The sequence below is a fragment of the Ailuropoda melanoleuca genome, chromosome 13 (genome assembly GCF_002007445.2).
Source record: "Ailuropoda melanoleuca isolate Jingjing chromosome 13, ASM200744v2, whole genome shotgun sequence".
Classification (NCBI taxonomy): domain Eukaryota; kingdom Metazoa; phylum Chordata; class Mammalia; order Carnivora; family Ursidae; genus Ailuropoda; species Ailuropoda melanoleuca.
Window position 1 is genome coordinate 26,059,330 of NC_048230.1, and position 133,754 is coordinate 26,193,083.

The 133,754-nt window shown below is 46.9% G+C and overlaps 3 protein-coding genes across 7 annotated transcripts; 1 reads left to right on the plus strand and 2 right to left on the minus strand.

Moving 5' to 3' along the window:
- The first annotated feature begins 3,887 nt into the window (after positions 1 to 3,887).
- On the plus strand, positions 3,888 to 23,215 carry LOC100469683 (signal transducer and activator of transcription 5A). The gene is made up of 17 exons (XM_034640694.1): positions 3,888 to 4,092; positions 4,921 to 5,058; positions 5,397 to 5,553; positions 6,700 to 6,789; positions 9,143 to 9,317; positions 14,143 to 14,537; positions 14,627 to 14,886; positions 16,405 to 16,492; positions 16,593 to 16,715; positions 17,083 to 17,175; positions 17,871 to 18,077; positions 18,684 to 18,778; positions 18,874 to 19,004; positions 19,479 to 19,634; positions 20,328 to 20,379; positions 20,690 to 20,797; positions 21,821 to 23,215. Exons 2-17 carry the CDS (start codon positions 4,931 to 4,933, stop codon positions 21,981 to 21,983), a joined length of 2,421 nt encoding a protein of 806 aa, XP_034496585.1. The 5' UTR covers positions 3,888 to 4,092; positions 4,921 to 4,930; the 3' UTR covers positions 21,984 to 23,215.
- Positions 23,216 to 24,549: 1,334 nt separating this feature from the next.
- STAT3 (signal transducer and activator of transcription 3) lies at positions 24,550 to 91,398 on the minus strand. 5 transcript variants are annotated; one of them, XM_034641687.1, is made up of 24 exons: positions 91,173 to 91,398; positions 52,558 to 52,708; positions 51,271 to 51,415; positions 50,334 to 50,432; positions 44,385 to 44,480; positions 44,123 to 44,204; positions 43,827 to 43,921; positions 43,494 to 43,645; positions 41,158 to 41,316; positions 40,956 to 41,048; positions 40,045 to 40,104; positions 36,489 to 36,518; positions 36,296 to 36,389; positions 36,138 to 36,185; positions 34,028 to 34,111; positions 33,078 to 33,176; positions 32,843 to 32,978; positions 31,995 to 32,047; positions 31,674 to 31,768; positions 31,415 to 31,554; positions 30,711 to 30,920; positions 27,721 to 27,763; positions 27,326 to 27,388; positions 24,550 to 26,642 (listed from the first exon to the last, which is right to left on the minus strand). In XM_034641687.1, exons 2-23 carry the CDS (start codon positions 52,683 to 52,685, stop codon positions 27,364 to 27,366), a joined length of 2,166 nt encoding a protein of 721 aa, XP_034497578.1. In that variant the 5' UTR covers positions 52,686 to 52,708; positions 91,173 to 91,398; the 3' UTR covers positions 24,550 to 26,642; positions 27,326 to 27,363. The 5 variants fall into 5 exon arrangements, with proteins under 5 accessions (XP_034497578.1, XP_034497577.1, XP_034497576.1 ...); XM_034641686.1 differs by having other exon boundaries at positions 30,708 to 30,920; XM_034641685.1 differs by having other exon boundaries at positions 27,326 to 27,438; positions 91,173 to 91,397.
- Positions 91,399 to 102,777: 11,379 nt separating this feature from the next.
- On the minus strand, positions 102,778 to 115,689 carry CAVIN1 (caveolae associated protein 1). The gene is made up of 2 exons (XM_002922133.4): positions 115,064 to 115,689; positions 102,778 to 105,240 (listed from the first exon to the last, which is right to left on the minus strand). The coding sequence occupies exons 1-2, from the start codon at positions 115,532 to 115,534 to the stop codon at positions 104,539 to 104,541; spliced, it is 1,173 nt and encodes a 390-aa protein (XP_002922179.1). The 5' UTR covers positions 115,535 to 115,689; the 3' UTR covers positions 102,778 to 104,538.
- Positions 115,690 to 133,754: the final 18,065 nt, after the last annotated feature.

Below are 133,754 nucleotides of genomic sequence, written 5' to 3' on the forward strand. Positions count from 1 at the left end.
CAGACGTTGCACCCCCTCTTCTCCTTGTCCCATAGGTGTCTCTCCCAAGGCAGGTGGCTAGGGCAGCCGGACAAAGGAAGGCAGGCTTTCCCTCCCCCACCCAGGCCCTCCTGAGCCCCTCCCGCCCCTATTCCCAGAAACAGAGGATAGTAACTGTGCCTCAGGCAAGATGGCCTCGTGTTCTCTTGGTAACTTCACTGTAAACTGACTTCCCTGAAGAATGGTAGAGGACAAGGGACAGAGGCAGGAAGGGCAGACAGGCTTCACCCAGGACCCAGCAGATTCTTCCCCTCCCCCAGATTCACACAGAATTACTCACCGCACACCCACCTCTTCCCTAGGTCCTGCTCTGTCTTCAGGGACAAGAATGGAGGCAGCATGTCCACAGGGAGGTACCAGGATAGGGAGACTGGGGAGAGGCAGAGATGGTGGTCTTGGGGGTGAAGTATATGCTGGGCATGGGCCTATGGCTCCCCTTCCAAGAGCTTCCAGGGTGGGGCTGGAGAGGAGGGAGATAATCCCAGCAGAGGCAAGGTTGGGGAGAGCAGAGCGGTTAAGTCCAAGGGCTTCAGGTCTCCCTCTGCGGGAACAGAGATACTTCCTGGAATGCTTCCAGCTTTCTTGGGAAGGCTGTACACCCCACCCTGCCTCCCCTCTGCCCTCTGGTGCCCACACCACAGGAACTCTCCTTGAAGAAGGTACTTGGAGCAGAGGAAACAAAGACATCTCTGTACCACCTCCCTCCACCCACCCACCCCCGACTCCAGACAGGTCAAGGTGACCTTAATCTGTTCTCCCCAGGGAAGGGGCATGAACACAGCCTTCTGGGCTAACCTGGCTTCCAAAGGCAGGCCAGAAATGGGACTTGGGATGATTCTTCCCTTCCTCCATAAATTCAAACCCACCTTCATAAAATGCACGGGTCAAGGGAGCAGGGGCACAGACTGGCATGGAGATGGAGGGCCTCACTCCGTTATGGGCTAGCCCAGCCAGAGGAGATATCTTCCATCTGTGGGTGCGTGCTGGGGCTGGGGGATGTCAGGAAGGATGTACTGAGACTTGCGCCTGGGGCTGGGCCTCTTGGATCGTGGGGCCAGCTGTGTACTTACTGGCCAGGCGACTGTGGACAGCTCTCCTTCATGGGCTGATCAAAGGTGGCTCTGCCTACCTTCAAGGTCGTTGCAAGGATCCGCTGAGTTGAAGGGTACAACAATGTCTGTATACCAATGTGCCATGATTCAGTTCAGGCTATGTCTTTACTATGCTAACTACAAACTATGCTAGGGATTATTACTATTCGTAATAATATTTTATGGTCAGTCTTCTTCGGGGGAATGTATTCCCATATGATTTTTATAATCCTTCCTCACTCCCCATGTAATGTTGTATCTTGGAATTGGGAATGAGGGGCAATTAGCAGAGGCCAGCCTGAGACCCCAGCTCAGTCCAGACCGTAGGCAGTTTCTGATCTTCCCGAACCCCATCCCATAGACCTCAGTTTTCTCCTCTATCGTCTGGGCCCCTAAAACCACCAGGGTGCTTTGTGGTGGGAAATAACAGAGACCAAAGCAGGGGACTGAAAGCAAAAAGAAACCCCAAATTTGACATTTCCGGGTAGTTGTGTTATCCGGAGCCACGACCACAGTCACCTCTGCCCCCAACCCAACTTTGACACCCTTCCCTCCTCCACTCCCTTGGGTGGCCTTTGCCCATCCTGGGAAAGCTCCAAAGCTCCTCCTCCTCCCCGTTGCATCGCAAAGGGAGGGCAGAGGCACAAGGAATTGGATAGAAACCCAGACAGAATCGGACAACCAGACAGAGACCAGAGACCTAGAGAGAAAGAAAAGGAGGAGGAAAATCAAAAAGCAAGAGGAGGCAACAGACAATGAAAGACACTGGGATTCAGGGCCTCACAGACAGAGGCCAAACAGGGAGAGAGCCGGAGTTAGCGGGGGTGGGGGGGTGGGGGGGGTGATGTGGCTGAGACAGCCACTGAACACAAGGTGGGGGCATAACATGTGCGCTTTCTGAAGCTACGGGGGCACGTTCATGTAGGCCAACCCCTCCAGTTTTGTTCACTGGCACCTTAGTCCTAGTTTTTTAGGAGCCGGACTATCCACCTTCTAGCCAAGCCCAGCCCAATCCAGCCAGATGTTCGGTGGGTGCAGCTGCCAGCTGGCGCGGCAGTCCCCTGCAGGCCCTGGGGAGCGGGCTGGAGAGGCGGCTGCCTGGAAGTGAGCAGGCAGGACTCCCACTCTGGACTTGGCACCCCCATATCACTTTCTCCAGATGCCCAGAAGTGGGCACATGGAAAGGGTGGTCTTCCACCTTCCAGATGTGGCTCAGAGGACTTGGAGCCCAAGGACTCTACTCCCAATGACTGGCTTGCCCCTCTGCTGGAACTGAGAGGCTGGAGGGCACAAACCTTCCGTGTAGCAATGGGTTTGCCTCTGCCCCTGACAGGTTGTGTGACCCTGGCCAAGTCACTTCCTCTCTCCAGCCACTGTTGCCCCATTTGTAAAATTGTCTTTACAGGTCTTTCTAGCTCTGACATTTGACTCTCATTCCAGGTGACCTCTAGCTCTGTGTGTCTGGTCCTCCTCTGCCAGATGAATTGCCCCGAGTGAAGGAAGAAGCGAGGGAGAGGCCGTGTGCTTCCTCCTCCATGAGACTGAGAGACTGCAGCCGTGGGTGAGACCCAGCCATCCCAGCTTCTGGATTGGAAACTTGGCTTTTTCTCTGAAGGAAAAAGAATGAAAGTGGGGGAGGTCCTGAGGGGCAAGAAGGTGGGGGAGTAGTGTGAGGGGGTGGGGAATGGAGAGAAAAGGGCAGATCCAAGAAGGCATAGGGAGGGAGGGAGGTAGAGGAGAATGATTCCCTCCAGGACACATGGTCCTGGCCCAGCGAGGCCCTCGCTTGGTGCTGCCAATGCCAGCTGCCAGGCAGAGGGGAGGCCCAGAGGAGAGGGAAGCTGGGCAAAGGGGATGGAAGGCTTCCAGCCCAGCCTTGCCCAATTCTGCAGGCCCTGTAGGGGGCTCTCAGGGAGGGGGTTGTGACCCAGGCAAGGCTCAGAAAGGGTGTGCCCAGCTCTGGCAAGGCCTACTGGCAATTTTGAGTTTGTAAGGATTCAAGACAGCCCTCCCGGACCTCTCTGAAGGTAGGCCCAGCCTCAGATGTGACCAGACTGGGTGAGCAGAGGGGCAGGATCATTTATGGATCATAGTCTGTGGACCAGGCCATATGCCTGCTGTGTGACCCTGGGCAAGCTCCTTCCCCTCTCTGGACTTCCATTTCTTATCTGCAAAATTTGGGGGAGGGATTTGAAACTTCAGACTGCCAAGGTTCTTTCCTGTTTCCACTGCAGGGGCGAGTGCAGGGTGGTGGGAGTAATCGGAGGAGGGGGGGTGGAGCCCTGGTGGCGAGATGCCTTCTCTGGAATCCCCAGTCTTTCCCCTCCCTAGGGCTTTGCCTCTGAGGTCACAAAAGCTGTGTCCCCAACCCACAGAAAGACACACACACACATTTACATTTACTTTTTAAATCTAGAGACTCAAAGATGACAAATGCAGAGCTGGAAGGCCATCTCCAGCTAGTCCAACCCTTCCCTCCTCCCTTTTTACAGGTGAGAAAACTGAGGCCCTGGTTTGGGATTTCCAGAGCCTGGGGTTTCCCGGCTCTCCCACCCCCATCCCCGGCCACTCCAGCGCCTGCTGCCCGCCAGTCGGGGGCCCGCGGGCGAGGGCTGCCTGGGACTCCCGGGGGACCCCGCCGTCGGGGCAGCCCCCAGGCGCAGCGCCGCCCAGCCTCGCCGCCAGGGGCCCGGCCTTGGCTGCCGCTGCGCACTCGCGGGGGAGCCAGCGACCGAGGGCGGAGGCAGGGAGGGAGCGACAGAGGCTGGGAGGGGTGTTGGCGAGAGCTCGCGCGCTGTGTATGGTCTATCGGAGGCAGCTGACCTTCGAGGAGGAAATCGCTGCTCTCTGCTCCTTCCTGTAGTAACAGCCGCCGCCGCCGCCGCCGCCGGGAGCCCGGGCCGGGAGCGAGAGACGCGGGGCGGACAACCGGCCCCGCCGCCTGACGGCTCGGCGCCACCAGGTTGGGTGGCCCGGCAGCGCGTCCCGAGCGGCGCGCGCGGAGATGGGGCATTCGACTCCCACCCCGGGACCCCGGGCCCCCGCGCCTCGGGACCCGGAGCCCGACGGCCGGCCAGGGAGCGGGGACGGGTGTCCTGGACGGAGAGGGAGCTTCGGCGTGGACGCGGGACGCGGGGCGCTGGAAGCGGACGGACAGAGGGAGGGAGGGGGCGGAGGGTGGGCGCCGTCCCCGCCTGCGGGGAGCAGGGGGCGCTGTCGGGCCGGACAGTGGGAGACCGTGGGGGCACGGCTGGGGGGCGCCGCCGAAGAGGCGGCGTCTGTCTCCCTAGCCCTCCCTCCTCAACCGTCCCAGCCACGTGCCGGCGGGGACCGCGCGGTTGGGTGGGAGCCGTCGGTGCCCTAAATTGGGGCTGGAATAACACCCCATTCCCTGCCCAGAAATTGGGACTCGGGGCTCGAGGCGGGGTGGGGGGTGGGGGTTCTTGCAGCCCTCCCCAGAGGGCCCGTGGGCCTCGGCGTCAAGTTTCTCTTTCAGTTTTCTAGCTGTCCCCCCTCTGGGGAAGCCCCGGTGGGGCGAGGGGAGAGGAAGAGGGGGAGGGCACCTGACTTTCGAGAGCCCCTCCCCAAGCGTCAGCGGGTTCCTTGTTGGAGGGCAGGGCGGCCTTCCCCTCCTCACCATCTTTCTTCCCGCACAGGAAAGCGTGTCTGTGGGAGGGGAGGGGCCTGGCCTGACCGCGGTCCAGGGATGGGTGGGCATGGCAGGGCCAGAGGCAGGCCCAGCCCTCGCTTCTGTCGAGGAGACGCCTCTGCAGCCCTCCGCTCGCCCTAGGTGAACGGACATGGCGGGCTGGATCCAAGCCCAGCAGCTGCAGGGAGATGCGCTGCGCCAGATGCAGGTGCTGTATGGGCAGCACTTCCCCATCGAGGTTCGGCACTACTTGGCGCAGTGGATCGAGAGCCAGCCGTGGTAAGTCCCCCTGCCCTGAGCCGCCCTCTGCGGGGCCTACCACACAGGCCCTTTGACCTTTAGCTCTTCTCTTTGTGTTTTGGTGTGACTCTGGTCCTCCCTGTCCCTCTGTGCAGAAGGGGTGGTGTCCCTGGGAAAGGGGAACAGGGAAATGGGACCTTGGGAGGGGAGAGGGGGTGTTTCTAGACTCTGATGCCTGTGGAGTTGCCCAGAACAAGCCTTGTGGGCTCTGGAGTGCCCTTAGTCTGGAGCCTGGGATTTCCGACTCCCTGTCGGTGCCTGACGTTCTTGCCCGAGGAGAAGCCACAGTAGCCTTCTCTCCCCTGCCCTGCCTCAAGGGATGCCATCGACCTGGACAATCCCCAGGACCGAGCCCAGGCCACCCAGCTCCTGGAGGGCCTGGTGCAGGAGCTGCAGAAGAAGGCAGAGCACCAAGTCGGGGAAGATGGGTTCTTGCTGAAGATCAAGCTGGGGCATTATGCCACGCAGCTCCAGGTGGGTGTGGACGCGGGCTCATCCGCAGGAAAGCACTGTCTGCCTTCTCTTTCCAGCATCAGAACCCCTGGGTTTTTTCCTGGCCTGGTCACTGACTCACCGTGTGACCCTGAGCTAATCGGTAACTTTTCTGCTCTTCAGTTTCCCCCACCCCCTCTTTCTAAATCAGACCTGTCAGATGCCTTTAGCATGCTGCAGAGCAAGGGGTGGGGTGTGTTTGTCCCCAGCAGAAGGGAGATGGGTGAAGTGGCATTCTAAACAGATCAAGCTAAAGGGATGGAGGTAGACTGAGTCAAGAGTCCTTTGCTCGAGAAAGGAAGAGGGAAGGCTCCTTAAAAATGAGGGAATGAGGCAACCAGACATCCCTCCTAGGACTCTTTTAAAGGTGGGAGAACTGCTGAAGTCAGGTGGGGGAGGAGCAGAATTGCCCTGGAGGCAAGAGCTGGATAAAGGAACCTTGGGTGAAGGATGTAGTTGTAAGATGTGCCTCCTCTTTCACTGTAGGGGGTAGGGGAGGCAGCAGGAAGAGTACAGGGGGGAGAGGAAGTTCTTATGGAAGCAGGAAAGGGGTGTGGGTGGTAATCACAGTCAAGCATTTATTGGAACTTACTTGAATTTCTCAGAGAAACTTACTTAAATACAAGCAGCAGGGTGCCAGGGAAATAAAAAGTCCATCCCAGAAGAGGGAAGAAACACGAGGGAGCTCCGAGGAAGAGGAAGGCAAAATAGGAAAGTACCTTGACCTTGGCATTGGATGCCATTGGATGCCCCAAGTCTTGAGTCATCTGCTCACTTGTTTGCCTCTGGACAAGTACTTAACCTTTCTGAGCATCAGTTTTCTCGTCTGCGAAATGGGGATAATAGTTTCTGTAGCCGTCAGGGTATCGATGCTCTGAAAGTCAAAGGAGATGGCAGTTTGGAAGTGCCTTGGAGACTTTGTAAACTGGGTTTCTGATGCACTGCAGACCAAATATGAAGATCTGGGAAGGGAAATCGAGGTGTCTGGTGACAGTTCCTGAGGTTTCTTGAGGAAAGCCGAGGCAGAGGCTGGAGGAGATGAAGTTTGGGGGGTGGGGAACATGGCAACGTGGCGGGCATGATGGGAGCGGCGGGTGGCCAGTCGTAACGGCTGTTGGATTCTTTCAGAACACGTATGACCGCTGCCCCATGGAGCTGGTCCGCTGCATCCGACACATTCTGTACAATGAACAGAGGCTGGTGCGAGAAGCCAACAACGTGAGTGCCCCATGGGTGTGGGGAGAGGAGCTGTGAAGTCCTTTTTCTTCAGACACAACTGTGTTTTATAAATGCCTGCAAGAGAGCACCAGGGAGATAAGGGACATGGGCAAGTGTGAGAAGCAACAGTACGTGGCAGGTACAGTCCCTGTACCTTCTCTTCAGGCCCCGGCTCAACCACTTACTAGCTGTGTGACTAGGGCAAGTTACTTAACCTTGCTGAGCCTCTGTTTTTTTCAATTGCTAATGGGGCTTGTAACAGTATCTACCTTATAGAGTTAGTGTCAGAGTTAAATGAGATACTGTGTGGGCCAGGGATAGACAAACAGACCAAGGAAACAGAAGAGGAAGCTCTAAGCGCACACACGCGTGCACACACACACACACACACACACCTGGAACTTCAACCTCCGTTAGACATGGCGTCACAAACCACCAGAGAAAAGATTTGTCCTTTAATAAATGCTGCTAGGGTTGAAATAAGAAATGTTCTGTGGTGGCGTCTGTGAAGAGAGGTGGAGCTGAGGTGTGTGTCAGAAGAGAACCCTGGCAAGCTCAGAGAGGCAGAAAGGGACTCATCCCCCGAGCTCTGTAATCATGAAGGCTTTGAACATCTGCTTGAACAATGGGACAGACCTTATCTTATCTAGAGTAAAGGAAGATGAATTTCATAAAGTGGCATCACATAGCTAAAGAGCCCAGAATAGTGCCTGGAGCTTTTTTAAGGACTACTGTGGATGCTGATTTCAGGAATTTTACAGTTAGTTCATTCAGTAAACATTGGTGGAGGTCCTGTGGTGTCTGACACTGGGCTAGGACTGGAAAAACAGATAAAGGCCTGGTCCCCACCTAAAAGGAATTCAAGCAACGAGAGATTCTCTAGGGGTGAGCTGGGTACTAAGGGGGCATATGTGGAAAAAGTACCCAACTCAGACTAGGGCAGCCTGGTGGGGAGCGGGGTGTCCTGAGGACAGGGATACCTAAACTACAGGGGGAAAAGGGGAAGAAGGAGGAAAGATGAGCAAAAGTAACAAGATATGTGTGTGGGCAGGAAGCAGGAACCATCTTAACACATTTGAAGACTTGCAAGTAGTCGGTGGTATTGGGGAGAAGGGAACCAACTGGAGAACCCCAATAGGTAAAGCTAGAGAGGAGGCAGAAGGCAGGTCACAAAGAGTCTTCCGGGAAAACCATTGTATCCCTCGACTTGTTGCCACCATGCAATTATCTGTAAACATACGAATGAATTCAGCTCCTGTTAAGAAATACATGTCTACAGCATAGCTGTTGTCATGGTCGGGGGGAAATCACTCCTTCTCCCAACCATCAGGCTGTTCTTGAAAACCTGTGATGCGCTACCCCTTGGGGATTTTGTGGCATAGAAGACAGACAAAGTTCTAGCACTTGGGAGCTTCTATTCTAGTGCGTGGAGGCAGGCAAGAGAGAAATAAAAACATGAAAGAAGAAGACACTTTCAGATAAGGGTGGTGCTTTTTGAAATCAACCTATTAGAGAAAGTCCCTCTGAAAAGGTACCAGTTGAAATGCCAGCCTTAGGAAGATTTGGTGCCAGAATGTTCCAGAGTGATGGAACAACAAGTGCAAAGGCCCTGAGGCAGGAACATGTTTGTGTATTCAAGGAACAGAAAGTACCTGGTGTGCTTAGGCAGCAGTGGTGCTGGGGGGTGGAGGTAGGCAGAAGCTCTCAGCTAGGGCAGTGGAGGCTGTGGGAAGGAGTTTGGATTTTATTCTGAGAACAGTTTACTGGTCAGGCCCTGAAGATTTGGCCCCCTCTCAGCCAGATGTTAAAGGAATAGGTCAGAGCAGGTCACTTAAGTGGCCTTATTGATACCTCCCCTGTAACTTCCCTCAGTTACGAGAAGGTCTTGAGTGAGGGCATGAATGATGTGTGTTCACACAGCCTTGTTCCCGCTGTGTCCCCAGCACCTCACACGGTCCATGACGTTGGATCGGTGAACGAATGTGGAATGAAGGGTCATCATCATTAGTGGGCAAACCCAGGTAACTCCTGGATGTGTTGAGTTCTAGTCTCTCTAAAGACAGCTGAGGTGGACCCTGTTTGGGAGAGTCTGGCAGAGGCCAGAGCTACAGTAGAAGTTTCTACTGTGCTTTATGAAGTCGCCATAATCTGCCAGGTCACCTGTTTCGCCTCCTTCTTTCCAACTCCACACCAATTCTGGTAAATGACTGTCCTTCTGACTCAAGTTACCCGTCTTACTCTAGATTTGAAGTTTGGGGTCTGTAGTATTAGCGTTCCCCAAAGCCTGAGGTTGCCTTCCATCCTCACTGCCCAGCTCACTGCTGCCTGTGCTCTCCCGCTGACATGTCCCCAGGGGAGTTCTCCGGCTGGGATCCTGGTTGACGCCATGTCCCAGAAGCACCTCCAGATCAACCAGACGTTTGAGGAGCTGCGACTGGTCACCCAGGACACGGAGAACGAGCTGAAGAAGCTGCAGCAGACTCAAGAGTACTTCATCATCCAGTATCAGGAGAGCCTGAGGATCCAAGGTGAGGCCCGCGCGGCCCGGGCAGTGTGTGTCACGAGGACAGGAGTGAGGACCACTTTGTGTGCTCCTGCGAGGCTGGGGCTGTGTCGGTGTCTGTCTTCACAGAACGCGAAGCTTTGGAGAAGTAATGGTTCCGTACCACTGAGCCCCTGCTATGGGCCGGGCTTACAGGCTTTTCGCTTTGCATGCATTTTTCAATTCAAATGTTATAACAGCCCCAAGAAGTAGGTAGCTGTATTATCCCTATTTTGTAGACGGTAAAACTGAGGTTCCAGTAGAGCAAGTCATGTGGCCTGGATTGCTTATAAGTTGCGGAACCAGATCTCAAGTAGAGATAGGTCATAAAATCCCAGTACTTTACTAAACAATATTCTCTCCCTAATTGTAGGTATTCGGTGAGTATCTCAATGAATGAATGAATATGGACAAAGTGTTCCCCATTCAGAGGGAGGACTTAGGTTGGGAGTCTCCTGGTTGAACCAGGGGAGAGGTGGAACTCCAGAAATGCCCCTTCTTGAGCCTCCCTGATAGGAGATGGAACTGGGAAGAGGAGGTGACAGTGGAAAATTCTCCTGTCTCCTAGGTCTCTAGATTGCCGGTGGCTGTCATGATAAGTGTGTGGGGCAAGAAAATTTAAGAACAAATTAACTCCCAGTACATTTTGAGGAGTCTTGAGACATGGCCCATCTTCCCCCAACTCCAGACTGACCCCAGAGCTGTTCCATCCCCTCCTCGTGAGAATAGGAAATGTCAAGCTGCCTTTTCTTTCACTCTTCTTTCTCTGGCTTCTTAAGGTAAAACCATAGGTCATTGACTTTAGACCTTTCTTCTTTTCTGATACATATATTCAGAGCTTTAAATTTCCCTCCAAGTTGGGGCGCCTGGGTGGCTCAGCGGTTAAGCGTCTGCCTTCGGCTCAGGGCTTGATCCCGGCGTTCTGGGATCGAGCCCCACATCAGGCTCCTCTGCTATGAGCCTGCTTCTTCCTCTCCCACTCCCCCTGCTTCTGTTCCCTCTCTCACTGGCTGTCTCTCTCTGTCAAATAAATAAAATCTTTAAAAAAAAAATAAATTTCCCTCCAAGCAATGCTGTAGCTGCATTTCATGATTTTAGCTATGCTGTATATTCATTATTATTCAGTTTGAAATATTTTCTTTTCTGAATAACTATTTTGCCCACACATTATTTAGAAGTATATTGTTTAATTTCCAAATATTTGGGTATTCCCCCCATAAGTCATATCATCGATTTCATTTGCATTTTACTATTGAATTCCACTATTGTCAGAGAACATGCTCTGTATGATCTCGATTCTTTTAAATTTATTGAGACATATTTTATGGCCCAGTGAATGCTCTATCTTGGCGAATGTATCTTGTGGACTTTAAAAGAATGTATGTCTCACAGTTGTTTTATTTAAAAGTAGCAGTTTTAAGTTAAATAATGTTAACATATGTAACATAACATGTTAACATAAGAAACTTTTACCAAAAAAAGTCCCCCAAACCAAAAAACCAACATCTGTATTTTCCAAAACAAAATTTAGCAAGAAGCATTGCTTTAGATTTTTACACATTAAAGAGATGTGTATTCCTATAAGAGATCGAAAGAGAAAAAGGCAAGGAAGGTCTTCTGACCTTATGAAAACAGGCTTTGTAGGCTTTGTAGGCTCCCAGTAAAGTTCTTGGAGACCCTCTAGGGATCCCTGGTCCGCACTTTGAGAACCACTATGTCCTCTGTCTTTATTGATTTTTTTTTTTTTTTTGGCTTAATTGTTCTAACAGTTGCTGAAAAAGGAGGATCAAAATCTCCTATTATATTGTGGAATTGTCTGCTTCTCTGTTTCTGTAAATATTTTCTTTGTGTATTTTGAAGCTTTGTTATTAGATGCATATAAGTTTATGGTTATTATGTCTTCCTGATTGATAACCTTAATAACTATGAAATGCCCTTCTTGGTCTCTGGTAATACTTTTTGTCTTGAAGTCCACTCCAGCCTCCTTATTCTATATAGCCACAGCATATCTTGATACATGTTTCTTAAAATTTAAAATGTAGGTATCATATCGTTGAGTCTTGCTTTTATGAGTATTCTGACAATCTCTTCTTTTAATTGAGGTGTTTAGTCCACTAATATTTAACATACTATTTAATACAGTTGCATTGAGATCTACATTTTAATGTTTATTGTCTATTTTCTCTGTAAATTTTTAGTTATTTTCCTCTGTTCCTTCCTTTTTAAAAACTATTTAAGTTTTTTTAAAGAATGCTATTATACTGTCTTATTTCTTTTTAAGATTTATTTAGTTTGTTCATTTGAGAGAGAATTCTCTCTCAATTGAGAGAATTCTCAAATTCAATTGAGAGAGAATATTCATTGAGAATAAAAGATTATTCATTTGAGAGAGAAAGAGCATGCGGGGCTGGGGCAGGGGAGAAGGAGGAAAGAAGCAGACTCCCCACTGAGTGCAGAGCCTCATGCAGGGCTTCATCTCAGGACCCTGAGACCATGACCAGGGCAGAAATCAAGACTCCAGTACTTAACTGGCTGAACCACACAGGTGCCCCTATGCTGTTTTAATTTTACTATTTAAGCTCTTCTTACCATGCCATGTCGGTGTCTCCCATATTCTGAATTCCTCAACACATTGCCTGAATCAAGGAGGTGTTGAGTACCTGTTGCTGGGATGATTCCAGCATGTCTTCCTCTGAATCCATCTCAGACTGACCCCAGAGAAAGGGTGGCCCTCTTCCTAGATTAGGGAATAGGAGAATTCAGGCTGTCAGTGCTTTCTTCTTTTCTTTCTTTCTTCCTTCCTTTTTCTTTCTTTCTTTCTTTCTTTCTTTCTTTCTTTCTTTCTTTCTTTCTTTCTTTCAAAGATTTTACTTATTTGAGATAGAGAGAGAGAAAAGAGAGGGGAGGAGCAGAGGGAGAGGGAGAAACACACTCCCCACTGAGCACAGAGCCGGACAAAGGCTCGATCCCAGGACCCTGAGATCATGACCTGAGCAGAAGTCACATGCTCTCCCCCAGGCTGTCAGTTCTACCCCAAGCCTTTGATGGTTGATAGTACTTCCAATCCAAATTCTTGGGTTTTTTGTTTCCTATTGGGTTTGGGTTAGATTCTGCTTCGAGTCTGTACCCATCATGCAATGTCAATTCAATCTCATTTATCACCTCACTCATCAGAAACACAGACGATTCTGTTTGTTCAAGAGAAGGCTCAGCTCCCTCCAGTGGAGCAGAGACTTGCCTCACATCTCCTGACCTCCCTCCCAGAAGCTTCTGCAAAGTGCCAGGAGAGACCTAAATGGGTCCCTCACATAGGGAGGTTGGGCGCAGGTGTGGGGATCACCGGCACGCCCCTGTGGGTGGCAGGATTTCTGAGGTGGCTTCAGGACTACTCTGCTGTGTGCCACGCCTGGACAGGAGTCTTCTCTCTCAGTCCCCGGTCGTGGGATCAGAACCATATTTCCAGTTCTCTTTTAGTGCTGGGCTTGCTGCGCTTTCCCTGGCTGTCTGGAGTTGCTTTAGTCTGTCCCAGCTTGTGTGTCCATGAGGCAGGGCCTCGGTCAGTGTGACATGGCCTTCGACCATGACATGCTGGTGCTCACATCTTGTCTCAGCCCAAGTGAGGACACTGGGATATTCAGCAAGATGATAGGCAGGCCATAATAATGCGAGCATGTAGGATAGTGGTTACCTTTGGAGGCAGGGATGGGTTTGCAAGCAGGGAAGGATGTCCAGGGGGCTTTCAGTGTGGTTTCTCAAGCTGGGTTATTGATACACACGTGTTCCTTGCATCACTCTTTCTACCTTCCCTGGGTCTGAAGTATTTCATAATAGATTCTCTGTAAAAGGGTAACGAGGCCTCCCTGACTCCCTATTCCTGCCATGGGTGAGAGTCCCCGCGCTAGTGTGGAGAGAAGCTGCCTCCTTCTCCTGAGAGAGTCTTGCTGCTTCTGTGTTGCCAGTGGGCCCTGAACATTCTCTCCCCCTTCCCCGGCTTCTCTGTCTGTCTCTGTCTGTGTCTCCCTGTCCCCTTCTGGTTGGTCAGCTGAGCTCACAGTCACCCAAGCTGGACAAACCAACATGTCAGGGCCCTGTGGGCACCGAGAGATATGCTTTGTTCCGTAGGAGAGGGTGCTGTGCTCCGGGGGGAGGGGGGACAGAGCCTGTGGGGCGGGGCTTCCCTGAGGAGGCTCTGGCCTGTGGTGTGGGACTGAGCGGCTGGTGGTCTCTGTCACCCTTTAAACCGGCCCTGGGAGCCACTAGCCAGTAAGGACTCACCCTCACCTACAGCGCCCTCGTGCCAGGAGGTTCCTTGGGCCTTTTGTGGGTCATCCCTTACTTACTCCTCAGTGAGCTACTGAGGCAGGGCCGAGATTCTCCCATTTTGCACATGGGCAAACTGAGGCCCAGAAGAGTGAAATGATTTGCCCGCATTGCCCCAGGTAGTAAAGGGTGAGGGTACACATGGAACCGGGCAGCGAGGCGCCACGCTGGACCCCCATGTGGCGTGAGGAGGTCTGGGCAGGCAGCTGTGTAGACTAAGGTGGGAGGGGAGGCCTCGGGGCAGGATCCTCGTCAGCTGTGGCCTCAGGCTTCCATCTGCACACTCCCTAAAGGGGAGATCAAGTGGAGAGGCCAGGGCCCAGAGCCTGCTCACGTCTGGCCCGCTTGGCTGCTAGAACCCCAAGTTGCCATTGGTCCGATGTTGGGCAGGGCCTTGAGGGCCTTGCCTCCAGAACAGGTGTGTGTGTTCCACTGGGCTTCCTGCAGGAAGCTGGGAGATGGTGGTCACGGTGTCCCATCCCCTGCTCTAGCTCAGTTCGCCGGGCTGGCCCAGCTGAATCCCCAGGAGCGTCTGAGCCGGGAGACGGCCCTCCAGCAGAAGCAAGTGTCCCTGGAGGCCTGGCTGCAGCGTGAGGCCCAGACGCTGCAGCAGTACCGTGTGGTAAGTGGGATCTGCGTCCTCTCCTCCCAGGATCGGAGGTCCACGTCCCAAGCTGCCCGGGGAGCCCGCGAGAGGGCTAGGGCCAGGAAGAGAACGGGACCCGGGAGAAGGAGGCCGGATCCCTCTTTCCTTTGTGGGGGGGCACGTGAGGTTCGGGAGAGGGGAAGGCCTGCCTATGCTGGGGCCTGGTCCCCAGCCCCGCCTCCCGAGCGAGGCCTGCAAGGCTGTTCTCTGGGAGCCCAGAAGGGCCTGCTGTCCCCACCTGCNAAAAAAAAAAAAAAAAAAAAAAAAAAAAAAAAAAAAAAAAAAAAAAAAAAAAAAAAAAAAAAAAAAAAAAAAAAAAAAAAGAGCCCCCCCACCCCGGGGGGGGGGGGACCGGGCCCTGTCCCCTGAGCCAGCGTCATGTGTGGTCTGGTCCCTTGTGTCCCCGCAGCACATTCATCATTGAGAAGCAGCCCCCTCAGGTCCTGAAGACCCAGACCAAGTTTGCAGCGACGGTGCGCCTGCTGGTGGGTGGGAAGCTGAATGTGCACATGAACCCCCCGCAGGTGAAGGCCACCATCATCAGCGAGCAGCAGGCCAAGTCGCTGCTCAAGAACGAGAACACCCGCAAGTACGTGCGGCCCTGTCCCTGCCGTCCCCTCCCTGCATTCTGGACCGGGAGTTCCTGTCTATTCTGTAACTAGGGTCCTGGGTGATGGGGACAGCTCTGCCTCCCACACTGCAGCCGTGGTCCAGTGTCTTTCCAGTTCATTCTGTCTGTCCTGCTGTACACATTGTGCCTCTTGACCTATAGTAGGTCAGCATGGATTGCCCCTCTGGCTTGTTCAAGTGCCTGTGGCAATCCCTGGGACTGAGCTGCGATCCACGCAGTACTTGGCTCTGTCTCGGCCCAGCCCATAGAGCTGGCCGAGTTCTTGAGAACTGTCGTGTGGGCCAGGGGAGACTGAGGGCACTGTGGGGGCAGGGCAGAATGACAGTGTCAGGATTCAGGATGAATGGGAATAGCTAGTGAGGGCGTGTGGAGAGAGAGGAGAAGAATGACTTTCAGACAGAGAGAACAGGCGCCTTGTCCGAAAGGAGAGTGTGGAGAAGGTGTATGTGGCTGGAGAACCCAGGGTAGGATCCATGGATCAGGGAGGCCAGCCACAAAGGATGCAGAGAATGAAGGAATGAGGGAGCGAATGAGTGAAGTGGGAGACTGGGTCTTGTGTGTTGAGAGCCTACCGTAGGATCTGGCGATAGGATGAGAAAGAAGGCAAAGGTTCTCGTGCTCTTAGAGCTTACATTTTGGCTGGGGAGGGAGACAGTTACACGCTTGTAGTAACCCAGCCATGTCAAAAAGTGATGGACTCTAGAAAGAAAATGAAAGCAGAGTGAGATCATGGCATCTGGATAGATGGTACATCACCATGTTACCTCCTTCCTGAGGAGATGTTTGAGTTGAGGCCTAAACAAGAAGGTCAGGAGTGTCGGGGGCAACAGCAAGAGCAGGTGCCGAAGTCCTAAGGTCGCACCAACTTTGTACGTTCCGCCGACAGACAAGGCAGCATAACTCACTTGTCCTGCGTGAGGGGAGAGGAACCCACGGAGGCCACGCGGGGTTTGACCATGGGGTCCCTGTGGGCTTTGGTCATGGTTTGTATTCTAACTGCACTAGAAGCTACCAGAGGGCCCTGAAGGCCCCCACATCCATCTCAGTGCTGAAGAATTTTTATCCTAATGATAGAGACCCAGAGCCCACCGTTGAACACTTGGCTTTACCCTCAGGCCTGAGACACGGAGAGGAAGGCTTTTTGTTTTGTTTTGTTTTTTTTGAGAGAGAGAGAGCACAAGCAGGGAGAGGGGCAGAGGGAGGAGCAGAGGGAGAGGGACAAGCAGACCCCACGCTGAACACGGAGCCCAACACGGGGCTTGATCCTGCGACCCTGGGATCATGACCTGAGCCAAAATCAGGAGTTGGCCATTTAACGACTGAGCCACTCAGGCGCCCAGAGGGGAATGCTCCTAGGGGAAGGGGCAGGGGCTGCTGGCTGGGCTTTCCGGCGTGAACACCTGGCCCAGGGCACACACAGCGCCATGCCCCTGGCCTGCGGCCCACGTGGCGAGGGGGCTCCCCTCTCCTTCACAGCGAGTGCAGCGGCGAGATCTTGAACAACTGCTGTGTGATGGAGTACCACCAGGCCACTGGCACCCTCAGCGCGCACTTCAGGAACATGGTGAGTCCAGGGCCTGACCCCTGGAGGGAGCGTCTGCCCAGGGCTGAGTCCTTGTAACCAGCAGCTTTCTCCTCGTCCCCCTCCAACCTCCCACCTTCAGTCACTGAAGAGGATTAAGCGTGCTGACCGCAGGGGCGCGGAGTCTGTGACGGAAGAGAAGTTCACAGTCCTGTTTGAGTCTCAGTTCAGTGTTGGCAGCAATGAGCTCGTGTTCCAGGTGAAGGTGAGGCCTCGCTCTCCCATCCCCCACAGGTCACCCAGAAAGGTGAAGACCTCCCCGAGGCCACCTGACACGTTTGGGAAAGCCAGAGAGCTCTGTATCCTCACATGGTCATGGCCCATTTAGCCCAGGAGGCTGTCGGAAAACCTGCTTCGGTCTGCTGGTGCCCTCTTGCTAGGTTACAATCTGGCACCAGCCGCAGAACTTAGGTGACAGGCCAAGAAGAACTAGGTTGTGGGTTTTTTTGTTTAATTTTGCATCGGTTTGATTGGGAGGTTTTGTGGGTGGGATCATGGATGAGGAGTGAGGGCTACGTGAGGGCAAGATGACGGTCACATGCCTTCTACACTCATTCCTTTGACTCCTGTAGACTCTGTCCCTTCCCGTGGTTGTCATTGTTCACGGCAGCCAGGACCACAACGCGACTGCCACCGTGCTGTGGGACAACGCCTTTGCTGAGCCGGTGAGTCCTTGTGGGACCCCCAACTCCACCCCCCACGCCCCGGGAGTCTCCCTGGGTCGGCCTCAAGTGCCTGGGCCCCTGCTGGGTGGTCCCCTGCCAACCCCAGGACCACACCGGAGCTGGGGGGGCAGGTAAGGGGCAGCTCGTGTGAGCTTGCAGCCCGTGGCATGTCCTCAGGCTCCATCTGGGTTCCAGGTCTCGGGACAAGGACTTTCCTAGGTCTGTGAGCTTAGCCGTTCAGCTCTGGTCTCTGATCTTCCTTCCACTTACGGTTTGGGTCCCTGATCTCTATGCCAGACTCCTGGTCTGGGTCTCTATTGTCGTATGCCCACCCCTCTGCCCCTGCTGCCCTGCTTTTCTTTCTTTCTTTTTTTTAAGATTTTATTTATTTATTCGAGAGAGCATGTGCCCGTGTGAGAGAAAGCACAAACAGAGCAGGGGATAAGCAGGAGAAGCAGGCCCCCCACCGAGCAGGGGAGCCCGACCTGAGGCTCGATCCCAGGACCCTGGGATCATGACCTGAGCCGAAGGCAGATGCTCAACCGACTGAGCCACCTGGGCACCTCTCATCCTGCCTTTTTTTCTCTTGTGTCTGTGTCTCCTTTTCTGGATCTTTCTGTGTGTGTGTGTGTGTGTGTGTGTGTGTATAAATATTTCCTACTCCCTCAGTCTGCTTTCTCTTCTCTCTGTCTCAGGGCAGGGTGCCATTCGCGGTGCCCGACAAAGTGCTGTGGCCGCAGCTGTGTGAGGCGCTCAACATGAAATTCAAGGCTGAAGTGCAGAGCAACCGGGGCCTGACCAAGGAGAACCTCGTGTTCCTGGCACAGAAACTGTTCAACAGCAGCACCAGCCACCTTGAAGACTATAATGGCATGTCCGTGTCCTGGTCCCAGTTCAACAGGGTGAGGGACCTGCCGCCAGCTGCCTGCCCGGGACCACCTGTGCCCTGCCAGTCTTTCCCCACCTCAGAGACAGGTTATTGGCCTCGCTCAGCACCCCACCCTCCACCCCGAACTGCCCTCTCCTGCAACCAGGAGAGATGGGGGCTAATACCCCAGGGAATGGAGGCAGGGGCAGCAGGAAACTGCACTTAGCGCTGAGAGCCAAAGCAGAACAGTGGAAGGAACCCGGGGCTGGGAGTCAGGATCCTTGAGTCCCTGTCCTAGATCTGTTAACTAAGTGGCCAGGCCCTTCCTGTCTCTGTGCCTCAATTTCCCCATCTGTCCATTGGGGCAGAAACGACTTTGGGGGTCTCGTCCAGCTCAGACAATTCCGGGCGCCTCCTACCCCCGCCCCTGCATCTGAGAGGCAAGAGGCAGGTTTGGTCTCTCCTCCCTAGGCTACGGGTTGGGGGCTGTGTCCGTTCAGGGACTGCTGGAGTATGAGGCGAGTAGGGCGAGGAATTGGGAGAGGGTGTACGTGAGAACAAGAGGGCATGGACTGTTTCCTGGGCCGCCTGTGATGATGGGGCTGTAAACCCTGACTTGGGGTTTCCTGGGGGCTCTCAGGAGAACTTGCCGGGCTGGAACTACACCTTCTGGCAGTGGTTCGATGGGGTCATGGAGGTGCTGAAGAAGCATCACAAGCCCCATTGGAATGACGGGTGAGGAATGGGGGGGCCCAGGGCTTGGGAGGCCATGCGCTCTGGGGACAGGAGATGCTGGCCTGGTAGTGACACTGTATGTTCCACGTACCCAGGGCCATCCTAGGTTTTGTGAATAAGCAACAGGCCCATGACCTGCTCATCAACAAGCCCGATGGGACCTTTTTATTGCGCTTTAGCGACTCCGAAATCGGGGGCATCACCATTGCCTGGAAGTTTGACTCTCGTGAGTGCCCCATGTTGCCCACAGTCCGGCCCCAGGGGCCCTGGCTCCCATTTCCTTGCTCCCCATTCTTCATCAGGTCTGCATTCTTAGAAGGTTTCCCCAGGGGAAAGACTGGAACTGAACTCAAAGTAGGGGAAGAGTGTTGCTCAGAAATATATTCCCTTTCTACCATTTTCCATCATGGAGAACTTAAGATCACTGACCCCATAGCCTTCAGAGCCGCTGGGGGAGTTCTTTAGCAGTTCTGAGTTCTCCCTTCTCTGCCCTTGCTGGCATCTACTTGCTTGGTTCACTGGGTAGAATGTTCCCATGGTCACTTGCTCGCCCTGTGCCAAGGAGTGCAAGACAAGGCGGAGAGTTGCAGAGCAGGCTAGTAAAAACCCAGATGTCTCTACAAGCCCAATGTCAAACCCCATGACCCTGACCCTCCTCCTGAGGTCGTGGGTGGTGGGAATGAGCGTGTCCTTTTCACAGCTGACCGCAACCTGTGGAACCTGAAGCCATTCACCACACGGGACTTCTCCATTCGGTCGCTGGCTGACCGGCTGGGGGACCTGAGCTATCTCATCTACGTGTTTCCGGACCGGCCCAAGGATGAGGTCTTCTCCAAGTACTACACCCCTGTGCTTGGTGCGTCCCGCCCTGATACTCCTGGGCCTTTCCGCAGCCTGTGGACAAAGCTTTTGGGACAAGGCAGCGGGGACATCCCAGGAAGAGCCCAGGAACCATTTCCCCCATGGATATAGTCGGTGTCTTGGTGGGGAGCACGTGGAGGGGATTTCAGGGCTCTCAACTGAGATGGAAAACAAGCCCTCTGACCCAGCTTTCTTCTCTGCAAAGCGAAAAGCTGGGTGGATTCGCACTTCGGCGCGCTTGGAGGAAGAGGAGGCAGGGCTGGCCAGGATAATCCTACCCACAGATAATGCACTCCTCCCATCTTAATCAGCCGCTCTCATGGCTCCCACCCTCAAACCTGCCCCCAAGTTGAACGTGGGAAGCAAAATGGACAGGTTCTTCCTCTTCAACTTGTCCCCGGTCCATTGTGGGGTTTGCTGCTTGGTGTTGATTCTGCTTCCTTGGCAGGGGTGGGGTGAGGAGAGAGAAAGCAAAGGGCCAGGAAAGGAAGCAGGAGAAAGGATGAGATGGGAGCGAGGGGTCTGGGTAGCCCTCGGGCGGGGCCCATCGGCAGGTGTTTATAGGAATCTGTGGGAAATCTCATCCCTGCTGAGGCCCCACGGTGATGTGGGTAGGAGGCAATACCATGGGCTTCCACTGCCTGGGAGCTCCCAGACGCTGGTTCTCATCACGCTCCCCCCTCGGCAGCTAAAGCGGTGGACGGATACGTGAAGCCACAGATCAAGCAAGTGGTCCCTGAGTGAGTACCCAGGGTGCAGCTCTGGTCTCCTGCTGCCTCCTTTCTCTTCCCCCGGGCCCCCCTCACCCCTCACCGCTCCTCCTCCCACTCACAGGCCCTGCGTGGCCCAGCCCTTCCTTCCCCTGGAACCTGGCTCAGGAGAGGAAACTGGGCTTAGTCCCAGTGGGATCGGGACCCAGGACCCCACTCCTGCAGCTGGAGTCCCAGGCCCAGTGGGCACTTTGTCCTTCCACGCCCCCAAAGAGGTGTAAAAATGCCAAGTGAGCTGCTGCCCTGAGGCCACTGAGGCTCTGCCGTGTGTCTCCTGCAGGTTTGTGAGCGCGTCTGCGGACTCTGCCGGGGCCAGCGCCACCTACATGGACCAGGCCCCCTCCCCGGCCGTGTGCCCCCAGGCTCATTATAACATGTACCCCCAGAAGTAGGTTGTGTTCTCATGGGGCTCCGCGGGGAGGAAGTGGGCACCTGGCCTCAGACTGGGCCCCCGGAGGGCTGGTGGGCAAAGGGACCCAGAGCCCCTGGAGGTCTGAGACCACCCAGGCCAGGCTCTAGCTTGTACCCCGGCGCAGGGAGGGAGATCAGGCAGTAAAAAGCATAGAGCATAAGCTGCATACGGCAGGGTCCTTGCTCGGGTGCTGACCAGCTGTGTGACCTTGGGAAAATGACTGGCCTCCAGGTGCTCGGTTTCCACCTCTGTAAAGTGGAGGCAAGAATACCTACCACATGGGATTGGGGCAGGACTGAGGGAGTACAGGTAAAGCATTTAGCTCAGGTGGGGCTGTTGTAAGCACAGCTACGGATTGGGGGGGGGGTGGTTCTTAGGAGTTGGATGGAAACGGGGTATTACTTGCTCCTCTCTGGAGTTCCCAGAGCAGAGAATTAATTCTCTCCTGAGCTGTGGGTGGCCCCAGCTGGATGTCTGGGCGCCTGGGAGGCACAAGCTGCACTGGGATGACCATAGACTTGAGAGTCACAAAGACTGGAATTCCAGTCCTGAACCCATTTGCCAGCCAGGTGGCCCTGAGCAAGTTTCCAAAGCCTCAATTTCCCCCTCTGTGAAGTGGAGCAAATACCTACCTTACAGGCAGCTAAGGATTGGAGTAACAAGGGTAAAAATTAAAAAGCCCAGCCCGTTGTAGGTGGTCAGCAAACGGAGCCTGTGACGGAGTGGAGTAGCGTCGCAGTGGGCAGAACTCACTGACCCAACCACCTCATTCAGCAGAGGAGGACAGGGACAGGGGAGAGGAACTCTGCACCCACTCAGTGAGGCAATGAGAGTTGAGACTAGAACTTGAGTAATGAGCCAATGACTGACGTTTTCATTTTGGGGTTAGGGGGCCGTCCAGCCGGAGCCAACCCTGTTCCCCTGAGACTGCGGTCTGAGTGGGGAGGGGACCAGAGGCATGCCAGCTCCCTCTGAGCTCCCTCTTGCCCTCTCCCCCAGCCCTGACCCCGTCCTCGACCAGGATGGAGAATTTGACCTGGATGAGACCATGGACGTAGCCCGGCACGTGGAGGAACTCTTACGCCGCCCAATGGACAGTCTGGACCCCCGTCTCTCCCCACCTGCTGGTCTTTTCACTGCCGCCCGAGGCTCGCTGTCGTGAATGTTCGAATCCCACGCTTCTCTTTGGAGACCACACTCAGTGTGAAGGGGTCGTATTAATGCTGATTTTAGTGTTGCTGTGCATACTGATGCCTCTGCTGGCAGCACGCATACACACGTGCACGTGTGTGTTCACACGCACAAGGTGTGTCTGCCTCGCCTTCGCCCTGCTGGGTGCGCGGCGGCAGCAGCAGCCACCAGCTTGCTCTTCAGATCAAGGCTCCCAAGAGCCCGCCGGCCCATGTCTGTGGCGGAAGGGGCCCCGCTGCTGCTGCTGTCGCAGGCACTCAGTGTGGGCCAGCCTGTTCCCGCCAAGGCCTTGCCTGCCTCGCAGCTGTTTGAATGAAAGCATTCAAGAAGGGGCTCGGGGACAGTAACATCTCTGAGTTTAAATCGTAGTCCTGACTTAGCAGCTTTGGTTCCCAAATGTGTGCATGTGCATTTATGTTCGTGGATCTCTCGTCATGCACGTGTGTGGGTCTATCGATTCTTTCCCTCGGGAGGGGGGCTGGGGTTCAGTTGTGAGTAGTACTTTATACTTTATCTAATGACTATGGACTCGAGACTGTTTGTGACCTGAGAGCTTATCTAGACCGTGGCCCTAACGCAGCAGAAACGGGTCATCAGAGTCAGGTCTGTCAGAGCTGCTCTGAGTATGTACTCGCTTGGCCTCCTGGCCTCCTGGCCTCCAGCCAGGGGACCTGGGCTTCATGTCTGTGGTGCTGTTGCCCGGACCTGCTATCTTTCTCCAAGTGCCATCCCCTCCCCCCGAGCTGGCCCCAGCTTCTTTCCCTGAGGCTCTGCCACCTTGCTCCCAGGAGAGTTGGGAGAGGGGCAGGAACCGGTCTGGGACGCAGTGGGTGAACACATTGCCGGGACTTGCAGGGCTGTTCCCTGTCTCCTCCTGGAAAACAGCTGCAGCGGCCGCTGCAAAGCAGCCACTGCCGCGTGGCCGGGGAATCTGGAGCGAGGGGGGAAAGCCGATCTCGTTCCCCTCTGTTGGGAGGTGGGCCTGGACCAGGCGTCATCACAGCTGCAGAGCGCTGAGGTCTGAGGAGGTCTTGCTCCCGACCTCACATGCTCCTCCCTCTGGGGCAGCTGGGGGCAGAGGGTCGGAGGTCCCAGGTTCAAACATGTCGGAAGGAAGGTGGGGACCAGAAGAGGGATCCTTGTGTACTTTGTACATAGGCCACATGTTTGTGTAAACAGTGTTTTCAAATAAAGTATTTTTTTCATAAATCTGCTGGCATGCCCCCCCCCCCACCGCCGTGGGCAGCCCTGGCTAACGGGGATCCCTGGCGCTGGGGTCGTCTTGTTACTTCCCTCCCGTGTGGCTTATGCTGTAATGTTTCCCAAGCTACCACTGCGCTCCCTCTTTCTTCCGTGTGTTAAGTGTGTCCACCAGCCCTGGACTGTGCTGCTCAGAAGACAAATCGACTAGGGCTGGAGGCCTTGGGGGAAGGGGGGGGTGGCAGGAATTCCAGGGCGGGGGCCCACAGTGGGAAGAACGGGGGTCCGGTCCTCTCCTAATCAGCTGCTGCTATAAGCAATCTTGAAGCCCTTGACTGATGGCCAGTGCCAGGCGCAGCAGAGAGCCTCACCAGCAGTCCCTCCTCGCCCGGCCTCTTCCAGGACACCAGCAGGTGGCACCATCCCGCTGCCACCAGCCTTTTCTAACTGCCAGCCGGCCCCCTGACCGGTAGGGAAGCTGGGCGAGGACGATGATCTCCCCTTTTGGACCCCCTGGTGCCGACCTGCTGCCAGTCCAGGGGCTGTCACTAGGGCCCTGGGGGATGGGCGGAATGGGTTGGGGAGCTAGGACCTACCCGTGAGGTTTCTTCAGAGCTCAAAGCAAGGGAAGAGGGGTTTGCAGCCTGCCCCAAGGAGGCACAGAGGCCCTGCGCGGAGCTGGCGGGGGTGGGACGGCAGGGAGAGCAGCCGCTATCTCCCCTTCCATCTCTGGGGGGTGGCGGCTGGTATCTCAGCCCGTGGCACGGTCTCTGTGGCGCTCAGCACTGGGGGAGGGGGCGGGGAGCCAGCCGAGTGGGCGCGTTGATGTCTGAATTATCACCACGGGTTGGGCAGCCAGTGAAGTGTTTCCGTTCATCCCCGCTGAGTGAACTGAAGAGAAAGCGATAATGGAGCAACTGTGGGAGGGGAGGCCGTGGGGTGGGGTGGGAGTATCTTCACCCCAAGCTCCCTTAGGTAGCGCTTATCTGACCCCAGACAGGTTGGTGCAGCTTGCAAAGGCCCGACGGGGGGGGGNGGGGGGGGGGGGGGGTAGGAAACAGGGAGAAGGGAGGCCTCCACCGATACCTTTGTGCAGAAGGAGTATGACCCCTGGCTCCTCTGGTTACCCCTTCCCTGGAGGCCCCTTCCTAATAGGGTGGGGGGGGGGGGGTGCTCAGGGCCCCAGAGCTGCACTACGGGGAGCAGCCTGGGAGCAGGGGCAACCCCCTCCTGTCAGGAGCCAGGCTCAGCCTGTGGGTAAGGGCCCCTCACAACTGAAGACAGGGTGGGGGGGAAGGGAGCCTCCAGCAGCCAGAGACAGAGCTGCCACGCCCTCAGATGGTTCCTATATAACTTTTATTTCTGGAAGTTAAAGTAGATACAGCAATATACAAAAACAAAACAAAAAACCAAAACCCCGCAATAATATAAATTTTTACACTATGAAGTATACATTGGAATTTGATGCGGTGACCAGGACAGCAGCAGACAAAACCACTGTGCAGGCAGGCTGAGCCATCTATGGGAACCCCGCAGCTGGGCTGGGGACGGGCAGGGGGAGACGGTGGAGACAAAGCGGGCAGGTCCTGGAGGGCTCGATTCTTGAAGGGAGGGGTCAGAACAAGTCTCGGCTCCTCTCAGAACTTTTGCTACAATCAGAGTTAAAACCAGATACACATGCTACCTCAAAGCCACGAACTTTACAATATCTGCACCAGGGAAGCCTGGATCCTTGCCCCAGGTCCCTCTGATCTAAATCTTCTCTCAGTTTCTGAGTTAAGCTTATTATGAAGTGAAGAGTGTTGCTGGAGAAGGGAGAGCTCTGTACCACCTACCAGCCATTTCTAGGCCGAAGGACAGGGATGGCCAACCGCAACCCCTGTCTGTCTTGGAGAGAAGGTCCTCATCCCCTTAATTCTGAACCTGCTGAGGATTGGTAAAACAAACAGCACTCCATAGAAACTCCGACCAACTGACATAAGGTGGTCCTGGACCACCCAAACTAGTGGGGCCTCCGGGTCAGAGGCGGCCCAAATATTGGAGACCACGAAGTGTTCTGAAATGCAGAGTAAATGGGAATTGTTCTGCCTCATCTGGCCCCAGGGGGGAGGAGATGGTCACCAGCACTGGGGGGAGGCCAGGGCGTACGCTCCCTCACACAAGGGATAGACCTCGAGTTTATCAGTAAGCCTCTGCCCCTGGGTTAACCAAGGGAAGAAGTGATTAGAGGTGCCGCGGTAAATCACCAAGAAACCGGGATAAGAACCGTATTCCCTGAGCTCAACTAGACCCTTGGCTGGGGCCACACAGTCTATCGTGTTCCACCTGTAACTCTCGCCTTCTTATTCCAGGATTCCCAAAGCAAACAGAACAGGGGACCTTTAGACACTGGAAGGAGCCCTACACAAGGGGGGTCAGGTGGACAGGGAGGAAGGAAGGATCACCCCATCCCTTATAAGGCACCCACAGGAACAACCCAGGCTCTGGAACAGGAGCAGAAGNGGGGGGGGGGGGGGGGGGGGGGGGGGGGGGGGGGGGACGGGACGACACAGGTGGTAAGCACGCCTCCGCCCAGCCTTACTTACTAACTGGCCAACACATTAAAGGGGAAAATAAAAACTCTATTTAAAAATGTCTAGGATGTTTAGGTTGTCCTTCAACCTTCCTATTTCATAACCAAAGGCCAAGCCACGGCTTCAGATGTCTTTTAAGGGTTGGATCTGAAGTCCATTTCAGGATTTCTATAAATTATCATCCTGAAGAAAGCTGAATGCCTAAAGCACCAAGAAGGCTACCGACTGAGTTGTCTTAAATACAGAAAAGGCTATGCCGATACAGTGTTTTTTGCCCTTTAATTTTTTTTTTTTAATTTAAAAAGAAACCTAGGGGCTGTGAAAGTCCTACTTTCTATTTGGTTGTTAGCAAGGTTAAAAGTGCAATGCCAGGAGTCATGTAGCTAGAGGCAGCCTGCGGCGTGAGCTTACGGAGACAGGCAGAGGGATGCGCAGGCACGAAGAGGCACTTGTCTAAGGACAACGCAAGCTGCTGAGAAAGGAGGGGCAGGGAGCAAGAAAAGACCAGAACATTTCCTTTTTCTCCCTCTTGCCACCCCTTCCACATCCCCCCATCACAGTCTCAGAGAACACATTCTTATTTGCATTTAGGTAAAAGCATATCACCCACGTTCACTCATTTCTCTATTTTTTAAAAGTGCCCAGATTGCTCAAAGATAGCAGAAGTAGGAGATTAAAAGAAAATCTGGAAGCACAAAGTTAGAGGAGTCTCAGACGATCTGGGGGTCGGCTGTGTAAGGGGTGGTAGATCACAGGTAGGTGCCTCGGTCCTCGCTCTCTGCAGCCTCAGCCCGCCGCTCCTCACATCGGGGAGGTAGCGCACTCCGAGGTCAACTCCATGTCGAACGTGAGGGACTCTGGGGGGACAGAGCGGGAGAGCTTGTTCAGGAGCCTGAGTCCCACGACAGCCGGCAAGGGGCACTCCCGTAGCCCTCGGGGGGACAGAGGCCCAGCCACCACTGCCATACAGTGTCCTTGCCCCGTATGGCCAAGACAGGGTCGGATACTCCAGATTTACTCTCCTCCCTAGAGGGTCTGGTCTTCTGGAAGGGCTCAGTCCCCTTCCTCCCTTAACTCGTTCCCAACTGTCCACGTGGAAAGATCGAAGGCTGTCCTGCTGCATGTGGCAGCCTGGAGCCACGGGCGCACTGAGCAGCAAAGTGTGGCTAGTCCCGCTCGAGATGGGCTGTAGCCGCACAACGCCCAGCAGGTTTCAGAGNACTTAGAAAAAAAAAAAAAAAAAAAACAAAAAAAAAACCTCATTAACTTTTACTTATGTGTTAAAATGCTAGTATTGGGGATTTATCGGGTTACAGAAAAATATTAACGTTAACCTCACTTGTTTCTTATTGCTGTTTTTCATGTGGCTGCTAGAAAATTCGCACTTACAGGCGTGGTGCACATTTGGTTTCTAAGGGAGGTGCTAGCACTGCTCTAGAACTTTCTACCAATCCCACAGGGCGAGCTCTCGGCTCGGTGCATGGCACACAAAGGGGGCTGCCTTCCGTCCTAAGGACAAGGTCTGTCACCACTCACTCACCGAACTGCCCTCCTGCTGAGGGCTCAGCACCTTCACCATTATTTCCAAACTGCATCAATGAATCTAAAGTGCGGGGGGACATCGGCAGGTCAATGGTATTGCTGCACGTCGTTCTGTAGGAAATGGGGAGCAGCAGGAGGGGAAAGGGCCGGGTTGACAAGACACAATGGAGAAAAAAAAAAAAGAACAAAACACACACACACAAGCCATCAAACTCTGGTCTCCAACAGAAAAATAAAAGCTCAAGCTCTTTAAACGCACAAGGTCACTTGGAGTACTGCACAGAGCCCAGGGCGCGCTGGCCCTTCACAGCGTAGCTCTCACCCAGCGTCCCACTCCCAGGAGAACTGAGGACACCAGAAACGAAGGCCAAATTGAGAAGGGAAGCCACTTACGGTGTCACACAGATAAACTTGGTCTTCAGGTATGGGGCAGCACCTGGGAAGAAGAAAACTGGGGCTTACTAATTGTGACCCCACTGTGGGCAGAGGGCAGGAGGCAGCCGGCTGCCTCATCGGTGCTGACGTGCACCTCACTCCATCCTGGAGCACAGGTCCCTTTGAAGCCCCATCTCCCCTCAGGGCTGCCCCCCCACCCCCCTGTACCACTGGGTGTGCGGGGCGCTTGCAGTGTGACGGGTCAACTCTTTCCATAAAGCTTTCCTGGCCTGCAGAGACTTTTCAGCACACCCTGGTCCCACCTGAGCCTAGACCAATGCCCGCCTTGCTCGTTCTTCCCCTACATGAGGTGAGCACTGAGCTGCCCGCATGTGGTCTGAGGACTGTGTTCTGGCCTGGCCGAAAGTCTTAGCCACGACTTCTCTGCGTGCAGGAACGGAGCCAACGCGGCCTGGGCTCCGACACACCACAGTCCTGCTCAGACGCCAAAGTCACCAAGCCTCTGAGAGAATGCGGAAATTGCTCATGCCCTTCCGAGGCCCAGAGTCATACTTTCCACTCCTACGGACATTCATCTGCCTCTACTACTTTTTAGGGGAGCCGTATTAGTAACTCCCCGGGCGGATAGCGACATCACACAAAAAGCAGCCTCTCTATTAAGGGAGGCCACCTGGAGTGGCAGGACCATCAACTCTGGACTGAAGACGGGAGGCCTGGGCCTCACTATGTCTACCACGGCCAAGACACCCAAAGCAAAGCACTTTCTACACTGAGAGAGACGGGGAAGAGGGAGGTGCCCATCTCGGTCATTTATAATTCTTCGTCCATAGTTAGAAATGCGAGGATTGGAATAAATGAATTTTAGGTGTTAAATGTTTACACCAAGAGGTCAAGGAGCCTTGGAGACACTGGCATGAATTGTGGGGGATTCCGGTGAACAAATCACTTAGGAGGTGTGGGGCAGGGTGGGGTGGGCCAAGAGAAACACAGTTATCAAGCCTGAGGTTTATAGAGAGATCAAGGAATCAGAAAATCTGACAATCTGAGAAAAGGCATTGTCAGGGGTCCTCAGACTGCCATCCAAGGTTATCTGGGGCCAAGAAATGGATTCACGTGGAGCCGAATCCAAACACGCTCCCCAGAGAGGGTTCTGGAGTCTTATAAACCCAGTGTGGCACAAACCCGAGGGCAGCCGGCATCCCGGGCAGAGAAGGGTTTAGTTCCCCAGTGATCAGGTAGCTGAGAAAACTAGCTTCAGCTGAGATTCGGCAAGAGCAGAGACAAAGGAGAACCAAGACTGAAAGTACAGCTATGGCTGTGTAAGGCTGTCAACACACTTCATCCAATTTGTATGGGAAGGGGGTTGTCCTTTCTAAGAGAGGACTCTCTCCCTCAAGCAGTCGAGAAATCCTGTGTGGGGTCTGGTGGAAAAGTAGGGAGAAAGGGAGAGTCCTGGGAAGATGATCAATCTATCCCTGGGGACAGAAATACTTTCATGATGGAGAACAAGAGAAAATGGGCACAGATCCATCTCCTGGAGGAGGCCCACTTGAATGCAAGGACGCCCCCAGCACTCGGCCCACCCCATCATCATGCTCCCGACACGCCAAGCCCCTCCGTGTCCACTGCTTATACTCGCCTCCCCAGGAGGCTGGCAAAGCACTCCAGTCATTAGTTCCTTTCTCCTGCCTGGAGTCTTGCCCCCTGAGAAAACACTGGTGACTCCAGGCAGGAAAGGACCTTGCCTCCCGGTCACACAGGATGGCGGACGATAACGGAGGGCCTGGCCTCAGACCAGGAACATGGATCATGAAAGCAAAACGAGCCAAAGGATGAGCACGTGGCCCTAAATGTCCCCTGCAGGAGGAACAAAGGGTAGCGTGTGGGGCCGATAAACACATCTCCCAACTGAAGCACAGCTGGAAAGCCAGATAAGCAGCAGACAGGAAGTGAGAGTTAGCTCTTCTGCAGCGTGAGCAAAACCCAACACCAGAACAAAGGAAAGAGGACAATTAGCAAGCAACTCAAATGCCCTCTTCCCAGTCTTCCCCCATCCCAAGAAATTCCTCAGAGGGGATTCCTAGGAAAAGGTGTGTGCGCGCTAGCGTGAGGTCTTTGCCATTTTTTTTCCCCAAAAGCAACTGGGGTAGGGAAGCTACCCTCAAAGGATCGCTTTAAAGAGCCCCCTGCTGGCTCTCCAATGAGGGGATGTTAGGTAAAAACAAAGAATGGCAAATCATAGGCTCCCCCTCAGGACTCGGATGGAGAAGAACCCAGAGACCCAAAGCAGCAAATGGGGATGGGACAAACCAGCGGGGCCGCCCATCCACACTGATGACGGCGCTGGTGGTTACAGGCTTACTGTGAAACAATGTCTACAGACTTAGAGAAACACCTGTGCTCTAGCACGTGACACAATCGCTTATTTCAAGGGCTGCGTGCTCTAAATCCCATCCGGAGCCCAAGAGCCCTCCCACAGGTTACAGGTTCCCCCTTGATCACCACTGCTCCCCCCACCTCTGCTCGTAAACCGCCTTCCCGTGCTGCTAACACTCATTTCCTCCAGAAAGCCTTTCTCCATCCCACACGACACTGCTCACATTATTCAGTGACGGGGAAAAGGAAACACACGAGACTCAAGTCGGCATTGCAAACCTCCCGGCAGCTCCCGTGTAAGAAGCGCTGTGCTGGCTGGACATCCCGTCCTTGCTCTCTCGGCAGCATTCTAGATGTGGGGTGAGTGTGTGTGTGCTATTTCTCCCTTTAGCCTGGCAGGTTTCCTGTGGGGCAGGGACAAGTGACTCCGACTCCTCTCCTCTCTCCAACCCCATTAGTCATCCCCAAAAGCACTCACTACAAAGTTCTTTTCCATAAAGAGGAATAAAAGATCACCAGGCCCTTGGGGCATGTACCTGTCCCCCAGGGATCCTGCAATTGCCCCGTTTTTCCCCAGAATTAAACGCCCGACACGGAAAATCAACAACTACCTGGGTCAGCTTCAGGATGCTCCTGGCTCTCTGGGCGACAGTACTTTCCAAACGCCTCCTCCTTAGGAATGTCGGGGTAGAGATACACCAGCGGGGACACCAGGATGTTGGTGGCATCCATGATCTTATAGCCCATGATGATTTCAGCAAACGACATGTTGTTCAGCTGCTGCTTGGTATATGGTTCCACCGACTGGATCTGGGTCTTACCTGTCATGGGATATTGTAAGGGAAGATAAGGGAACCCGTGGCCAGGTAATCTCAGAGAAAACGACCTGATTTATCTTTCCTTGAAAGTTTCGGAAAGACTTATGCCAACCCAGCTCCTGAGCCATGAATATCCTGTCCAGTCTAGTGGCACTGTGGAAATGTTCAGCTGGCTTCTGGACAGACTACCCAGTTGGGTCATGGGCAATATACCTGAATAACAACTTGCGTAAGATATATTAACAGGGTAGGTAAGAAAGGAGATGAAGAATGAGATTTAAATTGCAAATTCCTAGGCAAATATTAGCCCCCGAAGCAAGCAAAACAAAACTGGCAAACAATCCTCCAGCTGAAAGAATTTGGAGACAAGAAGTCACTGAAAAGTGTTATTATAGGAGGCAGGGGTGTGCGAAGCCATCTTTGCCCACTAGGGGGCACTGGGTGCTTGAAACTAGTAACAGCTGTGGCCAGGTGGGGTGGCCAAGAATTCAACTTACCACTGATGTCCTTCTCCACCCAAGTGAAGGTGACACCTCCTTCTTTGCTGCTTTCACTGAACCGTAGCAGGAAGGTGCCTGGGGGCTTGGTACTCAAGATGGCCCGCTCTCGCTCCTTACTGATAAAACCCATTATGTACCTGGAGCCAAAGAAGAGCGACAAGATCTGGGCTGACAGGGTCCCCACCACTGGCGTGCTGAGAGAGCAGGCGACTTGTTCCACACGTGCACTCCGCCAGACACAAGAGCTTCAACCTACCCTTCATTCCAAAGAGCCAGGATGTACTTTTTCACAAGGTCAATGATATTGTCTAGCCAAACCCAGAAGGAGAAGCCTTTGCCAGCCATGTTTTCCTAAAGAAAAGAATAATGCGAAAGCCAAGTCTACCCTCCCAGACTTTTCCTTTCTCTGGGCACGAAGCCACCAAAATCCCCAAGCCCATCTACTCTCAGATAGGTCCTACTGGCCGTGAGACCATAAGTCTTCAGCCTTCAAGCCCAGTACCATCCACGACAACCCCACAGGTGAGCATTCCCTCCCACACTCCCACTCCCATGAGGATTTAACAAGATGGCTTACTTTGCAAAATTTAGCCCACGTAATCTGACACCCTGAATAGTTCACACCAGGTCCTAAAGGAAAAAAAAAACAGTGTAATTTTCAGCTTTGAATCAAGGCCTTATTTCTTAGAACACACATTCATACACATCTGTCCCACAATGGGCCGAGAAACCATTGGCCTTCAAGTGTTTGAAGGTTCCCACCGTTGCGTGCGTCCACGTGCGCGCACACACACATCCACACATCCACCCTTACGAAACCCCATCATCTGATCACCCGGGGTGTTGTTTAGCCTAGAGGACGTGGTGGATGACATATCAAGTCTCTACCCCTCCCCCCACCACCTCCGCCTCGTCTTGCGTGGTGGCCTGGGGACCAGCAGCACACACGACCAAGCTGAAAGTGTTAGTGTCCCCACGTTTGGGGACAGCACAGGACAAAGCTACTTACAGTCTAGGTAGCAGGTAACCTAGTGCACTAAAAATTTTTTTTTCAGGATAAAAAAATAAAAATAAGCCTCCAATTTATTGAAGAAACGGACAGGATGTCAAGCTTTTTACCTCTGCCTTTGAACACGCACTTCAACAAATCTCTTCCTAAGGTTAGACAAAGTCGTGCTCTGGAAGGGTGAGGGGTGCAGCCACCACGAGAAAAGACACCTGCCCCCTACCTCAGACATGATCAGCAGGAGGCAAGCTTCCTCTGCCTCCCGACCCCACTGGCACCCCCAGTCCTCCCACTGCAGGAGCGCGTGCCTTCGGGCCCCAGTATGGAGCCTTGCTCAGCAAATTCTCCTGAATGAACAGCCCCACAGGCCAGATTCCTTTTCTGAGGAGGGCAGCAGGGAAAAGAGGGAAAATGCTGACCTAGGAGTTTCTCTGCCAGCGTAGTCAATTGCTCGATGCTCAGCCCTCGCTTCGTGGTGGAGGAGAACTGCCAGCTAAGCACCTCGGCCACTTGATCCCAGGTGCCAATCGGGGGCTTGGTGAAGAAGTTCACGTTCTATTGAAAATGACACAGTTGCTCATTGAGATGAGACAGTGGTGCCTGATGACCCACACGAGGGACCACAACAACAGCTTCCAGAGGATGGGCACCTACCTTGGGGTTGTTGGTCAGCATGTTATACCACAGGATCGATGCCCAGGCATTTGGCATCTGACAGATGTTGGAGATCACCACAACTGGTAAGGAGTGGGTCTGTGGAGAAAAGTGGGGAATGAGCTGGGGGGGCAGAGGGCCCTCACAGCATCGAACATCTCTTCAGCCATACCTGCAGGTTTTGGAATAAAAGGACGTGCCGCGAACCACACCTACTGCCAACTTTTGGGGAAAAACATGGCTGAGTCAGCTCAACACCCAGAGTGGAGAGAATGCCAAACATGGGCCACAGGGCACAACCAGGAACTTAAACACTAGCTGTCTAAAGACTATTTTGCCCCAACTTTATAAAGTCAACTAGTTGACTAATTTCTAAATACAGATTTTCACATCGAGTTTGCTGAAAGCTGACTTTATAGTTGACCCTTGACCAACATGGGTTTGAACTACATGGGTCCATTTATACGTGGATGATTTTTTTTGATAAACAGGCTACAGTACTGTAAACATATCTTCTCTCATGATTTTCTTAGCAACATCATCTTTTCTCTAGCTTTACTGTAAGAATATGATATATAAAACATATAACATACAAAATATGTGTTAACAGGCTATGTTATCAGGAAGGCTTCCAGTCAACGACAGGCTCTAAGTTGTTAAATTTGGGGGGAGTCCAAAGTTACACACAGATTTTCAACTGGGCAGGGGGTTGGCGCCCCTAACCCCTGTGTGGTTCAATGGTCAACTGTACGTGCGTCTTCCAAGCACTCAAGCAAGACTCTACTCTCAGCTGGGATACTCTGGAGTTTTCGGAGAAAAACAAGCAAATTATCAACACCGTCCTGAGCAGAGTCATCACTCTACCTTCTGTAGAAAAAATCCCAACTAGATGTTCTTGTCCCGAATCACCCCTCCATGCAGCCCTGTCCCGACTCTGTGACAGAACTCACCTCAAGGTCGATCTTGAGGCCTTGGTGATACACCTCAGTCTCAAAAGTGATCAAGTGCAGCTCCTCGGTGACAATCAGGGAGGCCTACAATAACAAGAAGGACACTCTCTTCCTCAGAGAGAACGGCCCCGGACACTAAAAGCCACAGCTGAAGAGAGTGACAAGCCACAGCCACGCTGCACCAAGAAGGGTAGTCCCCCAGGAGGCCACGGACACGCTGCCAGGGACACAACCCTGAGCACCTGCTCTCTTCAACTCCAAGTGCTACGATCTTCAACCTTATCTTTTACTGGTTTTATTGTAATATTACAGACCCAAGGGGTTATTTATAAAATGGGTAAGGCACAAAGAACAACAAAACAATGAACACCTGTACCTATTACCCAGCTTAAGGAAAAGCCCGTTACCACTGAGATTCCCAGGGTGCCCTTCCCCACTCCCATCCCTGTCCCTGCTCCCTCGGATCTAACTGCTAGTTTGTCTTTTGGGTTTATCATTTCCTAGCTTTTCTTTATGGCTTTACCATACTTACATCTTTAAACAACGGAGGCACTGTATAGTTCTGGATGTTTGTGAACCTTATACGTATGGAACCATACCCTACGTATTGGGGTGACTCAGTTTTGCGCGCCTCGCTTTTTGCGCCCATGGTTGTGTGAATCTGCTGGTTATTCACTTTCACAGCTGTATAGGATTCCATCATAGGACTCTACCGCAAATCTCTTACCTACTCTAGTGGTGATGGTGGGTTATATTCAGGACTTGCCATCAGGCTGCTGTGACATTTTGTACCTGTCTCCTGGTACGTATGTACAAAGATTTCTCTATTGTTAAATCCTGGGATGGCACTGCTGGTTTAGAGGGTACGTTCATTTTTTATAATGCCAAATTGTTTTCTGAAGCAACAATTTATACTCCCACCAGCAATCAGCAACCTTATTTTCAGTAAGACTTCCCAATGAATTCTCAGAAACACAATTCCAATTCATTTTTAAAACACTTCTTTTTCTAACTATAAAAATAATAAATGTTCTGTTTAAATTGCAGATATTACAGAGATAGTATAGAGTAGTCTTGGGTACCAACAGCAGCATAAATACATAAATACTGGCATATATTCCTTGAGAACTTTGGAATTCATACATGAAGAGACAAAAAACAGTGTAGTACATATACTTTTTAAACAAATATAATAATATACTACTCAAATTATTTTTCATCTTCCTTTTTTTCTTTTTTTTTAAAGTAAGTTCCACACGCAATGTGGGGCTTGAATTCACAATCCTGAGATCAAGAGTCACAACGCTCTACCCACTGAGTCAGCCAGGCGCCCCGCCATCTTGCTTTTTCTAAACGAATATACCGCACACATTTTTCTATGTTGTACTTCACGCTTTATAGTCAAGTACTATAAATTCAGGGTTTTTTTGTTTGTTTGTTTGTTTTTTAAGGTCTGCTACATTTTAGAGAAGAGGGAAGACTGCTTCAGGGCATAAACACCAGAACAAGAACAGGGTGTCACAATCTTTTCCAAAGATGGAAACCTAGTTTCTGGTCACCTTTACCCTTTTTTTTTTTTTTTTTTTTTTAAAGTTTATTCTTGACACTAAGCATTCAGTAATCTGAATCAGAGGAAGGGAGACAATAAGGGCAACAGGGGGACAGGTTTTATTCTTTTTCTTCTTAGATGTTTAACTCCGACTTATTACAATCTTCGATGCCACCACAGTGAGAAAAACAGGTCACCAAAAATGAAGCCAAGCGGTCTCAGCTGGCAGAAGCTGGAAGGGGAATCTGGAAAGCCCCAGGCCAAGGTGGAAAGCTTTTCTACTAAATGGGTGTGGGTAAGTCAGCCAGGGGCTTTCCACTCCTCCTTAAAGACAGCCAACTCCCGCCAACTCCCGGGACAATCAGGGAAATGCTCCAAGCCGGAGAACTCCAGAGCAGATGTGACTTCTGACCGTGTCATTCTGACCTGTGATGATTTTTCTGTATAACTACAGCTTAACCACAGGTTGGTGTCTCTAATTCTGGGCAATAAGAAGGCTCTTGCTCTCTCCCCATCAAAGAAAACCCTCCCAAGTTGGCTTTCATCCCCAATAAAACTTACGTCACAATTGGCTCGGCCCCCGTTACCACATCTTTGCTCTCTCAGGGTCTGTAAGAAAAGCAGGGGGCACCCATGTCACGTGAGGCTCCCCACCACCAACCTCCTTCTCCCTCTACCAGACGCCCCTGGAGATGGGGACTCAGGCTCCCCCCTCATACCAGGTGTTTGAATTCTGCAGACAGGCTGCCGTTGTTGGACTCTTCCATGTTCATCACTTTTGTGTTTGTGCCCAGAATGTTAAATTTCCGGGATCTGAATCACAGCAGAAAAACCGACCACACAGGTGACTGGGTAGCCAGAGGACAAAGTCAGATTAAACAGATCAAAAGGAAGCCTCTAGGCTGAACTTACCCTCTGAGGGCTGCAACATCCCCGGAGTCTCTGTTAAGAATATAAACTGGTGTTAATAAAACTGGCCCCGTGTTTCTTCAAAAAATACCTGTAATTTACTCTGCTGGAAAAACCACTGTTCTCCTGGGAATTTCTGTAAACAATGCAATTACATTTTATATGTGACATATGCCAACCGTCCACATACCTACTCCTTCCCAACAGACCCTTGGTTCTGCTCAAGTATCCTTCCCATCCCCACCTCCAGGGGATCCTGATAGTTAAGTACATCAGAGCACAGCGTGCCCACAGCGCAGTGGTCCTGGGGGTGAGGACATGACCTACACTGTCTCACTCAGACTGGGAAGGAACTACAACCCAGGCTGGATTTATTTTCCACAGCTTCAACTCAATACGAGCAAAGAAGCATGGGGCCTTAACTACCACAAGCAACCATACTGGAACTCAGAAGGGAATCTCACAAAGCCGGTGATACTTAGGATGGCCGAGAAGGCAGAGAGAAGATTCTGGGTCCTGGGTGACATAAGTGAGTCACTAATCTCACTGTCAGGAACTTGTCCTAATTCTGCATTTCCAGTTATACTAGGATGCAAATTTCCTTATTATTTAAGGCACAGTGGGTTCTCTGTAAAGGTTTATTATTACCTGCAACTCAGATCATCCCATTTGATATTAGCCGGAAACAGTCCTCCCAGTGTGCGCACTTTCAGCTCTACGTGTTTGAATATATAGTTTTTTATACAGTCAAATTTCTCAGTCTTTTATTTTTTTATTATTTTAAGTACTGTTTTAAAAGTGCTTCTCCATGGCTATGTATGTACTAACAACAGCTACTACTTATTAAATCGAACATTTTGTGTGGGTTTACAGATTAAAACTGATCAAATTTTAAACCATTCAGAAGGTATCTTTCTATATATCACATTTTAAAACTTAAGAGTCCTTGTTACCAGGAAATTCTCCCTCACATTTAATCTAGATTTCCTTTTTATTTTTTTTAAGATTTTTATTTGAGAGAGAGAGAGAAGGAGAATGAGCAGGAAGGAGGGGCAGAGGGAGAGGGAGAGAGAAGCAGACTCCCTGCTGAGCAGGGAGCCTGACACGGGGCTTGATCCCAGGACCCTGGGATCATGACCTGAGCCAGAGGCAGATGCTTAACTGACTGAGCCACCCAGGCACCCCTCTAGATTTCCTTTTTAGAAAAAAAAATTTTTTTTTTGTATTACAGCTTTGATATATAATTGATGAACAATAAAGTGCACTGTTGAAAATGTCTGTGGATAAGGTCTGACATAGGTATATAGGCTACACATACTTGTGAAATCATCAGCACAAACCAGATAATGAACATACCCATCATCCCCATTGTTTCCCCAGGCCCCTTTGTAATCCATTCCCGAATCCCACACTCCACCCCACCTCTGTCCCCAGGCAACCACTGATCTGGTTTCCGTCACCATAGATTCATTTTCATTTCTAGAACTCTACATAAATGGAAACTAAAGTACAACTCTTTCTTGGTTTGGCTTCTTTCACTAAGTGTAATTATTTTGAGATTTCTTATGTGTTGCAAGTACCAGTAGCTCATTCCTCTTTATTGGTAAGTGATATTCCATTTATAGATATACCACCAATTAGTAAGTGCCATCGGCGCATAGCGTACACTTATAGATATGCCACAAATTGTTTATTCATTCACCTATTTATGGGCATTTGTGTACAGCCCTCTGTGTGGATATATACTTTCATTTCTCTTGGGTTAATCCTCGGAGTGGAATGGTAGGCTCCTAGGGTAGGTGCATGTTATATGAACTTCGTAAGAAACTACCCAATTCTCTTCCAAAGTATTTTTACCATTTTGTGATTTTACCATCATTATATTATATACACATTCACCTATGTTTTTAAGATACATGAGTTTAAACATATAGATACATCTGATGGTTAGCAAAGAGTAAAACTCGAGTTTCTCATTCAAATCCTCCCCAATAGCAGGTTTTCCCAAAACTACTTCCTGAAAAAGCCATCCTTTACTCACTGATTTGAGATATCATTTTAAACATATATTAATTCTTTATATAAACTTGAAGTCTATTTCTGGACTCGAGATTTTGTTTCAATGATCAATCAGTTTATTCCTGCCCTAGTAACACACTCATTTAGGAACTGAAACTTTACATTCTAGTACCTGGCAGGGCATCTTCCCACACCGCTCCCATTTATTTTTATTCATTAAAAATTTTTTTTTCGAAAGTGGAATGGTGGTTGCCAGGGGCTGGGAGGATAGGGAAACGGGGACTTGTTGTTCAATGGATGTAAAGTTTCCATGTTGCAAGATGAAGAAGTTCTAGAGATCTGTTGCCAACAATGTGAATATATGTAACACCATACACTTAAAAATGATTAAGATGATAAATTTTATGTTAAAATTTTTTTAACATGAAGTTAAATACATACTTTTTTTTTTTTAACTATCTTTGTGGGGCGCCTGGGTGGCTAGTCAGTTAAGCATTTGCCTTCAGCCCGGGTCATGATCCTGGGGTCCTGGGATCGAGCCCCCCATTATGCTCCCAGCTCAGCAGGGAGTCTGCTTCTCCCTCTTCCTCTGCCTCTCTCCCTGCTCGTGCTCTCTCTCTCTCAAATAAATAAATAAAATCTGAAAACAAAAAACAAACAAAAAAACTATCCTTGCTTATTTTTCTCATCTAAGCTACAACTTGAAGAGCAAGTCAAGAGTTCAAGAAATTCTATTTGCATTTTGCTTGGTGCCACATTAACTGAGAAGAATCAACATTTTTATAATAAAAGTCTGCAATCCAGGAATATGATTCATTTCATCACTTTTTACAATATCCCTTCCTCATAAGATTTCATCATTTTCTTCAAATAGATCTTAAACATTTCTGTTAAGTTTATCACAATATATATATTTTTAATTTTGTTGCTTATTGTGAAATCATTTTTTCTATTATAATTTCTGACTGGTTAATGTTATTATATGGTTGAAGTTATTAATTTTTGTTTTATTTATTTATTAAACCTACCACCTTCCTTAAGTCCCTTATTTCATTAGTAATTATTTTCCAGTTCATTCTCATAATTTCCAGATACTTATGTCACCCCCAAATTAAGGATAATATTCTTTTTTCAAATCTCTTCAAAGGGTACGTGCATTTAATTTTTGAAAAGTACAGTCAAATTTTGAAAATTGTGTATTCCATTATGTGGTGAAGTGTGGAACAATACAAAGCATCAATTTTTCCCATAGAGTCAGGGTTTTATATGATATGCATAAATGACATCTATAGGTAAAAAATTGAAGAAAAAGGGGGACACAACAGCAATCACAACTCATATCTGTACCACCAGCTTTGTGGTTTAGTTCAGGCATGTAAATGACAATGCACTGCAAGACTTCTGAAAACTTCTGTTCAAAAAATGAAGATCCCTAAATGGAGATAAAGTCTCTGTGTTCACTTGATATCTGTCCAAGTTCTCATTTCTGTCTCTCATTTGAAAAAAAGAAAAAAAAAGGGCTAAGATACATAGTACTTACTTGTCAATGCACACTTTAATTTTAAGCTGATAATTTAACTCAGGGAATTTGACCAGCAATCTATTTCAAAAAAAGGGGGGGAAAAAGTCTTTGAGTAAAGAAAATAATATCAGTTAAAAAGAAAAAAAGTCAGTAGGCTCCCTCCCCCAAGCAACTCCTACTTGAAGGAATATAAAATTTACAACCCTTCATTTCTAAAAGGTGAAAGAAGCACAATCCCAAACTCCTCTTCCTGCTAGTGTGGCATTGACCTTATGCTAAGTATCACCCCTTCGGGGCAAGAGGTACTGAAAGAAAGCCTAAGAACCCTGAACTTGGACAAAGTTGTGAGAGATTCACAAAAGGATAATAAAAGTCGTTTCATGAGAAATATTACGGGAATACGAGCTCTGCAGCTGGTATTCTTTCTGTTAAACCTGAAACCTAACACCAACTTTCTGAAGAAGGAAATTTCACTGCAGAAGGGCAAACCTCAACATACCTGCTCTGACTTGGGTGTGAAAGTCATACCCCACCTTGCAAGGCCCACCACCCACCCGCTCCACGGCCTTTTAGCTTCTATATCTCGAAGCCTTACTCTTTCCCTTAAAATCCTTAGGGAAAAGTAGGCTCAAAGAACAGAAAATATCCAGCACTATTTTGCCTCTGTTGTAGGGCAGGAGGAGACACAACGGCCTAAGACTATAGGCCTGAAATTACAGGCACAGGCCCAGGTAACCTCAAAAAGAGGTAACAATTCCTTAGCTTTTGACAGGAGAATCAAGTAGCAAGTTGACACGATGCCAACAAATTCCATACCCACCTACTGCCTGTGATGCCTGGAAACAACAACCCTGTGGCCACCAACTCTGCTCTCGTCCTAAGAGCGTCTCTCATAAAATATCTACCAAATGAGGAAGTGCGGGGCCCACCTGACTTTGGTAGTGAACTGGACGCCAGTCTTGATGACCAAGGGCCGGTCAGGATGCATAGGCATGCAGGGCTGCCGCTCAACCACGAAGGCACTGAAAGCAAAGAAAGGGACAGCAGTCCACATACTTCGTGGTGAACCGGTCTTGGTCCTGTGCCTCCGAAGCGAGGGGATGAGGGAAAGGAACCAGAATTGTATGTTACCTTTTCATTAAGTTTCTAAACAGCTCTACAATCCTCTCCTCCAGCATTGGCCGGTGCTGTACGATGGGATCCCCTTTGTAGGACACTTTTTGCTGCAACTCCTCCAGTTTCTTAATTTGTTGGCGGGTCTGAAGTTGAGATTCTGCTAATGAGGTTATCCTGTCAATAAAATATGATAGCTACCAGTTACCTAAGTGAGTGCACACCAGTGAACTGAAGAAGGGGCAGGGAATCCCACCGATATAAACACCACCATGCAGTCCCCTAAAATAAGAAAAGGAAATTTTTTTTTTATTGTGGTAAAATACACATAACAAAAAATCAATCATTTCTAAGTGTATAATTCAGTGGTACTAAATAAGAAAAGGTGTGTGGGGGGCGGGGCGCCTGACTGGCTCTGTTGGTAGAGCACATGACTCCTGATCTCGGGGTCATGAGGTCAAACCCCACATTGGGCGTAGAGCTTACAAAAAAAAAAATAAGAAAAAGGGTATCTATTTTGTTTTCTAAAAATAGTCCCTTCCTAAAATGTAACATTTCAAAGAGAGAGCTAGGCATAGAGGAAGAAGTGTGAAAACTTATACCCCCAAGGAAGGGGTGCCTGGGTGGCTCAGTCAGTTAAGCGTCTGCTTTGGCTCAGGTTATGATCCCAGGGTCCTGGGATCAAGTCCTGCATCTGGCTCCTTGCTCAGCAGGGAGTCTGCCTCTCCCCTTCCTCTGCCCCTCCCCCTCTGTCTCCCTCTTTCTCTCTCTCAAATAAATAAAATCTTAAAAAAAAAAAAAAGAATGTATTTTTAAAAAAGCACTTAGGGGCGCCTGGGTGGCACAGCGGTTAAGTGTCTGCCTTCGGCTCAGGGCGTGATCCTGGCGATCTGGGATCGAGCCCCACATCAGGCTCCTCCACTATGGGCCTGCTTCTTTCTCTCCCACTCCCCCTGCTTGTGCTCCCTCTCTCTCTCGCTGGCTGTCTCTCTTTCGAATAAATAAATAAAATCTTTAAAAAAAAAAAAAGCACTTAAAACCGCTTTCAGTGAATTAACAAAATTCCGGGTTAGTGAGATATGAACAGACAGGCTTTCTCACGTAGGGCTGCCCTAAATTCCCAACGTCAGGCTCTACGTGCTGCGCACCCTTCATGTCAAGCTTCTCATAGTGTAAGCCGGTGCATCAGGCGCACTGTTGGGCCTCGCACACGAAGGTGCTCACAAAGGACCTGCTGCGTGAATGAAAGCAAAAGAGCAGATACAGAATGATCCCACTGATGTGAAAACGTAGAGATGACGATCTCTTTTTCTTTTAAAGATTTAATCAATGTATTTATTTGAGAGAGAGAGAGTGAGCATGTACGTGCTGGGGGTGAGCGGGGCAGAGGGAGAGGGACAAGCAGACTCAGCACTGAGGACACAGCCCAACATGGGGCTTGATCTCATGACCCTCAGATCAGGACCTGAAGCGAAATCAAGAGTCAGATGCGTGACTGACTGAGCCACCCAGGCGCCCCTAGAGATGACTATCTTTATGTACATGTATACAGTGACAGATGGCTAGAGGTATGGCCATCAAAATTCTAGCTATAGGGACATCTGAACGACTGGTTTTTAAAAGACCTTTCTTCTCTTTATTCATTTTCTGTGTATGAACTTTTTTCCCTTATAAAAAGCATGTATCACTTTAGATTATTAGAATAACTAAAATTCAAACTTTGGACTGTGCTATGTAGTTAAACCAAAAGCTTTACTTAAATTATTAAATAAAACAGGAGCGCCTGGGTGGCTCAGTCGGTTGGGTGTCCGACTCTTGGTTTCGGCTCAGGTTGTCATCTTTCAGGCATGGGGCTCTGCACTCAGCAGTGGAGTTGGCTTCGGATTCTCTCTCCCCCTCTCCCTCCTCCTCTGTCCTTCCCACCACATGCTCTCTCTCTCAAATAAATAAAACATATTTAAAATATAGCGATATAAACTTATTTTTATTAGAAAATTGTCCAAATAAAGTAAAACTCTTTAGACTTTAACTCTTAGACTTGTTGTTTTCTTAAAACTTTGAGAGAGAGAGAGAGAGAGACTGTACACAAGGAGGGGGGAGGGGGAAAAGGAGAAGCAGACTCCCCATCGAAGAGGGAGCCCAACTTGGGGCTCGATCCCAGGACCCTGAGATCACGAACTGGGCGGAAGGCAGATGCTTAGCTGACTGAGCCCCCCAGGCGCCCCTAGGCTTAATCTGAGTACATCAAAATCTGCACCTGTGAGATGGAGCCCAATTCCTGAGCCTGCAGTTATGACCATAATTTTAGCACAGCATTCTGGAAAGAAAGGCAACACTCCTCTGTCATCTTTTACCAATTTTCTAGGCGATCTAGGCAGATGTTGGGAGGGCCCCCGATGCACGCAATCTGCTGCCGCCTCTTCCAGTCAGCCAGCTCTTCGTCCGTGAGAGTTTTCTGCACATACTCCATCGCGGACAACAGCCCCGCCAACTCACTCACGATGCTCTGGTTGGAAACCCAAACAAAGTCAGAACACATTCCCTCAGGCCGTCGCTAACCACACTCTTTAGTCAATTCCAGAGAAGGAACTTATTCGAAACCAGGCAAGCTCTGCCACGAGACGCAGCGAGCACGCAGGTGGNGGGGGGGGGGGGGGGGGGCAGGGGAGGGGGACCGATGCTCTTACGCGCCGCATCTGGTCCAGCGCGGTGAGCATCTGCTCCAGCTGCTGCATCTTCTGCCGGGTCACCGACTGGTTGTTTCCATTCAGATCCTGCATGTCTGTGAACGAAGGAAAACCCCCTTGACCCGAGGGGATACTCGTATCCCAAACGACCGCGCTCCCGTAAGCGCCAGCGGCCCCTGCGCGCCACATCCGCCCCCAGCCCAAAGCCGGAGCAGACGCCACACACACAAGTCCGGACACTCAGGTAACAAACTCACTTTCTACACTCAAGTTTAATGTCTCTAATAGTCACTTGCCTCCTTGACTCTTGAGGGTTTTGTAGTTGAAATCAAAGTCATCCTGGAGATTCTCCACCACTTTCATTTTCTGTTCTAGATCCTGTTTTAAAACCAACACACACACCAAAACAAGAGAGACAGAAGTGAACCATATGTTCCTGGGAAGAGGGAAAAGAAAGTTTCTGAGAATTAAAATGAAGCCAAAACCTCAAAAAAGACACACGCAGGACCCACAGGCCATGTCCCCAAGGAAAGGCTTCCTGCCCACGACTTGCTTCACCTGTACTCGCTTCCGAACATCCTGGAGGTGCTGCTCCAGCATCTGCTGCTTCTCCGTCACCACGGCGGCTGTGGGGTGGTTGGCCTGGCCCCCTTGCTGCCACAAGAGAGAATCAACAGACACGTGAACACAGGATACATGGGGAGATGTCCAGTCGCCATCCCACCCACCGCCCTTCCTGTTCAGCTGAGGTGCTGCCACCACTGGGAGGGGAAGGGAAACAGAGGCAGCGGGCCGGGCATCGTCAGTGTGGTGCACCCTGGGATCGTGACCTGAGCCAAAAGCAACACCTAACCGAATGAGCCACTCAGGTGCCCCTAAATAACCCTTAAAAAAAAAAAAAAAAAAGCCGCAGTGATCAAGACAGTGTATATTGACAGAGGACTGAAGTATCAACCAATGGAACAGAACTGAGAGTCCAGGAGGGACATCACAGACCCAGTTTTCCAAACTAGAAATTCTCAGTCTCAAAGACAGACTTCACACTGAGTCACCAAATCCTCCTGGCTCTGTGCTCTGTAATCTCGCAAACAGATCTCCGGTTCTCCTGGCTCAGCTCAAGCCCCAACTATGGATCTCTTTGCCTCTCATCTCCCTCATTTCCAATCTGTTGCCTACGCTGCTAGCAGGGGTCTCAGATATAGACCCAAACATGCCAGTTCCACAGGGACCATCTCTCCCTTTCCGACGGTCCCCAGCCAAGCCCACAGAACACAAACTTCCCCGAGAAGTTTAGGGAACGCAACCTCCTCCCCCGATTTATTCTCTTCATCGGGGGACTGACTCATCTGATCGGTGAGATTAGGAGAAAGATTCTGCGCACAGATCTTCGAAGAACCCAGTACTTTAGCTGGTGCCTCTCTCCTCCACCTCTGCCTTCCAGGGGCACACCCAGGGCAGGAGCCAGGGCCTGGTTTCTAGCAGCAGTTCTGAAGGCCTCTCACTCTGTGTTCAGCGGGTATTCGTCTCTGGTCTCCGAAGCTCCGTATGGTGGCTGGGGATGTGCCGTTCTGCAAACCCAACCCCTGCACCCCCAGATGGAACACGGGGTGGGCATCAGAAATCCCCAATGGTTACCTGCCCAAACTGTGTTTTCCAGTCTTGTTTCACCAACAATACAGCTGACGGTTTACTGTTTTCGACTGCCACATCTACTTCTAAATTGGTACTGCACTTAAAGGGGAACAGTGGGGTGCATTAGCACCCACAGAAGCCCGCCTCTAGCACCCTTGTAAAAACCTCCTGGCTCCTGCTGCTTCCAGGTGTACACACCTCAACCCAGCACAGACCCATGCTTCACGCAATCCCATGACAAGTGAAGTGTCCCCTCCCTGTGTTTCAGTCACCCCAAACTACCCACCCTTCCCCACATACAGCACGCTCCCCACACGCCGTCCGCTCAGCCTGGTGTGCGCTCCCGCCCAAGCACACCTGAACTCCTTCACCTCCAGACTTAGTGCACCCGTTGGCTCTCCCGTAAAACCGTATTCAACTTCTGTAGGCAAAATTACTCACAACTTCCTCTATGTTTCTCTCACTCTGAGTGTTTGTACACCTATCATCCCAACTAGACTGAGAGCCCTGCTTGGCACGGCTCACATCTCCTTGTCTTCCTACCTCCTGGTGCTCGACCCATAAAAGACACTTAGGAATATGCCAGATGATGTAAACAGAGAAAATAACAGGAAGGCCTGGGTTGAGGCTTCAAGTATGCCATTTGTAGTTCTAGATCAAGGGTTGCAAGCTTTTCCTATACAGGCTGGTGGTAACTATTGTTGGCTTTGTGGGTCAGCTAGTGTCTGCTGGAAACACTCAGCCCTGTCACTACAGCATGAAAGCAACCAGAGACAACGCCGACATAAAAGGGTGTGGCTGTGTTCCCCAAAATTTCATTTACCAAAACAGGCAGAGCAGGCTGGGCTGGGGCCACGGGCACTGTTTGCCAACCCTGGATCTACAAAACTGGGAACATCCATAGGGCACCTACTACTCCCCCTGCCTCTTGTGATAAATTTGGGAACCTCGACCCAAATGGGCTTATATCAAGTATTTTTATCCTATGGGACAGGAAGAACAGATACATAAAGGTTCTCCAGAACAGAAAACTCCAGGGAGGCAGGGGCGCGTGCTCATTGCTAACCTCCCCGTCGCCAGTGTCTCAAACAGTGAGTGTTATTACTTCCCCCTTGTCCATATCTGAGCACCTCAGTGCTCCGCTGAAGGTCTTCAGTAGGTTCTCATTTCTTACAGTCGTCGTGACGTATGATGTTGGTGACAGTGCTCATGACAGTGATCGTGACAGCAGCAGCAGAGAGCAGTTCGTATTTACTTCGCATGTATGTGTCAGGCACTGTTCTAAGCATTTTGCAGGCACGAATTAATGAAGTTCTGTGAAGTAGGTAGTATAATCACTCCCATGGGAGGCACATTCCCACTGCCTGAGGTTACACGGCAAGGGGCAAAGCTATGAAGCTCAAACCCAGACAGTCTGGCCCCAGGACCCTTGTGGTAAACTGCTCTTCCAAAGCCCAGCTGCTGGGCATGACTAACTAAAGAGGTGTTCACAATATGGCCCTTGGCCTTTCCTTATCCAACCAGATGCTGAATTTTCCACAACTCCTCCCAAAAATACATGTGTTCATGTTTTCCTGTCTGAACACGGTCTTCTCTCTGCCTAGAGCGCTCTCTCATCAGGCTGGTGTATCGGTCATCAGCCTTAAGTCTTGGCTCAAACACAAGCTCTCTCTCTCTCTCTGAGATACCCTCCTCGACTTCCTCAGTTAGACTTAGATGTCCTTTCTTCTGTGTTCCTGCTACATCTTTGTCTTGTACGAGAAAAAAACTGTACACTTATGTTCATGGCAGCGTTATTCACAATAACCAAAAGGCGGACGCCGCCCAAGTGTCCCTCAACAGATGAATGCATCAGCAAAATGTGGTCCAAATACAGTGGAACGTTATTCAGCTTTTGAAAGGCAGGAAATTCTGACACGTGTTACAACAAGGACGAACTGAAAGGAATTATGGTAAGTGAAGTGAGCCAGGCACAGAAACACAAACAGTGTATGAGTCCACTTTGATGAGGTCCCAAATTCACAGAGACAGAAAGGAGAGTGTGGTTGCCGGGGGCTGCAGTGAGACGGGAACGAAGAACTGTTGTTTAATGGGTATAGATTTTAGTTTTGTAAGGTGAAAAGAGTTCTGGAGATGGTTATACAACAATGTAACTGAAGTCAACACGACTGAACTGTACACTTAAAGATGGGTCAGATGGGGGGGTCTGGGTGGCTCAGGTCATGATCTCACGGTCCTGGGATTGAGCCCCACATTGGACTCCCTGCTCAGCGGGGAGCCTGCTTCTCCCTCTGCCTGCCACTCCCCCTGCTTGTGCTCTCTCTCTCTCACCCTCTCTCATATAAATAAATAAAATCTTTAAAAAAAAGAAAAAGGTTCAGATGGTAAATTTTATGTTGCGTGTATTTTACCACAATTTTTTTAAAGTGGGGAGGGATAAGAAAAAGTCTCTGATTATAGTAAAGAAAATAAAACCCCCTCAGAGAAAGAAAAAAAAAGTCTCCTCTAACCAACCACTACGATGAGTCGGTATATAACCTTCCAGACATTTTATCATGCATACCAATAATATATGCATATTGTATACCAGTGTTTTTACTATTATGAATCAGATCTTTTCTTCTCTGACATTTTCTAACAGGTTATTCTTGCTATATATAAGAGAATTATATAAGAGTCTTAAAGTATTTACCTTGAATGCAGTCATCTTTCTGAACTCTTGCTGGTGCCAATAGTTTTTTTTTTTATTATTATTTCTCTTGGATCTTATAGGAAGACCTATCTATCTATAAATAATGACAATTTTGTCTCCAGCTTTCCAACATTTATAACCCCATTCCTTTTTCTGTCTTATTGTATTGGCTGGATCCTTCACAAAAATATCAATGGAAGGATGCATCCTCAATCTTGTAACCTTTTTTTTTTTAAAGCTGTGTTTACTTTAGAGAGAGAGACAGAGACACAGACGGGGGGGGGGGGGGGCAGACAGAGAGAATCTTCAAGCAGACTCCTTGTGGAGCAGGGAGCCCAACACTGGGCTCCATCTCTCAACTCATAAGTCATGACAGAGCAGGAACCAACAGTCCGACACTTAGATGACTGAGCCACCCACGTGCCTCTTGTAACAGTTTTTAATGCGAATAGTTTGGTATTTAGTGTTTTACCATTGTGCATACTGTTCCATTTGGTTTCTAGCAAATACTCCTTATTGTATTAAGAAGGCTCTGACAAATATTCTTTACTGTGTTGGGAAATTATTTTTATCTAGAAGGGACACTAAATTTTGGTGTCTAACAAAAATATGGCTTTTCTTATTTAACTTACTAATTTAATGAATTACATTAACAGAATTCCTAATGCTGAGCCATCCTTGCATTCTGAGAATCTAAGCCATGCTTAGTACACTGAGCAGGATACCAAAATCCTAACCATTTCCTTCACTTTCACTGTCTTTTTAAGGTTTTGATATTAGGATTATTTCAGCAATAAGCTGGAAACATCTCCTTTATTTCTATACTTTGGAAGAGTTTAAATAGTAAGAGAACAATCTATTCCACGGAAGTTTGTTAAAACATTTAAACCATCAGGTCTATTGGCTTTTTTGGTGGGTGGGGGGCATATACTCTTTTGAAGTCTTTTTCAATATATTTTTATGGTCATTGATCTATTTAAGTTTTCTTCTTCTTATTTTTTTAATATATTTTAAATTTGTACTTTATTGCATTATGAACCTGTTTGATTTTTCCATTTCTCCCAGACCACAACCTCCTCTAAAGCAGAGGGTTGTAACTAGCATAACACAGCAGGATATGTACACACATACACACATAATAGATCAGATGCTATAGACAGAGTAGATATCCTAGATGTTCTAGATAGATAATATATTAGATGTTCTAGGTATATATATATATATTACATGTTCTAGATAGATACGTTTATTATGTATCAGTGTAAGTGATATGTCTTTCATATATCAATCTAAGTGATGAGACCAGCAGCATGGAACTGTTCCTCAGTGGGCCAATTAGTGTCATGTTATCTCCATTCCCTAAGCTAACTTATCTCTAGCTCTAGTGAGTGTATTCTCAAACTTAACCACAAAAGAGAAATGCATATGAACCTGAATGATTCAATCCCAAAGCATCTCCAAGGTTGCACCCAAGAAGAGTACATTATCATTTCCTGCTGGTGCAAATGTGAACTGTTACAGCCTTTGGGGAAAGGAATCTAGATCTATAAAAGTAAAATATATATAGGGTTTCCATGCCTGGAAATCTATCATAGAGAAATCAAAGCACAAATATATAAAATTGTAAAGGGAGACACTGCAGGAGTGTTTATAAGGGGGGAAAAAACAACCCAGAATGAAGCAAATGTCTATCAAAGAGAGAATAACTGAATAAAGTACAGCAAATCTACACTACGGAGTATGATGCAGCAAATAAAATGAGTTAGCTCTACTCTACTTGACTTAGAACGATTTAGATGATATAATATTAAATGAAAAAAGAAAGATTCAGAGAAGTAAACCCATTCAAATATGGTGTGTGTGTGTGTGTGTGTGTGTGTATTTTCTGTAGTTTATGAGTCTGGAGAAAGATATGGAAGGATATACACCAGACTATTAATGTTGGTAAACTTTCTTCCTTATACTATTGTGTCAAATTTTAATTTTTTTTTTAAAGGAGAGTGCATTATGTACTCAAGGGGAAAAAAACAATCATTTGCATTGTTTAAAAGAAAAAAAACAAAAACATCCACTTCTACCATGGACGTTGGTGCACGCCCTAGACTGTGTAAGAGCAAGCACATCTCTGGACACAAGAAGGAAAGTGTGTCTTCAATCGTGCTTTGTTTCTTCCCACGTCTCACCTGGGCTGCAGTGGCTGCAGTCTGGAGCAGGCGGGACTCTTCCCACAGGCACCGGGCCACGATTCGGGCAATCTCCATTGGCTTCTCCAGATATCTGCTCTGTAAGTAGGAGAGAGAGAATGAAAAGTAGCAGGAGACTAAGGAGATGTGGACCTAGAGTATGACATCTACTACATGCAACAATAAAACGAGGGCCTCAGAGCCTGGCTGCCACCAGCGGGAGATGAGGGGGAGAACAGAAAAAAGGCGGTCACAATGGGCTGCACTTCTGTGACAGAAGACACGTCAGTTTGCGTCTTTGGACAGTATGTTATCCTGGTCTTTAGTGGAGGTGAGTATCCAATTACCGTCAAACATTTAACATTTAAAAATAAGTCCTCTGGGGGGTCTGGGTGGCTCAGTCGGTTGGGCGTCTGACTCTTGATTTCGGCTCAGGTCATGATCTCAGGGTCCTGAGATCAAGTCCCAAGTCAGGCTCTGTGCTGGGGGTGGAACCTGCTTAATATTCTCTCTCTCTCCCTCTGTCCCTTCCACTCCCCTTTCTCAAGGAAAGGAAGGAAGGAAGGAAGGAAGGAAAGAAAGAAAGAAAGAAAAGAAAGAAAGAAAGAAAGAAAGAAAGAAAGAAAGAAAGAAAGAAAGAAAGAAAAAGAAAGAAAGAGTCATCTTCTTATGAAACCACTAGTTTTGATCATGTTATTAACATGTTACTGTAATATGATTAATGTAACAATTAGGTGATTACTCCAACGGACAAAAGAAGTGGATTTCAGATAATGACGCTCAAGGGTGGGTATACAGAGGTTTGAGGAAGAGCTAATAATCTCTCCTTTGACTTAAACTCCAAGATAAGATCGTATTACCTAGACAAATGAGAAAAGAAATACTTCCTGGATAGAAAGCTAACGCCCTACTCTGCGGGGTCAGTTTCTCATCACACCTGAAGGAACTGCTTGATCCTTCGCAGATTGTGCTGATAGAGAACATTTGACTCCTGTAGGAAGCGGCTGTACTGCTGGTCAATCTCACCCAAGAGATTATGAAACACCAAAGTCGCATGTGATTCTTTGCTGGCCGCATATGCCCTAGGAAAAGGAAGAAGGATACAGAACGATTCTGAAACCTACACACAGCCGAACACGTGCACAAGCGTGCACACACACACGCACAGAAATCACCGTCAAGGAGGGAAGAAAGCAAGACAAACCCGATGCTTTAAGCTACCCATCACTTTAGATTCACCTTGCTCAGCAACAAGAAATATCATGGATTCAATGATTATTAACAATTATTCCGGATACTATTAGTCACTGCCATAGTCTATACTTACAAAATATTCAAGTGATGCAGACAGATATGCTGTTTTGGTTTTAAATTCTCAGTCAGTTCTGCAGTCAGATTGTTAGTAGCAAATAAGCAAACCCAGGCTGGGATGGCCCATCTCCATCATCTCTGACTCGCCTCCCTGGCCCCTCACCAAATTCTAGAAAAACTAGGTCATAGGCCCGAATTAAATGAAAATTAATAGGTGAATCTGAACACATTAAAATAAAGGGAAAAAAGGGGAGTCTGGGTGGCTCAGTCAGTTAAGTGTCCGGCTCTTGGTTTCGGCTCAGGTCATGATCCCAGGGTTTTGAGATCGAGCCCCATGTCAGTTCCACACTGGGCGTGGAGCCTGCTTCTGATTCTTTCTCTCCCTCTCCCTCTGCCCCATCGCTGCTCTCTCTCTAAAAAAGGGGAAAAAACAAAGGAAATAGTCCTTGGAATTCTGGGCCATTATCTCCTCTATGAACGAGTCCATTTCTCTTACAGTGTGTCTCCTTCCTTTAATTAAAGGGGAATCAGAATTACTGTCCCAAATCTTTACCCATGAAAGAACTCTCACTGAGATAAAAAAATATATATATATTTGTAGTACATCCCTGGAGTGTCAGAACCCACAGAGGATCTCGCCGAGGAAATGAGATCCAAATCAGCCTTCTACCACCAAGCAGGATGCTTCGAGGCGCCAAAAGACAGCTGCCCGCACATGCGTCTAACGCAGAAAATAAAGTTTAAAATACTTTTTACGAGACTGAGAGTACCTCTTTATCTCCTGATCTCTTTCACCCCATCACCTATACCCGTAAGCTTTTTGATGAAATAGCACAGTGTTAAGCTAGAACAGGTTATATCTTGACTCAAACCCAAACCTGACACTTCGGGGAGTTTCTCAGAAAGGACTTACCAATCTTGACTCTCAATCCAAGGGGCCAGAAACTGCCGCAGCTCCATCGGGAAGCTGTCACTGTACAGCTGATGAAGCTGCTCCAGGTACCGTGTGTCGAGCTGCTGGAGCTGATTCCATTGGGCCATCCTGTAGCAATCAGGGGTCCCAACTGTAAACCAAAGCGTCCAAGCCTCAGTAGGAGCAAACAACCTAGAAACACCCCATCGACCCAACACAGGCTCATCAGGTCTGTGATTAGGGATAAAAGATGCTTTGGACAGGAACCTGCCTGTTTCTCCCAGCTGACAACAATACAGACACATCCACAGTCTCTACGTCTACAAGCACATTCAAGCTTCTCCTACACCGGGATGCCAATGCGGGCATAGCATCTGCCAAGTTCCAGAATCCATTATCTACCACACGTATGTGAAGTCGAAAAATAACTTCCAGATTCCCACTTCCTCATCTATAAAACAGAGATCATCATTCCCACCTCTCATGGCTGCTGAGAAATTTCTAAAGAATGCAGCATGGTACGTGGCATACAACAGATGCTCCTTTTTTTCCACCCTACCCCCTTTTTCAGAGGGTGAACTGGAAGGTGTAGACAACAAACCTAAAGTAAGACCAAAATGTGGGATGTGGCTGTTAAGGGAAGACAGAGCTAATTCTAAGAATATAGGTTTAAAATATAAGCAAGGACCTGCCTGGGCTTCTCCCACTCAATAAAAAGCAATTTTGCTTTTAAAAGTTCTCAGTTGGGGATGAGAAAGAAGAGAAGCTAAATACAGTCATACGAGTTGTCCCCAAGCTCACCAATACCCCCAGAGAAACGCTCAGGTATGAGAAACCAGCCCGGTTTCTCTGATCACCTTTCCTCCTCTTTCTAAATAGCTTGGGTCACAGAAATATCAATACAGACCAAGCAGTCTTAAGAAGTTGTCAAAATAACTAAGAGTAATAGCCAAGAGTAACAGAGTAATAGTAATAACTAATATATGTACCGATCAAAGTATCCAGAGATGATTCTCTTGGATTGTGAGAACACTGAATGGAAGACTGAATGCACACATTATCCAGAGTTCTTGATTTATTTCTCAGAGAAGGTGCGAGGAAGCACCCTCATAACTGCTCCTTTCATAAAAATTATGGAGCAAACTGGTGACAAAACCAGCAGGTCTTCTGTTCTCAAAGTGGCATGTGTAATGGCGGCCTAGTGGCTCGGGATCAGGTTTTCGTACAGAACCCCGTGCTGCACTTCTTCCTCGTCCTCTGCGGGGACACACACAGAATACCCTGCCTGCCATTGTGAAGGTGCCATCACACGTCCAAGAGAGCACAGGTCGTCTCTTCCCACCGTCTTTTACACCAAACCATGAACAATCAAAGGCAGCACTATCCAACAGAGATATAATGCAAGCCACATATGGAATCTTAAATTTTCAAGCAGCCATATTAAAAAAAAAAACTAAAAAGAAACAAGTAAATTAATTTTAATGATATATTTTATCTCACTCAATGTATCTAAAAATGGGGCACCTGGCTGGCTCTGTCAGTAAAGCATGCAAATTCTTGATCTCGGGTTCATGAGTTCAAGCCCCACGGTGGGCATAGAGCTTAATTTAAAAGATAATAATGAAATAAAGTTTAAAATACTTTAAAATATATATATATACATATATGTGTGTATGTGTATATATATATATATATATATATATATATATATATATATATANTATATATATATATATATATATATATATATAAATAAATAAAATGTTATCACCTCAACATGTAATTGCACAAAAATTAGTGAGATATTTTACATTCTTCTTTTGGTCCTAAATTCTCCAAATCCAATGTGCACTTTTACAGCACAGAGCTGAGGTATTTCCCTCCTTGTGGGCTTAAATTGCACTAGTGAAAAAGTTCAATAAAGTTGGGCGCCTAGTTGGCTCAGTCGTTTAAGCGTCTGCCTTCGGCTCAGGTCATATCTCGGGGTCCTGGGACAGAGTCCCACATGGGGCTCCCTGCTCAGCAGGGAGTCTACTTCTCCCTCTGCCCGCCCCCCGGCTCATGTACACCCTCTCTCTCTCTCTCAAATAAATAAAATCTTTTTTTAAAAAAGAAAAAGTTTAATAAAGCAAAGAAATGAGAATGTCAGAATGAGGTATTTGGCCCCATCAGACCAATGTTTCCATAAATAAACTAAACCTTCCAACAACATTAGAGGTGGTGTTTGGGATTTTTTTTAAACAGTGCCTTCCTTCCTCTTAGGCACCTCCCAAACAATTTCAGCTACCACACCTTTGCTGTTGCCCCTGTCCTCACTACCCCCAAGGCCAGCCTGTCCCAGGACAGATGCTGCTTGGGCAGTGGTGCGTGTATACTAAACACTGGCCGGAATGAAAGCCGTAGCCGAGGCATTATAATCATGGTGTGGATTACCCTCAAGAAGAAACCAAAGGCTGAGACGCCTGGGTGGCTCAGCTGGTTGGGCGTCTGCCTTCAGCTTGGGTCATGATCCCAGGCTCCTGGGATCGAGTCCTGCATCAGGCTCCTTGCTCAGTGGGGAGCCTGCTTCTTCCTCTCCCTCTGCCTGCTGCTCCCTCTGCTTGTGCTCTCTCTCTCTCTCTCTCTGACATATAAATAAAATCTTTTAAAAAATCAAAGGCCACTAGAACTCTCTTACAATATGCACATTAGGGCCAAGTTAAAATCTGCCTCAAGGCTGGAAGTATGAAGATCCCCCTTACGTTTCTTAGGATGTGATTTGCATAGAAATCTATATAACATGTCAATATATATAGATGCTACTGTGTACAAATGTGCCCAAACTCTAGACCTACATAATTCAACATGGTAGTCACTAGCCACATGTGACTACTGAGCGCTTGAAATATGGCTGGTTCAAACTGAGACATGCTGGAAGTGTGAAGTATACACTGGATTTTGAAGACTTAGCGCACACGCGCGCACACACACACGCACACACACAAAAAGAATGTAAAATATCTCATTAACATTGAGATGATGATATCTTAGACATATTGAGTTTCAATTCTTTTTTTTTTTTAAGATTTATTTATTTATTTATTTGACAGAGAGAGACAGCCAGCGAGAGAGGGAACACAAGCAGGGGGAGTGGGAGAGGAAGAAGCAGGTTCCTAGTGGAGGAGCCTGATGTGGGGCTCGATCCCAGAACGCCAGAATCATGCCCTGAGCCGAAGGCAGACGCTTAAGGACTGCGCCACCCAGGCGCCCCTGAGTTTCAATTCTTTTTACTTCTTCTAATGTGGCTACTAGAAAATTTAATATTATGTGTGTAACTTGTTTTCTGTTTTTTTTTCAGACACTGCCTCTCTTATGTAACCAAAAAGCTATGGTTCTCCTAATAAAGGAATTAAAGAAATAGATACCCACTTTTTTTTTTTTTTTAAGTACACTCTCTACCCGCAACGTGGGGCTCAAACTCACAACTCCAAGATCAAGAGTCACGTGCTCCACCAACTGAGCCGGCCAGGCGCCCCTAGACACCTACTTTTCATAGTAAGTCCAGTGTTATAAATTAATTTAAAAAATAGACTAATTATTTAATTGCTTATCTTGGATACAAATGTAGAGCCATTACAATCTACTCCCTGAAGTTCCATGCCAGAACCATAAAATAGGGGCGCCTGGGTGGCTCAGTCGGTTAAGGTCTGCCTTTGGCTCAGTGCGTGATCCCGGCGTTCTGGGATGGAGCCCCACATTATGCTCCTCGGCTGGGAGCCTGCTTCTTCCTCTCCCACTCCCCCTGCTTGTGTTCCCTCTCTCGCTGGCTGTCTCTCTCTCTGTCAAATAAATAAATAAAATCTTAAAAAAAAAAAAAGAACCATAAAATAACATCCCACTACACCTGCTCACCTAGAGATGAACATTGGGGTCAAACACGAATATATGCATTTTCAAACCATTAAAAAAATTACATGTTGTTGAAAACTGTCAAATTCATTTCTAGTCCATAACTCAGAGGGGTTTTTCACTGTTGTAGTTTAGGTTTTAGCAGGGGGGACAACACAAAGGGGATAGTACGTAGTCCAATAATTTTGTCATTTCTTAAACCAGAAACCAGTTACTAGTTTTTTTCCGTAAAATTAAAGAACCAAAAATGACTGGCATTATGCTCTACTTCTTAGTCTAATCATTGTAGGTAACATTGTAATAGCTATCCTGTATTTTAAAGAAATCACTGCAAATTAAACCCAAAAAGCAGACAGCATTTTCAAGGAGAACATGAGCAGCGTCAAAAGTGACGATTTCCTTACAGGCTGCTTAGCTACAAACCATATTTAACTAACAGCAGTCAAAGGGCAATCAGCCCAAATGCTCCTCATAAAGACTGCATATCCTTAGGAGATCACTAGCCAAATTGTCTAGGAAAACCTTTGCCAACTAGCTTGTGGCCACTGTTTTACCGGAAAAAAGTTTTACAAGAGCCTCCTTTATTTCACAATCTCAATTCTGTTTTTTCCAATTACAAGTTAATCTAAAGAACTTCACTTAAGTTCTAACTAAAGCATTTCTTATCTACAGAATAATGCTAAGCCTGTGATTTAATAACCACTTTCACTGAACCGCAGGACACAGAAAATGATTTGCACAATTTGAATGCCAAGTACCATTCTGGGTGCACAGGACAGAAATGAATGCATTCCACAGAGGGGCTGGCTTTAAGGCATGACGTCGAGCTTAATTCTCTCCAGAGGTGAGTGCTAAGTTTAGGTTAGCGAACAGCAGATGGTAGCATATAAAGGCAGGATAAGTGTGATCCTGTTTTCTACAACTTTAGAGAAAAGAAAAATAAAAACGAAACAGCAAGTCACCAAAGACTTTCCGGACTTTTCAAAACAGAAATTTCTCAACCCCTTGGGGATAACTTACCAACAAGTCATAAAGCAAACAGCTATTGTCTGATGGGGAACTTATTACTGTAAAGATCACTAAAAAGTTTGTCCACAGTCACAGTTTTCATTTATATAGTGCATTCTAAGGAAACCGAGAGATGTGTCGAGAAACACGAATCAGGACGCCTTATAAAAGGGATTCATTACATCATTTCATAAAACTTCATTTTATTTTATTTTATTTTTTTTAAAGATTTTATTTATTTAGTTGACAGAGATAGAGACAGCCAGCGAGAGAGGGAACACAAGCAGGGGGAATGGGAGAGGAAGAAGCAGGCTCCTAGCGGAGGAGCCTGATGTGGGGCTCGATCCCATAATGCCGGGATCACGCCCTGAGCTGAAGGCAGACGCTTAACCGCTGTGCCACCCAGGTGCCCCCATAAAACCTCATTTTAAATTAAGATTTATATTTCACATCCACGCACTAGTGGATTTACGACAGGCGCGATGGAGCGAGGGCCAAAGTGAGGAGAGAGACGAAAACCCCAGCACGTACAATCCAGAACAGAAAGTGATTTAAAGATAATTTCTGTTCCACCTTATCACATGATTCTCCTTTGGGTGTTAGCCATACTGTGTGTTAGAAATACCTATATTATAAATAAAGCATAGCCATATTTTACCCGTTGCCTCTACTAAGCCCCTCTTTGCTGTCAGGAAAGGCCCAGTGACTAAGGGAACCAAAGTATAAAGAAACAGAAATCTTTTTTTTTTCCCACATTTTACTAATATTTTTATTGAAGTACCATTGACATATAATGTTGAGTTAGTTTCAGGTGTACAACTTAGTGATTCGACAAGTCTATGCTATGCTATGCTCACAAGTGTAGCTACCGTCTAACAAATATTCTTGCACTAATTTCTACAGAAATTAGTCCTTTTAAGAAAGTATTTTTTTAATTTTTTAAGAAGATTTTATTCATTCATTTGACACAGGGAGATAGCGGGACAGGGAACACAAGTACAGGGAGCTTGGGACGGAGAAGCAGGCTCCCTACTGAGCAGGGAGCCCAACGTGGGGCTCGATCCTCGGACCCATGAGATCATGACATGAGCAGAAAGCAAGAGTCAGACACTTAACTGACTTAGCCACCCAGGCACCCCTTTAAGAAGATATTTTTAAAGATGAAGAAAGTAATAATGTTCATTATAGAAAGTTTGGAAAAATATGAAAAAAAAAACCCAAAAGATAAAATCACCCATATCCTACCATCCTACTCTCCAGAACCACAATTGCCAAGTTCATGTAATTCCTTTTAATCTATCTCAGAGTGTGTATATATTTTATCTCTTTTAAAATGTTAGGGTTGCCTGGCTGGCTCAGTCAGTAGAAAGCATGCAACTCTTGATCTTGGGGTTGTGAGTTCAAGACCCACTCTGGGTGTAGAGATTACTTAAAAATTTTTTAAAAATCTTGGGGCGCCTGGGTGGCACAGCGGTTAAGCGTCTGCCTTCGGCTCAGGGCGTGATCCCGGCGTTATGGGATCGAGCCCCACATCAGGCTCCTCTGCTATGAGCCTGCTTCTTCCTCTCCCACTCCCCCTGCTTGTGTTCCCTCTCTCGCTGGCTGTCTCTATCTCTGTCGAATAAATAAAAATAAAAATCTTTAAAAAAAAAATTTTTTTTTAAATCTTAAAACGTTGGGATCATAGTAATTTTACAGCTTTATATTCTCTTTTAAAGTCTAATATATAGGGGAACCTGGGTGGCTCAGTTGGTTAAGCGTCTGCCTTTGGCTTAGGTCAAGATCCCAGGGTCCTGGGATCAAGTCCCTCATACAGTTCCCCACTCAGCAGCAAGTTTACTTCTCCCTCTGCCCCTCCCCCCTGCTCATTCGTATGAGCTCGCAGTCTCTCTCAAATCTTTTTTAACAAAAGGCTTAATATATAATAAACACTTTTCTATGAAGATACTTTTGTTCCCTGCAAAACAGCTATTTGGTTTCTTTTTTTTTTTTTTAAAGATTTTTTAAATGTATTTATTTGACAGAGATAGAGACAGCCAGTGAGAGAGGGAACACAGCAGGGGAGTGGGAGAGGAAGAAGCAGGCTCAGAGCAGAAGAGCCTCATGTGGGGCTCGATCCCATAACACCGGGATCACGCCCTGAGCTGAAGGCAGATGCTTAACCGCTGTTCCACCAGGCGCCTCAGCTATTTGGTTTCTATCAGTGTTTTCAATCTAATCCTGTTAATCTCATTGAAGGCTACAAAATTATTTAGATTTGCAAGCTCCAATTTATTTACCTTCATCATACCACATTCTAAAATAATCTGAGGTAGCTGTGAACTCCATAGAGTAAATTAGGGAGGAGAAAAAAATGAGAAAAGTAAAAGGCAATTAATGCTAGACAGGCACTCAACTTTCATGAAATTTTCATTGTAGGATAAAAGGTGTAATGAACAGCAGGGAGCCCATATTTAAATATTACAGTTTTAAGTATTTAACCATTGATAATTTTTTAAAAGATTTTATTTATTTATTTATTTATTTATTTATTTATTTGAGAGAGAGAGAGAGAGAAAGAGAATGAATGGTAGGGCAAAGGGAGAAGGAGAAGCAGACCTTGCTGAGCAGGAAGCCAAACACGGGGCTCGATCCCAGGACCTGGAGATCATGACCTGAGCCAAAGGCAGACAGTTAACCAACTATGCCACCCAGGTGCCCCTAACCATTGATAATTTAAGTATTCATAATTACCTTAGACATTAAGACTCTGGAATTTCAAATTAGAAAAAGATAATTCAAAGTAAGTATGCCTGGGGGAGCATGAGTGGCTCAGCTGGTTAAGTGTCTGAGTCTTGCTTTTGGTGCAGGTCATGATCTCAGGGTTGCGAGATCAGGCCCTGCGTGGGGCTCCACACTGGGCATGGAGCCTGCTTAAAATTCTTTCTCTCTGGGGCGCCTGGGTGGCACAGCAGTTAGGCATCTGCCTTTGGCTCAGGGCATGATCCTGGTGTTCTGGGATCGAGCCCCACATCAGGCTCCTCTGCTGGGAGCCTGCTTCTTCCTCTCCCACTCCCCCTGCTTGTGTCCTCTCTCGCTGGCTGTCTCTATCTCTGTCAAATAAAGAAATAAAATCTTTAAAAAAAAAAAATTCTTTCTCTCTGCGCCTCCCCCACAAGTGCACACACTCTCTCTCTCTCTCTCTAAAAAAAAAAAAGTATGCTTGTATAGTAAACATAATTTTATTGCTTACAAATCCAAATAGTACTTTTATAAGGTTTAAGACCAGGTGTTTGCCTTTATAATACAAAATTTATATATAAATCTAATTTTGATTTCCTAAGAAGAGAAAATATTAACAGTTGAGCACCCAATCCAACTATAGTTATTGTAATATTCAAATATATTTAATTACAAATATATTTAACTACAAATAATTACAAATAATATTCAAATATATTTAATTACAAATAATAGGATTTCTGACTTTACAGTCAGAAACCAACTCTTCCTTGTAAAAATGGACATAGAGATATAAGGGAATGTGAATTATAGTTCCCTACTAATATGGCAAAACTGAATATATGGACAAAGTACTAAATTACTGGGGAGCAGAGCTCAGAGAAGTGACGGAAAGGGCAGTTTTTAAAAGATTTTATTTATTTTATTTGAGAGAAAGTGTGTGAGTGAGATAGAGAGCAGGAGCAAGGGGGAGAGGGAGAAGCAGACTCCCCACTGAACAAGGAGCCTGATGTAGGGCTCAATCCCAGGACCCCGAGATCATGACCTGAGCCGAAGACAGACACTTAACTGACTGAGCCACCCAGCTTCGACAATTTTTAACGAAACTCTGGAACATTCTCAACCCAAAAGTCTATTATCCCTCACTCCTCTATCTCACTTTAACTCTTGGTAGAGTTAAAGAATCTTGTGCCAAGCACCTTATTTTTTCTATTCTAAATCCCAACATACTGCAAGGTCTTACCACTAGCAGTACCTTCTTATAGCTATCTAATCTATATCCAGAAACATAGAGAATAAATGTATCAGATTCACAGTTAACTTTAAGAGATGAATAGTGCCAGGAATGTGAACAGCGAAAAGGAAAAAGATCTAGGGCTCTGACCCATGAAGAACAATCAAGATCTTAAAAACAATGGGGCACCTAGGTGGGTTTATAGTTAAGCATCTGACTTTTGATCTCAGCTCAGGTCTTGATCTCAGGGTCATGAGTTCAAGCCCTACATTGAGCTCCACACCGGGACTGGAGCCTACTTAAAAAAAAAAAAAAGTCTTAAAACAAAATTACAAGAACTACTCAGAATCTAGTGCTCCTTCAGTTATCCAAAAGGATTCTGTGAACTATGAAGTACCAAGGTCTCCAGTTATGTCAAATCTAATAGTGTTAAGGAATTTTTTTAAAAAATGATGCATTCCCAGGGCAACTGGGTGGCTCAGTTGGTTAAGTATCTGACTCTTGATTTCAGCTCAGGTCATGATCTCACGGTTGTGGGGTTGAGTCTGGCATTGGGCTCCTTGCTCAGTGGGGAGTCTGCTTGGGATTCTCTCTCTCCCTCTGCCTCTACCCCTCCTCCTGCTCGTGCTTGCATGCTTGCACTCTCTCTCTCTCAAAATAAATAAATAAAATCTTTTAAAAATTGACGTATTCTCCACACTTGATTTGGTATAGGTACCATATTTGATCACAAATATTTCAGATTAAAGGAGCAACAATATAAACATAATTCCTTCTAAACTGAAAGTGACACAAGTAGACGTGCTTTGTCAATTACTGAGTGCGCAGCTTATGGTTAAAACTGCTTGACAACAGGTCTGAGCTCAAGATAAAAACCACAAAACAGACCACACTGGTGTGTCACGTGGCCTCCCCATTTTGTGACACTTCCACTCGCCTGACCAGACACCTTCCACCGAAGCAGGGTGGTGTGAGGCTAAGGACACGGGAGAGACTTTGACATGGGATGAGCCTGGGCCCAAACCCTGCCTGCCATTTATCAGCTATTTCTTTCACGGACATTACTTGACTACTGAACAGGCTTTTTCTTCAGTAAAATGGGGAAGTATCACTCTTTCCAAAGACTGTTGTAAAAGTTAATAATAATAATAATAATAATAATAATAATAATAATAATGGATGTAGGGCATCTCGGGAGGGAGTTTGTAATGCTGTGATTTAGTGTATATATGTAGAGGGAAGAGAGAAGAACAGGGGGTTGGGGTGGCACTCCAATCAAGTATCTTCTATACGCAGTTCACCTAAGGATAGCTCCAGGTCCTAAAAAGACTAAAGGTGGAAAACACTAAGTGATACCCAAATGAAAGAAAAAGACAGAAAGTAAGAACCTTGGTTTAAGAGCAGATCAAATAACTAATGATTATCACTAATATTTATATAGCACTTACTATGGTCCAGGCACTGTTTTAGGCACTTGACATATTGACTCATTTCATCCTCACAACAACCCTATGAGATAGATATATTTTTATCCCCGTTTTATACTGTAGGAACCTAAGTACAGAATTTTAAGTGATTCACCCAAGGTCATCAGGTAGTAACGTCATGGAACTATAGAATCATAATCCAAACAGTTGGTTTTCAGAATTCTTGCTCTTAACCATTAGGCTAGAGTGGGAATTTTCATTGATTTTTAAGGAACCCATGAGTCAATCATGACATCAAGCCAATGTGATCTTATGGGGTTTTTTTTGTTTGTTTGTTTTATTTTAATAAGCTCTCTGTCCAACGTGGGGCTTGAACTCACGACCCTGAGATCAGGAGTCATGGGCTCCACCAACTGAGTCAGTCGGATGCCCCAATCTTATGGCATTTTAAACAGCCACGTACAGCGTTTGAATTAAAGAATCTATCCATCCCACTGTAACTAGGCCCCAGTCTAGAATGAATCTCTGACTGTATCACAATTTAAATGGTGCAACTAAAAAAAACAAACATATTCAGGGATGGGTAATCAGGGTGTGAGGAGTCTGAGAACTTGAACATTTTGCCCAGCAAGGCGGCTTGGGGAACAGGAAGTGTGGTTAGGAGAGGGGAAGATAATTACAGAAGAGCAGCTCTTCAAATACGTGGAGGGCGAAACACTCCAGAATCAATCTGCTTCCCCGTAAGACCTACGCCCGATTCTACCCTCTGGAACTCCCTCTGCATGCAGAGGTACCCCAGCCTGCTGCAGACCAGAAATCCCAGAGCAATTTTTTTTTTCTTTGAAGGTAGAGATGCCTGGGACACCAAACCAGATTTGTCAAATCAGAATTGGGGAGGGAGGGACCCATGTTTCGAAATTTAAAACCCCCTTGGACGATGCTGTGTGGCCAGACTGAGGACCCCGGAATGAGAGCAGAGGTCAGGATCTGGATCATCAGGATCGCCTGAGGGGCTTTCAGAAGCCAGGTGTGGGTCCTTACTCCTGACATCCTGAGTGATAATCTCCAGGGATGGGGTCCCGGCAGGTGTAATGAAGCAAGACGCTGCAATGACTGTGTAAATTTATGGCATGAGATGAGGTTGGAGAAGGCTCCCATGTCAGCCATACTAATAGGAACTCTTGACCAGGGATAACAAGGCAGTCTGAACAAAGTTTTCAGCAGACTGGTGACAATCTGATTTACATTCCAGAAAGGTCCCTCAGGCAGCAATCATCAAGGTGAGATCTGGCGGTGGCCGGAAGCTGGGTAGCAGCCCCACAGCTGTTCTGAGGTGGACATCTTCCAGAGAGATTAAAGAGGGAGCTGGGCTGGGGCTTGGTGACTGTCTGAAGGGCAAAGGGGACTCAGACAAAGGGAGGAGTAAGGAACCATCTCCCCGGCTCCTGTTGTGTTTGGTGTTCAAACGGAGGTTAAATGTTCGTTCGCCCTGAGACATGTGGCAGCAGTGACCCTGACACTGGGAGAGCACCCAGGGTGGCTGGATGGCTGGCCTCCAGAGACTATTCAGTCCGTAAATCACGATCGGGCTCCATTCCCTCAAGACAGTAAGGTTGCTGTGACCCAGGAATAAATGCTGCAGCGGAAGTAGCTAGTGATATTTAACACGGGCCCAGGGCTTGCACGCCACCTGCCAAACTTGTCCCCCACCCCCGCCACTCCCGCCCCCAGCAAAGGAGTCAAAGAGAAAAGAGAACCAGCCAGAAAGCTCAGAACCAAATACACACGGGGCATGACAAGAGCCCTTCATGGTCTCTCCACATCTGCCTGCTTCCTGCCGGTACACTTCCCATGGTTTGAGCAGAGAGCCCTTTCTAGGACACAGGCCTGATGCTGCTGCAACTCCCCCTCTTAAGACCCCTGATGACCTGCACTGTTCTTAGGCTAAAAATCAAAATGTGTAAAATCAAGTCAGAATAGTGCTGTGCCACGGGGCATGGACCCAGGTGCCCCCACTGAGGTGTAGGGGGGCGAGTGCCTGCCGGCCAGTGAGACTCTCTGTGCCTCAGTTCCCCCACCTGTGAAAAAGGGCAGAAAACAGGACTTACCTCATAGGGTCACTGTAGGAACTAAAGGAGTCAGTGTACACGAAGGACTTCAGACGCAGCCGGAGTGCAGTACGTCGTAAGTGTTTCTAAGTGTTACTAATGTGGCAAACAGCCTGGTGAGCCCTGCCTTTCCTGCCCCAGCTGGTACCAGCCTGCTGGCCGAGCGCCCGGCACTCACTCTGCTCTTCTTCCCGCTGCTCAAACACACCAAGACCTCCCTCCCCCTCCCAAGGTCCTCCTTCTATCGCCATTCCCTCAGCAGCGCTGGGCACCGGGACTCCATAACCTGCACTTGTGACCGCTCGGCTGGATGTCAGCCCCACGAGGGCAGGAAGAGCTGTCCTTGGCTGTGGCTCAGTAGTGAGTTCTCCTCCTCACCCCCCGGGGCATCCGGCACGGTGCCCCGCTCCCAGAAGAGGGATTTCAAACACATGTACTGAATGAATAAACTGCTGGGACATTACCACTCTATGGAATCATCCAGATTGTCCCAGGCGAGGACACCACATCTGGTAAGAATTATTCTGAGGAGCAGACAGACCAACTGACCAACTCTTTGAGTTCTGCTGTCGGAAAAATTCAAGGATGATCCCTCAGGGACCTTTCAGTAAGAGTAAAATCACAGACAGCACTGCCCCAGCATAAAAGCATACACTAACTCCTCACTGTCCAATCCCAAATCTCGATCCCTGACTCAGGCTCCCCGATTCCGCAGCCAATTCTGCCACCTCCCTCCTCTCTCCAGCCTCAAGATACCTTTCAAGTCCCTTTATCTCCTCCCCCGCCCCAAACCCCAGCCTTTGTTCCTTTCTTGAAGATGTTCTTGCCTAAAGTGCTTCTCCCCTTGGTGGTCCTTTATGTCCCTTTACTGTCTCCGTTAGAAAGGCTTTCCCTAACCCCACCTCCACTACAGTCACTGCTTTAACTCTGAACATCCACAGTACTTACACACCCATCATGTCAAAATTTTTCCAGTTGCTTTGATTCCTTCTCCATGTGAGGAGTTCTCAGCTGGCAACCCTCATGTATCATTCTGAGTTAGAGCTTCCGGTTGGATGTTAGATGATGCCAAATGAACATTTCCTTTTGTTTCCTTTATGCACATTTGCACACAGACATAAATACCACCTCCCGTTGCAAAAGTCTCTACTGATGGCCATAATACTGAAAAGCAGGACAGGAATAGGATAACTGAATCCAAGGAAAACAAGATCAGCTCTACCCTGGATGACTGGTTATCTAGAATATTTTCCGGAGAGAGGCAAAGCATCCTTCCAACGTATAAATGCTGAGGGCCTCACCCTCACAGGAATCAGAGAGGTTGGCTGCCAACATTTTTTTTTTAAGATTTTATTTATTTATCTGAGAGAGAGAGAGAGTGCACAGAGGGAGAGGGAGACGCAGACTCCTTGCTGAGCAGGGAGCCCGATGCGGGGCTCGATCCCAGTATCTCAACACCATAACCTGAGCCGAAGGCAGATGCTTAACTGACTGAGTCACCCAGGCGCCCCAGGCTGCCAACTTTTTAAAACAGAAGGATATAACCCTTGAGAAACAACCGTAGATTGGGCAAGTGAACATAATGTCAAAATTTCCAGGCTAGACGGCAACTGAAGGGAGAAGGGCAAGTTGCTGGTAGAAGCCTGCAGATACGGTATCTTTGGACAAAACCCACATTAGAGTCAAAAAAGCATCCACCGATCTGGAATGCTAGTAAGTTATTAATATTCTTCAAAGACAGGAAATTGAAATAAACCAGCGAAGGGAACTTGAATTTCTAAATCTCAGTATCACAGACCCATAAAATAGCTCGCCACTTATTGGAAAGAAGCAAGAACCTTTTCCCAAGTTTATTCAGGTCACTTCCCTGAAAGAGATATTATGGTAATTCTGGTCATTTAGCAATGCACAACTGGGGCTGAGAACACATATCCATGGATCCTGTGTTGGAACTCCTTCCTTCAAAGTAACTATGGTTTGGGGACAGAACCTCAAATTCAGAGGACATTTGCGGTGGTGATACAAACATGGTCCCAATTTCTTTAATACTCCTCCGGTTGAGACAAGAGGTCTTTGCCTCCTCCCCTTCAATCTGGCTAAGGCCATGACTGCTCCAACCAGCAGAGTAAGACAGAAGGGTCGATATGCAACTTCCAAGCCTTCTGCCTGACTCTCTTGGAAGGCTCATTCCCCAGAACCCAACCAACACCCTGTGTGAAGCCCAAGGCACGAGGGGCCACGTGGAGGCACTTGGTCTGCAGTCCCAGCTGAGATCAGCCTTTGACTCACGCCAGCCCAGGCATCAAATATGTGAGTGAAGCAGCTCCGATGATGGCTGTCGCAGATGTTCAAGTCTGCCCAACGCTGTGCAGCAAAGGCGGCCACCCCCGCTGTGCCTATCTGAGTTACCCACAGCATTCGTGACCGTAACAAAATGGTTGCTGCTTTGTGCCACTGCATTTGAGGGGTTTATTGCATTTGGTACTAGAACAACATTTTTACTGAATAGTGATAGAATAAATATCATCTTTATAGAGTCTAACTTCCATGACAGAAGAATTTGCAGTTTTAAAGGAAAAGGATTTGCTGTTAAAACTATTTTTTTAAAGATTTTATTTATTTATTTGATAGAGAGAGCAGCAGAGGGAGAGAGGGCAGCAGAGGGAGAGGGAGAAGCAGACTCCCCACTGAGCAGGAAGCCCAACGTGGGGCTCAATCTCAGGACCCCAGGATCATGACCTGAGCCGAAGGCAGACACTTAACTGACTGAGCCACCCAGATGCCCATTTTATTTTATTTTTTAAAGCTTTATTTATTTAAGTAATCTCTACGTGAAACATGGGGCTCAAACTCATAACCCTGAGATCAAGAGTCGCACACTGCTCTGACTGAGCCAGCCAGGTGCCCCACTGTTAAAATTGTTTTGTTTTGTTTTAAAGATTTTATTTATTTATTTGACAGAGCGAGAGAGAGCACAAGCAGGGGGAGCGGGAGAGGGAGAAGCAGGCTCCCCACTGAGCAGGGAGACCTGAGCCAAAGGCAGACACCCAACCAACTGAGCCACTTAGACACCCCTTAAAACCGTTTTAATAGTAAACCTCTTCTTTCCTCTGTGCACTAAGTGATTCATCCAAAACGACTCCTTCAAAATGACATCTACACACTGAAAATCCCCAAATTTACATCCCCAGCCCTATCCCCTCCCCTCTCATGAGCTCCAGAGTCATACCTAACTGCCCACTCAGCATCTCCACTTGGATGTCTAGCAAGGAGCTCAAATTTAATGTGCCCCACACCAACCCCCTCATTAAAGACCTCTCCTGGCCAACTTCCCCATTTTAGCAAATGACAACTCCAATTTTGCACGGGCTCAGGCTAAAAATTTTTAAAATAAGCCTTGATGGGGCGCCTGGGTGGCTCAGTCTGCCACCCAAAGTGTCTGCCTTCGGCTCAGGTCATGATCTCAGGGTCCTGGAATCGAGCCCCGCACTGGGCTCCCTGCTCAGCAGGGAGTCCGCTTCCCCCTCTCCCTCTGACCCTCCTCCCTGCTTGTGTGCTCTCTCTCTCTCTCAAATAAATAAACAAAATCTTAAAAAATAAAATAACCCTTGACTCCAATCTCTCTTCTCCTCCTCTTCCCTCCAACATCCAAACCATTAACAAATCCTGTTGGCTCTACCTTCAAAATGTATTTAGAATGTGAGCACTTCCCACCATCCCCTCTGCTGCCACCATCTTAATCTGAGCCATTGCCATCTCTTACCTTGCTCCCACCAATGTGCTAGATTCCTAACTGGTCTTGGTGCTCTCACTCTAGTCCCACCACAGTCTAATCTCCACATTACAGACCCTTTCAAAACAGAAGTCTCATCATCCTACTCTTCTGTTCGGAACTGACTCAGGAAACCTAAGTCCAAACTCCTACCTCAGCCCACCAGATGACCCGTTTTGCCTCTGGAGACCTCTCTGACCTCCTTCCCCACTGCTCCCCCCTTTGCTCATACTGGTCCTCTTTTTGCTTCTGGAACACACCATGCCTCCCTGGAAAGCTCTTCCCTAGACTACTGCGTGGCTCGCTCTCTGACGTCATTCAGACCTCTGCACAAATTCCCCTTCACATCACTCCATCGAAGAGAGCCCATGTGCCCCTGCTGAATATTTCTTCATGGTACTCAGCACCCTCTAACACACCATGTATTTCTTTTTTAACTCCTTCCACCACCACCTGCTAGAGATGTAAGCTCCATAAGAGCAAAGACCTTTCCTCTGTACTTCCCCAGTGCCTAGAGGATGCTCAAATATTTGTTGACTAAATGAATAAAATTAAACACTTTTTTTTTTTTTTAATCTGTAACGGGGCACCTGGGTGCTCCATCAGTTGAGCATCCGACTCTTGGTTTTGGCTCAGGTCATGACCTAGGGTTGTGGGATCAAGCCCTGCAAGGGCTCTGTGTTCAGCATGGAGTCTGCTTGGGATTCTCTATCCCCCTCTCCCTCCATCCCTCCCCCACCCCCTGCTTGCGCTCTGTCTCTCAAATAGTTTTTTTTAATTAATAAATTAAAAATTAAAAAAATCTGGGGTGCCTGGGTGGCACAGTGGTTAAGCGTCTGCCTTCAGCTCAGGGCGTGATCCCGGCGTTCTGGGATTGAGCCCCACATCAGGCTCCTCCGCTGGGAGCCTGCTTCTTCCTCTCCCACTCCCCCTGCTTGTGTTCCCTCTCTCGCCGGCTGTCTCTATCTGTCAAATAAATAAATAAAATCTTAAAAAAAAATTAAAAAAATCTGTAACATACTTCTGGCACAGAGAGGTCTGAAAATACCTTAAGAAGCTAATTAACTTCATTGAAGGGCATACACTGGTCTAACAGGTGCAATAATTCATGCAGATTTACTGTAAGTGACAAGCAAATACATAACACTTCCCAACAGAAGAATTTATACTAAAATGTAGGCCTCAAAAGAAAAACTGTTTTTAAATATAAAGCTAGGGGCTCCTGATGGGCTCAGTTGGTGGAGCATGTGACTCGGGATTGTGAGTTCGAGCCCCATGTTGGTCTTAGAGATTACTTAAGGAAATTAATTTTTTTAAAAACTTAAAAAATTAAATAAAAAGCTAAACTGATATAAAGTAAAGTTGTTTCTCCTTAAATTGCAATAACCAGACTTTCGTACCCTGTCAACATCTAAAAGAAGGTATTTCATGACATGTGCCTGTTGGTAGTATTTGGGAATCTAAGAAATTGTACCCTAAGTTAATACTGACGGGTAGACACTGAAATGAGGCACTTCATAAAACATAAAACCACTTGGATGAGTAAGTTTATTTTGACATAGTCCCAAAGTGAAAGGTCTAAGAGACAACCTAGAATCAATAGCAAACTTCTTTACACAGTAAATCAACTGCCTGCTTTTCAATGCTTTACCCTCAAGACACTTGGCCTCCAACTCAATAACAAAAAATATGTTTGTAATTGTTGTTGTTTAAGAGCTCTTAAAATATATAAAATCCAACCTCCTCACTTGACAGACATAGAAACAGACCACTGACGTGAACATGGGGAATAATATCCAACAGGACAGCCTCTTGACTTGGTTTACGGTTCTTTCCACCACACTATGACTTAAGAGGCAAGGAGTGCATCGAGCCGTAAACTTTGTAACTGGAAAAATGTGGTTAGAGGGGAAAAGACATGTGACTGCAAAGAGAAAATCATCTATCCAGGCAGCAAAAGAGGGTCATAGTTGTTTTTCTCTCAAAGAGAAGTATTTTGTTTTTGGGATTGAAAAAAAAAATACCACATAATTGTGACCTCGCTAGATAAAAATGCAGAGACACCAAATACATCACTTCTCGGAGGTTTTCTTTCCTTTTTTCTCAGTGTTACTGAGATATAACTGACATATAACGTTATATTGTTTTTAGGTGTACAACATAATGGTTTGATATATGTATGTATTATGAAATGATCACCACAAGTTTAGCTAACATCCATTACCTCAAATACTCACAAATGTGTTTTTCTTGTGAGGATAACTTTTGAGATCTACTCTCTTAGCAACTTTCATACACACAACATCGTCTTATGAACTAGGGTCCCCCTAGTTATGTCCCCACTCCACAGGTGTTCTGGCCCACCTGTGACATTTATGTGGCCACATGTAGAGGTGTCACTGGTTCACTAAACACCTGATTGCCTCTTTACCAGGTGCTTTGCCAAGCTGTGGAGTACACCAAACGAAGAATTCGTAGTCCCTACCAGACCAAGAGGGATGCACAACTTCAGGGGGCACCCCTGGAACATAACTCCAAAACTACAAGGCAAATGATGCTCCTGGGAGTTGGGCAATCTAGTCCCTACTGTCAACGAAGATACTGTTTTGAAAGAAAAGCAGACATGTAACTAGATAATCACGTATAAATGGAATGGTGTGATGTGAGAAGGCCGATCCTTTACAAGGCTCTCCAGGACTGGTGGTAATGCTACGGAGGAAGGGGTAACCAGTCCCAGCACAGGGAATAGGACGTAGAAACACAGACAAGCTCAAGAGGACATGACTCCGGGCTAACCATCACCCAAAAGCTTACTCAAGTGATTGTAAAGCAGTGGCAATGGGTATAAACCCACAAGGATGAAGAATGGGAAATGAGATGACAGGGGACAAAAGGTGTCAAAAGCTTCTAGAATCCAGCAAGTGAAGACAGGGTCACTAGTAAAGGTCACCTAGTAAAGCTGAGAAAACTAAACAGTAAGTACCTGCAGAAGAGATTTCCAGCCAGAGCTGTGCTGTATGACCCCCAGAGAGCTCAAAGTTGGAGGGAGTAGGTATGGTTGATGGCAGAGATGAAAGGTTTGAAGAGAACTGGTTGAAAAATCAGTATAATTGAGATTTTTCCAAATAACTACCTCTCTCTGAACCCAGCAGGAGACAAAAGGACTCACTGCCTCGAGAAAGCCAAGTATGGACCCGGGGATACCAGACACAGCTGAGGGCAAGAGAGTCACTTAACTAAAACAACAGAGATTAGGTAAGAAGCTATATACATCAGCTTCCAGAATCCCGGGAGCCAGGGCTTTCCCCAGTCACCCCACAGTGAAGCCCAACAAGCACAGAAGACCAACCTTGTTGTTGTTGAAGTAGGCTCTAAGCCCAACGTGGGGCTTAAACGCACAACCCCAATATCAAAAGTCACATTCTCTACTGACTGAGCCAGCCAGGTGCCCCTAAGAATTATTACACTTTTGAAGAAAACCTCCAACATACTAGAGAGAGAGAGAGAAAGACAGAGAGGGATGAACACAAGAGGGACCCAGAAATAGGAGAATACTAGGAGCATATAAAAATTTCGCAAAACTAGGGGTGCCTAGGTGGCTCAGTTGGTGAAGAGACCGACTTTTGATCTCAGCTCAGGTCTTGATCTCAGGGTTGTGAGTTCAGGCCGCGGGGTTGGGCTCCAAGCTGGGCACAGAGCCTACTTAAAAAACAAAACAAAACAAAATATCACGGAACTATAAAAAGTATCCTCAAAGAGACAAGTTATGCACATTAAACAGGATTAGGATGAAAATGAACATGAAGAAAATGACAAGTGAAAAAGCACTCTTGAAATTAAAAATGGCAGCCAGAATTTAAAATTAAGTACATGGGTTGAAAGATAGAGCCAAAAAAACCTTCTAGAATATACTCCAGAACAAAAAAGATGGAAAATAGAAGCAGAGGGGAAACAAAACAAAACTCCGATGATCTGTCCAGAAGATCCGATTTCTGACCAAGAGGATTCCCAGAAAAAAAGAAGGGAAAAAGGGTGAGGTGGGAATCAAATAAAGAATAAAAACTTCAGGGGTGCCTGGGTGGCTCAGTCGTTAAGCGTCTGCCTTCGGCTGAGGGCGTGGTCCTGGAGTCCTGGGATCCAAACCCACATCGGGCTCCTCCGCTGGGAGCCTGCTTCTTCCTCTCCCACTCCCCCTGCTTGTGTTCCCTCTCTCGCTGGCTGTCTCTCTCTGTCAAATAAATAAATAAAATCTTAAAAAAAAAAAAATAAGAACTTCCCTTTCCAGATTGAAAGGGGCCCAACTATTACCCAATCCAATGAATGAAAACTGACCCACACTAAAGCACATCCTGTGAAATTTTGAGAGAGGGAATAAGTAAGTTATACAAGCTTCCAGAGAAAAGAACTAGGTCTCTCAGAGAGTATCACAAATCAGAACAGCATTGGACTTTTTTTTTTTTTAAGATTTTATTTACTTATTTATTGGTGGACTGGAGGGCAGGGGAAGGAGGACAGAATCCCTAGCAGACTCCATGCTGAGCGTGGAGCTTGATGCAGGGCTCCACCCCATGATCCTGAGAGCACGACCTCGGCCAAAACCAAGAGTCGGACACTTAACCACTGAGCCCCCCAGGCATCTCATCATTGGACTTTCAATACAAACACTAAAGGATTTAAAGCCAATAATTGAGCCAAAGTGCCTTCAAAATGATGAACAAATGATTCAATGCTCCAATGATCATTCAAGTGCGAAGAAAGAATAAAGATATTTCAGATACTTATCAAAAAATTGAGTTTCCACGCACCTCTTCTTTTTTTTTTTTTTAAAGATTTTATTTATTTATTCAACAGAGAGATAGAGACAGCCAGTGAGAGAGAGAACACAAAGCAGGGGGAGTGGGAGAGGAAGAAGCAGGCTCATAGCAGAAGAGCCTGATGTGGGGCTCGATCCCATAACTCCGGGATCACGCCCTGAGCTGAAGGCAGACGCTTAACCGCTGTGCCACTCAGGCGCCCCTCCACGCACCTCTTCTTGATAGCGCATTACTGGAATATGTGCTTCAACAAATGAAGTAGTAAAGCTAGAAAGAGGAAGACATGGGATCTCGGAAAGAGGGAATCCAACATAGGAGACCTTGATTGCAGCAGGACGGGGGTTGGGGGTGGGGGTGATAGCCAAGAACGTAAAGACTAGATTGCCAATGTGTTTTAAGCATTTGAAGCAAACTGCCAGGCATTTGAGAAACCTGCTAGAACACTTGGGGAAGCTGACAACTGGTTTAAGAAAATTAAACAAGTTTTTAAAAATAAAAGTATTAACTCCAGAAAAAGACAAGTATTTGTATATGAAAGAAAACACGAGCATAGTACACTTCTCGGCTTACCAGTGAACAATCTTTAGCCAAAATAAAACACATGATTAGCAGTTTTGGCTTAAAATTTATGACCACTCTATTGTGAGGGATGAGAAGGAACAGCGGTGGTGAAAGAAATACATCCTCACCAATGATAACAGGAAGTTAAACGGTACCTAAAATTCTGAGAGGTCAAAAATAGCAGTGTACTGAGAAGCATGGAATAGTTGGAAAGTAGCAGTCTGGAAAGCAATGCTTGGAAATAAGGAGGGGCGGGACAGAGGATTGTTGTTTTCAACATAAGTTTTTCAGTGTTCTTCAATTTCTAAATTATTTGTATGCATTACTTGGATGAAAATTATAACAATTATGTTTTCTAAGTGAAATGCCTAATACCAACATAAAATTTAGGCACATTTTATCTTCTCTCAGAAGGAACCTCCTTACTTGACTCATTCATCCATCTGTTCATTCATAAAAAAAAAAAAAAAAAACCACACTGTCAGGAACCAAGGGCAAGGTATGGAATGGTGAACAGGACAGGTCTCTGCCCTCCTCAAGTCACGGAAGAAGACAGACAAGTATATAAGGAAGTAATTACCACTTACGATAAGAGCAGTAAAGATGACAGGATAGTGAGTGACTGGGGTCAGGCTGGCAAACTTGAGATAGTCAGGGAAGGCATCTTGGAGGAAGGAAATATTTGTCCTGGCTTCTAAAGGAAAACAGACCTTTTGATGTAAAAATATCAGCTTGGAGGGACGCCTGCGTGCCTCAGCAGGTTCAGTGTCTGCCTTTGGCTTGGGTCAGGATCCCAAGGTCCCGGGATCCAGTCCCACATCGGGCTCCTTGCTCTGAGCCGAGCCTGTCTCTCCCTCTGCCTGCCGCTCCCCCTGCTTGTTCTCTCTCTGACAAATAAACAAATAAAATCTTTTTTTTTTAAGATTTTATTTATTTATTTGACAGAGATAGAGACAGCCAGCGAGAGAGGGAACACAAGCAGGGGGAGTGGGAGAGGAAGAAGCAGGCTCATAGCGGAGGAGCCTGATGTGGGGCTCGATCCCATAACGCCGGGATCACGCCCTGAGCCGAAGGCAGACGCTTAACCGCTGTGCCACCCAGGCGCCCCTAAACAAATAAAATCTTAAAGGAAAAAAAAATCTCAGCTTGGAGTTTCCAGGGCCAAAAAGATAGTGTAGATCTATATGTTAAAATGGGCAGGCCTATGCTTAGGCAACATTTCTTGGTGTTCTGCCCAGGAGGGTTTTCAGGGTATCTAGTCTACCACACAGCTAGAACAGAAGTCAGGATGAGACAAGAACAGGAATTTAAGAAAACTTTTGAGGTAGCGCCAAAGGACTGCAGATAACTGAAGAGAAGAAGAGGTATGAGAAAACAGGGGAATGAAGGCTATTTCCAGATTTTTGGTTTGCACAGTGCGGTAGATGCTGACGCCATTTATTTAGATGGGGGGAAATTGGGCGGGGAGAATGGCACCCAAGCTTGCGGTGAGAAAGTTTTTCAAGAGTTATGTTTTAGACGAGATGAACAGGACACAACTACAAGTCGTCCTAGGGGAAATGTCAAGTGAGCACCAGGACACAGGAACTGGGAGCCTGGAGAGGCCTGGGCACCCTTGGTAATCACCAGAATGGAGATGATGTTTAAAGCCAAAGTAATGGATAAGATAACCTGAGGACAGAATATAGAAAAAGGAAGGAAAAGAAAGCCCCAGAGGGCTGAGACCCTTCAAACAGTGTTTAGGTAGAGGATGAACCAGGAAAGGAAATTGGGAAAGACCAATAAGATTGAAGAAAAAAACCAAGGGAATTTGTTGTTACAGAAGCCAACTGAGTATTTTAAAAAAAAAAGTGTTCAACTGTGTCCTATACCACTGAAAGGGTGAGCAAAATGGTGACAGCATCCATTCAATCGGGTAAATGCAGAAGTCTCTGGTGACACTCCAGCCCACCATACCTAGCCCTTCCTTCGATGAGGTTAATGCTTCTGAAACCCAAGACAAATCCACCAAGATCACAAAGGCACACAAACCACTCTTGTTACTTTTCTGCCTAGAAGAAACCAACCCCTGAAAAAGTATCTTCTCACTTTTGTCCCTTAATCTGACACATACCCCCACCCAAAGAAAGCAATTTAAAAGGGCCCTAGGAGAATGACCTCTAGAAATAGTGATTCTTCTCCCGAAGAAGATTTAGAAATCTCCAGTATTTCTCCACTATTCCACTCTACCTGGAGTCAGAAATGTCCAGGTTTTAAGGAGGAATCAGCATTCTACCCAACATACTCTATGTAAGGGCAGAGAGATTAAACATAAAGATCAGTATTTAAGTCTATACTCTGGACCTTAGCTCTCTGGCTAGCCCCATCTAGACCCAGGAGAATTTGAAAATTAAATTTGGGGGGCGGGGGAGGTAAGTTTTCATTTCCCTGTAAGGACAGTTCCTCAGTATAGTAACCACAAACATCTCAAAGATTGTTTCTATATCACCTTGAATTCTAGGAGAGAAATTTATGCCAATTAAAAAAGTTTTAAGGAAGAAAGACTAAATATATCCAAAGTATACAAAGAACACTTAAAACTCCCTCAAAAATAAGAAAACAACCCAATTTAAAAATGGGCAGAAGAGCTGAACAGCACCTCACCAAAGAAGATATACACATGGCAAATATGCATATGAAAAGATGCTCTACTTAATATACCATCAGGAAACTGCAAATTAAAATGACAATGAGATACCACTACACACATATTAGAATGGTCAAAATCCAAAATGCTGACAACACCAGATGCTAGTGAGGGTGTAGAGCAACAGGAACTCTCATTCATTGCTGGTGAGAATGCAAAATGGTACAGACACTTTGGAGTGTCTTTCAGTTTCTTATAAAACTAAACATACTCTTTTTTTTAAAAAAATAATTTATTTTTCGGGGGGGGGAAGCATGAGCAGGGGTTGGGGCAGAGGGAGAGGGACAAGCAGACTCCCCACTGACCACAGAGCCCAACCCAGGGCTCGATCCCAGGACCCCGAGATCATGACCTGAGCCAAAGCCAGACACTTAACCAAAAGAGCCACCCAGCAGCACCAAAACTAACAAACTCTTAACATATGATCCAGCAATCACGCTTCTTGGTATTTACCCAAATTCGTTGAAAACCTGTATCTACACAAAACCCTGCACGCAAATATTTATAGCAGCTTTATTCGTAACTGCCAAAACTTGGAATCAATCAAGGTGTCCTTTAAGAGGTGAATGAATAAACTGTGGGACTTAGAGGCAATGGAATATTAATCAGCAATACAAAGGAATGCGTCTGTCAGGCCATAAAAAGACATGGAGTGGTTAGAATGAATGTTGGTAAGTGAAAAAAGACAATCTGAAATGGCTACATACCGTATAATTCCAACTATATGGTGTTCTGGAGAAGACAAAGCTATGGGGGCAGTAAAAATGAGCTGCTTACCATGGTTTGGGGGAGGGATGAATAGGTGTAACACTGGGGATTTTTAGGGCAGTGAAACTATTTTATGGGATGCTGTAATGGTGGATATATTTGTCAAAATCCATAGAATGTACAACAAAGTGAATGCTAATGTTAACTGTGGGCTTTAGTTAATAATAATGTATCAATATTGGCTCATGGGGCACCTGGCTGGTTTAGTCAAGTGGAGTATGTGACTCTTGATCTCTGGATTGTGAGTTTGAGCCCCATATTTGGTGCAGAGATTTAAAAAATACATACTGGCTCATCAATAGTAACAAATGTACCACAGTAATGCAAGAGGTTAACAATCAGAGAAACTGTGGGGCGGGGAGAGGGTATATGGGAATGCTACACTTTCTGCTCAATTTTCCCATGAACCTGAAATGGCTCTAGAAATATATATATATAGTCTACAGGGGTGCCTGGGTGGCTCAGTCAGTTAACATCTGAGACTCTTGATTTCAGCTCAGGTCATGATCTCAGGGTCATGAGATTGAGACTCCCATTGGGCTCTGCGCTGGGCATGGAGTCAGCTTAAGATTCCCTCTCTCTCCCTCTGCCCCTCCCCTCCACCACTATGTGTACTCTCTCTCTAAATATATTTTATATATATATATATATATATATATAAACAAATATAAATAAATATATATTATATATTATCATATATTTATTTATAATCATAAATATTTATATATTTATAAATATATAATATATAACAATATAGCATATAATATATTAATATATTATGTGTAAATAATATAAATATATAATAAATATAAATATATTATATTATATATTTATATATTTAATAATATATTTATATAGTTTATATATTATATGTGCATGTTGTGTATATATATTAATTTTTTTAATGTACGAGTTGAGCTTTATGAAAAGGACTTTTAAAGATAAATCTGACCTACAAAGCTTAAATTTTATTCCAGATAGAAGATGAGCTATTTCCCTCAATTAAGAAAACTTTTCTATCAAGTCTTCTCAAAATGAATAATATACTTGGAAAAATAAGTCACCTCAGGTACATCATAGTTTCGCATGATATAAGCACCCAGAAAAGAGCTGATCTTATCCATTAGCATCTACATAAGAGCTTATGAAAAGGCTCAATTACTCATGAAATTATAACCCAAAAATGTGAGGTTGTGGACATGATTTAGAAAGAGAAAGAGTAACTACTTAGAATCACACCCATACAGAACCTGGCCTGAAGCATGAATTCACATTGGATTTCCCAATCACTCAGCCAAAGGGAACCCTGAGGTGGTCAAGATACTGTAACCATTCTATCAAATAGGTTGTTGTTCCCATTTTACAGATAAGGACAGAAATGTTAAACAATCACAAAGATAATGGTAGAGCCACAACACAAACTTGGAGTCTTCAAATTCCCAGGCTAATGGAATCCAATTATCTGTTTGTAAGTCTTATCTCTGTGTGACCTCTGACAAGTAAATTCCTCTTTGAATTGGTTATGTAAGCAATTATAAGAAGAAAGGAAAATAAGAATTTTACTTACGATACATGTAATAAAACTTTATTATGAAGACATGTCTGAAGGGATGCCTGGATGGCTCAGTCTTGGTTAAGTATCCACCTCTTGATTTTGGCTCAGGTTGTGATGTCAGGCTCAGGAGTCTGCTTGTCCCTCTTCCTCCCCTTCTGCCCCTCCCCTCGCCATGCTCACTCTCTAAAACAATTACATAAACTAAATCTTTAAGAAATAATATTTAAAAAAGACATGTCTGAAAGAGGGACATGTCTGACACTTATTACAAAGACATGTCTGAAATTAATCAAAGCAGTCAGAAACTTATATGTTCACGTATTGTCTATCAATAAAACAACACTGAACATTAATCTGGTAAAGTCATGATCTTTTTGATAGTCATAATCCACCCCTCATTGATATTAAGGTCCATAAATACTAAGAAGAGTAAACAAACAAAAAGAAATACCCAGGGGCCCTGAGGTCAAGAGCAATATGCACCTCTAACTGAGCCAGCCAGGCACCTGAGCCCCACAGTGGGTGTAGAGATTACTTAAAATCTTTTAAAAGATAAATAAATAGGGCACCTGAGTGGCTCAGTTGGTTGGGCATCTGCCTTCGGCTCAGGTCATGATACGGGAGTCCAGGGATCGAGTCCTGCATCGGCCTCCCTGCCCAGCAGGGAGTCTGCTTCTCCCCCTGCCCTTCACCCTGACTGTGCTCTTTCTCCCTCTCTCTCACTCTCAAATAAATAAAATCTTTTTAAAAAGATAATAAATAAAAAGAACGAAAGAATGAACAAGAGAGAAAGAATCTTCATTTTTCCTTAGTAAACTACATGTCTACCATTTACCTTTATCTCCAGAATAACGACTTCTAAACCCTGTGGACGTGACTTTGCTAATCTGAAAAAAGACTTTATAGCTTACGGTTCTTTAGAGCAGCATATCTCAAGCTAAGGACCACCTACATCAGAATATGTGACTGCCTGTTAAAATGACCCTAGATCTACTAAATCAGATTATCTGGGTCAAAACCATAGAATCTGGGGCACCTGGGTGGCTCAGTCCTTAAGCGTCTGCCTTCGGCTCAGGTCATGATCCCAAGATCCTGGGATGGAGCCCTGCATCCGGCTCCCTGCTTGGCGGGAAGCCTGCTTCTCCCTCTCCCACTCCCCTTGCTTGTGTTCCCTCTCTCACTGTCTCTCTCTGTCAAATAAATAAAATCTTAAAAAAAAACAAAAAACCATAGAATCTTTTCTTTTCAAAACAAATACCCTAGAGGTGCCTGTACTAAAATCTTTAGACCAGTGGTTCTCAAACATTTTGCTCTCAGGACCCCTTTACAACCTTAAAAATAAGGACCTCAAAGAGCATTTGTTTATGAAGGTTATATCTCCCAATATTTATTATATTAGAAATTAAAACAGGGGCACCTGGGTGGCTCAGTCATTAAGTGTCTGCCTTCGGCTCAGGACGTGATCCCGTGGTCCTGGGATCGAGCCCCGCATCGGGCTCCTCCACTGGGAGCCTGCTTCTTCCTCTCCCCCTCCCCCTACTTGTGTTCCCTCTCTCCCTGGCTGTCTCTTTCTCTGTCAAATAAATAAATAAAATCTTTTTAAAAAGAAAAAAAAGAAAAGAAATTAAAACAGAAATTTAAAAAATATTTATTAACTCATTTTAAAAATAATAAACCTATTATATGTTAACATAAATAACATTTCTATGAAAAATAACTATATTTTCCAAAACAAAAAAAAATTAGTGGAAAGAGTGACACTGTAAAAGTTTTAGAAATTTCTCTAATGTCCAGCTTAATAGAAGACAGCTGGAGTCTCATCTGCTTTTGCATTCGATCTGTTGCAGTACGTTGCTTTGATGAAGAAAACTTGACTTCACACTAGTTGGAAAAGGAAAGAGAGTACCTTAATAGCTTTTACAGATAATTCTGGATATTCCTTAACACCACACCAAAATTCAACAAGTGGTAATTTCTTAAAGATCAGATGCAATGTGGATTGCATGCTGTTGGATCTCAATTAACTTTTCATACTCATCAGGGGCAGTGAGATCCATTAGTCTATCCAGCATCTTGAATAGAATGTTTTCCCAAGCATGATTTAGTAATGTCGTGCATTAATCATTTGGAAAACACTATCTCAAAGACACACAGACCTTCCAAATGTCGATACATTTCATTATAAACTATCAAAAAATCACATTTGTTTTACCATAAAAAAATTCCATTCGTTAATATGGGAAAGCTGTCAAATTCACAATTTTTCTCGCACGTTTTCTCGAATTCTAATATTCACTCAAAAGCTTAAATTTTATCATTGGCAACAAATATTGTCAGTTGTCTGCCTTGAAGAGACAGCTTCTCTTCCTTCATTTTTGGGGAAACGTCTACCAACATCCCAGTAGGTCTGCCATTCTTTCAAAGTAAAAACGGTGTTTTCATGAAAAAAGCAGCTAGTTTGAGATTTTAACTGAAATGTTCCCATAAGCGCTCTTCTCTAAAACAACCATCACACTTCCGTGTGCAGAACTGCTTTATGCCCGCCTCCCATTTCATCACAGAATATCAAAAAAAGCACATCCTCCAGAGTTGAAAGGGAATGAAATTAATACTGTATCATGGGCATTCTTACATGAAGTCAGTTTTTCTTCCTGGGAGTGCACTACATATAATAACTAGGGTTCAGTGTAAATGCCAACTAAGTAAAAGACATAAATACATTATAAAAATAGCTCTGATATCAAAGACCCCCTGTGAAAGGTCTCAGGGGCCCTCAGGGATCTGTGGACCACACTCTGAGAACGGCTCCTACAGACAACTCGAACAGAAGCATCAATGAGCAGCCCATCCAAGGCAACAATACAGAAACAAAAACAGCTCCTGCCCCACTTGCCCAAGGACACAAAATAGCCTGTTGTTTTAGGACTGGAGCGGTCGAAATTATGGAAGCTGGGCCCTAGCATCATAGGTATATGAACAGCAAGCTTTCAAAAAAAATGAGTGCATGGATGGCCCTGGGTGAGGGTGGGAATTTGGAATATTTCTACCTGTCCAAGTGACACATTGGATTTCATTTGATGCCATAGCTAGAGTTCACCCCAGAATTAAAGTTTCAGAAGAATGTGCACTCTGTTAACCGTAAAGCTACACTGCTTTTTTTTTTTTAAGATTTTATTTATTTATTTGACAGAGAGAGAGAGAGAGACAGCCAGTGAGAGGAAATACAAGCAGGGGGAGCGGGAGAGGAAGCAGCAGGCTCCCAGCGGAGCAGCGAGCCCGATGTGGGGCTCGATCCCACGACCCTGGGATCACGCCCGGAGCCAAAGGCAGACGCCTAACGACAGAGCCACCCAGGCGCCCCTGAAAAGCTACACTTCTAAACAGTATACATGTGATGGTTAAGACATTAAAAGTATAAATGTACAGATTTATTCACATGTGCCCAAACAAATATGAGGATATTTACCACAACAATGTTTTCTGTCTTTAGATTCCACAGTCTATGACTATCATTAGGAGAGTAAATAAATTATTAAAAAAAAAAAAAACTAAAAGAAAGGGGTACCTGCCTGGCTTAGCCAGTAGAGCATGTGACTCTTGATCTTGGGGTTATGAGTTTGAGTCCCACATTGGGGAGGTAGATTGTACTTAAATAAGAAAAATCTAAATTAATTACGGCATCCATAGCCTAGAATACTATGTAGATCTTAAAAACACTAGGAAGGGGTGCCTGGCTGGCTCAGTCGGAACAATGTGCAACTCTTGATCTCAGGGTTATGAGTTCGAGCCCCAAGTTGGGTGTAGAGATTACTTAAAAATAAAATCTTAAAAACAAACAAACACGAGACAAACATATTCACATGGAGTGTTTACTAAGATAAACAAAGTGACAAAAAGTAAGATACAGAGTTATGTGTATAATGTACTACATTCTTTGGGAAGGGAAAAAAGAGAGAAAATAACATGTTTGCATGCATACAAATGAAATCACTCTGAAAACAATAAGAAATGGGTAACTAGCTGTCCCTGGGAAAGAGAGGATAAGGTAAAAAACAAAAAACCTTTCCACTTACTACAAACCTTTTTGTACTGATTAATTTAAACTTTTTCTTTTCCTTTTTTTTCTCTAAAATATTGCTTTTACCATGAAGGAAACTGGAGTCTGGAACCAAAAAACAAAACTGATATATTCTTGCAGCAAATCTGTGGTTAAGACTAGCTAGCATTCATCTTTCCTAGGGAAAGGGGAAGTAGTTTAATGCACAGACTGTATGGTGTGTGGGTTTTCTCTATCCCCTACCTCCAGCCTCATTCTCCCTTACTCGGAAGATATTCTCACTGGGTATATAAGAATGGTACTCTCATTGTAAAGCTTAAGGTAAACTGAGGCAGAAGTCTAGGGAATCACACGGCACTTCTGACCCAGGCACCTTGGAGATTTCTGCAGAAATAGGATTTTAATTAATAAGCTTTACTCTTTAGAGCAGTTTTAGGGTCAGAGCAAAACTGAGCATAAAGTACAGAGCTCCCATAAACCACCCCCCCAGCCCCCAACAGGCACAACCTCGCCCACTATCAATGTCTGGCACCACAGTGGCACACTGAGAAACAGGAATTTCAGATGGCTCCATGAACCCGATATTCTCCAACACAGTTATTAGGACCTTATGGCGTCCCACGTGTTTCTGCCCACTTACAGTCCACTCTTACTTATGCACTTAAATGCAAAGGGACAATAACACATAGAATTAAGAACAAATATTGGTATCTGTGGGGCACCTGGGTTGCTCAGTCAGTTGAGTGTCTGACTCTTGATTTTGGCTCGGGTCATGATCTCGGGGTTATGGGGTCGAGCCCTGCATGGGGCTCCACGCTAGGCGAGGGGCCTGCTTGGGATCCTCTCTCTCCTTCTCCCTCTGCCATTCTCTCTCTCCTCCTCTAAAAAAACAAAAAGCAAACCACAAAAAAAAAAAACAAAAAACCCAGAAGTTCCCAAATTAAACAGAATGTGATACCTGTTTAAAAAGGGGGGGGGGGGACACGTGGGTGGCTCAGTTGGTTAAGTGTCCTAGACTCTTGGTTTCGGCTCAGGTCATGATCTCAGGGTCCTGAGATAGCGCCTCACCTAGGGCTCAGGAGTCTGCTTGTCCCTCTCCCTCTGCTCCTTCTCCTCTCTCTTACACACACACAAATAAATAATCTTTTTTTTAAAAAAAGGATAAATAGTGATATTTGGCTCCAGGATGCTTCATTATTCCACCTGCCCCTATGAATAAAGCAGTCACTGTCCTAATTATGTTTTATTTGGGTTAATGTTTCAATAAATTTGCTTTCCCTAAGCATATTGATAAAAAGGGGCCCAAATACCAAACGGATTTGTCAGACAAAAAATCAGTCTGAGATTAAATATTTATCGTGTCTAAACCACAAGTAGAAAAAAATTCAAAGGCTGACTATTTTAATGCTAACTCAATGCAATATTGCACTCTGTTTGGTTTACAGGAGAGGTAATGACACAGCTAACATCTGGGCTTTGGAGTTTTGAGGATTACCCTGGCAGGGAAAGAAGGGGAGAACAAAGGAAAGTCTTATGCTTTTCATTCTGTCATAAAAACAGCATATGCTAAACAGCAAAACAAAAGTAACATTAGAAAAGATTCGAAAAACATGCATTTTAGGAAGCTTTCACCTAAGCAGGTGCTCAAATTCAGACTCAAATCCTCCATTTCTCATAACCAGAATGAGTGGTCAGGATACCGAAAACTAATAATATTAATCAACAAAGCGGGAAAACAGGTGGTTAACACCAGACTGGGCAGGGTTTTCCTACATTGAGCTCACCTTCGCTAATCTCAATCAGTTTTCAGAAATGGCTTTTACAAAAACTACCCAAACATCCCCCTAATAATTTGTGCTCCTCCTCCACAATAGGGAAGCCATGTATTTACCAGAAGGTTTACTTTCTCTTTCAAGCTCTGCTGGCTTCCTCCTGCCCCACATACGCGCTAGAAGCAACGGGGCGGCCTTTCTTTCCTGGCTTCTCGATCCCGAACTGGAAAGCCAGTGTGAGAAAACCTGTTTCAGGGAGAAGCTGAGTGGTTCTTCTTAACCACATGGCTATTCTGAATACAGATGCGTTTGCAAAGTAAAGTTACAGGACAAGAAAATAAAGCTCTACTCCTCCGGTGAAAACACACACACACACCTACAGATGTAAAGGGACAAATCACCTCCTAGCCTTGGACAGGTCATTTAACCCCGCTTGGGATGCGCCACACCCCCAAACAGTATGCTGCCCCACCTTCCGTGTCTAACTCGTCTCCCCCGCAAACCTTCAACATCATGTGCACTTTTGGTGTTAGGAACTCCAAGGGACTGTTCAAATTCCTAAGTGGTAATACATTTTTAAGGTGTCAAATATTCCTTAAAATAAATGGCCCACAATCACAGGCTTTGGAAGATGTAAAGAGACCTATCACAAGGGCATTCGTGTCAACAGAATTAACAGTTTGCCTATTCCTTGTACGTGACAGCCTCCATCTCCTCCTCCACCACAATGTAAATCCCCCTGCTCCCTGTTCATTTAGTTTTTTCCTATTAGGTTAGAATCTCCCAATTACTCCTTCTTTCCTTTGGGTCATTAATGGCTACCATGAATCATAACTTGCCTGACTTTGTAGGTAGACAGATAACTGCAGTTTTTAATGTTAATTATTAGCACTCAAATTTTAGCTATCTGCCAGGCATTGTGCAAAGTACTTTATATACATTATCTTGCAGGGCACCCCTGGCTGGCTCAGCCAGTACAGCATGCGACCCTAGATCAAGGAGTGCTGAGTTCAAGCCCCATTTTGGGCATAGAGCCTACTATAAATAAATAAATAAACAGGGGTGCCTGGGTGGCTCAGTTGGTTGGGCGTCTGCCTTTGGCTCAGGTCATGATCCCAGGGTCCTGGAATCCAGCCCCGCATCAGGCTCCCTGCTCAGCGGGGAGTCTGTTTCTCTCTCTTCCTCTGCCTGCCTCTCCCCCTGCTTGTGCTATCTCAAGTAAATAAATAAAATCTTTAAAACATATACACATACATATATACACACATTATCTTGCTTATCCTCACAAGTTCCCCACAATGAAGCCTAGTATCTGTATTTTATGGCTAGAGAAACTGCCCAGAGAAGTTAAAGCAACTGACCCAAGGTCTAAGAGGTGCTGGATTTGGAATTAAAGCCCAAGGAGTCTGACCTCACAGCCCATTCTTTTACCTCCTACAGCAACTCTGGATCATAAGACCCTTAAACACACGGCCCAAGCGTTTTGACACTCCGATGTTACCTTCGGAACGCTCAAAAGAAGTTCCTTGTCCAATGCAGTTATCAAGTCAAAGGACAGGTAAAAGTTCAGTGATTAAGAGAGTCATTTATTCTTATGGGTGCGGGTAGCAGAAAGAAAAGCCAGATAATCCAAACCTTATTGTATTTTGTGGGTAGATTTGCCTTACTGTTTTTTTATTAGGCTATTCAAAAGACATTTGCAATAAATATGTCCAAGATAAATTGCTAAGTAGGAAAAGGTGCAAAAAATCTGGAGAAATACACACCATTAACCATTAATACAACTATTAACAGGATATATATAAAATACACATAATCTATAGTTCTACAAATTTAAATGTTTTGTAATAGCATATATTTCTTTTGTAAGCAGGACCAAACAACTTAGTTTTAATGACATGTGAACCCATAAGGAACAGAAGAGAAGGGGGAAGAGCCGGAGCTCGGCAGCTTCCTCTCCCCTCAGTTGAGTCCTCCTAAATTAAGAACTTGCACTTGTAGCTCCCTGGACACCCTCTGCTGTTTTAAGCCTCTGCACATTCATGTCCCCTGGCCTTGAACGCAACTGTTCACCACTCAACTTTGTCGGGGGGAGAATTCCTATTCATCCTGCAAAACCCCGTTCATAGGAGTTCCAACCTGATAAAGTCCCTCTGTGATAAAGCCTTTTTCTCACTCCTGAAGAGAATGAATCTCTTTTCTGGGACATTTAGTAAGAACTTAGAGATCTATGGAGTTCTTACTGTGTGCCAGGCATTATGCTAAGCATCTTATCTATATTATCTCACTACCTTTTCAACAGGCCTAGGAGATATGCACTGCTATCCTCTACTTAGATAAGAAACTGACACTCAGGGGCACCTGGGTGGCTCAGTCGTTAAGCGCCTGCCTTCAGGTCAGGACCTGATCCCAGGGTCCTGTGATGGAGCCCCACATCAGGTTCCTTGCTCCACTGGGAGCCTGCTTCTTCCTCTCCTACTCCCCCTGCTTGTGTTCCCTCTCTCGCTGGCTGTCTCTCTCTCTGTCAAATAAATAAATAAAACCTTTAAAAAAAAAGAAAGGAAGGAAGGAAGGAAGGAAGGAAGAAACTGATATTCGGGTTCTGAGGAGGAAGTAGCCGATCCAGGATCTGATCCCAGACCTGTCAGACTCCACAGCATCAGATGTGAACCTCTTATCCTGTCACCTCCCCTGCGTCCATACTGAAGCAACATACACCCTGGTCCGCACAAGGCCCCTCGTTCCATAAAAAATAAGAACCATATTTCATTACCCTTGGATACCGCCCAGCACAGTAATTGGCTCTCAGTATAAAATGTTTGCTGATAATAAATAAATTAAAACAAAATAAAATGAAATAAAATGCCTGCCTGACATAAGAGTTGTGATAATCCTAACATAAAGAACTGAGCAGAACAGAAATTCATTCTTCCACATGCTGTTCCTTTTAAAAACTAGAGACATTTAGAACTACCGACCACCAAAGTACCACGTGGCCACCCAGACTAAAGTGCACCACAGTAAGCCAAGGTTCCTAGTGACAAATGTGTAACTGCAATATTAATTCTTTTCACCATAACCAAGAAAGACTGAAACTGCCCGACAATGTCATCCTGCTGGATCTCACCAAGGCTGCTCCGGGCACCAGGACTCCTTCAAGTTTTGGGGATGTCCCTCAAGGGCTCTTTTGGTGGTTTTTATGAATGACCCAAGAGTTATAGTAAAATCGTTTAAATATGGAAGACATAAAATGAGTGGCCATTTATAGCCAATCAAAAATCCTAAAAGACACTTCTGCACTTAAACACATGAGTCTGATAAGTCAGAACACCTCTCTGGGTGCTGGCCCAATTTACAGGCTCAGCCCCAAGGCCAACTCCCCTAGGGCAGAGGCCATGGGCACTGATCTACTTTGTACAGATCAACCAATGCCAGGCACGTCCCCGACACATAGTAGGCACTCCATAATTAAACACCAACACTTGGCCTCACAAATCTCTGACAGGACAAAACCTGAAACCCCAGAGTCTGCCCCTCAAGGCCTCTTATGAGCAGACACTCCTCCCCTACCTACCTTCATAATCTACCAGGATTTTGTTCCTACTACACCACCACACCTCCTCACCCCCAATTCTTTACACCTATCAAATTCCAGCTATTATTTGGGACCCAGATCAACTCTCTTCTTTGGCAAGAAGACTTCCTAGACCATTCCGGGCCTCATAACCTCTCCTTCCTCTGAAGACCTGTAGCACTTACTGCAGCACTTCCAACAGAACTTTCCAGGGCAATGGAAAGGTTCTTTAGCTGTGCTATATATATACTTTAATACGTAACAGCTACCTTCTTGGATGGTACAGGCTTAACACCTCACCACCTCTTTGAGGACATGCTGCCCTATAGGGATAAAGCATTTATCGAGTCCCCTCAGAGGACTGCAAGTCCTGTGAACAAAGCCTCTGATTCTTCATGGCAACTTTCACAAAGTTGCAAAAAGCAAATATTTGTTGATCTGTATGCCACCTCTGAGGAAACCATAAGGTAAAAAGGTGCTGGCCTCAGCATCTGGAATGGTCACTACCTCTGCCCCATCTCACATCAGAAAGTCAAGACCAGCAGAGGCAGGGAGGAGAAAGCACCTTTCTGGAGACACAAATGATCACTGACCCAGCCACAAGGCACTCTGGATTAAGTGACATTTTTCTCTCCCTCCATTAGCAAATAGCTAAATTCTGATGATAAGCTACGCTGACTAAAAAGATAGTGACTTCCCAAGTTAGACACAGCAGATGGAAAAATAACCTAAGCACACCCTATTTCTACTACTTTTTGCACCTGTTTACTGGCTATCTCCTTTGGAGTCTTACAGCCTGCTGGTGGTATTTCACTGTCCAGATAGATGTGAGAATTTCAGTGACACTTTTCCCAGCAGGGTCTACACTCACTGTAAATCAAGACCTAATACTTACCATAGATAGGTCAAAATAACACAAAGTATACCAAAGGTACAACTTCTACCACTATGACACTCTGCTGCCTTAGGCAAGAGCCTTGTTCCTTTGACCTCAGGTTCCTGATCTATAAAATGGGGTTAATGTCATGTGAACTATCTTCCCTTTGTGGCAAGTCATAGCTATGGACAGTTCTAAACAGTTATTCTTCCAAAAGTACTATATACAGAAATAAAAGATCTGTGAATTTGTTAGTGATTCTCTGTGGTGGATACGTTAATATATAGACTTTAAGATCAACCCTCCAATATCTAAAACATATTTTTTTCCAGGTATTCCACACTTCTTTTCCCTATCCCGCGAGGCAAATGTCTGAGCAAAAATTCTGCTAGTACGCCAGTCTGGCACATATAACAAGGAAATAAATGTGTCGACTCAGAGAACACAGACGTATTTAATATAAAACAGAAATTTGGCTGAATCAAGTCATAACAGTCTAAATCCACATATGAGAGATTGAGATGATTTATAGTTCTGATTTATTCCAACCAATGCTTTACCAGCACAGCCAGCCAAAAAGTTACAACCCATACACAGAATATAGCCCGTAGGTGCACACAGGATAAAAACCAGCAGATACACCTCATGTACATTTTAATTTTTTTAAAGAAGTGTGTCAATACCACACACACACTTGATGTAACACAGAAAGATGTGTACTAAACATGGAAAAAGCAACTTGGATGACAGTTTGAATTTTGCTAACTTAAGCCCAATCACACCCCCCAATCACAGGTAAAGTTTGCACACATGGCTTTGCCAAGGCCAGCCTGTCTTTGTTTCCCTCTGCCTTTACCCAACATCTTGGCTCTAAGACAGAAAACTCCCACTCTCGATTGGTTCATTCCGTCCTATGCAATTAAGCAACACCACAATCCAGTAAATGCAAGGGCTCAATTATTTATCTTCTGGCCAAGTTTACCAGGTGTTTATAAAAGAACAATGTCAAGGAAGAAAGAGGTTTATTTGGCTCTAGAACTGGCTTGATGGGGGGTTTTATTTTGCTTCGTTTTGTTTTTAGAAGGGGAGGAGGGAAGCAAGGTTTAATCTAGGGGAAAAAAAGACGGGAGAGAATTTAAAGAGAGTACAAGACTGTCAATTTCCCTACAGGAAATTTGATTCTTATGCAATAATCCTACCCACAACCAACCAGCCTGTGGGACTGTAGGGGGAAGACACCTATTCCTACCTCTAGAGGGGTAGAGCTGGCTCCTAAAGGAGAGGGAACAGGGCAACGCCGAGGAACTGGCTCAGCCGGGAGCCGCCGGGCACCGCCGGGGAGAGGGGAGAAAGCTCTTTGCAACACCCCCACCCTCTGCCCGTGATCTCTGCCGGCGTGACAGTTGCTCCTGTGGCGGAACGTCCCCAGAGCCTCAGGGAGCAGGAAGTCGGGGGGCTGTCCCTTACTCCTGCCACCCCCACCCTGGAGTGCCCTCACCCCACTGTCCTCCCCCTTAAGCCCATTTTCTCTCTTCCTCGGCGTCTGCCCTTTCTCCAAAGAACGAAACTTCCTTCCAGCGCCCCCTGTCCCTTCAGAGGCCCGCTCCTGTCATCCCGGGAGTTGTCCCTTCAGATCGACCCTCGCGTCTCCACGTATTCCCCCCCGCCCCACTGAAGTTTCCATCCACAATTCCCCCAAACACTGCAGAGGTTCCCGGCCCCTCCCGCCCCCCCCCGAATCCCCAGGCCTGGGGGCCGTCGGGGGGGGCGGCCCCACCCTTCACCCCCTTCACCTGTTTCTCGGGCTCGGGCCCGATAGGCCGGGGCTGCGCTTGCGCCGGGGTGCGGGCTGCGGGGCTCCCTCAGGCCGCGGGGCCTCTCCTGGCAGACGCGGAGAAAGAGCGCCGAGCAGGGGTGCTCGTCAAGGATCCGGTTCGGGCTCGCTCGCTCTGCGGCGACGTCGGAACCCCAGACTCCCCCTCCCCGTCTACGCCGCGGCAGCTCCGGAAACCGCTGAATTACAGCCCCTCCAGCCAATCCCCGCCCAGCCCCAGCCTGGCTGAGACACGCCGCTTCTGCATAATTCATGAGACGGCCAGTTTTCCCGGCCACCCAGAGGCACTGGTGCATATACGGTACATATGAAGCCCCACCCACCGGCCAATGAGGAGAGCCTCTGGAGAAAGGGCGGGGCCAACATTCGGCTGGGAACGCCCCAGTGCTGGCTGTTCCGAGCGCTTAGTGCTCCTCCCTCCGCCACAGCAGACGAAGAGCCGCGGCCTTGGGCACAGAAACCCGGGGGGAGGGAGGGAAGATGACGGAATGTCCTGCTGAAAACTCAGCTGAGTTCCTGGCAATGCGTGACGTCAGGACACTTTAAATGCCCCTGATGCGGCTCTCTCCTGCCTGCTCTCCCTTTTCCCAGTTCTTGGCACCACGTGGGGGCGAGGTTGCAAGCCACTTACCACGTGGAAATCAACCAGTTAGACAGTCCCCAGGTATCGCCAGATCCTCAGGGGGCCCGACGCCAGAATCGGGTTTCTGGGGACAGCAAAAAGAACATGGGTGACTCCCGCCTGCTTTGAACTTCAGTTTCTGCGTGAGTCGGGACACACACACCCGGAAACATGACGTGGAAATAGAGTAATTACTAGAGTGCGTGGGGAGAGGGTAGTGGATTTAACCCTGTCCTCCGTTCCGTGGCTTCAAGCATCAAACGCCAACGGCTTGCACATTGGCGGGTTCACAAGAAGGCAGACGACAGCGCATGTGAAGATTGACACATATACGCATTATTTTTATAAGTCTGAGATGAAATACTTGAAATTGCCTACCTTTTTCTTCTTCGTCTAGTCTATTTCGATTCCAAGGTCTACTGCATTGAAGCCAGTAGTTTATAGGAAATGTAGACATTTTACCTTACAAAATAGGGGATGTACCTTGCATAATGGAATGGGGGGGGGTGTGCGCGCGCGCTGACATTATCAGGGTTTTTTTAAATAACAGCTATTAAAATTTGTGTTTATTGTGTTTACTACAAAGAGGTATAAAGATGAAATCTAAACAGGGCCCTTAGGGCACCATCCAGATAACCCCTGATGAGTTTTTTTTTTCTTTTCTTTTTTTCAAGATGTTATTTCTTTGACCGAGAGAGAGAAAGAGAGCAAAAGCAGGGGGAGCAGCAGGAAGAGGGAGAGGGAGTAAGAGAAGCAGGCTCCCTGATGCAGGGACCGTGGGATCATGACCCAAGCCAAAGGCAGACGCTTAACCGATTTGAGCCACCCAGGCACCCCTGATGAGTCTTTTTCAATGAAACTTTTCATTTCATGGTTCAATAAAACATATCCAAGGTTCGAAAAATGAAGTAGTTCAGAAAAGTCAAAAATTAAAAACGAACATCTCTTGCCTTCTGGGGAAAAATTTCTCTATTTCTGATGAGAAAATCAATGACTCTTAACCTTCGGGGGGTGGGGGTGAGGGGGTGCTTATGAGAGTTGGCTGGAGACTATGGATTCTAGCCCCAAGAAATTCACAGCACAGCTTTTACTCACAGACTCTGATGGTTCCCCAGATACCTAAAGCCCAGCCAAAGACTCCAGATTTGGATCTTTGGACCACCTTAAATCCAAGCGAGACGTGAAAGCATCTATAGCACAGTTGGTAAAGTCACTGGTGGTGGAATTGAGTTTCCCNGGGGGGGGGGGGGGGGGGGGGGGGGCGGCTTCCTGGGTTTATCGTCACGCCAGAACAGTAGAACAGATACCCTTACCTTCCATCTCACCTGAACTCTGCTTTAGCGGTGCTATTCCATGCAATTGACGGCCTTCCTAATAACATAAGGTCTGATACTTGTTTAGTTATTTACTGCTTACAAAGCACTTACTTATCTCTTCTTTTTCACAATAATTACGTGTAGCAGAGAGAAGCCATATTATTTACCAATAGAAAACTAAGGACAAAATAATGTGACACTCTCTGGGGCGCTTGGGTGGCTCAGTTGGTTAAGAGACTGCCTTTAGCTCAGGTCATGATCTCTGGGTCCTGGGATCGAGTCCCACATCGGGCTCCCCCTGCGCTGCGGAGAGCCTGCTTTTCCCTCTCCCTCTGCTTGCTTCTCCCTCTCCCTCCGCCTGCCACTCCCCCTGCTCGCTCGCTCTCGCTCTCTTTCTCTGTCAAATGAATAAGTAAAATCTTTAAAAAAAAAAAATAGCGTGACACTCTCAAGATCACAGAGATACTCAGAGGTATACCGGGTGGGTTTAGAGCCAGGTTTTTGGACTTCCCATCCCATAGCTTTGTTCCATCCACTCAAACACTGCCCTCCTCCCTTGAGTCCTCAGTGGATGGCTTTTGTTTCCCTCACTGCCCTCCCCTACATGCACACATAAAATGTTCCCCTGAGCCTATCCGTTCCACCTATAAAACCTCTCTCCAGGCCCCAAATGGCCTTTCTCCACACTACACCCAACCCCCCCCCCCAGCTTACAGATGGCTTGCAGTTTCTCCCAGGTAAGTCAATGCTTTGACCTGAACTGTTTTGCAGCCTTCTTCTCTCCATTCCACACACCTTACTTTATCCCCTTCCTCCAAACATGTCAACACCGTCCTGGACTGCCTTCTCTTTCCTCATTCCCAGCCAGAAAACTCTTACTCATTCTTCAAAGCCCAGTCCAACATTACCTCTTCAGGGCTTTCTGAGATTTTTCCTGGCAAAGTTAATTTCCTGCCCGACTCCTTTAGCAGCTTGTTTCCCCATCCAGTATAGCGCTCTTTACCTTGGACTGCAATGTCTCCCTTAATTAGCTTACTTCCTGATGAATGAAATTAATAGTTAACACATATGAAGTAATTACCATGCTACAGGAATTGTGCTAAGCTTTTAACCTAGATTATCTCATTTGATCTTCACTGATACCCAGTGAGGTAGGTACTACCGTAATTCTCATTTTCAGCTGAGAAAATTGTTTGAGAAAGTGAAAGTTGGGTCCAAGTTCCCACAACTAGAAACTATGGGCAAACTCAGAATAAGAATCAGATCTGGCTGACACCAAAGCCTGGACTCTGCCTGCATGCTTAAAACACAGCCCAGGGGTGCCTGGCTGGCTCAGTGGCAGAGCATACGACTCTTGATCTGGGAGTCAGTCATGGGTTCGAACCCCATGTTGGGTGTAGAGATTACTTAAAAAAAAATATATATATATATATATTCCTGTAGGAATATAGCTGTAGGTTCCTGGAAGCTTGAATCCCGTCTTGTTCATTTTCATTATTCCATCATATAGCATCTAGCCCAGAACTCAGCTAAGCATGAGTTAAATATCGATAAACATATATTGAATAATCATGTCAGCAATAGCTAACATGAGTGTTTCTTATGAACTAGCCACTACTGAGCATATATTATGTAACCCAGCTATTAAGTCACTTAATCCTTATAATGACCCCATGAGGAAGACACTGTGATTTTGCAGATGAGGAATAGGAGGCTTACCCAAGGTTAAGTGACTTACTTAAGAACACAGAACTGGTGAATGGCAGAGCCAGGGTTCAAATCCAAGTGTGTCTAACTCGAGAGCCCAAATAGCTGCTCTTTCTTGACTATATCCCCAGGCTTAACCTTCCTCTTGAATTCCCAAGAAAAAGTCCAAAGGAGGGGAAAGATAAGGTGCCCACCTTCTGCCTATCAAGTGAATAAACCAGAGTCCATGCCATGGACTGTAGCGGTTTATCAACATGTCTGCAAGTTCTTTGATACTTCTCCCATTTAAAGGCAGAGTCTGAATGCACTCCCTTGGTAACTCACCTCTAATAAATAGAATACAGTGGAAATGATGCTGCATGACTTCTGAGGTGAGGCCATACAACACGATACAGCTTCCACATGACTCACCCTTGGGACACTCACCCTGGGAACAGTTTGAGGAAGCCCAAGCTATATGTGGAGGCACCATGAAGGTGTTCTGGCTAACAGTCCAGCTAAGGCCCCTTGGACAGCAAGCATCCATGGTGAGTGGAGCCAGCCCCCAGATGATTCCAGCCCCCAGCTTTTCAAGCCACCCCAACAGAGGCCAAGAGCAGCAGAGGTGAACCATTTTTGCTGAGCCTGACACAGATTACAAATTAATGAGCAAAATAAACGTTGTCATTGTCTTAAACTGGTTTTGGGGTGGTTTGTTACATAGCAATAAGTAAGTAGGATAAGTTTCTATTTATCATTTCAGAGAGACTCAGGAACTGTAAGCTAGATCAGGAACTGAGACTGCTCAGATTTTGTAAGGTTCTAGAAACTTTATTTACTCTCTCTTCCCTGGAGGGATTGGCAGTTAAACTCTAAATCAAGAAGACATGGCAAAGAAGAGATTTGGAGAAGCATCTTGGGGGTGACAAATGGGTCACTGTGGTGACCAAAGGGAGCAAGGGACAGCTTGTGTGTATGATGGGACCCCTGTGGGGCTCAGCCACAGAGAGGCTCACCAGATCTGCCCAACTCCCCCATCACTAAAATAATAGAGAAGAGCATCTCTCCTTCCTCCTGTCTGAAGTACAGTCCTCCCTCCTCAATATTTTCAAGGAAAAGCTCTTTTCCTACGCTGCTTAAAACATCTTTCATACCATGTCATTCTGTCCCTTCAGTGGCTTCCCATGGGGCTTAGGATAAAACCATTCTTTTTCTTATCCCTGTCAAGGCCCGGCCTATCCCACCAACCTCCCTCCTGCCCACTAAATCCCAGCTAGTCTGTTTTCCACCGCAGGGCCTTTGCACATGCCATTCTTGTTCCTTCTCCAGCTTTGTCACATGCTAGTTCCTTCTCACGCTACTGGTCTCACCTGCTCAGAGAAGCAGGTGTAACTGTGTTGTGTAACTACCCCCACTGACAGTTGCTCCCAGTGTGTTAATCGCTATCTTTATGTGCTGTTTCCTGTGAACTCTTACCATTCTCATTGTATTTAACTGCATGAAGTTTCTTATCTGTCAGTTCCAGGAAAATGAATCTTACCTGTTTGCTGCTCCCCTGTCTCCCCAGTGCTGCGCACATCGTAGGTGTTCATTAAATACTTAGTGAATGAGTAGAAGTGCTCTTGGTACCATCCTTCCCCTCTCCGAATTTTATCAATTCTCCTCTCCTTATTCTTCTCTTCTGTCTCTGAAGATATTCCTTCTTTCCTATCTTGACCTTCAAGTTACCCCCCCTTCCCATCATGGCCCCCATTTCCTCACCTCCACTTGTTCTACCAAGGTGGCTTCTGTCCTTTTTCTCCATAGGACAGTGCTCTTGAAGGCCACCAGAGGTCTCCTCGTCAAAGCTAAAGTCTTCTTCTCGTCATTTTATTTAACGTGGCTGTAGAATGTGGTACTGTCAATCATTTCCCCTGCTGTCTCCTAGACATTCTTTCCTCCCTTGACCATTGCAGATGTCAATAGAAGCCACTGCATTAACTACAAAGCTGATGGGGCTGAAATGAGACACTCTGGGTTTGAATCCTGGCTTTGACACAAAATGAACTGTGCAGCCCTGGCCAAGTTCCTTCCCCTCCCTGAGCCTCAGCACCCACATCTTCAAATGGAGAACAGAATTCTGACTTTGATTAGTTTGCATTAAAATGTCTTTAATCAGGGGCGCCTGGGTGGCACAGCGGTTAAGCGTCTGCCTTCGGCTCAGGCCATGATCCCGGCATTGTGGGATCGAGCCCCACATCAGGCTCCTTCGCTATGAGCCTGCTTCTTCCTCTCCCACTCCCCCTGCTTGTGTTCCCTCTCTTGCTGGCTGTCTCTATCTCTGTTGAATAAATAAATAAAATCTTTAAAAAAAATGTCTTTAATCAGACGATAACCTCAAATTAACTGTGAAGCATGGCTGATAAAAGCCTGATCCTGGCAGGGTCCTCTGCTCAGCCACCCCACCTATGCAGCCATGTGACCCTGGGCCAGTTGTGCGACGTCTCTGAGCCTTGGTTTCCTCCTCAATGAAATAGGAACTATGAGACCACCTCCCTCAAAGGTCGTTGTGAAGATTAGATGAGATAACCTGCCGAGCATTCAATACAGCACCTGGCTCACAGCAGCCCCTCAATAGATGTTAGCTATCATTATTTATGCAATCTTTAAAAAAGATTTTATTTATTTATTTGACACAGAGAGAGAGACAGCCAGAGAGAGAGGGAACACAAGCAGGGGGAGTGGAAGAGGAAGAACCAGGTTCCCAGCGGAGCAGGGAGCCCAATGCAGGCCTCGATCCCAGGATCCTGGGATCAGGCCCTGAGCCAAAGGCAGACGCTTGATGACTGAGCCACCCAGGCACCCCATGCAATTTTTTTTTTAATTGCAAAATCAGGGAGACTTGTTGGAAGGAAACCGGGATTTCTCCCAAATTCCAATAAAGAGTTGAACAACCACACCCTGGGAAGGGCAACTTCAGGAACCTCACCAGAGGGAGTCTTTGTAAACATCTCACTCAAGCTCTGCCTATCCTTTTTAAGGACTTGAAGCTGTTGGGGAAAGTGTTCAGCCTCTGTGGCTGTCAGATCAAAATTCTAAATCGCTGGCAGAGAGGATTTCATTGGCCCAGAAAGGACAAGATCTCCATCCTTGACAAGGCAGCTGTGGGCAGGGGCAGGCATCACGGTCACCCAGCGGAGACACAGCCCGGAGGGAAAGGGCAGGGGCTTTTCAGAGCAGAGGGACATCCAATACCAATCAGAATTACCCAGATAATGTTTATGAAAGTGCCCTGCACCCAGCAGGATGTCCTTCCCCCCCCACCCCGACCACCCACGGTCCACTTTGCTGCTCCCCCCTTCCAATCCCCACGACCTCCTAAAGGTGGGCATTCCTGCCTTTAATTCTAAATTCCATCCTCTTCTCCCCCTGATTCCCTCCCTTGGCAAAAGTATCTATTCCTAGCACTTCAAGGACCACCTCTCTTCTGACAATTCTTCTGTGCTGAGTCTTATTAGGTGCAGATAAATTACTTTCTCTCCTGGGTCCGCAGCAATGTCCTCTGTAAAATGACCCCTTCTGTTGCCTCATCTATAAAATAAAACCCTTTTTAGTTCCAACATTCCATAATTCTATTAACTGTTCCTCGATCATGCCTTCAGTTTTCCTGCCTCTGCCTTTCCGCACTCTGTCCTCTTTACCTGGAGAATTTTCCCTGTCCCACATCACTGCTTTCATTCAGTTACCTTTATTGAATACCTACCAAGTTAATAGATACCTCTTGGGTCCTGCCTGGCTCTCAACAAATCCTTCTTTCCCGGGAATTGCTCCTCTCCCCACTCTGCAATCATACACTGGAATGGGTCCTTGCAGCCACATCTGTATTACGTAATCCTGTCCTTCTGGCCATAGATTATTAAATCCAGGGTGAACACTGATGTTAACTGCCTTAATCAGATTCTCTGTACCAGGAATCCCGACTTTAAAACTGAGAGGCACAGTGCCTGGGAGCCCTTAGGGCTGAGTTCCATTAATGTCAGCAAGTTAGAGAGGGCGATCTATCAACTCCCTCTCAGAAGTCCCTGGAGATCCCCTTGGTTCCTATTCTTCCTACCTTAGCTATTCAGTGATTCCTTGGAGTCCGTGGGATATCTTGGCAGCCTTCCAATGTAGGTTCCTTTATCCCTCTATGGCCAATGTCTTTTTCTTATATTTCCAACCAAATAAGCATTAACCACTGCAATATTTGAGACACGATTAGGCTCTGGTGACACAAAAATCATGCAAAATGCTATCTCAGCCCTCCAGGAACATCAATTTGAAATCCTACCCATGTTTAGGAGTGCAACTTAGAAGCCCCCTTCCTCCTTTAAATGTCCCCATATTCCTCGAGCAGGATTAATCCCTCTCCGGTGTACTGCCTTTGTATTTTGCTTTACCTCTCTTACGGTCCTCTCCTGGAGCTCTTTTGTACATCTGCTTTTCCCAGTAATTGCAAACCCTTTAAAATCAAGAGCTAGATATGTTGTCTTTTTTTCCGTCTCTTGGCTCTTAGCACAGTATCACAAACAGATCAGTGGGAAAGAACATCTGTTGTTTTGTCTGCCCATCATCCTCTCCCCTTTCTGTTGACAACAGCAACCCAATTTTCGTTTGGGAAATCAGCCTTCCTTCGCTCTCTATTGTATGATTCTAGAAGTCATACATAACCTAGATGTGGTCAGAGGCACAGTGATTCGGATTTATGACCTATCTCTGACCTTTAGGGCCAATGGACATCATATCTGTGATTCTGGCTGGAAGGATTTGGAAAGAAACCCTCTTAACTGGGGTTGTTTAGCTGTTAAGCCACAAGCCTACAGTTATTGATGGTCATCTTTGCTAACCCATGGGGAAAATCCGATTATTTAATCAAACAAACACAACGGAAAAGAGAAAATAGAAGGAGAGATAAACTCCCAATGATACTACATCAGAATTTGCATCCAGACACCCTTGGACCTATTACCAGGAATTTTTTTATTACATTAATTCCTTCTGTATTTGTTTTCAGCTTTTTTTTTCTTCATTCTTTTGTTTTTTTAAGATTTGTTTATTTATTTCAAAGAGATAGAGGGAGAGTGGAAAGAGAAAGAGGAGAGAGAGAATGTGTATACACAAGTGAGGGGAGGGGCAGAGGGAGAGAATCTCAAGCAGACTCCCTGCTCAGTGTGCCACAGGGCTTTATCCCCTGACCCACCGTGACATCATGACCTGAGCCGAAATCACCAGTTGGATGTTTAACTGACTGAGCCACCCAGGCGCCCCTATTTTTTATTTTTTTCCTTTATCCCTTTATAACCAACATGGGGTTTGAACTTGCGACCCTGAGATCAAGATTTGAATGCTCTACCGAGTCAGCCAGGCGCCCTGGTTGTTGTTTTGTTTTGCTTCCGATGAAACCAGTTTGAGGTGAGTTTATGGCACAATAGAAAGAATCTTGTCATTCATTCATTGATTCAACAAGTGTTTATTGACATAAAGTCTATGGGAGCCCTGAGAAGGGAGTGGTTAGTATGGCTGGAGTGGAGCTGGGGAAAAGATTGGTTTCAGAGGGGAGGTGAGAAGGGGGAGGCCATTCCATAGAGAAGGAACAGCCTGAGCAAGGGCCCACAGGCTTGAAAACATGTGGGCCATTTCTGGCCAGCAAACTCCATAAAGAGCATGTTGAAGAACAGTAAGAACTAGGGCAGGGAGCAGATTCTTAAGGGATCTTGTGAGCCATGTCACTAAGTTTAACCCTTTGGTCAAAGGAAGGCATTTAAATTGTCAGGTGTGTTTTCTTTAAAAAATATCAGTATCATAAGTCAAGCAGAGAAAGACAATTATCACATGGTTTCACTTACATGTGGAACATAAGGAATAGCAAGGAGGACATTAGAAGAAGGAAGGAAAAAATGAAGGGGGGAAATTAAAGGGGGAGAAGAACCATGACAGACTATGGACTATGGGAAACAAGCAGGGTTTCAGAGGGGAGGGGGGAGGGGGATGGGCTAGCCCAGTGATGGGTATTAAGGAGGGCACGTATCGCATGGAGCACTGGGTGTTATAGGCAAACAGTGAATCACGGAACACTACATCAAACACTAATGATGTACTGTATGGTGACTAACATAACATAATAAAAATAAATTAAATTAAATTAAATTAAATTAATCTGTCTCTCTAGATCTTCTATCTCTATCTCTATCTGGCAGTAATGTGGGGAATGGATTGGAAAGAGGATATAAATTCCATTCAAATACTCCAGGTGGGAGCAGATGAGGGTCTGGAACAGTCTGAGACTGGCGGCAGCTGTTTTCTTCCGACCCCAATAGAAAGTTACCTCTTAGGGCTTTGGAGGTACCATTTAGAGACCTGATAAACTCAATCTGAGGCTATAGGGGAATTTCCTTAGATCCCAGGTCACATTTGATGGGACCTTTTGAGAAGACAATACCCCTAGTTTATTGTCATGGAAATAATGCTAATCATGGGTGGGCAAGTTCAGGACTAGTTTGTGGGAAAGATGCTTTGTAGCTGTGGGACCTTGGAATGACATCAAATCCTACTGGCAGGCAGTTGACTATCTCATCAGTCCTAAGACCAGCACTCCTTCTCCCTTCAAGCAGCAAGAGAAGAGGAAAAAGTAATTTCTGATTCCAGGGAAGCCGTGGCCCCACACTTAGGTGTAGAGAAGGAATGCCATGGAGCAGGGGCCAGCAGAAATGTGGCTTTTCAGAGAATTAGGACTGTTCTTAACAAAGTGGTACCCAGAATAAAACTGGGTAGGCAAGGCACAGCAAAGTCATTGTGCTGGTACTGAAAATGTGGTGGACCAGTGAGGGGCATGGCATATAGAAGAAAAGGGGTGTGAGTGTGTCAGGTGCCTTATTGTGGATAAGAAAAGTAAATGATGGCCTGGTATCCCAGGACTTTTCCTGGTTTCCCTTGGCCTTGTTACTCCACAGCTGGGACCCTGAGATCATTCCATGCTTCTCACAACTGTACAGCTGGATCCCAGAGGAAGAAGGATCCTCTCTTGGCAGGAGGGAAGTTTCCTGGCTCCCAAGCTCTGAATTTTCGGCATCAGTTTTCATTTCTTTTGGTGGGAACCCAACCCTTTCTGGGAGATTTAGAACTCCAAACTCTGCTGTGCTTGTCGCTGGTGGCAGGGGCAGGGGGGGTCGAAGGGGAATGCATGGCTCATGAGGAAGGACTCAGCTTGTTTGAGTCGTGGCAGAAGACTGGGATGGAGCCCCAGAAATGACACTGTTTTCAATAGGGTGATTCCGATATACAGGCAGAACCCACATGATGACTTGAGTGCATTGCCCTAGGAAATCCAGAGCTGTGGACAGGTAGGGCAGGCCGCTTGCTCATGGGGAAAAGAGGCTGCATAGACAAGATGAAATAGGTGCCCATCCCAGGATTATGGGGAGAATTAACTATGCTGTGTGGCTATGACTGGCACATATGACATGTACTGGAATCCTTTCTCTATGACGTTCAGCCCTCTGAGTCAGGGTCTCTGACTTTTCCCCTTCCCAGGCTGCCTTCTCTGGGCCTGATTCTGATTCAGAAGAGCAGATTTGAAGGAAGCTCAAACTGAGTAGAGTTAACAGTGTGTCTGGAGGGTTAACACCTTGACAGCAGAGAAATGGATCTAGACAGTAGAGGGTTACAGACTCTTTAAACAGACTGTGGAGCCAGGCTGCCTGGCTTAGAATCCCAGCTCTGCCACTTACCGAGTACTTGACTTCAGACAAGTCACTCTGTGTTTCTTCATCTCTATAATGGGGATGATAATAATACCCCACTCCCACTTCCCATCCCAGGCACGAGGCAGGTTTAAACCAACAGTTCTCTCCCTCTTTCCCTCCCTGGTTCTCTCCTGTCCTCTGTAACTCAGCCTGCCTTTGAAGAATACAATCCAGCACAGATCCTTTTAGAAAAGCAGGTTTATTGGTCGGGCTGCTTACCAGGACACAGCAACATGACAGGCTCCCAGGAGCCCACAGGAAACTGTATCTGCCCACAACTCAGGCCCCTTCAGCCCATCAGCACCAAGGGACCTTGTCCCACAATCCCCATCCTCCCTCAGCTGAAGCGTCTCCAACCATTCAGAAGAGAGAAGGGAACCAAGAAAAGGCGGGGGGGGGGGGGAGAAGCAAAGCTTTGTATTATAAAAAAAAAAGTTTGTGTCCCCAGCTCCCTCCCTCCACCCCTTAAAACAATTAGCTGCAACTCTAAAAAGCAAAGCAGGGAAGAGAAGGCAAAGGAGGTGGGGGAGGAGAAAGAAGCCTTCAATCCTCCTCTCTGGGCTGTGCTTGAAGGGGAAGGAGTTGTCTTTGCTTCTGACAAGTTGCCTTTACTGGAGAGGAATAGGGGGGACTGAAGTGTCCTGAGGAGAACCTGTCAGTGGACAACAGGACTGGAAGCAGGATCCCTGTCATCCCCAACGATTCAGGAGAGGAACCCACAAAGGCAAAGAGGTCTTGGCAAGTTTTGCAGCTTTATGATACTAGCTCTAGGGAAGGATCTTGAGAAGAAACTACCAGGAGTGAGCCAAGGCTGGGTTGCTCCATACACTTTCGCCATCTCGCCTCCAGCTCTCAGCTTGGTGGCCTGGCCATTAACACCTTGCCGTCTTTCCAGTGCGCCTCCCTCCTACCTCCCAGCTCTCTGCACTCTGGTGCTGCCCCCTTCTGGAACTCTCATTTTCTGGACTTCAGAAATGGGCTGCCACAAGGGGCACCATTCCTATCTGTTAAGGGATTGGGGTGAGTCTTACCTCTCTCCTCTTTTGATCATCGCTTTCTCACTGTCCTCCCTCCTTATTCTGAAAATTGTCCTGCTGTCCTCTGAGAACCCCACTAAGATGGGATGCTTGTCCTTTGTTTCTCATGCTGCTGAGGAGAATTCTCTCTTACTCATTTCCACTTTCTACTATTTCCCATTCTCCTTCCCAAAGCCATAGCCATGTGCTGCTCTTGCAGATGCATAAACATGTTAAGTGTTCCCTACACCACCCTCTCCTTCCCCAGGGCTCTGCTTGGCTACAGTCTTCCTTGTTGGGACCCTTTACAGATACAACCCGTGCTAGACTCTCATTCCAGGGTCACGGCTCACTCTGCCCTCTTCCCCCAACTGCCCCAGGTTCTCCCAAAAGCTGCTTTCAAGTCCTTCCAGTATGGGGCCTCTCATGTGGGCAAGGGTCCTCTTCAGGATTCACTCTTTCCTTTTATGGTAATTTTGACTTTGAAGCCTCCAGGGATCAGGATGAGAAAGAAGAGCTCAGTGAGCAGGAATGACAGCGGCTGGGTACGAGTGTGAGGTGGAGGTTGCGGGGAAGGCAGCCTACCCCAAAGTGGGGTGGGGCAACCATGGAAATGACAGCAATTTCCTTTAAGATCCCTGACTTGGACACCAGGACAGGGATCACTCCCCTCTCCATTCCCACCCAGACAAGGCCCAAACTGGGGCTATCCATGGTGGAGGCTGCCTCCCCCTCCCATCTTAACAGCTGTAAGACTTGGAAGGGTGCTCCTGGAGGGGCGGTGTTGTCAATTTAGAAACATCTCAGTCCTCGTGGGGCTGAGAGATAATGCGAAAGAGAAAGTTCCAGAGGGAAAGGCATGGGGAGGGGGCAGGGAGAGGCGGGGCAGGGTGGCGCGGCCTCCCGGGCAGAGCCCCGCGTTAGCTCAGTCGCTGTCACTCTTGTCCACCAGCACGGCGTCGGACTCCTCGGTGATCTCCAGCAGCGTGTGCACGTCGGGGCTGCTCCCGCGCAGCAGGTCGGCCGCCTCGCCGTGCTCCGCGCCGCCCTCGTCGTCGTCGGCGCCCACCTCCACCATCTCGGTGGCCTTCAGCACCTCCACCTCGCCCTCGCGGATCTTCTTGACGTGGAAGGTGAAGGGCGGCACCTTGTAGACCGCCGTCTTGGAGCGCGCGTAGACCACGTGGTCGGGCGTGAAGGACTTGCGCAGCTTGTCTCGCGAGGTCTTGAGCTTCTCGCGCCGCTCGGCGGGGACGAGGCGCGTGCCCAGCTTGTTCATGCGCTTCTCAAGCGTGTGCCGCGTCTTCTCCAGGTTCTCCTTGGTCTTGAGGCGGGTCTTCTCCAGGTTTTCGCGGGTGCGCACCTTGGTCTTCTCCATCTTCTCCTTGGAGAAGGCCTTCTTGAAGTCGTCCACGCGCCGCAGGCCGCTGCGCTTGATGCGCTCGGCGCGCGACTCCTCGATGACCTCCTCCACCTCCACCGCCTCGTCGGACGACAGCTCGAGCGCGGCCGCGTCCTCTTCCGGCCGCTCGCCCTCGCCCAGCTCGTCACCCTCCTTCTCAGGCAGCGCCTCCGCCTCTTTCAGCGACTTGCCGATGCTCACTTTGGCCGGCAGTTTCACTTCGTCCTAAAGGAAGAGCAGAGCGAAGAGGTGAGGGGCAGAGCGGAGGGCTGGGCGGGGACCTGGGGGACACTGGGCGAACCCAAGGCAGGATGGTGGTGATTCTGGGGCGTACGTGGTAACCGTGACATCTGCCCGACTCCTTCACCGGTGTAGCCCCAGAGCCTTGGTACTGAGCTGAACACTGCATGGGCGCCCAGTAAATATGTGTTGAATGAATGGTAACTATACAGACAGGGCGAGGAGGGAACCGAGCTTCTGGTGGAAGACTGGCCTGTAGTGTCATTGCACTTGGGTTCAATATCTCTGCAGCCCCCAAACCTGTCCTACACGCACATATCCACGCATCTTACTTTAAACTACCCTTACCCCTTGCGTCGCAGGCAACACAATTTAACTTTGGAAATGGGCAGAGCGCCCTCTGGTGCACTAAGTCTCGCACTGCTCTAGCCAGGCCAAAATGCAAAGGGATTTGGGAAGGGGAGTGGGGGTAGGGGAGTGAGCTCACAGCCAGTGTCAGGCGACCCGCAGCTAGGGTAGCTTGAAGGCAAGATAAAGGGAGTGCCTTTCCCAGACTTCAAATAATTTCAGAACCAGTCTTAGGGAAGGAGAGCCGTGCTGAGCCTGTGCTCCCCCACCCTTGACCTCATACTGATTTGCTCCAGCAGTGGTCATTCTCCCCCACGTAGAAATTGAGAGAGGAAAGAGGAAGAAGCTGGCTGGTAGCCAAGAGCGTGTTTTCTCCCCAACATGGACATTTATTCTGGTTCTGACTTCCCAGGCTTGGAATGGAAGGGAGAGATTACTTTGTCCATTGTTTTTTTCCCCCAGACCGGAGCTTAAGGGGCCAGGAATTGGATAGTGGTCCCAAATTCCCTGAGATCTGGAGCTCAGAGCCAGTACTTCCCTCTTCCCCTGGGAGTACCTAGCACCAGCACTGTTTTCCCTGGGAGTACCTAGCACCAGCACCGTTTTCCATTCTGGGAAGATTTTCCAAGATCCTGACCCTGGGCCAACATTTCAGAATCTCAGGATCACCCCCCACAAGAAGGTAGGGGAGGCTGAGCACAGAAAGGGAAAGGGGGCATATCCAAGAACATAAACATAAACCCAGATCTCTTTGGCCCAGACTGTTTTTAGGGACTCCAGATGAAGGAATGAGAGACAGTAGTTTTTCAAAGGGTTTTCTGAAGATTGTTTCCCAGAATTTTTTTAAAAATCCCATCCAAGAAAAATGAGGCAACGTGAGTTGACCCCTCTCATAAACACGTGCGCGCGCGCACACACACACACACACACACACACATATACATTGTCCACTTGGTATCTCAGCACCACCTGCTACAGAAATTCCTCCCCCAGCCCCCAACCTCTTTCCTCTTCCCTCCCATCCACATCCCCCCAGAGTTTCCTGGTTTACACTGAAACTTAGGAACACCCCCTCCCAACTTCCTTCCCTCCCTGTCAATAGCATTAGCAAGGACAAAGACAGAATGCTGGCTCCACCTCTTCTCCCAGACTGGGCACCAGCACTGCTGGGCATCAAGCCTCTTCAAGCTCTCATTATTCAACTACACCTCCCAGCAGGCAAGGTGATCTGGCCTCAGGGCATGCTGGGACTTGTAGTCTCCCCTGCCATAGCTGGCTTAGTACTGTCATTCTGTCCATCCCTCTGCCTCTTATCACTCACAGAGGAGTTGAAGGGGTTGTTTTTCTTGTTGAGTGTAAGAGGGTCCCAACCTCTTAACATTCTTCCTTATTTCCAGTTGTACCCTTTGGGTTTCCTTTTTACAGTCACTTCTTTCTGCCTGCTACTCAAGTCCTTGTACACACCATTTTAGGACTTTCCATGTTCTAAACTCTCTGCTACCTCTTCATCCCTCTCCGCCCAGCATTTACTTGCAGCCCCAGTATCAAAAATTTCAGCTCTGATCTCCTTCACAGCCTCTCTGACTAAAACCCCACACATGCTCCACCAAAGGGTTGTGGAGAACCCCTCCTTTCACTAAACTCAGACAATGTGGATGGGGTAGGGAAGGATTATGGTGATGGGCGGGGAATAGTCAGGAAACAGTCCCAGCTGAAAGGCTGAGCTGACTGGTTTTCCTGGCCTCTGGCTTCCTAGATTAAAGGTGTTTGCCAGCTGAGCTTGGAAGTGAACAGGGCTAGGGACAGAGTTGCAGACCTCATGTAGCCAATCCCATCTTCCTAATTCCTGATGAAAGGTCTCAAACAGAACATCAGGGAACAATCCCAGTGAAGGGAGGTTTATTCCTGGATTTAGAGGTGTCTCTCCCAGTCCAGAAAGGTCTGTGGAAATATATTAACCCCATTCATTGTAGGTTTCCCCCAGAGTGATGGCTTACACCAGAGGAGCTGCCTTGGTGGAAGGTCAGGGGATGGGGGAAGAAATAACTTGACCTAAGTCCCCGGACAATGTCCAGTAGACTGGCTCTGCAGAGGGTATACCACTATGATTTTAGCTTTTTTTCCCCTCCATTAATGGATTTTCTCTTTTTTCCCCCTTTCCAAGCCAGGTTTCCCCTATGACTCATAGGCTTGGAGTGCTGTCTTGGGCCCACCCCATCAGCTTGTTGCTACAACAACCACCAACACAATTCCAAAGCACCTCCCCCCACCTGGGCACAATGGCCAGGCACCCTTGTCCCACCCCTACTGCCCTGGCAGAGCTCCTACACCAAAGGAGGGGCCTCAGGGGGTGGCAAGGAGGGAGGGCTCTGCTTGTTCTGTTTTCACATTTTTATTAAACAAAACCACCACTCCCAACAGGCTCGGTTTCCAGAGTTACCTTTAATGACCAGGTCTGAGCAAAACCATGCACAGCTTCCCCTGCCCCCCACCAAGCACACACAGTTCTCCGGCCCAGGCAGGCATCAGTCCAAGATGAGTTTCAAGAGTCCCGGGGAGGCTTCCCGCCCCTTCCACTCCACTGCCCAACCCTGCTTATAAACTGAAGATCCTCTGGTCTAGGAGGAAGATTTTAATATTATAATTTAATCAGGCACCTACTATGTGCCTAGCCCTTGGCCAGGTACTTCACATTTGTCAGGGAGAAGGGACAATGTCATACAACTCAAAGGAGTCTTTCTTTCTTTTTTTTTTAAAGTTCTATACCCAACTTGGGGCTCGAACTCGTGACCCCAAGATCAAGAGTCACATCCTCTACTGACTGAGCCAGTCAGGCACCCCAGGAGCCTCTCTTGACTTAGAGCTCTGTCCCCAACTCTGCCCGGGAATAGCCAGAGAAGACTTTGGAGAGGGCATTCAGAGACCCAGGATCTGCTCAGAGAGTAAGTTAGAAGAGGGTGTGAGACTTGGGGAGAGGTAGAAAAGAGGGAAAGTCCTGGAACCTCAGGATCGTTACTTTAGATTGCTGAGACAAGGGGTGAGAGACACCAGAGGCAGAGGGTCCTTCCTGCTAGAACAGAACTCTCAACAGTTAATGTTGCCCCCAAAAGGGTGGAAATTAATTCTTGAGGGGAGAGGTGATTTTAGATACTACAATAGTTTGTAGTGTCCAAAGAGTCCCAGTACATACACAGATATGTAGTATATCTGTACTATTAAAATTTTATGGAGGATGGGACCGTCAGGGAAAAAACATCTAAAAGGACTCCTTAGGGGGATGATTATGGAAAAAAAAAAAAAAAGAAAAGAAGTTGAGGAAACCCTTTTGTGCTATAGGGAAGCCAGAGGATCCACACCAGAGCCAGCCAAAATGTCCCCCCTTCCGGCATCTCTGAGCTGGCAGCTTTTGGGTGCCCCGCCCAAGGCAGGATCTGGCAAACATAAGGGATCCCTTTGCAAAACATTTTCCAAAAAAAAAAATGGAAAAAATAAGTGTAAATGTTTTCCTCAGCTACAGGGAGGGGGTGGACAGGGCACCGAACAGACCCCAGGCCTGGGCCTCATGAGGGCCCTGTCCAAAGAAGCTTTGAGCCAAACTGGCCTGTCCCTGAGGAGGAGTCAGAAGGGGACGGGGAAGGAGAATCAGATGCCTTGGCGCAGTTTCATGCAATTTCATGCAGGGCACACTGGGTGCAACCCCAGTGTGGTGCTGGGAGCGTCTACTATTAAGACAGAAACCAAGAGGTAGGGGAGGGCCCCGTCCCTTCACCTCCCACCCCATTGTACACACCACATTCGCCTGAACTCTGCATAATGCGAGAGTGTTTTCACAATACCCACCGCCCAGCGCTTGGAAGAGGCCTGCCGTCCCGACACCACCACCACTAAGCAGGGAGCTGATGGTGGACTGGAGTGACACTCCATGCCCACAGCCCCGTGTCACCCAGGAGACCCTAAGCACCCCCACCGGCCGTCGGCTTCTCTGGGGTGGGCAGAGGCACAGGCTCTGGGTAATAGGGCAGTGTCCTAGGCGTCTGGTCAAAGGGTGGGAGCTCAGGCACTGTCTCAGGCTTCAGGTCAAAGGGCTCAGTCTCAGGCAGAAGGTCAAAAGGCACGATCTTGGGTGTGGCCAGGTCAGAGGGTGCTTTCAGCTTCTTCTTGGGCTAAGATGAGGAAAAGGGGTTTAAATGGGGCTTGAGATGGGTATGGATGGAGTTGAGAGAAAGAGGCCTTAGTGGGCATGCAGAATTGAAGTTGGTGAGTAGGGGAAAGGGAGTATAGCATGTAGGCTGGAAAGGAACCATATTTTAAATGCTTCATCAAGAGGGCCCTGGGGTTGAAAATGGGACAAACCCAGGCCCGTGTTAAACAGTTTAAATAGAGCCCCTCTCTTCTTACCTCTAGAATCTTCCCCACTCCTATCCTTAGCCTCCTGCCTTCCATCCCTACCCAGCCATGGTCGTGGGATGATGCTATTAAGGGCTGGAGTGAGGGAGTAAGAGGCTGCTGGATGCAGGAGGAGCTCTCCAAGAGGTCAGTTATTGACTCTAGCTGGTGAGGCTCTGATGAGTGAAAAAGAAGGCAAGTAGGCAAACAACTCCACTGTCTTCAGAGTCCTATGCTGCTGATCACATTTCTCATTATTTCCCCAGGGCAGGGTGGGCACCGGGTGCCGCCCAGGATAAAGAGAGGGAGAGGCGTGGAAGAGGGACATCCTGGCTGTTTCCCTCTGGCCATGTCCCCCTGTCTTGCCTCCCTTGCCACCCCTCCCCCTACCCATGCCTGGGATATCAGACACCAAGATGCACAGAGAAATCAGAAACAAAAACCAAGCTCTTTTTGTGACAGGTGGACCTGTATCGTGGAAGACTTAGCAGCAGCTCCCATTCTGCCTCCTGAGGGGCTGAGCTGCCACTCTGGCTTTGGACCATCATGAGAAGTCAGGGAGAGGGATGGTTAGGGGCACTACCAGACTCCAGCAATAGCAGTGGTGGGTAAAAGCCTGCAGCCACAAAAACACAAAGTAGCAGGTGCCAACCTGCCCTGTGGCGTACAAGGAGAAGGGAGCCCAAGGAGAAAGCTAGTATGGTCCTCTTATAGCCAGAGGCAAAGTCCATGCCTGGGGATACCTATCCTGGCCAGGGAGCTCTACGCCTTACCCTCTATACCCCTCCTTTCCCTCCCACTGTCATTGGTCCACTGTCATTGGTCATTGCCTCTGCTTCAGTACTAGGAGGCTGAGCAGCTATTGGCCACCAACTTTAGCCACTCTTAGCAATGTTGATTGCACCTGCACATGTACACACACATGCACAGACAGCCGACACACAGTGGCCCCAGTGCCAGGACCATGCAGCTATCTCCCTTAGAGAATGAAGGAGCCAGAACTAACCCTCTGTTGGAATAACCTCCACAGTGATTTCTGCTGCAGAGCCTGGAAATGGAAGGAGGAAGTGGGGAGCAGAGAATATAGCAGAAGAAGGGGTACACCTGGGTTCTGGCCCCAGCTTTGACCCCCGCTAATTTGAGTGGACAGTAGGCAAGTAACTTCCCCTCTCTGGGCCTCCACTTCCCCAGCTATAGAATGAAGGAGCTGAAGTTGATTATCTCTGAAGCATCTTCCAGCTCAAAAAATCTGTAATGGCAGAATAATGAAATATTCACAATGGTATGCTTCGATGGAATGGAACAAACCACTACTCATCTCTGAAGTTGGTTGCCTAGCAACAGTATCCTCTCGCTTCTCTATATCAATTGCTTACTCTGTGCCATTGCATCCTTTTTTTTTTTTTTTAAAGATTTTTTATTTATTTATTTGACAGAGATAGAGACAGCCAGCAAGAGAGGGAACACAAGCAGGGGGAATGGGAGAGGAAGAAGCAGGCTCATAGCGGAGGAGCCTGATGTGGGGCTCGATCCCACAACGCCGGGATCACGCCCTGAGCCAAAGGCAGACGCTTAACCGCTGTGCCACCCAGGCGCCCCCCATTGCATCCCTTTTTGATTTTGACCTTTACAATAGTCAGATTTTATTTAAAAAAACTCAGAGGGAGGAGTATTATTTCCTTTGGTCTTTGGATTACCCCTAAAAATATCCTCCCTGCTTTGGATCCAGTGACCAGGAAAAACTCAGCTTCTTAGAGGAAGGATGTGGTAAGCACTCTTTCCATGGCCACTAGGCTTAGGGGATGAGAGGGACAAGCGCCCCACATTGGAATATTTGGAGACAAAAGTTCTGGAATAAGAGAGCCTTGATTTGCCTTGAGTCCAGGAAAGAGCCATACGGGTGAGGTTAAGATTTAGGGAGGAAAAGCCAGCAAGCCCTCATTCCAGCCTTGATGCCCTCATTTTTAAAGCCTATGAAGCCCTTAATCCCTTAAATGCTTCCTGGTCCTATTCTCAAGCACTTGGAACAGGTCTGATGGGTCTTTGTGTAGATCACTGTCTCATCAGAACTGCTCCAGAAAATGTTTATTTCCATTTTAGCCCCCCTTTTCTGCATTCTAAAAGAACACTAATAATATCCAAATTGTTATATGATGAATTGGATCTTTAATGATCACGGCCCCTCCTGTTTGTCCAGTGCCCATGATCCGCCTGATCTTCCCAGCAGTTCTCAGTCCACCGACCTTTACCTACTAGTAGATTTCATTCTTCTCCTTCACTAGCTGTTGCCTAGTTAGGTGTCACCTGATAGGATGGGATGCCAAACTGCTAGTTTTTGTTACGGAGATAGGGAAATGCCAGAGGACAGTAATGACTCAGAAGTGGGTTCAAGCTTCTGATATCCTGGGGTGGGAGGTGCTGAATTTCATGGGGGGCAGGGGAGGGGAACCTATGAAATCATTAAGTCTTAGCAGTACCTTGAATACGGGGTGAGGCCACACAAAGGATCCCCCCCTTTATGCCTCCAGGAAAAAAGGTATGGGGGGGCAGATGACCTGATCCCACAGTTTGGGCCTTCCCCACCTTTCATTCTCCCTTCCACCCTGCCCCCATTGCCACATCATCACCTCCGACATCTGCAGTGGGAAATACAGCGTCCTCTCCCTTGCTCCAACTCTGGAGAACTCACACTCTCCCAGGAGGCCTCTGTCCAAGTCTCTCTCTTTCTGCCCAGCCACCCAAGCATCCTACCCCCCAGCCTGACTACCATAAATGCCGCCGCCCCCAATCTTCCCTATTAGGTCTGCCAAGGCGCAGAGCTATTTTTACCTCATTCTCTTCCCAGGCCTGCAGACCTCAGAGAGGAGCAGCCTCTGCTTTTCCTTTAGCAGTTGAGTACCCCACGCCCTCACCCCCTACCTGGACATCTCCTCTGCCCCTCAGGGAAGTGCTGCTTCCCTGAGCCCCACCCCTGTTGCTAGAATCTTTTCCTTACCACTGAGCGCCTCTCCAGGTTGGAACCTTGTTACTTATTAGTTATTTGCCCTGTGGTTTAGGGACTCAGGGTCTCCAGCTTGAGCCATTCTTCCTACCTCTACCTTCTGCCACCCATTGGCCCTGGTTTAGTATAGATGCAGTCAAAGCCACCCTGTGATTAGACCCTACCCCCACAGACACACAATGTACAGATACCTGCCAGCTGCTGGTGGGGGGGTGGTAACAGAGATGCCATTGGCCTCTGCACAGGAGTGTTTCTCCCTCAGTACCCATCTCAGCATCTCCACCTTTGACATAGGTTCACCTCGAGGCTGAGAACTTTCCTACGTTCTATGGTCTGGGATATTTAGAGTGAGGAGGGCAAACCTATCCAAGCTCTTCATGGAGACCCTCTGATACACCGCGCTGTGGAGAAAAGAGCTGGCTGGCTGTCCAAGACCTCCGGGTGTTGTTCTTTCCTCAGTAACATCTCCCACCCCCCAGGGGCTAATCAGATCTCTTTTAAAAATCTCTCACACACACTCCTCCAAGCAGTTCGATTGAGTGGAAACAGCTCTAGACATTTTCTACCAGTGCTATATGGACTGCTGGGGGAGCTTCTAGCACCACTTGGGAGAGGCCCATGGGCATTGGAGGGAGGGGGAGAGCACCACTTCTGTCTCTGTCCCACCACCACCTCCTCAGATGGGTACGAGCTCACCCATCTCCCTGTGTCGTCTGTCCCCAAATACTTGTCCTAATGTGCATCTCTCTTAGCTCCTCCTAGAGAGACCCAGCCAAGGACCTCACTGAATCCCAGCTAGTCTCTCAGAACCCAGCTTGACCAGGCCCTGGTGCAGTCAGGGAAACCACAGCTCCCTGACAGGTTCTCTCACCTCTAGAGGGTGTGGGAAATCTAGCCTTCCTTTTCTTTCCATTCCCTTCCGTAAGGAGAGGAAGGGGCAGAGGGAGCATAGACTAACCCCTTCACCCCCCAGGATCACACCTCCTTGGGGTGGGAACGTCAACCAGGGCCGCGGGAAGCAGAGAGCAGGAGAGGCTAGGCACATTCCCACCCGACCAAAGATCACCAAACCCTCAGCTCAGAGCCACTTCTAATGGGACTGGGGAGGGGGGAGTGGAGAAGACCAACAACACTGAGATTTCCAGGTTTGTTTGCGGTTATGATAACAAAAGTGTCATTTTTATCCGGGTGGGCAAAACGGGGAGAGATGCAAAGGAAGCAACAAGCGGTCTGGGCGGAGCCTGGCGCGCGCCAGCCTCCTCCCGCCTGTCCGCCTGCGCCTCCGCGGTCCCGCAGGCCAGCAGGGTGATTCTCCGCGCCTAGATCGCCAGACCCGGCAGGGACTGTCCACTCTGCTCCCGCCAAGGCCTCTTGCACTCCTCACGTCGCACCCCGCTCCCTCCCAACCGCCCCCCACCCCCGCGCCTACTTCCATCTGGCGGGGAGGGCTCGGGAACGCTGCTGGTGTCCCCAAGGGCCTGAAAGTGCCCGGAGGCCAGGGGCAGATGACAGTGCGGGGGCGCGTGGGCAGCCGAGGCCCATACGGGTCCGGGGGCGTGTGCTGGCTGTCGCGTCCCTCGCCTGGCGCAGCCCCCGCTGGTGCGTGCCTGAGCCCTGAATCACCCGCTATATCGGGCGGGCAGCGCCGGAGGCCCCAAACCCGGGCCGCACCGCCAGTGTCCGCTTACAGCGGGCCCACCGGCCGCCAGGGACCCCTGGCTTTCCCCCAAACCTCCGCCAAGTAGGAAGACTTCACAGAGCCGAATTGGGAACGGTCTGCGAGGGGGAGCGTCCTCGAGTCCTGCCCCCTAACTTTTTTGCGGGTTTGTCACCAGAGGGAGGGGGTTCCGTGAGGCGTGGGGTCAAGAGCGCGCCCCTCCGCGCGCTCCAGGAATCCGCCGCCCGCCCCGCCCCGCCCCACCCCACTCCACTCCACCTCCAGCTGCGCTCTCCGGAAGGAGGGTGGGTCCCTCAAGCCACGCCAGCCTGGCGGGAGCGCCGCACCGCGGGTAGGTCCCCCCACCCCAAGCCCCGGAGACCGCTGGCCGGGCGCGGTCCACCCCCCCAGTTCACCTGGTAGATCATGACTTTAAAGTTGCGGCGCCTCAGCAGCTCGGCCTCGTTGACCTCTAGTTTCTTGATCTGGCCGGCCTGGCGCTCCAGGCTGCCGCGCACGGTCTTCACGTTGACGCTGACCTTGCGCACCTTCTCCAGCAACTTGCTCACGGTGTTGCTGGTGGTGGCGTGTGCCTTGCCCAGCTTGCTCAGCTCGCCCTGGATGCTCTGCACGGCACCCTCCATCTCCGCCTGCCGTTCCTCCAGCTGGGCTTGGGTCAGCTGGATCTGGTCGACGGCGCCGATGATTTTGTCCAGAAGGCTCAGCACCAGCACGCCGTTCACCTGGTCCGACTTGATCAGTTCCTCAGAGCCGGCCCCTGACGGCTCCTCCGCCGCTGGCGCCCCCATGGGGGAGGACCCCGGGTCCCCGACATCGGGGTACCCGGGAAGCGGCTGCTCGATGATATGGAGCTGGGTGTCCTCCATGGCTAGCCGGAGCCGTGCGGGGCCGGCCGGGTGGAGCTGGAGCTGAAGCCCAGGAGAGGAGGAAGAGCGGGAGGGGGGAAAGCGAGAAAGAGTGGAGAGCCGAGGAAACTCGAGCCACGTCCGTGCGCACCGGGACGGTGGCCAGAACTGTGGGGCGGGGAATCGGTGAGCTCCCAGGCTCCCGGGCCAAACCCCGGAGTCTCATCGGCCATTGGCTGGCCCCACCCCAGAAAGGGAGGGACCGGGGCAGAAGGGGAGACCGATGGTGGGGAAGGGGGGCAACCGAGGGGGACCCAAGAGCCGAGCGCCCCACCCTTCCCAGGATGGTTGGAATAGTTGGAGCGGGAGACTAGGGCCTCCGCGGCCAGCGGAGGCCGTACAGCAGGACTGGGGCGGAGGAATGTGAGCCGTGAGCCGGAGAAGGGAAACAGGTTCTAGAGTGGGGCTCTGCTTTTCTCTCCCGCTTTTTTTGCTCACCCACGAACGTCCCTAAGCCTTGGAAGTTCTAGAGCGGGGAGTCAAGTAGAACATGAGATCCTAAAATCGTAGGCAAAATACTGTATTTGCCTGTGCCCTGTTTTTGAGAGGGGGAAAAAAAATCCATGGCTTCCAGTGTTCTTGAAGGGGCCTCTCCCTCCCCCGCAGCCAAGTTACTAATCACGGTTCTAAAAAGCGTGAAGGGTTCTGGGGTGCCTGGCTGGCTGAGGTGGTAGAGCATGTGACTCTTGATCTTGGTGTTGTGAGTTCAAGCCACGTCTTGGGTGTAGAAATGATTTAAAAATAAAATCTTTAAAACAAATGCTTGAGGGGTTGTTGAGGGAAGGGAAAACTTTTATTCAGATCACAGTGGTGGTGAGGGGTTGCGAAGCTCCTCTAGGTTCCTCTCAGAATTGTACCGAGTAGGACTAAAGCAGACCATAAAATAGAAAGTAAAACCTTTTACCCACTTCTCACCCCTCTTTAAAAACGACCTTTCCCTGGGCACCTGGGTGGTGCTCAGTCCGTTCAGCGTCTGCCTTCCGCTGGGGTCCTGATCCCAGTGTCCTGTGATCAAGGCCCACCATCAGGCTCCTGGCTCAGTGGGGGAGTCTGCTTCTCCCTCTCCCTGCTGTTCCCCCTACTTGTGTTCTCTTTCTCTGTCAGATAAATAAAATCTTTAAAAAAAAATAAAAATAAAAAAATAAAATTACCTTTCCCTGTGTTTCCCCTGCCAGAGGGCTAGCTCACACTAACCTGGGAGTGCATCTACCTCTCTGATCCCAGAGACTGGCCCTTGGCAATGAGAGAGAGCATCAAATCCCACCTCCTCACTTGACAGAGAGGAACAGGAGGGCCTAGAGAAGGCAGGTTGACTTTCCAGAAGTACCCACAGGTTAGCCTTGGCTTGGTGCTCAGATCAGGTCCCTGTACTCCTCTCTTGCTCTTTCTACCTTCGCACTCTACCTTACCTTGGGATGGGGATAGGCACACATGGCCACCCATGCATGCTGGTTTTGAGTATGCGGGCCTGAGGATTAACTACAAACATATTTTCTTTTTTTTTTTTTAAAGATTTTATTTATTTATTTGACGGAGAGAGAGACAGCCAGCGAGAGAGGGAACNAGGCCTGAGGATTAACTACAAACATATTTTCTTTTTTTTTTTTAAAGATTTTATTTATTTATTTGACGGAGAGAGAGACAGCCAGCGAGAGAGGGAACACAAGCAGGGGGAGTGGGAGAGGAAGAAGCAGGCTCATAGCGGAGGAGCCTGATGTGGGGCTCGATCCCAGGACTCTGGGATCACTCCCTGAGCCAAAGGCAGATGCTTAACAACTGCGCCACCCAGGCGCCCCTACAAACATATTTTCAACTGTGGTGGGTATCAAGGACCAGAACCAAGGAGGACCCTGGACTCAGAAGTCTAAAGAAAAAGAGGCTGCCCATGCTTCCCCGTTTTGCTCTCCAGCACAGCACTGGAGCTATGAGTTCCCTGGAGTGGCACCAGCCCTCTTTCCCCCAGAAAAGCTGCAAACCTTTTCCCTGGTTAGGAAACCAAGCTTGGGTTTCCCCAGCTGGATACATGATGGTCTTGGCAAAAGGTCGCTTCTAGTCTAGCATGCATTATCATTAGGAAGAGTGAAAAACTGCTCAGTGGGGCCCCAGGCCCCAAAAATCCACTCAGGGAACCAAGCCAGAAAGGAACTGAAGAGCTCATTATCTCAGAGAGTTTGGGATAGCCCCAATGACCAGCAGATAAGTATCTGCTAGAACTGAGAGATTACCAATTTATTTTAGAATTTAAGAGAAAATGTACCGGGGCACCTGGATGGCTTAGTCAGTTAAGTGTCTGCCTTCAGCTCCGGTCATGATCCTGGGGTCCTGGGATCGAGCCCTGCATCGGGCACCCTGCTCAGTGGGAGCCTGCATCTCCCTGCATCTTCCTTCTGCTGCTCCCCCTGCTTGTGCTCTCTCTCTCTCTCAGGTAAAATAAATAAAATCTTTTAATAAAAATCAGAGAAAATGTATTATAGCAGTTAAAGTTGCTTCCATTGAGGATTGATAAGACTTCTAGAAAAAAGAAGATTGACAGTAAAGAACCTTACTAGCCCTTTATAAGGTTCTTATTTATTTATTTATTCATTTATTTATTTAAGTAATCTCCACACCCCGTGTGGAACTCGAACTCATGACCCTGAGATCAAGAGTCACATGCCCTTCGGACTGAGTCAGCCCAGGACCCCAGGTTCTTACTCTTTTAAATTGGTTAGATTGTTTTCACAGGTGACACGCAAGATACAGATTGTGAATAGGACACAGAGACGTAGCGTGAAAAGAACTTTTCCTTCTACCTTTGTCTGCACAGCTAATTCCTCCCCCAAGAGACAAATTGTTACTGTTTTCTTATGGAATATTCTAAAGAGATACATATGCATATATACATACATACATATACACACACACACTCAGCACTTTGCTTTTCTTCAGTTAATAATATACCATGAAGCTTGTTCCATATCACTGCATATGGAGCTGACTTGTTTTCCAAGGTGTGGAGGTGCTATACTTATCTAGCCAGTTCTCTATCTGTGGAGATTCAGAAATTACAATTTAAACCTCATTGGGGGTGGGGGAGATGCTGAAGAGGAGTTTTAATGGTTGATTTGTTTTTTGTGGTTGCATGCTTGCTAAAAGGAATTAAGTCCACGCCATTTTGGCTTTCACATTAGGAAAATATTTCTAGTCTTCCTTTTTAAAAAGGAATATCAGTATTTGTGAATGAGTCAGATTATATCCAAGGGGTAGTCCAGTGAATACATCTCTGACTCATTTGATGCCTCCTTAACAGAAAATTTTGCAGAAAGGGCCCTACCCCTGTGTACCTATGTCTCAGAAATTGCATCAAGTTTCTCTCTTGTTCTTCTTTTAACTAAATGCCAGCTAAATCCAACAGGGGGCGTGCTGAGCTTTGTTGCATTAGCTTTATCAATCCTGATAACCAGAAATGGAGCCCAACAAGAGTGTGACCAGAAGGCTTCATTCCATTTCAGTGAAAATAGTCAGTTTCTCTTCATTTGGAATTACATTCAGCACGCCATTGCTTGCATTCAAGGTTGATGCTTTGCATTTTCCATTGCTCACTCTATTTGCTGAAAGGCACACTGTTCCATTGTGTACTTTCAGCTGCTGAGGCAGTCTGTAAAAGGGATGGAGAGGTGGAAACAAACAACCCTTTGGCCCAGAAAAAGAACACCAGGATACAACCATGTCAGCAGCTAGAACCTCACAGAGCTCTGTCATATTCCTCTATCCATTCATTTGTTCAAAAAATGTGACTACTAACATGAGCTGGCTACTGGACCGGGGCCTTCAAGGAGGGTTAAGCCCAGCCCCTCCTGTTGAGACGCTCATAGTGCAGCAAGGGAGGCAGATGCACCAATAGTTTCTGGTACAAAGTGGAAGGTACTCCAGCAGCTCAGGGAGTACTGCCACTACTTCCTGGGAGCAATGCCTGGGGGGGAGGTGCACAGGCGGGTGGGGGGGGTTCCTAGGTGTAAAGGAGGCAAAAGGGCACACCCTCCTCCCTCCCCCTGCAGCAACAACAGGAGGTGAGAAAGTGCAGGGTTGGGGAGGGAGATAATCAGGCGTTGTTCATCTCTTCCATAGGTCCTGAGTATATAATTAGGGAGATCCAGCAAGGTGTGAGGGGTACAGCGTGCAGTATGTTCCATTCAGTTTTGGAAACAGTTGGGATGAATGATATATCTTCACATCAGAGAAACTATCCCACATGGAAAACCAGTCCTCAGGAGCAGGCTCTCAGCTGCTACAGACAGCAGCGATGTTTTTCTCCCTGGATTTATAGGCACTATTCTTGTCCCTCTGACATATACCCCCCCACACACAAAAATGCCTATAATATTTGTATATTTCTCTTCCTCAAAAATTCCTTCCTTCTCCTTCAAACATTAATATATAGGGTAGCTTTTCTGAGCCAGAAAACAGTCGAAATTATTTATTAAGAGCTAATTTATGCATAGCTTAGTGCTAGAAACCATTCAAAGGCACAACAAATTTGCTGTAGGGGGAGAGGTTTTGGTCTCAGGGAAGCAGTGATGCAATCTAACATACAAAACATCAAGAACATAAATTCATGGAAATGCCCTAAAACCTCTCCTCCTTCTCTGTCTTCAACATGCACTGGCCTCTTATCCTAAAAATAAGAAACAAAACACACAAACAAAAACTGCAGTCTTAATTGGTTTTACCTTCCTCTCTCCTCAAGGTAGGTCAGTCCATTTTCTAGTGTTCAAATTTCATTGTTTTTTAGAACTGCTGCTACAGGTTCCTGACACCCAATTCAGTTCTTCAGTTCTGCTGTTTGTCCAGAATGATGGCTTCCTCTCTACTAAAAGAGCACTTGAAAGTCACTAATAAACTCCATATTCTACCAATTAGCTCTCCTTTTCTAATTCTATTTGAACCCAGCAGCATTTAGCACTGCTGACCAATCTGTCCTTGAGACTCTCCCTCTTGGACCTTCTGAAGTTTATTAATTTATTTCCTGTCCTATTTGCTAACTTGTTTTTTCTTCCTTTCATTTTCTTTTTTAAAAACCCACCTTTTTAAACTGCTCAAAAAAAAAAAATAAAAGTAAAAAAAAAACAACCCAGCTTTATTGAGATATAATTCACACGACATACAACTCACCTATTTATTTAAAGTGTAGGATTCAGGGGCGCCTGGGTGGCTCAGTCAGTTAAGTGTCTGCCTCCGCTCAGGTCATGATCCCAGGATCCTCTTAGTCCTGCCTGCATCAAGCTCCTTGCTCCACAGGCAGCCTGCTTCTCCTTCTGCCTGCTGCGCCTCCTGCTTGTGTGTTCTCTCTCTCTCTGACAAATAAATAAAATCCTTAAAAAAAGAGAAGAAGAAGAAATTCCTTATGTTGGTTTATTTATTTATAATTGATCTTTCTTTATATAAGTAGCAAAGTATGCATAGAAAAACATTTAATCGAGGGGCGCCTGGGTAGCGCAGTCGTTTAGCGTCTGCCTTCGGCTCAGGGCGTGATCCCGGCGTTCCGGGATTGAGTCCCACATCGGGCTCCTCGGCTGGGAGCCTGCTTCTTCCTCTCTCTCGCCCCTGCTGTGTTCCCTCTCTCGCTGTCTGTCTCTCTGTCACATAAATAAATAAAATCTTAAAAAAAAAAAAAACATTTAATTGGGGCACCTATGTGGCTCAGTTGATTAAGCATCAAACTCTTGATTTCAGCTCAGGTCATGATCTCAGGGTTGTGAGATGGAACCCCACGTCAGGCTCCACACTGGGTGTGGACTCTCTCCCTCTCCCTCTGCCCCCCTCCCAAAAGAAAGAAAGACATCGTTAATTTACTTTTCCAGTTGTTTGATTTCAGGTAATACACATCAAATCTGTTTAAATTCATGAGTTCATGATGATGAATATTGTAATGGTCCCAAACAAACAAAGTTTTTGGGAATCACCTTTGGAAAACACTAGAGAACCCAGTAATTATTCTAAAAACTGGAAATAAAGAGAAATAAGCATTTATCCTACCTTTGAATTGTACCTCAGGGTAACCTAATAGCTAGTGAGGGAAAATTCTTAGGGGTGCCTGGCTGGGAACTCCTGCTCTTGGGGTCTTGAGTTCAAGCTCCACAATGGGTGTAGAGCTTACATAGCAAGTTTTTGTTATTGGGTTTTCTTTTTAATTTTATTTATATTTTTTAAATTTAAATTCAATTAATTAACATACAATGTATTCTTCTAAAGTGTGATAGTGGCATTGTGGTTATACTTCAGAAATAATCTTTGGGGATGCCTGGCTGGCTCAGTGGGTGGAGCATACAACTCTTGATTTTGGGGGTTGAGCCCCATATTGGGTGTAGAGATTACTTTTAAATAAATAAATAAATAATCCTTATATTTAAGAGATACATACTGAAGTATTTACAGATGAAATGATATTACATCTAGGATATGATTCAAAATTGGACTGAGGGAAGCGGATGGGGATATAGATGAAAGGAGATTGGCCATATGTTAATCATTGTTCAAGCAAGGTGATAGGTACATAGGGATTGATTGTGTTATTCTATTTTTGTCTACAGTTGAACTTTCCGGTAATAAAACACACTAAGGTTCTTTGGAGGATGAAACGTGTTCATATATGTAAAGGGACATTTCAGAATGGTCGACCTACCATTGGTGGCAAGAAATGTGCATAACCTTTTTTCCCTTTCACGCACTTGAACCAGTCAAGAACTTATAGTATTCAAGACGACTTTCTGTTAAACCCATTCCATTGCACACAAGAGGACCTCCCCCACTTCTTCCTTTCAATTTTCCAGTTGGAATCAAGATCAGATCTTTAAAACAAGACACTCTGAATAAGCACAGTTTAAGTGTTTAGCAGCTGTGCACATTTAAGCAAAACCATTTAATTTGTGAAATCTGGCCCTTTTCCCAGGAAACCATGTTTCCATTTCATAATGTAACAGAACAGGAAGAATGTGAACTCTTGTTCGGACATAGATTCCTTGTGCTTCACTTGGATTTCCACTTTTTCTTTGTGCTCTGGGTGTGAGAGCCCAGCTGTGCGTTGGTGGAGTGACTCATTTTTCCATCAAGACACATATTTCTATGAATCCCAGAAGCCACTGTTTGGTGTGAAAGAGCAATCAGCACAGACTTGGTTCCTGGATCCATCATATGACATAAGAGAGATGATTTAAAGTTTTTCAATGGGCTTAAATTGAAAGAAGCAATTAAACTATTCAGATAATTCATGTTTCAAAACCTTTAGTGCTTTCAAGTGGTTATTAAGAGCAGCTATTTGATACTATAAGGGAAGACAAAGGAAATAGAAGCAATAATATATGTCCTTTGGGGGTTTAATAATCTCCTTGAGGAAATAAATTAGGAAAATTATATTAGAAAGAAATGTAGAAAGATCCCCAAATAAGTAGATGATATCTCATACAAATGTATCTCAAATATATCCATCATTGGTTAGGAGCTCTAATAACAGAGTGATCCAAATGAGAAAAAGCTTTCTGGAAAAAAGTTTCATTTACAAAATTTTTAAATTATTGAAAATTTACAGAAAAGCTTTTTTTTTAGTACAAAAAATTATTTTTTTTCTGAACCATTTGAGAGTAAGTTGACAGCTTGATGTCTTAACACCCAAATACGTTAGTATGTATTTTCTGCAAATAAGGACATTCTGATACATAACCAGAGTACAACCATCAAAATCAGGAAGTTGACATTGATCCATATCACCATCTGGTTCTCAGCAGCCTATCGGATTTCAGCATTTGTCCCAATAACGTTTTTTACAGCTCAACGACCCAATCTGCAATCACACTTTGAATTTAGTTGCACATCTCTTTAGTCTCCTTCAGTTAGTGGCATAGGTCCTCATACTTTCCTTGTCTTTCACAACTGATCTTTATGAAGATTACTGCTCATTTATTGTGTATAATGTTGCTTGATGTGGGTTTGTCTGATGTCTTCTCATGATAGGATTCAGGATAGTTATCTTTGTTAGGAATAACACCAAAGGGATGCTGTGTTCTTGTCATTGTATCCTATCAGGAGGTACATAGTTTTGATTTGCCCATTGCTAAAGATGTTAACCTTGATCAGTGGTGAAGGTGGTGTCTAGAAGACTTTTCCTGTCTAAAGTTATTCTTTTCCTCTTTGTCATCCATAAGTATTTTTGTAGGGTTGTATTTTGAGACTAAGTAAACATTCTGTATGCCAATTTCTCAAAAAGCACAAACTACCACAACTCACCCAATATGAAATAGATAGTGTGGATAGCTCTATAACTGTTACATTTAATTTATAATTTAAAATATAATTTAATTAAGGAAATCTCCAGGTCCAAATGGTTTTAGTGAAGAATTCTACCAAACATTTAAAGACTGGAAAGCTCCTAAGGTACACTTGCCCTAGGGCCCCTAGCTGGCTTAGTTGGTAGAACACGTGACTCGATCTCAGGATCTTGAGCCCCACATTGGGTGTACAGACTAAAAAGGATAATAAGATAAAAAAAATAAAATAAAATTCACTTGCCTCACAGGGTTTACTCAAATCTCTTGTTGTCAATAGCTATACATATTGCCAGAAAATTTTAAGGTCCCAAGGTGTGTGTATGTGTGTATGTATATACATTTTTTTTTTTTTTTTTTTAGTTTTGAGAGAGAGTAAGTATGCATGTGTACATGCATGTGCAGCAAGGGGCAGAGGGAGAGGGAGAAAGAGAAAGAATCCTCAGATAGACTCCCCACTGAGCTCAGAGCCAGATGCTGAACTCAGTCAGTCCCAGGACCCTGAGATCATGACCTGAGCCAAAATCAACAGTCAGCCGCTTAACCAACTGAGCCACTGAAGTGCCCCACCAAAGTAAGTGTGTGTGTGTGTGTGTGTGTGTGTGTGTATTTTTAAAGATTGTATTTATTTTACTTGAGAGAGAGAGAGGGAGAGAGCACAAGCTGGGGGAGCAGCAGAGGGAGAGGGAGAAGCAGTCTCCCTGCTGAGTGGGGAGCCACCACAGGGCTTGACCCCAAGACCCCAGGATCATGATCCTAGATGAAGGCAGAGGCTTAACTGACTGAGCCACCCAGGCACCTCTAAAGTATATTTCTTTAATAGAAATAGCTGTTTGCCTGTATTTAGGATCTCCAAACCTCCAAGTGAAGAGAAACTTGTAATGAAAATAGGGCTCAAGGCAATGTCCAACCAAAGCTTCACTTCGGGTATCTTTCTCCTCCTGAGAAAATTTTTCTTCTCTGAAGACCATGCCCTTGTACATTCTCCCTAAAAATATCCTGCAGTCTCCCTTTCCCACAGCTCACTCCTTAAAGTACCACACAAGCCCAGTTAAACACTGCTTTATAAAATAAAACAACTCAACTGTAAAACATAGCAATCTCTAGCCTTAAATAAGAACATGATCACAAACACGAAAATCCACATCAGTTTGTCACAAGAAACTAAATTTCAAAAAAAATCCAAAAAACAAAAAACTACATTTCCAGTCCTATTTTTCTTTCAAAAATATTTATTTTTTTAAAGATTTATTTATTTGAGAGAGTGAGAGAGAGAGCGTGTGCTCAGAGAGAGAGAGGGAGAGGTGAAAGCAGACTCCCCACTGAGCGCGGAGCCCCACCTGGGGCTGGATCTCAAGACCCTGAGGTCATGACCTGAGCCAAAACCAAGAGTCGGATGCTTAACCGACTGAGTCGCCCAGGCGCTGCCCCTGTTTCAAAAATATCTATTAAGTAGGGGTGCTTATCTGGCTGTCAGTAGAGCATGCAACTCTTGATCTCTTGATCTTGGGGTCATTGAGTTGGAACTCCATGTTGGGTATAGAGTTTACTAAAGAAAAATTTATCAAGTATATATTGAACATCAGGCACTGAGGTGGGCAATACAACAATTCATATTAAATACATCCCTTGACCAGTGACTCAACCCGATCCTTTGTACTGGAATTTTCCAATGTATTTCTTCATTCCAGGTCTCACCTTCTTTTTCCAAGTCACTAGAAACCCAATAGAGAAACATTTGCCAGATTCTCTATTTCAGAAATCTTCTTGAACCAGTTTCTCATTTCTCTGGCAAATATTTCAGGTCTAATGTCCCAGAGAGTCTTCTCTGACCTGTGTCAATCAGTTCTTTCCCTTCTTCTCAAGTTTTCCTAAATTAATTTTTTTAAATTGAGAAATAGTTGACACACAATGTTGCATTAGTTTCAGGTGTATAACGTAGTGATTCAACAACTCTACATTTTATTATGCTATGCTCAGCAAAAGTGTAGCTACCATCTGTCACGGTCAAATGCTATTATAGTACCATTGACTATATTCCCTATGCTGTATCTTTTATCCTTATGACTGACTTATTCTATAACTGGAAGACTTCATCTCCTACTCCCCTTCACTCATTTTGCCCATCTCCCCCACCCCCCTCCTCTCTAGCAGTTAGTTCGTATTTATGGTTCTCTTTCTGGTTTTTTTATTATTTGCTGTTAGTTCTTTGTATTTATGGTTCTCTTCCTGTTTTTTTTATTATTTGCTCATTTGCTTTGTTTTGTAGATTCCACAGATAGTGAAATCATATGGTATTTGTTTTTTTCTGTTAATTTCATTTCATTAAGAAGCTTTTTTCCATGTCATTCTTAACTTCCACAAGTTAAAAGGTTCCTTGCCTCATATGTTGGTCACAAGAGTCTTGAGGGTTACATAAAATGTCACATGCCTTAGGCTCATTCATATCTCCTTGTGGATATAATCACCAGCAGAGATAAAGGAAGCTGACATTCCTTGAGCTTCAAAGGAAGCCTCAACATCTATTATGAAGAGATTTTGGCTTTTTACCCAAAGGCTTTTATTTTAAACATTGACAGGCTTTGAAAGTAAAAGCAGAGTGTTATTTTAGAGAGTTCGGGGTGAAAAGGGATTACTTCTGTGGAAACACACTGCTAATCAGCATTTCAAGAATGATGGTCAGAGGTTATTACAAGTCACCTAAAGATTGTGGCAGGGGAATTCTCTCATTCAACACTAAAATGAGTTCCTGGGGCGCCTGGCTGTGTCAGTCAGTGGAGCACAGGACTCTTGATCTGGGGTCGTGAGTTCAAGCCCCACGTTGGGCATAAAGCTTACTTAAAATAGATAAATAAATAAAATCAATTCCTTGGTAGAACAGTTTAAGAACTAAAGTTCATTTTTACATAGAAGGGAAAAACAAAAAATGATTTGACTAGACGCAAACCATCATTAAACTGAACAACTGTCATCTCAAAGAATGCAGGCAAGCAAAAGTAAAATTTTAAATCACAGTTTTGCTGTTTGTTGCCAACTACTTGCAGGTGAACAGCTGGAAGAATGGAGGGAAAAAAGGAAAAACATTTATTTTAATCATTCCACCATAGTGACAATTCTTGTAACTTTTTGAGACTCTGTTAGACCACTGCCTCTGTTGTCTGCTTTGTCTTGGTAGTGAAGAACTAATTTCTGTAACTTTTGTTGAAACATTTTCCCAAATGCTAAGGAATAGCTCAGTTTAGACGTCCGGAACTGCATTACCTGCTAAGCCTCCTAGAGAACTGCTCCCATCTTCCAGGTCTGTGTGATTAACAGCATTTTATATTTGATCTTGTTGGACCTATGCTGTACTTGTTCCAGTGAAAGAAAGCCTTGAGCACAACCCAGAAGATCCTTTTTGTCTTCTTTCTTTTCTCCAGAAACATACAGGTAATTAGAGATAAAATCAACACAAATGCCTGATTATTCTGGATCAAAGTATTTCTATCAGTTTTGGGCTAAGTTAGTGTATTTGCCTACTATGATGAAAACAAATTCTGATTTTGGTCTAATGTTAGTACGATTTCTATTCTATTTTATTAGCCTTTGTTTCTTCCTCTGAACAAAATTCTATCCATTCCTCAATGCCCATCTTGAAGGTCATGTCTTCTTAAAGCCTTCCCTAGGGCCAGTGATAGCCCTCTTCTCTGGGCTTTCATAACCTTCTGTTCCAGTCTCTGCTATATTACGTATGCTATATTACAGTTAATTGTTTGTGTCCCTGATGGACTGTGGTCTTCTCGCTCATCTTTGCATTTCCAGCTTCTAGCTTTATGCCCTGTATAAAGCATGCACTTAGTAGATGTTTGCTGAAGGAATCATGGAGTTTTGATAACTGAAAGCTATTTATGAAAGTATTCTTGGGGTGCTTGGGTGGCTTAGTCGGTTATGTGTCTAACTTTTTTTTTTTTAAGATTTTATTTTTATTTATTTGAAGAGATAGAGACAGCCAGCGAGAGAGGGAACACAAGCAGAGGGAGTGGGAGAGGAAGAAGCAGGCTCCTAGCAGAGGAGCCTGATGTGGGGCTCGATCCCATAACACCGGGATCATGCCCTGAGCCGAAGGCAGATGCTTAACGACTGCGCCACCCAGGTGCCCCTACGTGTCTAACTCTTGATTTCAGCTAAGGTCATGATTTCAGGGTCATGAGATTGAGCCCCATGTTGGGCTCCACACTGAACGTGGAGCCTGCTTGTCCCTCTCTCTCTGCTCCCCCCCTCCATGCTGTCTCTCTTTTCTCTCAAACAAATAAATAAATAAATAAAATCTTTTAAAAAAGCTTTCTTTGAGTGTAGTGCTTGGAGGTCTTTCCTCTGATCTTCTTTCCCTTGCCTCTGAAGAGAACAGTCACCACCCTTATGGCAGAGATTTTGTGCTCAGTATTTCAGAGGCCCCCAGGCAGACTCTAGACTGTGACAAAAGGTGTGGAGTCTCTTATTTGTACAGATTGGATTTGTCACAAATGTACCAAGTCAAGAATTCCAGAGAAAGTATTTCAGCCTTCAGGGACACCTGGGTGGCTCAGTTGGTTAAACATCGGCCTTCAGCTCAGGTCTTGATCCCAGGGTCCTGGGATCAAGTTCTGCACTGGATTCCCTGCTCAGTGGGGAACCTGCTTCTCCCTCTCCTCCCCTCTCATGCAGTCTCTTGCTATCTCTGTCTCTCTCTCAAATAAATAAGTAAAATCTTTTTTTTTTTTAAAGATTTTATTTATTTATTCGACAGAGATAGAGACAGCCAGCGAGAGAGGGAACACAAGCAGGGGGAGTGGGAGAGGAAGAAGCAGGCTCATAGCGGAGGAGCCTGATGTGGGGCTCGATCCCATAACGCCGGGATCACGCCCTGAGCTGAAGGCAGACACTTAACCACTGTGCCACCCAGGCGCCCCATAAATAAGTAAAATCTTTAGGAAATAAAAAAGATAGTGAGAAAGTGTTCTCCTTAAAATATATTTTACTTATTTTATTTTTAAAAATATTTTATTTATTTGGCAGAGAGAGAGAGAACAAGCAGGGGGAGCAGCAGAGGGAGAGGGAGAAGCAGGCTCTCCACTGTGCAGGGAGCCTGACGTGAAGGCAGACGCTTAACAACTGAGCCACCCAGGCGCCCCTAAATACTAGTCATGATCACAGGCTAAAAAAAGTTTAAAAAGAAAATAAATTAAATAAATTTAAAAAGTATTCTTCATCATGGAATTTAATGAGTGTTTCCTCATAGATATGCTTTGATGTAGAATAACTCTGAGAACTGTAAGTGGAATACAAACATCAGCACTATCGTACCAAACTTGACGATCCTTTACAAAGTTGGCACTGACTCCACATACATTTTCTGATTTTTGGCTTCTGCTCTGAACCTTTCCCAGCTGTCCCTCATATCTCCGTTACAAACACAGAAGAATCTGTTACTGACACTAATATTACACTGTAATTAAAATAAAATTTTGAAACATTTAAAAAAAGAAAAAAAAAGAATCTGTCACAAGCTCTCCTCCCAGATAATGAAGCCCATAAAATAAAGGGGATAAAGAAAAGAGGCAGGATGTGATCACACTCCTTTTTGTCTGTTACCTGTTTCTTTCGTTGATACTAGATTTCTATTAGGAGACTCCCATTTCTTTCAGGATCATCCATCCATTCCCTCATTCATTCAAGGAATAATGCTTACTATTGAATGAGTAGGCCCAAAGCTAGGGGGAGAAAAGGAATTTATAGTTCGGTGATAGAAGAGAAAAAAAGTCAGGTAGAAAGTAATATATATATATATATACATATATATATATATATATATATATTTTAANTTTATCTATTTATTTATTTGAGAGAGAGAGTGAGTGAGCATGGGAGGTGCAGGGGAAGAGGGAGAGAGAAACTTTAGCAGACTCCTCACTGAGCTCAGAGCCCAACGCAGGGCTCAGTCTCATGACCCTGAGATCAGGACCTGAGCCAAAACCAAGAGTCAGAAGCTCAACCAACTGCACCACCAGGGGCTCCAGTACTGTGTTTTCTAAAGGAGATAGAGACAAGTCCATGAGAGCCTCAATGAGGAAAATGAAGCTCAAGGGGGGAACCAACTTGCTCAAGTTCACACACCTTGTAATTATTAGAGCTGAAATTTCTCTTACATTTGATATTAGATGGAATAAATGGAGGAACTGAGATTCAAGCCTAGTCCAAGATGGTACAAAAGCCTGTGGTCTACCACACTACCCCATGCTGCTTCCCATTGGCTCCTGCTTTAGTATCTGAGAGAGGCTAATGGACCTGTATAGGTTATTAGCAATGAAAATAAAAAGGATAAATGGGTAGAGGCAAGAAATAAATGCAGGACACACCTCTAACATGACATGGCAACTGACTAAATGTGGAGAGAGAAAGAATGGAATTAGAGATGGCTTAAGCTTGGAACCTGGGTAACCAGGAAAACAATAATGCCATTAGCAGGATTAATGATCTGAGGGGAAGGGCCAGTTTTTATTCAGTGAGAGCATAATCCTTTGAAACTCTGCTGTCAGGGGCCTGGGTGGCTCAGGCTGTTAAGTGTGTGCCTTCAGTTCCAGTCATGGTCTTGGGGTCCTGGGATTGAGCCCCCAGTTGGGCTCCCTGCTCAGCGGGGAGTCTGCTTCTCCCTCTCCCTCTGCTCCTCCTCTACCTACTTATGCTCTCTCTATCTCTCAAATCAATAAAATCTTCTTCTTGAAAGATTTTATTTATTTGAGAGAAAGAGATAGCAACAGAGATACATAGAGAGATACATGAGCTGGGAGGAGAGGGAGAAGCAGGCTCCCTGCTGAGCAGGGAGCCCAACTGGGGCTCGAACCTGGGACTCTGGGAACACGACCTGAGCTGAAGGCAGACTCTTAATCGACTGAGCCACCCAGGCACCGGTCAAATAAATAAAATCTTTAAAGCAAAAACAAAACTCTGCTCTCATATCACCTCCTCAATGTAAACATTTCTGAGATTCTCAGGTCCATAATGCAGTATTTTGTGTATCAACAGCAGCAGTAATGACGATGATGATAATTAGCAGTTTTTGAATGCAGACTGAGGGCCAAGCATGTACTAAGTTCCTTTTTATTCCTCACAACAACCATATGAGGTAAGTATCATTATTAACCCCGTTGTACAGAGGTGGAAACTGGGGCTTAGAGAGTCCTAAGGTTATAGATATTAAATATCAAGACTTGAACTCAGATTGGACTCAGAGACAGCACCCTGTAGACAGTGCAGTACTTAAGAGCACAGGAAATGGGGCCAAACTGCCTGGGTTTGAATCCTGCTCTGCCATTTACTAACTGACAACCTTGGGCAAATTATTGTGCCTCAATTTCACCACATCATCTATTTTTTTAAAAAAATATTTTATTTTTTAAGAAATATTTATTTAAGTAATCTCTACACCCAGTGTGGGGCTCGAACTCATGACCCTGAGATCAAGAGTCACATGTTCTACTGATTGAGCCGGCCAGGTGCCCCAGACCATATCATCTATTAAATGGGAATAATACTAGAATCTGCCTCCTCGTATTGTTATGAGGATTATATGAATTCCTATTTATAAAACACTTAGAAAAGTGCCTGTCACATAGTAAGTATGAACCATCGCACTCATCTCTCTCTCTCTTATAATTATTGGAACTTTATTTCTCACTGAACTGTGAGCCCCTCTAAGATAGGAAGTGTGTCTGTTTTATTTTTCCTATCCCCAGCAGCTAACACCATGTTTGCCATGTATTAGGCCCTCAGCAGGCATTTGTTGCCAGAATGGCATTATTCAGGCAGTTTGAAATTCCATCTGGAAGCCATGGAGAAGGGAGATGGATGGAAAAATAGGTGTGAGTCCCACACATAGACATTTACACCCAGCAAGAAGTAGGACTGCCAAGGAAGAAAGCATGGAGGGAATGGAACACTGGAGAAAGATTGATGGCAGGAGATGAAAGGAGCCAGAAAAGGAACTCTTGAGAGGATATACTTTCAAGGAAACCATGAAAAAAGAGAGTTCAAGAGGATTGAGGTGAGTCCAGATGAAAGTCTGTCTTAAAGGTGGAGTACAAAAAATTTGTGGTTAGCAAGCTGACTCTGAGGTTTTTAAAAAAAAGGGGGGGGTTTAAGTCTCAGAGGAAGGAAATGACAGTCATTGTGTAATAGTTTTCTAAAACTTGGCAGGCTTTCAAGTGTGGGTCTCTATCTGTCCTGCCGGGAAAGTTGAGACAGCTAGGGGACATTGAAGATCACAGGAAAGGGGAGGGTTTGGGCCTCTCCAAGGTGTTGCTTCTCAACTAAATCGGAATGGACTCAAGTTATATCTTCACTAACAACATGAGTTAGAAAATTGAAATTAAAACCTCCATTTTTGCCCTTCATTATTTCGTTTAGGCTGGTAAAGCAGGATTGATGTTTTTGCCAGGTAGACAAAATTACCAGGATCAGGTTTTTATCTGAAGTATCTCCCTCATTACACTTGAATCTCAATAGGGTTCTACCACCCAGGGAGCCTGAAAAACTGGTTTTCCGGAGATTTTCCTGATACAGCTCTGGTTACTGCAAATGATTTGGGATCCCTACTCCTCCTTAGGGAGTCAATATCAGTATTTGAGAAGGGCGTTTTTATAAGTAGTACTTAGCATTGATGTAGGAAATTTTAGGGTTCGGAGCTGATGGCCAAGAAAGAATTCTTGAGACGTCTTTGGTGCAAAAAGGTGGTTTTATTAAAGCATGGGGACAGGACCTGTGGGCAGAAAGAGCTGCAATGGGGTTATGAGGAGTGGCCCATTATTTACTTTCAAGTTGGGACAGGGTTAGGGATAGTATTAAGTCTCTAAGGAATTTGGAAGGAAGGTTTCCAGGACCTTGAGGGGGCTAGTTATTGTTAGGAAAAGGTCATTTATTACTAATAAAACCTTAGTCATAAGACCCTTCAGATGTATATTGGTTGGTCGTATGCTTGGGGGATGATTGCCAACACGTATCTTGGGGGATAGAGATAAAGGAGGTTTCCAAAGGAATTTTTATATGTTAAAGTAGACTCACAGGATCCTGGGGTCGGGCTAAGATTGCCTTTTGCCCTTAGCAAAGTATTAACATCGTTGCAGCTGAGTTCCTAACGGAATGTTATTCTGCCTGTCTCAGGGACTCGTTGGTGGGCTCTAGATAGTAAGGAAATTTAATTTTTCTTTTGCATTTGTTTCCCATATCAGCATCACTTTTGCATTTTATTTTTTTAAAAGATTTTATTAGAGAGAGAGAGCGCATGTGTGAACACAAGCAGCGGGAGGGGCAGGGGCAGAGTTGGAGGGAGAGGCAGGAACCACGACATGGGGCTCCATCCCCCGACCCTGGGATCATGACCCTAGCCAAAGGCAGACGCCTAACTAACTTAGCCATCCAGGTGCCCCACTTTTGCATTTTAAAAAACTTAAGTTATTCTTTAAAATTTTTTGAGGAATAGAAATCCCTTACGTAGTCAAATGGGCCTGCAGGAATCCACCGAACAAGATAAAAATTGACTGTCACAACAAAGAGTCCTATGGGGATTTTCCCACTAATTGGAGAAAAATAGACCCCGAACCCTTGCTAGAAGGACTTAACCAAGTACCTGCCTAAAAAGGGCTTTTCCATAAGTCAATAAGCCCCTGTTCAAGGCTCTACTACGGATCTTAGCAAGGCATTGCTCACTCTGGGGCTTAAATGTTCTCTTCCGTAAAACAAGGAAAAAGGGTGCGTGTGTAATATAGAAGAGACTGGACCGTAAGCGCTTTTACTAAGCTCTCCTTCAGCTCTCAGGTCATTTCATAATGATGTCTCCCCTTCCTTGATGTTACTTTCCTCGAGGAAAAAAA

Excerpts from the sequence above, each read along its gene's own strand:
- LOC100469683 (XM_034640694.1), top strand. The coding sequence starts at position 4,931 with ATGGCGGGCTGGATCCAAGCCCAGCAGCTGCAGGGAGATGCGCTGCGC. Across the intron at positions 16,716-17,082 it reads AGCTCGTGTTCCAGGTGAAG|ACTCTGTCCCTTCCCGTGGT; the intron begins GTGAGGCCTCGC and ends TGACTCCTGTAG. Across the intron at positions 20,380-20,689 it reads ATCAAGCAAGTGGTCCCTGA|GTTTGTGAGCGCGTCTGCGG; the intron begins GTGAGTACCCAG and ends TGTCTCCTGCAG.
- STAT3 (XM_034641683.1), bottom strand. The coding sequence starts at position 52,685 with ATGGCCCAATGGAATCAGCTCCAGCAGCTCGACACACGGTACCTGGAG. Across the intron at positions 34,112-36,137 it reads GGGGCCGAGCCAATTGTGAC|GCCTCCCTGATTGTCACCGA; the intron begins GTAAGTTTTATT and ends TTGTTATTGTAG. Across the intron at positions 26,643-27,325 it reads CTCAGCAGGAGGGCAGTTCG|AGTCCCTCACGTTCGACATG; the intron begins GTGAGTGAGTGG and ends CTGTCCCCCCAG.
- CAVIN1 (XM_002922133.4), bottom strand. The coding sequence starts at position 115,534 with ATGGAGGACACCCAGCTCCATATCATCGAGCAGCCGCTTCCCGGGTAC. Across the intron at positions 105,241-115,063 it reads TTAAAGTCATGATCTACCAG|GACGAAGTGAAACTGCCGGC; the intron begins GTGAACTGGGGG and ends CTCTTCCTTTAG.